Genomic DNA, 144,179 nt, shown 5'->3' on the forward strand with positions numbered 1-144,179 from the left:
AAGATTGTCTGTTTATTTAAGATGTGGGTAAGTATCAAGGAGCACATTGTGGGTGATGGAGTGCACCCTTGAAGGTTTCTGTAGTAGTGTTTTTAGTAATATCAGATGATAATTTGTTCCAGTCTTTAATGGTTTGAAAGAAGAAAGAAAATTTATAGCTGTCTTTATTACATTGAATTTATCTGTAGGATTATTTATGGGTGGATCTTGTAGTAGACTGACTCTGCTGTCATAAATTATGCCATGGAATGACAATATTTTCATTTACAATTTTGTGAAACATTATAAGCCTTGTTCTTAGTCAGTGTTTTTGTAATGTTTATTAATTCATGGTGTCTAACATCTGAGACACACTGCTGGTGTTGTGATGTTTGTTACACACATACCTTGCCACCCATCTCTGTACTTTTTCCAATGATCTTATATTTTCATTTGTAAATGGGTCCCTTACAGTACATTTGTACATGGGGGAAAATGTTACCATTTATCATGTTTATATGAATATTTGCGCCATAACAGCTATCATGAAATACAAAATTTCATTTTTTTATCACTACAAATTGATACCTGATTTTGGGTATAATATCCATAAATGAGGATAGTACCCATTTAAGAGGATCCTCCCCAACCTGTTTCAGATGCCCCTTTACCTTAATCAGGTTGGGCACAAGTCAGGAAAAGGGGGAGTACCTGGTTTAAAAAAAAAACAGTTTACAGGGACTTCCTTTTTCTATTTCAATTCATGGCATGAAATTTACAAAAGTGCACGTTTTAACTGCATCAGTAGTATTTGTAAATGCTTAAAGTATTTCAGGAATAACAAAACATGAATAAGTGAAGCCTTGTTTTTTTCTAGAACTCAAAAACATACAAATCTTTTGTTTAGGAATCAACTGACCAAGCTGCATGCTCCAGGTGTAACTGACCATAACTGAATTATGTTGACTTCATTGTTGAAGGCTGTACGGACCTATAGCTGTTAATTTCTGTGTCATTTGGTCTCTTGTGGAAAGTTGTCTCATTGGCAATCATACCGGCAGAGCTCCAGATAAGAATTCTCAAATTAGGGTTTTTACCCACCATTTTTTATTTTAATTGAGTGATAATATTTTTTAATTGCATTATCAATTCCAATTCACCCCTCAAGCAAATATCAAATGGGTTTTTTCACCACCAAGCTCCTTAATTTATTGGGTTTTTTTCATCAACACAATATTGAATTTAGGCATGTTTAATCACATTATATCAAAGCGAGATGTTCATCCATCTTAAATATGTTTAGAACTTTCTTTATATGTGAGAGCTTTTTTATTTTGTTTATACACTGATGAGCAATTGTACGTATAATTTGCGTTCGGTTTCAACCATTCTGCCAGTTTTGTATTTTCTCACAACTTATATAAACTGCAATAGTTGGACAGTACCTAGTTACCTTTCTAGAGCACATATGACCACCCTACAGTTTATTTGGAGGTAGGTGTGGCTAAGTTTTTATGTAATATATGTGAACATTGGGTGCTGTAAGATAGTTTTTCAAGTCCTTATCACCTATTTGCCAGACTTACTTTAAAAAACCTAGACCGGCAGGTTTATAGGGTGGTTTAATGACTGAGACCACATTTAATTTAAATTTACAAATAATCCTGCAACATCAAATGAATAAACGAAAATGTTAAACTGCACTTGCCAATAAGACAACTATCTTAAGCATACAGAACAATTAGACCGAAAAAAAAAAAAAAGTGTCAAGCTGCATTGACGTCAAAACGGATATGTGTGTTCACTCACCAACTAAAGTCAAAAAAATTATATATAAACTAAAATAATACTTGAATGTTTTTGTTAAATTTTATTTACATAAATCTGGGTTGAGTTGGCCCTTATTAAAACTTTTGGTTTCCGATGCTTTCCAACAACATAATTGATTTGGCATTTTACTGTTCCAACTAATTTAGTTCTTGACGAAACCCTGTGTTTGTCTTTCTAACAATGTTCTTGTTAAGACACGAAAACACACTCGTGCGTTCGATGGACGCTTCCTAAAAACACTAGCCGAGTCTTATCATCATAATTATCCCTCAGCTACCAAAAAGAAGCTGAAAACATGCTTCTATTCAATATTTTTCGAGGACTTTACTTTCGTTTTGATTCAATGCTATGTGAAATGATAAATCTTGAGTAATTTGAAAAAAAAATATGACACCATGACAAACGCTAGTTGGATAAACGTAGAGAAGATCGAAATATTTTCATCAACACGTGTACCTTTTGAGCAATGGAAAATTCCAACAGGGACCCATTTCAACTTCTTGATGCAATGCTCTATTTTTAGAACAAAAGGACATTTCCAATTATAATTATAAAAATAGATTTACACGTCGACTATGTAATAGATGAGGGTAAATAACGCACCCAATAGCAAATAAAAGCGTTAAGAACTCATGGTTTTGGCATATAATTGGGTTTTCCTTTGCATGGATTGGGTTTTTGAACGCAGCAATGGGCAATTGAATTGGGTTTTGAATTATTTTTATTGCATGATCACGCAAATATGCAGCTTATCTGGAGCTCTGATACCACATCTTCTTTTTTATTTTCTATTGAAAATTTCTATTCATTGAATTTAAATGCCCAAGTGATTAACTTATCTTTTTGTCATCTCATAATTGATGATCAAGGTATGAACTGGTGAACAAAGTAATTGTTTTGTTGTGAATTAAGCATCAAATTAGACTTGAAATTAGCCTGATTTTTGAACTAATAGAAACACTTGCTATCATAAAACATTGTTATCACATGCAGAAGGTGCGCTTTTGTAGATTTCATACCATAAATTGAATAGGAAAAAAGAAATCCTTGTATACTGGTTATTTTTTACACCAGAAAACTGGGGTGTCCTAGGCGAATCCAGGGGGGGCCCAGGGCCCCCCTTTTGTGGGAAAAATTTGGTTGATTATATAGGGAATCACTGAAGCATGACTGGAGCGGGCCCCCCTTAGGTCAGTCAGTGGGCCCCCCTTATGAAAAGTTCTGGATCCGCCACTGGGTGTACCCTGAAAACAGGGAATACCAGACTTTTCCCCGACTTAAGCCCATTGGCAACCTGTTAATATTGATAATTATATTCGCAATTCCTCTGGCATAAATCAGGTCTTTTTGTTTTCTTTTTAAATTATTACACTTTTTGTCATGGTAGGACCTTTTATAGCTTACTATACAGTATGGGCAGTACCATCGTCCTTTGGCTTTGGTCTCTTCAGACTCTAGTCCAAATAATTATGACGTCTTGGAAGGCTATTTTAATTTTTTGCTGCGTAAGGCGTCAAAGAAAAAAAATATAATAGCTTTTCAAGAAGTCATAATTATTTGGACTATTCAGACTCTTGTCGACATATCGATCACATCCTTATTTCTATTTAAGCTGGTTTGTCGCAGAACTTCTAACTGAAATTTGAGGTTGACTGTTGGCTATTTCATAATAAACTTACACAAAAAAACTTTTTCAAAGATTTGAACACAAGACAGCCACAGTAATGATCAGAGTTCACAACAAATGTCTCTGTCACAACCATGTGGCTCTTGTGGGAACAATGAGAGTAGGGGAAAGAATCTATGTGAATGTCTTCATTTTCTTATCCAATCACTACAGTAGTACCTCTTGTCCTCTTGTTTTACTGAGTCTCCCGGGTCACAGACACTTCCATTAATTGGGTGTACGGGGATGTGTAAAAAATATGAGTCATAATTTTGCGAGATTTCATATAAAAATTACCCTCCTTTTTATAAAATACTATATCAAAATGCATCTAGCTTGCTAACTGTAGGCCTATATTATCGATTGATTTAGGGTATGTATGATCTACATATCATATATAAATATGCTATTCGGAATCTTAAATAAGTAATGGTCAATATTAATTTATATTAAATTAAACCAATTCACTTGAAAGTTCACATTTCAAATAAGTTCCCAAATGAACCGCGGACATATGTCTCCTGATAGGAGTTAGACAAGGGGACAATCTTAGTCCCTGCCTCTTTAACATATATTTAAATGATTTGCCAACCTATTTTGACCAAACATGTGACCCAATCCCATTAAACACACACCCCTTAAATATTTAATGTATGCTGATGATATAGTTCTTTTCTCATGACAGAGCAAAGACTTCAAAATTGTGTTAATAAATTATTTGAATTTACAGTTGATTGTAAAATGACAGTTAACACCAAAAAGACCAAGGTTCTTGTATTTAACAAATCAAGACGACATAAAAATATTAAAATATCCTAGAAAACCAGATTTTAGAATGAGTACAGAACTACACATACTTAGGAATAAATTTTTCAGCATCTAGGAACTTCCAAATAGCAAAGAACGAAAGCTTATTTCAAATTAAGGAAGACCTTTTTTGTGGAAAGCCCAAAACCTATAGTACTTTATTACATATTCATAACCATACAATCCGACCCATCTTGGTGTATGGATCTGAAATTTGGGGTTATATACCACATAAGAAACAAAAACATTTGGATAACTTTATATCAACTGATTATCTTGTTCTAGAGAAAATTCATACTAAGCTTTGTAAATTTTCCCTTAGAGTAAATATACAAATTTCAAATATGGCATGTAGAGGAGAACTAAGTTCACTCCCTACACTTTATTATGTAATTATCAATATGATAAAATATTGGATTCATCTCATGAAAGATATTGAACCTTCAAATATTATCCTATGGGAGGCCATAAATCTATCCCATTCTATGAACAAACCTAACCAGGAATCTTGGATAGGAATCATTAAACATATATTTAAATTCTAGATTATAGAGCTATTTGTTAACCAGTCAAACTTTAAACAAAACCATATTTAAAAAAAAGTAAAAATTCTCTAACAATAAAATTTAAAGAAACTTGGGTAGCTAGTTTAGAAAGCAATTCTGGGAAGTGTACCAATATACAGTCTGGCAATAAATTAAGAACCTACAGAAAATTAAAAATATTTTTTATGTCTGAACCATATTTAACAATAAATTAAAAAAAAGACAGGCAAATAATTACAAGATTTAGAACTAGCTGTCATGATCTTGAAATCGAAAGAGGGAGGTATATAATTTTGGTATTAAAGCTGAAGACAGAAAGGGTAAGCTATGTAAGAACGCAGTTGCAGACGAACTACATTTTCTTTTAAAATGTCCTGTTGTAAAAGATACTAGATCTCAACATATGTCTAATTTAAATTCTGAATTCCAACATTTTTCAAAGTTATCTGATGAAATGAAATTTGTTTGGATTCTTTCATCTGAAGATTTGTTTGTTACTTCAAACTTATCTAAATTATTGCACTCCCTTTTTGAAGAACGAAAGAAACTCTTAGAAAATATCAGTGTAGTTTGAAAAAATAGAAAGAAACAATATATAATAAAATCGATCAGGAGTTGTCTCCCATAGACCTAGGACTATAAAATTATATCACAATAACATGGTTTATAATTATGTAAAATTGTTTGAATGTGAATTCATGTTTTTAGTTTAAATGTACTTTAATCATTCTAATCATTCTAATCATTTACTGTGCTTTATTTTGTAATTCATTTGATTGTATAGCTTAAATTTTGGGCACCATGATTGGTTAATAAAATTATCCTATCTTATCTTAAGTATAGGTCATTCTTTCTTAAATATTTATATAACTATAGGTAGTGAATTTCAGTGAATGTTATATCAAAATAGGTACGTGTTTTTAGGCAAAAATGGCACATTTCTACCAAAAAAATTTCGAAGTAACCCCGCCCCCGGGGTCACAGTTTCCTGCTTTCAATAAGAATTTTCGTTATCTTTAAAAATATTTTGAGCCTCCTCATGGTGTTTTTGATTATGTGATTACTTGGCCGTTTTAATAGTGATTATTTTATTACCAGACCTAATATTTTATAATTATTTGATTATTTGATAATCTAGGAGTGTATTGTTGATTATTTGATCATCTTGTTTAACCAAATAACTAATGATTATGTGATTATATTGGCAAGAAATGTGATTATGTGATTACTTGGACATACCCATGAGGGCCTCTATTTTATTCGACATTTTGCTAGACAGAGAGATACACAAAGTGTATAACAAGGACATACACTTATAAATATATAACTTTATAAGATTGACAAAGTATCATCTGTTTATTTGGGATAACTTAAACCAGCCTTTTCGCCATTTCTCCAACTATATTAAAAGATACTTTTCACCATTTTTTCCAACTCCTAGGCTATCAACCATAGGCGGATCCAGGCTTCACTATTACAAGTTTTTAATAAATAAATATTTCTGATATACTAGGTATACCGTGAAATTATTATAGTAATCTCTCAGTTAGTCATGCGTCTTAATTATACATACAACAAAGGAAAAAAATGGGGAGTGCAGGAAAAACCACATGTAAAATCACATATACTAACCAGCTGATGTTAAAATTCAAATTAAAAGTTTTATTTTAAGCCGATATTTAGTAAACTGACTACACAAACACAAGCTCTAGTAACATAACTAGAAAACATAGCTTCTGCGTAGGAACCATCACAAACTGGAATGAACTACCGCCTAGTACATCTGATAATTGACTCAAGACTCGCCCCATAGCACACAGACATCTGTAAATCTACACACAAATGTTTTCATCTGCTCTGGCATTATATGCGTGGGACTCTGAACCACGATATGGTACTCCGAATAGCGATGGCCACGCTCAGTGAAGTGCGATTGTTTGACGCTCGGCTGAAGTGCGTTGGTTAACACGCTGAAGTGCGATTGTTTGACGCTGAAGTGCGTTGATTTAACACACTGAAGTGCGATGGTGGCATTGTGACGCTAACTTATTGATAGCTACGTCGAAGTATGTTGGTTTTAACGCTGAAGAGCGATGGATTACATCAACTTTATTTCAATGTTTTTCATTTCGCCCGGTAGTCAATTTGTTTTTAGAGCAGTTTTTCAGGTTTTAAAGTAAAGCATCGAGAATACCCGCGTTAAATGTAAAACAGCCATGATAAATAATCATTGCATTTCAAGCCTTGAAAAGAGAATCATCAACGGAGAAGAACAAAATAAAGATAAACTGCTAAAACGGAACCATGTCTACATGCAGAATATATGCGCACGTACTGCATCTGTCAACGTATATTTGTTCCGCCCAACATCAGTTCCACATGAACCTTCATTGTAAACAATGCATGCCATATATGTTCCAGTTGGAACAAAAAATGTTCTATACCCTTAATTCCGTCAAGAACAAAGACTGTAATATTTGTTCCAGTGAGAGTAATATTACAGAACTCTTTATACATTAGATCACATTAAACAGGTTAAATGAAGTGGTATGCATCACATTTTATATTCTAGTTAGTTTAAACGTGCATCCCAGTGCCAGAGGCGGATTTAGAGGGTTTTTCAGGGGCCCCGCCCCCCGCCCCCCCCCCCCCTTTTGGGAAAAAAAATTGGTTGATTATATAGGAAATCACTGAAGCATGACTGGAGCGGGCCCCCTCTTAAGCAGTCAGTGGGCCCCCACTTATGAAAATTTCTGGATCCGCCACTTGCCCACTACTCAAATTATCCAGAAATAAGAGTATGTGGGTTGGGGAGGGGACATACATGTATTAACTACGATATCTAATGTAAGATTGTGTGGATACGAATGCAGACACAAAATAGGGGGTGGGGGTACATGCCTCCAAAACGCCTGTTTCTAATTTTCCGTATACTATAATAAATCATATATACTATATACGCAATTTTCTTCTTTTTTTTTTCTAAAGAAAAGATCTAGAAAATGTTTGTAATATGCAAAAAATTCAATTGACTGTGCATAATTGATTCAACAAAAGAATGTTCCAATAGATCAAAAAGTATTTTCTAGCTGATATTTTTATTTACATATATACCTTTACATTGACCTATTTTTCTATATTTAAATTATTGGGAAATCCCACTGACAAGATTGCTTATAAATATATATATATATATATCATGTACTTATGATATTTCTAGATCTTTCTACATCTCCGTTTTACTTGGAAACCCGGCAAAAATGTTTTTCATTTGCATTAATGAAAAACAATCTTAGTTTTGGCCTGGCAGCTTAGGTCATGTACCTTCTTTCCATGTAATAATTCATTCCGATGTAAAAATAAATACCTAATCTATTGATGTATGACGTCAGCTTTCTAAACTGAATGATGCAACTTTTCTTTGTTTACATTTTTCCGGCGCAGAATTTAAATAACACGTGTACTTATCAATAACACGTATACTTAATGAATTTACTGCGAAAATGATTACGACAAATAAATTAATGACACGACAACTTATTCTCAGCATTATGAGAAATAATTTAAGTATAAATTCAGAAGTAATTTCATATTTTATTCACCTTAGATACAAAGCTTATACTGTTCAATCGAATCAAACCATACCAGAGATCTTCAACCTCAGACTTCAACTATCCTATTGTTTACCGGAAAAAAGAAATCGTGCACCTAAACTTTAACTAAACTGTTCATTAATTACCAAACCTGATTTAACAACTCACAGTAAGTTCACATATTACATTATATACATGTATATACTAATTAAGATTGATTAATGTTTGCTTAACGTCCAGTAGCAAATATTTCATGCATGTTCAGGACGAATATAGACTACGATAGTTCTCATCGAAATATATAACTTATATATTTTGAAAATACAGGCGAAAGTGAAACTTTAAGCCTGAATTTTTATATCCGTTATAGAAGGTATTCGGTTCTTCATTTCATTATTTAGATATAATATTTTTTTTTCTTGGGGATATTTCAGTTTTTTAGGAAACCGAATACCTGAAGTTGTTAAGGAATATATTTTAGGAAAGTTTGATTTGAAAATATCAAGGATATGGCATATATTGTAAGGTCCATAACTCAACGAAAAGCTCTAAAATAGATCGAGTAATCTACCAATGGCCATTCGTGTTTATACAATTATTTTAACATTTTTTTGTAATCATTTCGAGTTGTATATTTCGTTATGGTGTACATGAATACCACACCGTAGACAAAAATGTCATTTAAACCTCAATATAAATAAGTAAATACATATTGTATTACATGCATCACTATATATATAACTTTTCTATATTACGTATATGGAATTTAAAGTTTCGGATCAAATATTGGCTGGTACTATTTAATGGAGAAACGAACAAATCTTCACTTAAAACTGTATATGCTATATATGTGTTCAATTAATTTTTTTTGGAGATATTGTAAAATTCTCAATGCCACCATGTTCGACATTTTCTTTGAAGACGTCAATTAAAAAGAAAAAAAACTTTATGTATATTTTATTTTCTCTTATAGACATGAACATGATGAAGTTTCCTATAATTGGAGTTATTGTGCTTGTGTTCCTGTCATGTGCAATGGCCAAAGACGAGGATATTGGGACAGTTATTGGAATCGATCTTGGAACTACTTATTCTTGGTAAGTACAAAATCATGGAATTTATTATGTTTTTCCTTAATTATTATGTTTCATTGTGAAAACTATGTTCAAAGCATCTAAAGTGTCTAATTTCACGACATTGTATGGGAATGTATGTATGTTTGTGTGTGTGTTTTTTTTTGCTTCATCATATATGACTTTCACATATAATATATCAATTGAAGGTTACAGGGACATGTAAAACTAACATAAAAGAGGGACGAAAGATACCAGAGGGACGTTCAAACTCATAAATCGAAAATAAACTGACAACGCCATGGCTAAAAAAGGAAAAGACAAACAGACAAACAATAGTACACAAAGCACAACATAGAAAACTAAAGACTAAGCAACACGAACCCCACCAAAAACTGGGAGTGATCTCAGGTGCTCCGGAAGAGTAAGCAGATCCTGCTCCACATGTGGCACCCGACGTGTTGCTCATGTTAGTACAAACCCGGTAATTGAGCATCATTTCTACGCTATATATATGATGAAGTCTTTTATTACAATTGGATTTCTCTATTCTAGTGTTGGCGTATTCAAGAACGGAAGAGTTGAAATAATCGCAAATGACCAAGGAAACAGAATCACTCCGTCTTACGTAGCGTTTACTGAAGATGGCGATCGTCTTATAGGTGACGCTGCTAAAAACCAGCTGACAACAAATCCTGAACATACGATATTTGACGTCAAACGTCTGATTGGCCGAGAGTGGAACGATAAAGCTGTACAGAGCGACATCAAACATTATCCGTTTAAAGTCGTGAACAAGAATAACAAGCCACATATACAAGCTAAAGTCGGAGATTCTTTGAAAGTGTTCGCACCAGAGGAAATATCTGCCATGGTCTTGAGTAAGATGAAGGACATTGCTGAGGGTTATCTTGGTAAAAAGGTGACCAATGCTGTTGTAACTGTCCCCGCTTACTTCAATGACGCACAGCGACAGGCTACTAAAGATGCTGGAAGGATTGCTGGTCTCAATGTTATGAGAATCATCAACGAACCGTAAGTAAAGTGCGATTGTATGATCAAAGAGAAGTAACTCTATCTTTGAGCAAGGATTATAGATTGAAATAAACAATTAATTTCCCCATAGGCGACAATGATAGCCTTTTTCGAGATACAGACTTTAGAAAGCTGATTTTTTTAACGAAACCTTGCTAGAATTAAAGAAAAGTTATTAGGACAGTATTTTTTGGTCCAAAAAATATAGGTTCGCGTTGCTTTTCTTAGCGTAATTTGTACTTATCTCCCATGCCTATCAATTTTGCACTTAAAAATACGTGTCTCATCCTAGCGTTTAAAAGACATCTCAGTTCCGTTAGGGCTAAGGAAAATAATTTATTTGGCCTTTGGTATAATGCAGAATGCACGAAGTCTCTAATTACAAAAAATAACGGGCGCACATATCAACCAATCAGGATTAGCTATACTCTTAATTCTGAATACCATGTTATGCTCATAAAATGGCTGCGCCCATAAAATCTAATGGTGTATTGTAACCTATACGGTATTTAATACTTTCTAGAATCATGCAATTCATAGTTCGTTAGATGCATAAATATATATGCCACACAAAAATCATCTTCAAAACGTTCTGACATTACTCTCTGAATTTTCACAATTTTTTATCAGAGGTAACCCCAGTCAAAAAATGTGAAAAAAAATTTTCTGATTTTTTGAGTAAATGCGGTACTGCTAAAAAGGGCCTGAAGATAATGTACACTTTCTCCAATGATTCTTTATATGTCATCAAGTACTGATTATATTGATACCAAAACCGATCCAATATGTAACTACTACGGTGAATTTTGAACAACAGTTTTAAATGAAACCATTTTCGTATAAAAGTACATTTTTGAAACAGACTATAGCCTTTCAAAATATGAAAAATGTGTAAATATTTGTGTTGAAACATCGAAAACTATTCGTTAACTACAAAATGTCGTGCCTATTCTGATTTTTATAGTCTGCCATTCGAGTGAACATTTCAATGTTCGAAGGGGATCATTTCTGTACATTTTCACTGAATTTGGTAATTTCGATAACAGCACTTGGATCGAGATTGTCATGTTTAAAAATCGATTTGTATATCCAAACTCTAGACGTGTACGTGCTTTTTTCAAACAAATCAGCAGAAGTTCAGAAAATGACATATTCTCTCCACAGTAAGTCAAAATTCGAACCCACCCTTGTTTCTAAGGTAAAACGCTATACAAATATGAAACAGACTATAGCTTAAAAACTAGTTAATCAATAATTCATTTGTCACCAAAAAATACGGTTTCACATCAAATATCAAGTAAAATTACTGTTTTTGACACTTTTTGAGCACTATGATAAAGAAATGTCGACGCTGTATAGATTGAAATAAACAATTAATTTCCCCATAGGCGACAATGATAGCCTTTTTCGAGATACAGACTTTAGAAAGCTGATTTTTTTAACGAAACCTTGCTAGAATTAAAGAAAAGTTATTAGGACAGTATTTTTTGGTCCAAAAAATATAGGTTCGCGTTGCTTTTCTTAGCGTAATTTGTACTTATCTCCCATGCCTATCAATTTTGCACTTAAAAATACGTGTCTCATCCTAGCGTTTAAAAGACATCTCAGTTCCGTTAGGGCTAAGGAAAATAATTTATTTGGCCTTTGGTATAATGCAGAATGCACGAAGTCTCTAATTACAAAAAATAACGGGCGCACATATCAACCAATCAGGATTAGCTATACTCTTAATTCTGAATACCATGTTATGCTCATAAAATGGCTGCGCCCATAAAATCTAATGGTGTATTGTAACCTATACGGTATTTAATACTTTCTAGAATCATGCAATTCATAGTTCGTTAGATGCATAAATATATATGCCACACAAAAATCATCTTCAAAACGTTCTGACATTACTCTCTGAATTTTCACAATTTTTTATCAGAGGTAACCCCAGTCAAAAAATGTGAAAAAAAATTTTCTGATTTTTTGAGTAAATGCGGTACTGCTAAAAAGGGCCTGAAGATAATGTACACTTTCTCCAATGATTCTTTATATGTCATCAAGTACTGATTATATTGATACCAAAACCGATCCAATATGTAACTACTACGGTGAATTTTGAACAACAGTTTTAAATGAAACCATTTTCGTATAAAAGTACATTTTTGAAACAGACTATAGCCTTTCAAAATATGAAAAATGTGTAAATATTTGTGTTGAAACATCGAAAACTATTCGTTAACTACAAAATGTCGTGCCTATTCTGATTTTTATAGTCTGCCATTCGAGTGAACATTTCAATGTTCGAAGGGGATCATTTCTGTACATTTTCACTGAATTTGGTAATTTCGATAACAGCACTTGGATCGAGATTGTCATGTTTAAAAATCGATTTGTATATCCAAACTCTAGACGTGTACGTGCTTTTTTCAAACAAATCAGCAGAAGTTCAGAAAATGACATATTCTCTCCACAGTAAGTCAAAATTCGAACCCACCCTTGTTTCTAAGGTAAAACGCTATACAAATATGAAACAGACTATAGCTTAAAAACTAGTTAATCAATAATTCATTTGTCACCAAAAAATACGGTTTCACATCAAATATCAAGTAAAATTACTGTTTTTGACACTTTTTGAGCACTATGATAAAGAAATGTCGACGCTGTATAGATTGAAATAAACAATTAATTTCCCCATAGGCGACAATGATAGCCTTTTTCGAGATACAGACTTTAGAAAGCTGATTTTTTTAACGAAACCTTGCTAGAATTAAAGAAAAGTTATTAGGACAGTATTTTTTGGTCCAAAAAATATAGGTTCGCGTTGCTTTTCTTAGCGTAATTTGTACTTATCTCCCATGCCTATCAATTTTGCACTTAAAAATACGTGTCTCATCCTAGCGTTTAAAAGACATCTCAGTTCCGTTAGGGCTAAGGAAAATAATTTATTTGGCCTTTGGTATAATGCAGAATGCACGAAGTCTCTAATTACAAAAAATAACGGGCGCACATATCAACCAATCAGGATTAGCTATACTCTTAATTCTGAATACCATGTTATGCTCATAAAATGGCTGCGCCCATAAAATCTAATGGTGTATTGTAACCTATACGGTATTTAATACTTTCTAGAATCATGCAATTCATAGTTCGTTAGATGCATAAATATATATGCCACACAAAAATCATCTTCAAAACGTTCTGACATTACTCTCTGAATTTTCACAATTTTTTATCAGAGGTAACCCCAGTCAAAAAATGTGAAAAAAAATTTTCTGATTTTTTGAGTAAATGCGGTACTGCTAAAAAGGGCCTGAAGATAATGTACACTTTCTCCAATGATTCTTTATATGTCATCAAGTACTGATTATATTGATACCAAAACCGATCCAATATGTAACTACTACGGTGAATTTTGAACAACAGTTTTAAATGAAACCATTTTCGTATAAAAGTACATTTTTGAAACAGACTATAGCCTTTCAAAATATGAAAAATGTGTAAATATTTGTGTTGAAACATCGAAAACTATTCGTTAACTACAAAATGTCGTGCCTATTCTGATTTTTATAGTCTGCCATTCGAGTGAACATTTCAATGTTCGAAGGGGATCATTTCTGTACATTTTCACTGAATTTGGTAATTTCGATAACAGCACTTGGATCGAGATTGTCATGTTTAAAAATCGATTTGTATATCCAAACTCTAGACGTGTACGTGCTTTTTTCAAACAAATCAGCAGAAGTTCAGAAAATGACATATTCTCTCCACAGTAAGTCAAAATTCGAACCCACCCTTGTTTCTAAGGTAAAACGCTATACAAATATGAAACAGACTATAGCTTAAAAACTAGTTAATCAATAATTCATTTGTCACCAAAAAATACGGTTTCACATCAAATATCAAGTAAAATTACTGTTTTTGACACTTTTTGAGCACTATGATAAAGAAATGTCGACGCTGTATAGATTGAAATAAACAATTAATTTCCCCATAGGCGACAATGATAGCCTTTTTCGAGATACAGACTTTAGAAAGCTGATTTTTTTAACGAAACCTTGCTAGAATTAAAGAAAAGTTATTAGGACAGTATTTTTTGGTCCAAAAAATATAGGTTCGCGTTGCTTTTCTTAGCGTAATTTGTACTTATCTCCCATGCCTATCAATTTTGCACTTAAAAATACGTGTCTCATCCTAGCGTTTAAAAGACATCTCAGTTCCGTTAGGGCTAAGGAAAATAATTTATTTGGCCTTTGGTATAATGCAGAATGCACGAAGTCTCTAATTACAAAAAATAACGGGCGCACATATCAACCAATCAGGATTAGCTATACTCTTAATTCTGAATACCATGTTATGCTCATAAAATGGCTGCGCCCATAAAATCTAATGGTGTATTGTAACCTATACGGTATTTAATACTTTCTAGAATCATGCAATTCATAGTTCGTTAGATGCATAAATATATATGCCACACAAAAATCATCTTCAAAACGTTCTGACATTACTCTCTGAATTTTCACAATTTTTTATCAGAGGTAACCCCAGTCAAAAAATGTGAAAAAAAATTTTCTGATTTTTTGAGTAAATGCGGTACTGCTAAAAAGGGCCTGAAGATAATGTACACTTTCTCCAATGATTCTTTATATGTCATCAAGTACTGATTATATTGATACCAAAACCGATCCAATATGTAACTACTACGGTGAATTTTGAACAACAGTTTTAAATGAAACCATTTTCGTATAAAAGTACATTTTTGAAACAGACTATAGCCTTTCAAAATATGAAAAATGTGTAAATATTTGTGTTGAAACATCGAAAACTATTCGTTAACTACAAAATGTCGTGCCTATTCTGATTTTTATAGTCTGCCATTCGAGTGAACATTTCAATGTTCGAAGGGGATCATTTCTGTACATTTTCACTGAATTTGGTAATTTCGATAACAGCACTTGGATCGAGATTGTCATGTTTAAAAATCGATTTGTATATCCAAACTCTAGACGTGTACGTGCTTTTTTCAAACAAATCAGCAGAAGTTCAGAAAATGACATATTCTCTCCACAGTAAGTCAAAATTCGAACCCACCCTTGTTTCTAAGGTAAAACGCTATACAAATATGAAACAGACTATAGCTTAAAAACTAGTTAATCAATAATTCATTTGTCACCAAAAAATACGGTTTCACATCAAATATCAAGTAAAATTACTGTTTTTGACACTTTTTGAGCACTATGATAAAGAAATGTCGACGCTGTATAGATTGAAATAAACAATTAATTTCCCCATAGGCGACAATGATAGCCTTTTTCGAGATACAGACTTTAGAAAGCTGATTTTTTTAACGAAACCTTGCTAGAATTAAAGAAAAGTTATTAGGACAGTATTTTTTGGTCCAAAAAATATAGGTTCGCGTTGCTTTTCTTAGCGTAATTTGTACTTATCTCCCATGCCTATCAATTTTGCACTTAAAAATACGTGTCTCATCCTAGCGTTTAAAAGACATCTCAGTTCCGTTAGGGCTAAGGAAAATAATTTATTTGGCCTTTGGTATAATGCAGAATGCACGAAGTCTCTAATTACAAAAAATAACGGGCGCACATATCAACCAATCAGGATTAGCTATACTCTTAATTCTGAATACCATGTTATGCTCATAAAATGGCTGCGCCCATAAAATCTAATGGTGTATTGTAACCTATACGGTATTTAATACTTTCTAGAATCATGCAATTCATAGTTCGTTAGATGCATAAATATATATGCCACACAAAAATCATCTTCAAAACGTTCTGACATTACTCTCTGAATTTTCACAATTTTTTATCAGAGGTAACCCCAGTCAAAAAATGTGAAAAAAAATTTTCTGATTTTTTGAGTAAATGCGGTACTGCTAAAAAGGGCCTGAAGATAATGTACACTTTCTCCAATGATTCTTTATATGTCATCAAGTACTGATTATATTGATACCAAAACCGATCCAATATGTAACTACTACGGTGAATTTTGAACAACAGTTTTAAATGAAACCATTTTCGTATAAAAGTACATTTTTGAAACAGACTATAGCCTTTCAAAATATGAAAAATGTGTAAATATTTGTGTTGAAACATCGAAAACTATTCGTTAACTACAAAATGTCGTGCCTATTCTGATTTTTATAGTCTGCCATTCGAGTGAACATTTCAATGTTCGAAGGGGATCATTTCTGTACATTTTCACTGAATTTGGTAATTTCGATAACAGCACTTGGATCGAGATTGTCATGTTTAAAAATCGATTTGTATATCCAAACTCTAGACGTGTACGTGCTTTTTTCAAACAAATCAGCAGAAGTTCAGAAAATGACATATTCTCTCCACAGTAAGTCAAAATTCGAACCCACCCTTGTTTCTAAGGTAAAACGCTATACAAATATGAAACAGACTATAGCTTAAAAACTAGTTAATCAATAATTCATTTGTCACCAAAAAATACGGTTTCACATCAAATATCAAGTAAAATTACTGTTTTTGACACTTTTTGAGCACTATGATAAAGAAATGTCGACGCTGTATAGATTGAAATAAACAATTAATTTCCCCATAGGCGACAATGATAGCCTTTTTCGAGATACAGACTTTAGAAAGCTGATTTTTTTAACGAAACCTTGCTAGAATTAAAGAAAAGTTATTAGGACAGTATTTTTTGGTCCAAAAAATATAGGTTCGCGTTGCTTTTCTTAGCGTAATTTGTACTTATCTCCCATGCCTATCAATTTTGCACTTAAAAATACGTGTCTCATCCTAGCGTTTAAAAGACATCTCAGTTCCGTTAGGGCTAAGGAAAATAATTTATTTGGCCTTTGGTATAATGCAGAATGCACGAAGTCTCTAATTACAAAAAATAACGGGCGCACATATCAACCAATCAGGATTAGCTATACTCTTAATTCTGAATACCATGTTATGCTCATAAAATGGCTGCGCCCATAAAATCTAATGGTGTATTGTAACCTATACGGTATTTAATACTTTCTAGAATCATGCAATTCATAGTTCGTTAGATGCATAAATATATATGCCACACAAAAATCATCTTCAAAACGTTCTGACATTACTCTCTGAATTTTCACAATTTTTTATCAGAGGTAACCCCAGTCAAAAAATGTGAAAAAAAATTTTCTGATTTTTTGAGTAAATGCGGTACTGCTAAAAAGGGCCTGAAGATAATGTACACTTTCTCCAATGATTCTTTATATGTCATCAAGTACTGATTATATTGATACCAAAACCGATCCAATATGTAACTACTACGGTGAATTTTGAACAACAGTTTTAAATGAAACCATTTTCGTATAAAAGTACATTTTTGAAACAGACTATAGCCTTTCAAAATATGAAAAATGTGTAAATATTTGTGTTGAAACATCGAAAACTATTCGTTAACTACAAAATGTCGTGCCTATTCTGATTTTTATAGTCTGCCATTCGAGTGAACATTTCAATGTTCGAAGGGGATCATTTCTGTACATTTTCACTGAATTTGGTAATTTCGATAACAGCACTTGGATCGAGATTGTCATGTTTAAAAATCGATTTGTATATCCAAACTCTAGACGTGTACGTGCTTTTTTCAAACAAATCAGCAGAAGTTCAGAAAATGACATATTCTCTCCACAGTAAGTCAAAATTCGAACCCACCCTTGTTTCTAAGGTAAAACGCTATACAAATATGAAACAGACTATAGCTTAAAAACTAGTTAATCAATAATTCATTTGTCACCAAAAAATACGGTTTCACATCAAATATCAAGTAAAATTACTGTTTTTGACACTTTTTGAGCACTATGATAAAGAAATGTCGACGCTGTATAGATTGAAATAAACAATTAATTTCCCCATAGGCGACAATGATAGCCTTTTTCGAGATACAGACTTTAGAAAGCTGATTTTTTTAACGAAACCTTGCTAGAATTAAAGAAAAGTTATTAGGACAGTATTTTTTGGTCCAAAAAATATAGGTTCGCGTTGCTTTTCTTAGCGTAATTTGTACTTATCTCCCATGCCTATCAATTTTGCACTTAAAAATACGTGTCTCATCCTAGCGTTTAAAAGACATCTCAGTTCCGTTAGGGCTAAGGAAAATAATTTATTTGGCCTTTGGTATAATGCAGAATGCACGAAGTCTCTAATTACAAAAAATAACGGGCGCACATATCAACCAATCAGGATTAGCTATACTCTTAATTCTGAATACCATGTTATGCTCATAAAATGGCTGCGCCCATAAAATCTAATGGTGTATTGTAACCTATACGGTATTTAATACTTTCTAGAATCATGCAATTCATAGTTCGTTAGATGCATAAATATATATGCCACACAAAAATCATCTTCAAAACGTTCTGACATTACTCTCTGAATTTTCACAATTTTTTATCAGAGGTAACCCCAGTCAAAAAATGTGAAAAAAAATTTTCTGATTTTTTGAGTAAATGCGGTACTGCTAAAAAGGGCCTGAAGATAATGTACACTTTCTCCAATGATTCTTTATATGTCATCAAGTACTGATTATATTGATACCAAAACCGATCCAATATGTAACTACTACGGTGAATTTTGAACAACAGTTTTAAATGAAACCATTTTCGTATAAAAGTACATTTTTGAAACAGACTATAGCCTTTCAAAATATGAAAAATGTGTAAATATTTGTGTTGAAACATCGAAAACTATTCGTTAACTACAAAATGTCGTGCCTATTCTGATTTTTATAGTCTGCCATTCGAGTGAACATTTCAATGTTCGAAGGGGATCATTTCTGTACATTTTCACTGAATTTGGTAATTTCGATAACAGCACTTGGATCGAGATTGTCATGTTTAAAAATCGATTTGTATATCCAAACTCTAGACGTGTACGTGCTTTTTTCAAACAAATCAGCAGAAGTTCAGAAAATGACATATTCTCTCCACAGTAAGTCAAAATTCGAACCCACCCTTGTTTCTAAGGTAAAACGCTATACAAATATGAAACAGACTATAGCTTAAAAACTAGTTAATCAATAATTCATTTGTCACCAAAAAATACGGTTTCACATCAAATATCAAGTAAAATTACTGTTTTTGACACTTTTTGAGCACTATGATAAAGAAATGTCGACGCTGTATAGATTGAAATAAACAATTAATTTCCCCATAGGCGACAATGATAGCCTTTTTCGAGATACAGACTTTAGAAAGCTGATTTTTTTAACGAAACCTTGCTAGAATTAAAGAAAAGTTATTAGGACAGTATTTTTTGGTCCAAAAAATATAGGTTCGCGTTGCTTTTCTTAGCGTAATTTGTACTTATCTCCCATGCCTATCAATTTTGCACTTAAAAATACGTGTCTCATCCTAGCGTTTAAAAGACATCTCAGTTCCGTTAGGGCTAAGGAAAATAATTTATTTGGCCTTTGGTATAATGCAGAATGCACGAAGTCTCTAATTACAAAAAATAACGGGCGCACATATCAACCAATCAGGATTAGCTATACTCTTAATTCTGAATACCATGTTATGCTCATAAAATGGCTGCGCCCATAAAATCTAATGGTGTATTGTAACCTATACGGTATTTAATACTTTCTAGAATCATGCAATTCATAGTTCGTTAGATGCATAAATATATATGCCACACAAAAATCATCTTCAAAACGTTCTGACATTACTCTCTGAATTTTCACAATTTTTTATCAGAGGTAACCCCAGTCAAAAAATGTGAAAAAAAATTTTCTGATTTTTTGAGTAAATGCGGTACTGCTAAAAAGGGCCTGAAGATAATGTACACTTTCTCCAATGATTCTTTATATGTCATCAAGTACTGATTATATTGATACCAAAACCGATCCAATATGTAACTACTACGGTGAATTTTGAACAACAGTTTTAAATGAAACCATTTTCGTATAAAAGTACATTTTTGAAACAGACTATAGCCTTTCAAAATATGAAAAATGTGTAAATATTTGTGTTGAAACATCGAAAACTATTCGTTAACTACAAAATGTCGTGCCTATTCTGATTTTTATAGTCTGCCATTCGAGTGAACATTTCAATGTTCGAAGGGGATCATTTCTGTACATTTTCACTGAATTTGGTAATTTCGATAACAGCACTTGGATCGAGATTGTCATGTTTAAAAATCGATTTGTATATCCAAACTCTAGACGTGTACGTGCTTTTTTCAAACAAATCAGCAGAAGTTCAGAAAATGACATATTCTCTCCACAGTAAGTCAAAATTCGAACCCACCCTTGTTTCTAAGGTAAAACGCTATACAAATATGAAACAGACTATAGCTTAAAAACTAGTTAATCAATAATTCATTTGTCACCAAAAAATACGGTTTCACATCAAATATCAAGTAAAATTACTGTTTTTGACACTTTTTGAGCACTATGATAAAGAAATGTCGACGCTGTATAGATTGAAATAAACAATTAATTTCCCCATAGGCGACAATGATAGCCTTTTTCGAGATACAGACTTTAGAAAGCTGATTTTTTTAACGAAACCTTGCTAGAATTAAAGAAAAGTTATTAGGACAGTATTTTTTGGTCCAAAAAATATAGGTTCGCGTTGCTTTTCTTAGCGTAATTTGTACTTATCTCCCATGCCTATCAATTTTGCACTTAAAAATACGTGTCTCATCCTAGCGTTTAAAAGACATCTCAGTTCCGTTAGGGCTAAGGAAAATAATTTATTTGGCCTTTGGTATAATGCAGAATGCACGAAGTCTCTAATTACAAAAAATAACGGGCGCACATATCAACCAATCAGGATTAGCTATACTCTTAATTCTGAATACCATGTTATGCTCATAAAATGGCTGCGCCCATAAAATCTAATGGTGTATTGTAACCTATACGGTATTTAATACTTTCTAGAATCATGCAATTCATAGTTCGTTAGATGCATAAATATATATGCCACACAAAAATCATCTTCAAAACGTTCTGACATTACTCTCTGAATTTTCACAATTTTTTATCAGAGGTAACCCCAGTCAAAAAATGTGAAAAAAAATTTTCTGATTTTTTGAGTAAATGCGGTACTGCTAAAAAGGGCCTGAAGATAATGTACACTTTCTCCAATGATTCTTTATATGTCATCAAGTACTGATTATATTGATACCAAAACCGATCCAATATGTAACTACTACGGTGAATTTTGAACAACAGTTTTAAATGAAACCATTTTCGTATAAAAGTACATTTTTGAAACAGACTATAGCCTTTCAAAATATGAAAAATGTGTAAATATTTGTGTTGAAACATCGAAAACTATTCGTTAACTACAAAATGTCGTGCCTATTCTGATTTTTATAGTCTGCCATTCGAGTGAACATTTCAATGTTCGAAGGGGATCATTTCTGTACATTTTCACTGAATTTGGTAATTTCGATAACAGCACTTGGATCGAGATTGTCATGTTTAAAAATCGATTTGTATATCCAAACTCTAGACGTGTACGTGCTTTTTTCAAACAAATCAGCAGAAGTTCAGAAAATGACATATTCTCTCCACAGTAAGTCAAAATTCGAACCCACCCTTGTTTCTAAGGTAAAACGCTATACAAATATGAAACAGACTATAGCTTAAAAACTAGTTAATCAATAATTCATTTGTCACCAAAAAATACGGTTTCACATCAAATATCAAGTAAAATTACTGTTTTTGACACTTTTTGAGCACTATGATAAAGAAATGTCGACGCTGTATAGATTGAAATAAACAATTAATTTCCCCATAGGCGACAATGATAGCCTTTTTCGAGATACAGACTTTAGAAAGCTGATTTTTTTAACGAAACCTTGCTAGAATTAAAGAAAAGTTATTAGGACAGTATTTTTTGGTCCAAAAAATATAGGTTCGCGTTGCTTTTCTTAGCGTAATTTGTACTTATCTCCCATGCCTATCAATTTTGCACTTAAAAATACGTGTCTCATCCTAGCGTTTAAAAGACATCTCAGTTCCGTTAGGGCTAAGGAAAATAATTTATTTGGCCTTTGGTATAATGCAGAATGCACGAAGTCTCTAATTACAAAAAATAACGGGCGCACATATCAACCAATCAGGATTAGCTATACTCTTAATTCTGAATACCATGTTATGCTCATAAAATGGCTGCGCCCATAAAATCTAATGGTGTATTGTAACCTATACGGTATTTAATACTTTCTAGAATCATGCAATTCATAGTTCGTTAGATGCATAAATATATATGCCACACAAAAATCATCTTCAAAACGTTCTGACATTACTCTCTGAATTTTCACAATTTTTTATCAGAGGTAACCCCAGTCAAAAAATGTGAAAAAAAATTTTCTGATTTTTTGAGTAAATGCGGTACTGCTAAAAAGGGCCTGAAGATAATGTACACTTTCTCCAATGATTCTTTATATGTCATCAAGTACTGATTATATTGATACCAAAACCGATCCAATATGTAACTACTACGGTGAATTTTGAACAACAGTTTTAAATGAAACCATTTTCGTATAAAAGTACATTTTTGAAACAGACTATAGCCTTTCAAAATATGAAAAATGTGTAAATATTTGTGTTGAAACATCGAAAACTATTCGTTAACTACAAAATGTCGTGCCTATTCTGATTTTTATAGTCTGCCATTCGAGTGAACATTTCAATGTTCGAAGGGGATCATTTCTGTACATTTTCACTGAATTTGGTAATTTCGATAACAGCACTTGGATCGAGATTGTCATGTTTAAAAATCGATTTGTATATCCAAACTCTAGACGTGTACGTGCTTTTTTCAAACAAATCAGCAGAAGTTCAGAAAATGACATATTCTCTCCACAGTAAGTCAAAATTCGAACCCACCCTTGTTTCTAAGGTAAAACGCTATACAAATATGAAACAGACTATAGCTTAAAAACTAGTTAATCAATAATTCATTTGTCACCAAAAAATACGGTTTCACATCAAATATCAAGTAAAATTACTGTTTTTGACACTTTTTGAGCACTATGATAAAGAAATGTCGACGCTGTATAGATTGAAATAAACAATTAATTTCCCCATAGGCGACAATGATAGCCTTTTTCGAGATACAGACTTTAGAAAGCTGATTTTTTTAACGAAACCTTGCTAGAATTAAAGAAAAGTTATTAGGACAGTATTTTTTGGTCCAAAAAATATAGGTTCGCGTTGCTTTTCTTAGCGTAATTTGTACTTATCTCCCATGCCTATCAATTTTGCACTTAAAAATACGTGTCTCATCCTAGCGTTTAAAAGACATCTCAGTTCCGTTAGGGCTAAGGAAAATAATTTATTTGGCCTTTGGTATAATGCAGAATGCACGAAGTCTCTAATTACAAAAAATAACGGGCGCACATATCAACCAATCAGGATTAGCTATACTCTTAATTCTGAATACCATGTTATGCTCATAAAATGGCTGCGCCCATAAAATCTAATGGTGTATTGTAACCTATACGGTATTTAATACTTTCTAGAATCATGCAATTCATAGTTCGTTAGATGCATAAATATATATGCCACACAAAAATCATCTTCAAAACGTTCTGACATTACTCTCTGAATTTTCACAATTTTTTATCAGAGGTAACCCCAGTCAAAAAATGTGAAAAAAAAATTTTCTGATTTTTTGAGTAAATGCGGTACTGCTAAAAAGGGCCTGAAGATAATGTACACTTTCTCCAATGATTCTTTATATGTCATCAAGTACTGATTATATTGATACCAAAACCGATCCAATATGTAACTACTACGGTGAATTTTGAACAACAGTTTTAAATGAAACCATTTTCGTATAAAAGTACATTTTTGAAACAGACTATAGCCTTTCAAAATATGAAAAATGTGTAAATATTTGTGTTGAAACATCGAAAACTATTCGTTAACTACAAAATGTCGTGCCTATTCTGATTTTTATAGTCTGCCATTCGAGTGAACATTTCAATGTTCGAAGGGGATCATTTCTGTACATTTTCACTGAATTTGGTAATTTCGATAACAGCACTTGGATCGAGATTGTCATGTTTAAAAATCGATTTGTATATCCAAACTCTAGACGTGTACGTGCTTTTTTCAAACAAATCAGCAGAAGTTCAGAAAATGACATATTCTCTCCACAGTAAGTCAAAATTCGAACCCACCCTTGTTTCTAAGGTAAAACGCTATACAAATATGAAACAGACTATAGCTTAAAAACTAGTTAATCAATAATTCATTTGTCACCAAAAAATACGGTTTCACATCAAATATCAAGTAAAATTACTGTTTTTGACACTTTTTGAGCACTATGATAAAGAAATGTCGACGCTGTATAGATTGAAATAAACAATTAATTTCCCCATAGGCGACAATGATAGCCTTTTTCGAGATACAGACTTTAGAAAGCTGATTTTTTTAACGAAACCTTGCTAGAATTAAAGAAAAGTTATTAGGACAGTATTTTTTGGTCCAAAAAATATAGGTTCGCGTTGCTTTTCTTAGCGTAATTTGTACTTATCTCCCATGCCTATCAATTTTGCACTTAAAAATACGTGTCTCATCCTAGCGTTTAAAAGACATCTCAGTTCCGTTAGGGCTAAGGAAAATAATTTATTTGGCCTTTGGTATAATGCAGAATGCACGAAGTCTCTAATTACAAAAAATAACGGGCGCACATATCAACCAATCAGGATTAGCTATACTCTTAATTCTGAATACCATGTTATGCTCATAAAATGGCTGCGCCCATAAAATCTAATGGTGTATTGTAACCTATACGGTATTTAATACTTTCTAGAATCATGCAATTCATAGTTCGTTAGATGCATAAATATATATGCCACACAAAAATCATCTTCAAAACGTTCTGACATTACTCTCTGAATTTTCACAATTTTTTATCAGAGGTAACCCCAGTCAAAAAATGTGAAAAAAAAATTTTCTGATTTTTTGAGTAAATGCGGTACTGCTAAAAAGGGCCTGAAGATAATGTACACTTTCTCCAATGATTCTTTATATGTCATCAAGTACTGATTATATTGATACCAAAACCGATCCAATATGTAACTACTACGGTGAATTTTGAACAACAGTTTTAAATGAAACCATTTTCGTATAAAAGTACATTTTTGAAACAGACTATAGCCTTTCAAAATATGAAAAATGTGTAAATATTTGTGTTGAAACATCGAAAACTATTCGTTAACTACAAAATGTCGTGCCTATTCTGATTTTTATAGTCTGCCATTCGAGTGAACATTTCAATGTTCGAAGGGGATCATTTCTGTACATTTTCACTGAATTTGGTAATTTCGATAACAGCACTTGGATCGAGATTGTCATGTTTAAAAATCGATTTGTATATCCAAACTCTAGACGTGTACGTGCTTTTTTCAAACAAATCAGCAGAAGTTCAGAAAATGACATATTCTCTCCACAGTAAGTCAAAATTCGAACCCACCCTTGTTTCTAAGGTAAAACGCTATACAAATATGAAACAGACTATAGCTTAAAAACTAGTTAATCAATAATTCATTTGTCACCAAAAAATACGGTTTCACATCAAATATCAAGTAAAATTACTGTTTTTGACACTTTTTGAGCACTATGATAAAGAAATGTCGACGCTGTATAGATTGAAATAAACAATTAATTTCCCCATAGGCGACAATGATAGCCTTTTTCGAGATACAGACTTTAGAAAGCTGATTTTTTTAACGAAACCTTGCTAGAATTAAAGAAAAGTTATTAGGACAGTATTTTTTGGTCCAAAAAATATAGGTTCGCGTTGCTTTTCTTAGCGTAATTTGTACTTATCTCCCATGCCTATCAATTTTGCACTTAAAAATACGTGTCTCATCCTAGCGTTTAAAAGACATCTCAGTTCCGTTAGGGCTAAGGAAAATAATTTATTTGGCCTTTGGTATAATGCAGAATGCACGAAGTCTCTAATTACAAAAAATAACGGGCGCACATATCAACCAATCAGGATTAGCTATACTCTTAATTCTGAATACCATGTTATGCTCATAAAATGGCTGCGCCCATAAAATCTAATGGTGTATTGTAACCTATACGGTATTTAATACTTTCTAGAATCATGCAATTCATAGTTCGTTAGATGCATAAATATATATGCCACACAAAAATCATCTTCAAAACGTTCTGACATTACTCTCTGAATTTTCACAATTTTTTATCAGAGGTAACCCCAGTCAAAAAATGTGAAAAAAAATTTTCTGATTTTTTGAGTAAATGCGGTACTGCTAAAAAGGGCCTGAAGATAATGTACACTTTCTCCAATGATTCTTTATATGTCATCAAGTACTGATTATATTGATACCAAAACCGATCCAATATGTAACTACTACGGTGAATTTTGAACAACAGTTTTAAATGAAACCATTTTCGTATAAAAGTACATTTTTGAAACAGACTATAGCCTTTCAAAATATGAAAAATGTGTAAATATTTGTGTTGAAACATCGAAAACTATTCGTTAACTACAAAATTTCGTGCCTATTCTGATTTTTATAGTCTGCCATTCGAGTGAACATTTCAATGTTCGAAGGGGATCATTTCTGTACATTTTCACTGAATTTGGTAATTTCGATAACAGCACTTGGATCGAGATTGTCATGTTTAAAAATCGATTTGTATATCCAAACTCTAGACGTGTACGTGCTTTTTTCAAACAAATCAGCAGAAGTTCAGAAAATGACATATTCTCTCCACAGTAAGTCAAAATTCGAACCCACCCTTGTTTCTAAGGTAAAACGCTATACAAATATGAAACAGACTATAGCTTAAAAACTAGTTAATCAATAATTCATTTGTCACCAAAAAATACGGTTTCACATCAAATATCAAGTAAAATTACTGTTTTTGACACTTTTTGAGCACTATGATAAAGAAATGTCGACGCTGTATAGATTGAAATAAACAATTAATTTCCCCATAGGCGACAATGATAGCCTTTTTCGAGATACAGACTTTAGAAAGCTGATTTTTTTAACGAAACCTTGCTAGAATTAAAGAAAAGTTATTAGGACAGTATTTTTTGGTCCAAAAAATATAGGTTCGCGTTGCTTTTCTTAGCGTAATTTGTACTTATCTCCCATGCCTATCAATTTTGCACTTAAAAATACGTGTCTCATCCTAGCGTTTAAAAGACATCTCAGTTCCGTTAGGGCTAAGGAAAATAATTTATTTGGCCTTTGGTATAATGCAGAATGCACGAAGTCTCTAATTACAAAAAATAACGGGCGCACATATCAACCAATCAGGATTAGCTATACTCTTAATTCTGAATACCATGTTATGCTCATAAAATGGCTGCGCCCATAAAATCTAATGGTGTATTGTAACCTATACGGTATTTAATACTTTCTAGAATCATGCAATTCATAGTTCGTTAGATGCATAAATATATATGCCACACAAAAATCATCTTCAAAACGTTCTGACATTACTCTCTGAATTTTCACAATTTTTTATCAGAGGTAACCCCAGTCAAAAAATGTGAAAAAAAATTTTCTGATTTTTTGAGTAAATGCGGTACTGCTAAAAAGGGCCTGAAGATAATGTACACTTTCTCCAATGATTCTTTATATGTCATCAAGTACTGATTATATTGATACCAAAACCGATCCAATATGTAACTACTACGGTGAATTTTGAACAACAGTTTTAAATGAAACCATTTTCGTATAAAAGTACATTTTTGAAACAGACTATAGCCTTTCAAAATATGAAAAATGTGTAAATATTTGTGTTGAAACATCGAAAACTATTCGTTAACTACAAAATGTCGTGCCTATTCTGATTTTTATAGTCTGCCATTCGAGTGAACATTTCAATGTTCGAAGGGGATCATTTCTGTACATTTTCACTGAATTTGGTAATTTCGATAACAGCACTTGGATCGAGATTGTCATGTTTAAAAATCGATTTGTATATCCAAACTCTAGACGTGTACGTGCTTTTTTCAAACAAATCAGCAGAAGTTCAGAAAATGACATATTCTCTCCACAGTAAGTCAAAATTCGAACCCACCCTTGTTTCTAAGGTAAAACGCTATACAAATATGAAACAGACTATAGCTTAAAAACTAGTTAATCAATAATTCATTTGTCACCAAAAAATACGGTTTCACATCAAATATCAAGTAAAATTACTGTTTTTGACACTTTTTGAGCACTATGATAAAGAAATGTCGACGCTGTATAGATTGAAATAAACAATTAATTTCCCCATAGGCGACAATGATAGCCTTTTTCGAGATACAGACTTTAGAAAGCTGATTTTTTTAACGAAACCTTGCTAGAATTAAAGAAAAGTTATTAGGACAGTATTTTTTGGTCCAAAAAATATAGGTTCGCGTTGCTTTTCTTAGCGTAATTTGTACTTATCTCCCATGCCTATCAATTTTGCACTTAAAAATACGTGTCTCATCCTAGCGTTTAAAAGACATCTCAGTTCCGTTAGGGCTAAGGAAAATAATTTATTTGGCCTTTGGTATAATGCAGAATGCACGAAGTCTCTAATTACAAAAAATAACGGGCGCACATATCAACCAATCAGGATTAGCTATACTCTTAATTCTGAATACCATGTTATGCTCATAAAATGGCTGCGCCCATAAAATCTAATGGTGTATTGTAACCTATACGGTATTTAATACTTTCTAGAATCATGCAATTCATAGTTCGTTAGATGCATAAATATATATGCCACACAAAAATCATCTTCAAAACGTTCTGACATTACTCTCTGAATTTTCACAATTTTTTATCAGAGGTAACCCCAGTCAAAAAATGTGAAAAAAAATTTTCTGATTTTTTGAGTAAATGCGGTACTGCTAAAAAGGGCCTGAAGATAATGTACACTTTCTCCAATGATTCTTTATATGTCATCAAGTACTGATTATATTGATACCAAAACCGATCCAATATGTAACTACTACGGTGAATTTTGAACAACAGTTTTAAATGAAACCATTTTCGTATAAAAGTACATTTTTGAAACAGACTATAGCCTTTCAAAATATGAAAAATGTGTAAATATTTGTGTTGAAACATCGAAAACTATTCGTTAACTACAAAATGTCGTGCCTATTCTGATTTTTATAGTCTGCCATTCGAGTGAACATTTCAATGTTCGAAGGGGATCATTTCTGTACATTTTCACTGAATTTGGTAATTTCGATAACAGCACTTGGATCGAGATTGTCATGTTTAAAAATCGATTTGTATATCCAAACTCTAGACGTGTACGTGCTTTTTTCAAACAAATCAGCAGAAGTTCAGAAAATGACATATTCTCTCCACAGTAAGTCAAAATTCGAACCCACCCTTGTTTCTAAGGTAAAACGCTATACAAATATGAAACAGACTATAGCTTAAAAACTAGTTAATCAATAATTCATTTGTCACCAAAAAATACGGTTTCACATCAAATATCAAGTAAAATTACTGTTTTTGACACTTTTTGAGCACTATGATAAAGAAATGTCGACGCTGTATAGATTGAAATAAACAATTAATTTCCCCATAGGCGACAATGATAGCCTTTTTCGAGATACAGACTTTAGAAAGCTGATTTTTTTAACGAAACCTTGCTAGAATTAAAGAAAAGTTATTAGGACAGTATTTTTTGGTCCAAAAAATATAGGTTCGCGTTGCTTTTCTTAGCGTAATTTGTACTTATCTCCCATGCCTATCAATTTTGCACTTAAAAATACGTGTCTCATCCTAGCGTTTAAAAGACATCTCAGTTCCGTTAGGGCTAAGGAAAATAATTTATTTGGCCTTTGGTATAATGCAGAATGCACGAAGTCTCTAATTACAAAAAATAACGGGCGCACATATCAACCAATCAGGATTAGCTATACTCTTAATTCTGAATACCATGTTGCGCCCATAAAATCTAATGGTGTATTGTAACCTATACGGTATTTAATACTTTCTAGAATCATGCAATTCATAGTTCGTTAGATGCATAAATATATATGCCACACAAAAATCATCTTCAAAACGTTCTGACATTACTCTCTGAATTTTCACAATTTTTTATCAGAGGTAACCCCAGTCAAAAAATGTGAAAAAAATTTTTCTGATTTTTTGAGTAAATGCGGTACTGCTAAAAAGGGCCTGAAGATAATGTACACTTTCTCCAATGATTCTTTATATGTCATCAAGTACTGATTATATTGATACCAAAACCGATCCAATATGTAACTACTACGGTGAATTTTGAACAACAGTTTTAAATGAAACCATTTTCGTATAAAAGTACATTTTTGAAACAGACTATAGCCTTTCAAAATATGAAAAATGTGTAAATATTTGTGTTGAAACATCGAAAACTATTCGTTAACTACAAAATGTCGTGCCTATTCTGATTTTTATAGTCTGCCATTCGAGTGAACATTTCAATGTTCGAAGGGGATCATTTCTGTACATTTTCACTGAATTTGGTAATTTCGATAACAGCACTTGGATCGAGATTGTCATGTTTAAAAATCGATTTGTATATCCAAACTCTAGACGTGTACGTGCTTTTTTCAAACAAATCAGCAGAAGTTCAGAAAATGACATATTCTCTCCACAGTAAGTCAAAATTCGAACCCACCCTTGTTTCTAAGGTAAAACGCTATACAAATATGAAACAGACTATAGCTTAAAAACTAGTTAATCAATAATTCATTTGTCACCAAAAAATACGGTTTCACATCAAATATCAAGTAAAATTACTGTTTTTGACACTTTTTGAGCACTATGATAAAGAAATGTCGACGCTGTATAGATTGAAATAAACAATTAATTTCCCCATAGGCGACAATGATAGCCTTTTTCGAGATACAGACTTTAGAAAGCTGATTTTTTTAACGAAACCTTGCTAGAATTAAAGAAAAGTTATTAGGACAGTATTTTTTGGTCCAAAAAATATAGGTTCGCGTTGCTTTTCTTAGCGTAATTTGTACTTATCTCCCATGCCTATCAATTTTGCACTTAAAAATACGTGTCTCATCCTAGCGTTTAAAAGACATCTCAGTTCCGTTAGGGCTAAGGAAAATAATTTATTTGGCCTTTGGTATAATGCAGAATGCACGAAGTCTCTAATTACAAAAAATAACGGGCGCACATATCAACCAATCAGGATTAGCTATACTCTTAATTCTGAATACCATGTTATGCTCATAAAATGGCTGCGCCCATAAAATCTAATGGTGTATTGTAACCTATACGGTATTTAATACTTTCTAGAATCATGCAATTCATAGTTTGTTAGATGCATAAATATATATGCCACACAAAAATCATCTTCAAAACGTTCTGACATTACTCTCTGAATTTTCACAATTTTTTATCAGAGGTAACCCCAGTCAAAAAATGTGAAAAAAAAATTTCTGATTTTTTGAGTAAATGCGGTACTGCTAAAAAGGGCCTGAAGATAATGTACACTTTCTCCAATGATTCTTTATATGTCATCAAGTACTGATTATATTGATACCAAAACCGATCCAATATGTAACTACTACGGTGAATTTTGAACAACAGTTTTAAATGAAACCATTTTCGTATAAAAGTACATTTTTGAAACAGACTATAGCCTTTCAAAATATGAAAAATGTGTAAATATTTGTGTTGAAACATCGAAAACTATTCGTTAACTACAAAATGTCGTGCCTATTCTGATTTTTATAGTCTGCCATTCGAGTGAACATTTCAATGTTCGAAGGGGATCATTTCTGTACATTTTCACTGAATTTGGTAATTTCGATAACAGCACTTGGATCGAGATTGTCATGTTTAAAAATCGATTTGTATATCCAAACTCTAGACGTGTACGTGCTTTTTTCAAACAAATCAGCAGAAGTTCAGAAAATGACATATTCTCTCCACAGTAAGTCAAAATTCGAACCCACCCTTGTTTCTAAGGTAAAACGCTATACAAATATGAAACAGACTATAGCTTAAAAACTAGTTAATCAATAATTCATTTGTCACCAAAAAATACGGTTTCACATCAAATATCAAGTAAAATTACTGTTTTTGACACTTTTTGAGCACTATGATAAAGAAATGTCGACGCTGTATAGATTGAAATAAACAATTAATTTCCCCATAGGCGACAATGATAGCCTTTTTCGAGATACAGACTTTAGAAAGCTGATTTTTTTAACGAAACCTTGCTAGAATTAAAGAAAAGTTATTAGGACAGTATTTTTTGGTCCAAAAAATATAGGTTCGCGTTGCTTTTCTTAGCGTAATTTGTACTTATCTCCCATGCCTATCAATTTTGCACTTAAAAATACGTGTCTCATCCTAGCGTTTAAAAGACATCTCAGTTCCGTTAGGGCTAAGGAAAATAATTTATTTGGCCTTTGGTATAATGCAGAATGCACGAAGTCTCTAATTACAAAAAATAACGGGCGCACATATCAACCAATCAGGATTAGCTATACTCTTAATTCTGAATACCATGTTATGCTCATAAAATGGCTGCGCCCATAAAATCTAATGGTGTATTGTAACCTATACGGTATTTAATACTTTCTAGAATCATGCAATTCATAGTTCGTTAGATGCATAAATATATATGCCACACAAAAATCATCTTCAAAACGTTCTGACATTACTCTCTGAATTTTCACAATTTTTTATCAGAGGTAACCCCAGTCAAAAAATGTGAAAAAAAATTTTCTGATTTTTTGAGTAAATGCGGTACTGCTAAAAAGGGCCTGAAGATAATGTACACTTTCTCCAATGATTCTTTATATGTCATCAAGTACTGATTATATTGATACCAAAACCGATCCAATATGTAACTACTACGGTGAATTTTGAACAACAGTTTTAAATGAAACCATTTTCGTATAAAAGTACATTTTTGAAACAGACTATAGCCTTTCAAAATATGAAAAATGTGTAAATATTTGTGTTGAAACATCGAAAACTATTCGTTAACTACAAAATGTCGTGCCTATTCTGATTTTTATAGTCTGCCATTCGAGTGAACATTTCAATGTTCGAAGGGGATCATTTCTGTACATTTTCACTGAATTTGGTAATTTCGATAACAGCACTTGGATCGAGATTGTCATGTTTAAAAATCGATTTGTATATCCAAACTCTAGACGTGTACGTGCTTTTTTCAAACAAATCAGCAGAAGTTCAGAAAATGACATATTCTCTCCACAGTAAGTCAAAATTCGAACCCACCCTTGTTTCTAAGGTAAAACGCTATACAAATATGAAACAGACTATAGCTTAAAAACTAGTTAATCAATAATTCATTTGTCACCAAAAAATACGGTTTCACATCAAATATCAAGTAAAATTACTGTTTTTGACACTTTTTGAGCACTATGATAAAGAAATGTCGACGCTGTATAGATTGAAATAAACAATTAATTTCCCCATAGGCGACAATGATAGCCTTTTTCGAGATACAGACTTTAGAAAGCTGATTTTTTTAACGAAACCTTGCTAGAATTAAAGAAAAGTTATTAGGACAGTATTTTTTGGTCCAAAAAATATAGGTTCGCGTTGCTTTTCTTAGCGTAATTTGTACTTATCTCCCATGCCTATCAATTTTGCACTTAAAAATACGTGTCTCATCCTAGCGTTTAAAAGACATCTCAGTTCCGTTAGGGCTAAGGAAAATAATTTATTTGGCCTTTGGTATAATGCAGAATGCACGAAGTCTCTAATTACAAAAAATAACGGGCGCACATATCAACCAATCAGGATTAGCTATACTCTTAATTCTGAATACCATGTTATGCTCATAAAATGGCTGCGCCCATAAAATCTAATGGTGTATTGTAACCTATACGGTATTTAATACTTTCTAGAATCATGCAATTCATAGTTCGTTAGATGCATAAATATATATGCCACACAAAAATCATCTTCAAAACGTTCTGACATTACTCTCTGAATTTTCACAATTTTTTATCAGAGGTAACCCCAGTCAAAAAATGTGAAAAAAAATTTTCTGATTTTTTGAGTAAATGCGGTACTGCTAAAAAGGGCCTGAAGATAATGTACACTTTCTCCAATGATTCTTTATATGTCATCAAGTACTGATTATATTGATACCAAAACCGATCCAATATGTAACTACTACGGTGAATTTTGAACAACAGTTTTAAATGAAACCATTTTCGTATAAAAGTACATTTTTGAAACAGACTATAGCCTTTCAAAATATGAAAAATGTGTAAATATTTGTGTTGAAACATCGAAAACTATTCGTTAACTACAAAATGTCGTGCCTATTCTGATTTTTATAGTCTGCCATTCGAGTGAACATTTCAATGTTCGAAGGGGATCATTTCTGTACATTTTCACTGAATTTGGTAATTTCGATAACAGCACTTGGATCGAGATTGTCATGTTTAAAAATCGATTTGTATATCCAAACTCTAGACGTGTACGTGCTTTTTTCAAACAAATCAGCAGAAGTTCAGAAAATGACATATTCTCTCCACAGTAAGTCAAAATTCGAACCCACCCTTGTTTCTAAGGTAAAACGCTATACAAATATGAAACAGACTATAGCTTAAAAACTAGTTAATCAATAATTCATTTGTCACCAAAAAATACGGTTTCACATCAAATATCAAGTAAAATTACTGTTTTTGACACTTTTTGAGCACTATGATAAAGAAATGTCGACGCTGTATAGATTGAAATAAACAATTAATTTCCCCATAGGCGACAATGATAGCCTTTTTCGAGATACAGACTTTAGAAAGCTGATTTTTTTAACGAAACCTTGCTAGAATTAAAGAAAAGTTATTAGGACAGTATTTTTTGGTCCAAAAAATATAGGTTCGCGTTGCTTTTCTTAGCGTAATTTGTACTTATCTCCCATGCCTATCAATTTTGCACTTAAAAATACGTGTCTCATCCTAGCGTTTAAAAGACATCTCAGTTCCGTTAGGGCTAAGGAAAATAATTTATTTGGCCTTTGGTATAATGCAGAATGCACGAAGTCTCTAATTACAAAAAATAACGGGCGCACATATCAACCAATCAGGATTAGCTATACTCTTAATTCTGAATACCATGTTATGCTCATAAAATGGCTGCGCCCATAAAATCTAATGGTGTATTGTAACCTATACGGTATTTAATACTTTCTAGAATCATGCAATTCATAGTTCGTTAGATGCATAAATATATATGCCACACAAAAATCATCTTCAAAACGTTCTGACATTACTCTCTGAATTTTCACAATTTTTTATCAGAGGTAACCCCAGTCAAAAAATGTGAAAAAAAATTTTCTGATTTTTTGAGTAAATGCGGTACTGCTAAAAAGGGCCTGAAGATAATGTACACTTTCTCCAATGATTCTTTATATGTCATCAAGTACTGATTATATTGATACCAAAACCGATCCAATATGTAACTACTACGGTGAATTTTGAACAACAGTTTTAAATGAAACCATTTTCGTATAAAAGTACATTTTTGAAACAGACTATAGCCTTTCAAAATATGAAAAATGTGTAAATATTTGTGTTGAAACATCGAAAACTATTCGTTAACTACAAAATGTCGTGCCTATTCTGATTTTTATAGTCTGCCATTCGAGTGAACATTTCAATGTTCGAAGGGGATCATTTCTGTACATTTTCACTGAATTTGGTAATTTCGATAACAGCACTTGGATCGAGATTGTCATGTTTAAAAATCGATTTGTATATCCAAACTCTAGACGTGTACGTGCTTTTTTCAAACAAATCAGCAGAAGTTCAGAAAATGACATATTCTCTCCACAGTAAGTCAAAATTCGAACCCACCCTTGTTTCTAAGGTAAAACGCTATACAAATATGAAACAGACTATAGCTTAAAAACTAGTTAATCAATAATTCATTTGTCACCAAAAAATACGGTTTCACATCAAATATCAAGTAAAATTACTGTTTTTGACACTTTTTGAGCACTATGATAAAGAAATGTCGACGCTGTATAGATTGAAATAAACAATTAATTTCCCCATAGGCGACAATGATAGCCTTTTTCGAGATACAGACTTTAGAAAGCTGATTTTTTTAACGAAACCTTGCTAGAATTAAAGAAAAGTTATTAGGACAGTATTTTTTGGTCCAAAAAATATAGGTTCGCGTTGCTTTTCTTAGCGTAATTTGTACTTATCTCCCATGCCTATCAATTTTGCACTTAAAAATACGTGTCTCATCCTAGCGTTTAAAAGACATCTCAGTTCCGTTAGGGCTAAGGAAAATAATTTATTTGGCCTTTGGTATAATGCAGAATGCACGAAGTCTCTAATTACAAAAAATAACGGGCGCACATATCAACCAATCAGGATTAGCTATACTCTTAATTCTGAATACCATGTTATGCTCATAAAATGGCTGCGCCCATAAAATCTAATGGTGTATTGTAACCTATACGGTATTTAATACTTTCTAGAATCATGCAATTCATAGTTTGTTAGATGCATAAATATATATGCCACACAAAAATCATCTTCAAAACGTTCTGACATTACTCTCTGAATTTTCACAATTTTTTATCAGAGGTAACCCCAGTCAAAAAATGTGAAAAAAAATTTTCTGATTTTTTGAGTAAATGCGGTACTGCTAAAAAGGGCCTGAAGATAATGTACACTTTCTCCAATGATTCTTTATATGTCATCAAGTACTGATTATATTGATACCAAAACCGATCCAATATGTAACTACTACGGTGAATTTTGAACAACAGTTTTAAATGAAACCATTTTCGTATAAAAGTACATTTTTGAAACAGACTATAGCCTTTCAAAATATGAAAAATGTGTAAATATTTGTGTTGAAACATCGAAAACTATTCGTTAACTACAAAATGTCGTGCCTATTCTGATTTTTATAGTCTGCCATTCGAGTGAACATTTCAATGTTCGAAGGGGATCATTTCTGTACATTTTCACTGAATTTGGTAATTTCGATAACAGCACTTGGATCGAGATTGTCATGTTTAAAAATCGATTTGTATATCCAAACTCTAGACGTGTACGTGCTTTTTTCAAACAAATCAGCAGAAGTTCAGAAAATGACATATTCTCTCCACAGTAAGTCAAAATTCGAACCCACCCTTGTTTCTAAGGTAAAACGCTATACAAATATGAAACAGACTATAGCTTAAAAACTAGTTAATCAATAATTCATTTGTCACCAAAAAATACGGTTTCACATCAAATATCAAGTAAAATTACTGTTTTTGACACTTTTTGAGCACTATGATAAAGAAATGTCGACGCTGTATAGATTGAAATAAACAATTAATTTCCCCATAGGCGACAATGATAGCCTTTTTCGAGATACAGACTTTAGAAAGCTGATTTTTTTAACGAAACCTTGCTAGAATTAAAGAAAAGTTATTAGGACAGTATTTTTTGGTCCAAAAAATATAGGTTCGCGTTGCTTTTCTTAGCGTAATTTGTACTTATCTCCCATGCCTATCAATTTTGCACTTAAAAATACGTGTCTCATCCTAGCGTTTAAAAGACATCTCAGTTCCGTTAGGGCTAAGGAAAATAATTTATTTGGCCTTTGGTATAATGCAGAATGCACGAAGTCTCTAATTACAAAAAATAACGGGCGCACATATCAACCAATCAGGATTAGCTATACTCTTAATTCTGAATACCATGTTATGCTCATAAAATGGCTGCGCCCATAAAATCTAATGGTGTATTGTAACCTATACGGTATTTAATACTTTCTAGAATCATGCAATTCATAGTTCGTTAGATGCATAAATATATATGCCACACAAAAATCATCTTCAAAACGTTCTGACATTACTCTCTGAATTTTCACAATTTTTTATCAGAGGTAACCCCAGTCAAAAAATGTGAAAAAAAATTTTCTGATTTTTTGAGTAAATGCGGTACTGCTAAAAAGGGCCTGAAGATAATGTACACTTTCTCCAATGATTCTTTATATGTCATCAAGTACTGATTATATTGATACCAAAACCGATCCAATATGTAACTACTACGGTGAATTTTGAACAACAGTTTTAAATGAAACCATTTTCGTATAAAAGTACATTTTTGAAACAGACTATAGCCTTTCAAAATATGAAAAATGTGTAAATATTTGTGTTGAAACATCGAAAACTATTCGTTAACTACAAAATGTCGTGCCTATTCTGATTTTTATAGTCTGCCATTCGAGTGAACATTTCAATGTTCGAAGGGGATCATTTCTGTACATTTTCACTGAATTTGGTAATTTCGATAACAGCACTTGGATCGAGATTGTCATGTTTAAAAATCGATTTGTATATCCAAACTCTAGACGTGTACGTGCTTTTTTCAAACAAATCAGCAGAAGTTCAGAAAATGACATATTCTCTCCACAGTAAGTCAAAATTCGAACCCACCCTTGTTTCTAAGGTAAAACGCTATACAAATATGAAACAGACTATAGCTTAAAAACTAGTTAATCAATAATTCATTTGTCACCAAAAAATACGGTTTCACATCAAATATCAAGTAAAATTACTGTTTTTGACACTTTTTGAGCACTATGATAAAGAAATGTCGACGCTGTATAGATTGAAATAAACAATTAATTTCCCCATAGGCGACAATGATAGCCTTTTTCGAGATACAGACTTTAGAAAGCTGATTTTTTTAACGAAACCTTGCTAGAATTAAAGAAAAGTTATTAGGACAGTATTTTTTGGTCCAAAAAATATAGGTTCGCGTTGCTTTTCTTAGCGTAATTTGTACTTATCTCCCATGCCTATCAATTTTGCACTTAAAAATACGTGTCTCATCCTAGCGTTTAAAAGACATCTCAGTTCCGTTAGGGCTAAGGAAAATAATTTATTTGGCCTTTGGTATAATGCAGAATGCACGAAGTCTCTAATTACAAAAAATAACGGGCGCACATATCAACCAATCAGGATTAGCTATACTCTTAATTCTGAATACCATGTTATGCTCATAAAATGGCTGCGCCCATAAAATCTAATGGTGTATTGTAACCTATACGGTATTTAATACTTTCTAGAATCATGCAATTCATAGTTCGTTAGATGCATAAATATATATGCCACACAAAAATCATCTTCAAAACGTTCTGACATTACTCTCTGAATTTTCACAATTTTTTATCAGAGGTAACCCCAGTCAAAAAATGTGAAAAAAAATTTTCTGATTTTTTGAGTAAATGCGGTACTGCTAAAAAGGGCCTGAAGATAATGTACACTTTCTCCAATGATTCTTTATATGTCATCAAGTACTGATTATATTGATACCAAAACCGATCCAATATGTAACTACTACGGTGAATTTTGAACAACAGTTTTAAATGAAACCATTTTCGTATAAAAGTACATTTTTGAAACAGACTATAGCCTTTCAAAATATGAAAAATGTGTAAATATTTGTGTTGAAACATCGAAAACTATTCGTTAACTACAAAATGTCGTGCCTATTCTGATTTTTATAGTCTGCCATTCGAGTGAACATTTCAATGTTCGAAGGGGATCATTTCTGTACATTTTCACTGAATTTGGTAATTTCGATAACAGCACTTGGATCGAGATTGTCATGTTTAAAAATCGATTTGTATATCCAAACTCTAGACGTGTACGTGCTTTTTTCAAACAAATCAGCAGAAGTTCAGAAAATGACATATTCTCTCCACAGTAAGTCAAAATTCGAACCCACCCTTGTTTCTAAGGTAAAACGCTATACAAATATGAAACAGACTATAGCTTAAAAACTAGTTAATCAATAATTCATTTGTCACCAAAAAATACGGTTTCACATCAAATATCAAGTAAAATTACTGTTTTTGACACTTTTTGAGCACTATGATAAAGAAATGTCGACGCTGTATAGATTGAAATAAACAATTAATTTCCCCATAGGCGACAATGATAGCCTTTTTCGAGATACAGACTTTAGAAAGCTGATTTTTTTAACGAAACCTTGCTAGAATTAAAGAAAAGTTATTAGGACAGTATTTTTTGGTCCAAAAAATATAGGTTCGCGTTGCTTTTCTTAGCGTAATTTGTACTTATCTCCCATGCCTATCAATTTTGCACTTAAAAATACGTGTCTCATCCTAGCGTTTAAAAGACATCTCAGTTCCGTTAGGGCTAAGGAAAATAATTTATTTGGCCTTTGGTATAATGCAGAATGCACGAAGTCTCTAATTACAAAAAATAACGGGCGCACATATCAACCAATCAGGATTAGCTATACTCTTAATTCTGAATACCATGTTATGCTCATAAAATGGCTGCGCCCATAAAATCTAATGGTGTATTGTAACCTATACGGTATTTAATACTTTCTAGAATCATGCAATTCATAGTTCGTTAGATGCATAAATATATATGCCACACAAAAATCATCTTCAAAACGTTCTGACATTACTCTCTGAATTTTCACAATTTTTTATCAGAGGTAACCCCAGTCAAAAAATGTGAAAAAAAATTTTCTGATTTTTTGAGTAAATGCGGTACTGCTAAAAAGGGCCTGAAGATAATGTACACTTTCTCCAATGATTCTTTATATGTCATCAAGTACTGATTATATTGATACCAAAACCGATCCAATATGTAACTACTACGGTGAATTTTGAACAACAGTTTTAAATGAAACCATTTTCGTATAAAAGTACATTTTTGAAACAGACTATAGCCTTTCAAAATATGAAAAATGTGTAAATGTTTGTGTTGAAACATCGAAAACTATTCGTTAACTACAAAATGTCGTGCCTATTCTGATTTTTATAGTCTGCCATTCGAGTGAACATTTCAATGTTCGAAGGGGATCATTTCTGTACATTTTCACTGAATTTGGTAATTTCGATAACAGCACTTGGATCGAGATTGTCATGTTTAAAAATCGATTTGTATATCCAAACTCTAGACGTGTACGTGCTTTTTTCAAACAAATCAGCAGAAGTTCAGAAAATGACATATTCTCTCCACAGTAAGTCAAAATTCGAACCCACCCTTGTTTCTAAGGTAAAACGCTATACAAATATGAAACAGACTATAGCTTAAAAACTAGTTAATCAATAATTCATTTGTCACCAAAAAATACGGTTTCACATCAAATATCAAGTAAAATTACTGTTTTTGACACTTTTTGAGCACTATGATAAAGAAATGTCGACGCTGTATAGATTGAAATAAACAATTAATTTCCCCATAGGCGACAATGATAGCCTTTTTCGAGATACAGACTTTAGAAAGCTGATTTTTTTAACGAAACCTTGCTAGAATTAAAGAAAAGTTATTAGGACAGTATTTTTTGGTCCAAAAAATATAGGTTCGCGTTGCTTTTCTTAGCGTAATTTGTACTTATCTCCCATGCCTATCAATTTTGCACTTAAAAATACGTGTCTCATCCTAGCGTTTAAAAGACATCTCAGTTCCGTTAGGGCTAAGGAAAATAATTTATTTGGCCTTTGGTATAATGCAGAATGCACGAAGTCTCTAATTACAAAAAATAACGGGCGCACATATCAACCAATCAGGATTAGCTATACTCTTAATTCTGAATACCATGTTATGCTCATAAAATGGCTGCGCCCATAAAATCTAATGGTGTATTGTAACCTATACGGTATTTAATACTTTCTAGAATCATGCAATTCATAGTTCGTTAGATGCATAAATATATATGCCACACAAAAATCATCTTCAAAACGTTCTGACATTACTCTCTGAATTTTCACAATTTTTTATCAGAGGTAACCCCAGTCAAAAAATGTGAAAAAAAATTTTCTGATTTTTTGAGTAAATGCGGTACTGCTAAAAAGGGCCTGAAGATAATGTACACTTTCTCCAATGATTCTTTATATGTCATCAAGTACTGATTATATTGATACCAAAACCGATCCAATATGTAACTACTACGGTGAATTTTGAACAACAGTTTTAAATGAAACCATTTTCGTATAAAAGTACATTTTTGAAACAGACTATAGCCTTTCAAAATATGAAAAATGTGTAAATATTTGTGTTGAAACATCGAAAACTATTCGTTAACTACAAAATGTCGTACCTATTCTGATTTTTATAGTCTGCCATTCGAGTGAACATTTCAATGTTCGAAGGGGATCATTTCTGTACATTTTCACTGAATTTGGTAATTTCGATAACAGCACTTGGATCGAGATTGTCATGTTTAAAAATCGATTTGTATATCCAAACTCTAGACGTGTACGTGCTTTTTTCAAACAAATCAGCAGAAGTTCAGAAAATGACATATTCTCTCCACAGTAAGTCAAAATTCGAACCCACCCTTGTTTCTAAGGTAAAACGCTATACAAATATGAAACAGACTATAGCTTAAAAACTAGTTAATCAATAATTCATTTGTCACCAAAAAATACGGTTTCACATCAAATATCAAGTAAAATTACTGTTTTTGACACTTTTTGAGCACTATGATAAAGAAATGTCGACGCTGTATAGATTGAAATAAACAATTAATTTCCCCATAGGCGACAATGATAGCCTTTTTCGAGATACAGACTTTAGAAAGCTGATTTTTTTAACGAAACCTTGCTAGAATTAAAGAAAAGTTATTAGGACAGTATTTTTTGGTCCAAAAAATATAGGTTCGCGTTGCTTTTCTTAGCGTAATTTGTACTTATCTCCCATGCCTATCAATTTTGCACTTAAAAATACGTGTCTCATCCTAGCGTTTAAAAGACATCTCAGTTCCGTTAGGGCTAAGGAAAATAATTTATTTGGCCTTTGGTATAATGCAGAATGCACGAAGTCTCTAATTACAAAAAATAACGGGCGCACATATCAACCAATCAGGATTAGCTATACTCTTAATTCTGAATACCATGTTATGCTCATAAAATGGCTGCGCCCATAAAATCTAATGGTGTATTGTAACCTATACGGTATTTAATACTTTCTAGAATCATGCAATTCATAGTTCGTTAGATGCATAAATATATATGCCACACAAAAATCATCTTCAAAACGTTCTGACATTACTCTCTGAATTTTCACAATTTTTTATCAGAGGTAACCCCAGTCAAAAAATGTGAAAAAAAATTTTCTGATTTTTTGAGTAAATGCGGTACTGCTAAAAAGGGCCTGAAGATAATGTACACTTTCTCCAATGATTCTTTATATGTCATCAAGTACTGATTATATTGATACCAAAACCGATCCAATATGTAACTACTACGGTGAATTTTGAACAACAGTTTTAAATGAAACCATTTTCGTATAAAAGTACATTTTTGAAACAGACTATAGCCTTTCAAAATATGAAAAATGTGTAAATATTTGTGTTGAAACATCGAAAACTATTCGTTAACTACAAAATGTCGTGCCTATTCTGATTTTTATAGTCTGCCATTCGAGTGAACATTTCAATGTTCGAAGGGGATCATTTCTGTACATTTTCACTGAATTTGGTAATTTCGATAACAGCACTTGGATCGAGATTGTCATGTTTAAAAATCGATTTGTATATCCAAACTCTAGACGTGTACGTGCTTTTTTCAAACAAATCAGCAGAAGTTCAGAAAATGACATATTCTCTCCACAGTAAGTCAAAATTCGAACCCACCCTTGTTTCTAAGGTAAAACGCTATACAAATATGAAACAGACTATAGTTTAAAAACTAGTTAATCAATAATTCATTTGTCACCAAAAAATACGGTTTCACATCAAATATCAAGTAAAATTACTGTTTTTGACACTTTTTGAGCACTATGATAAAGAAATGTCGACGCTGTATAGATTGAAATAAACAATTAATTTCCCCATAGGCGACAATGATAGCCTTTTTCGAGATACAGACTTTAGAAAGCTGATTTTTTTAACGAAACCTTGCTAGAATTAAAGAAAAGTTATTAGGACAGTATTTTTTGGTCCAAAAAATATAGGTTCGCGTTGCTTTTCTTAGCGTAATTTGTACTTATCTCCCATGCCTATCAATTTTGCACTTAAAAATACGTGTCTCATCCTAGCGTTTAAAAGACATCTCAGTTCCGTTAGGGCTAAGGAAAATAATTTATTTGGCCTTTGGTATAATGCAGAATGCACGAAGTCTCTAATTACAAAAAATAACGGGCGCACATATCAACCAATCAGGATTAGCTATACTCTTAATTCTGAATACCATGTTATGCTCATAAAATGGCTGCGCCCATAAAATCTAATGGTGTATTGTAACCTATACGGTATTTAATACTTTCTAGAATCATGCAATTCATAGTTCGTTAGATGCATAAATATATATGCCACACAAAAATCATCTTCAAAACGTTCTGACATTACTCTCTGAATTTTCACAATTTTTTATCAGAGGTAACCCCAGTCAAAAAATGTGAAAAAAATTTTTCTGATTTTTTGAGTAAATGCGGTACTGCTAAAAAGGGCCTGAAGATAATGTACACTTTCTCCAATGATTCTTTATATGTCATCAAGTACTGATTATATTGATACCAAAACCGATCCAATATGTAACTACTACGGTGAATTTTGAACAACAGTTTTAAATGAAACCATTTTCGTATAAAAGTACATTTTTGAAACAGACTATAGCCTTTCAAAATATGAAAAATGTGTAAATATTTGTGTTGAAACATCGAAAACTATTCGTTAACTACAAAATGTCGTGCCTATTCTGATTTTTATAGTCTGCCATTCGAGTGAACATTTCAATGTTCGAAGGGGATCATTTCTGTACATTTTCACTGAATTTGGTAATTTCGATAACAGCACTTGGATCGAGATTGTCATGTTTAAAAATCGATTTGTATATCCAAACTCTAGACGTGTACGTGCTTTTTTCAAACAAATCAGCAGAAGTTCAGAAAATGACATATTCTCTCCACAGTAAGTCAAAATTCGAACCCACCCTTGTTTCTAAGGTAAAACGCTATACAAATATGAAACAGACTATAGCTTAAAAACTAGTTAATCAATAATTCATTTGTCACCAAAAAATACGGTTTCACATCAAATATCAAGTAAAATTACTGTTTTTGACACTTTTTGAGCACTATGATAAAGAAATGTCGACGCTGTATAGATTGAAATAAACAATTAATTTCCCCATAGGCGACAATGATAGCCTTTTTCGAGATACAGACTTTAGAAAGCTGATTTTTTTAACGAAACCTTGCTAGAATTAAAGAAAAGTTATTAGGACAGTATTTTTTGGTCCAAAAAATATAGGTTCGCGTTGCTTTTCTTAGCGTAATTTGTACTTATCTCCCATGCCTATCAATTTTGCACTTAAAAATACGTGTCTCATCCTAGCGTTTAAAAGACATCTCAGTTCCGTTAGGGCTAAGGAAAATAATTTATTTGGCCTTTGGTATAATGCAGAATGCACGAAGTCTCTAATTACAAAAAATAACGGGCGCACATATCAACCAATCAGGATTAGCTATACTCTTAATTCTGAATACCATGTTATGCTCATAAAATGGCTGCGCCCATAAAATCTAATGGTGTATTGTAACCTATACGGTATTTAATACTTTCTAGAATCATGCAATTCATAGTTCGTTAGATGCATAAATATATATGCCACACAAAAATCATCTTCAAAACGTTCTGACATTACTCTCTGAATTTTCACAATTTTTTATCAGAGGTAACCCCAGTCAAAAAATGTGAAAAAAAATTTTCTGATTTTTTGAGTAAATGCGGTACTGCTAAAAAGGGCCTGAAGATAATGTACACTTTCTCCAATGATTCTTTATATGTCATCAAGTACTGATTATATTGATACCAAAACCGATCCAATATGTAACTACTACGGTGAATTTTGAACAACAGTTTTAAATGAAACCATTTTCGTATAAAAGTACATTTTTGAAACAGACTATAGCCTTTCAAAATATGAAAATTGTGTAAATATTTGTGTTGAAACATCGAAAACTATTCGTTAACTACAAAATGTCGTGCCTATTCTGATTTTTATAGTCTGCCATTCGAGTGAACATTTCAATGTTCGAAGGGGATCATTTCTGTACATTTTCACTGAATTTGGTAATTTCGATAACAGCACTTGGATCGAGATTGTCATGTTTAAAAATCGATTTGTATATCCAAACTCTAGACGTGTACGTGCTTTTTTCAAACAAATCAGCAGAAGTTCAGAAAATGACATATTCTCTCCACAGTAAGTCAAAATTCGAACCCACCCTTGTTTCTAAGGTAAAACGCTATACAAATATGAAACAGACTATAGCTTAAAAACTAGTTAATCAATAATTCATTTGTCACCAAAAAATACGGTTTCACATCAAATATCAAGTAAAATTACTGTTTTTGACACTTTTTGAGCACTATGATAAAGAAATGTCGACGCTGTATACGGTATTTAATACTTTCTAGAATCATGCAATTCATAGTTCGTTAGATGCATAAATATATATGCCACACAAAAATCATCTGCAAAACGTTCTGACATTACTCTCTGAATTTTCACAATTTTTTATCAGAGGTAACCCCAGTCAAAAAATGTGAAAAAAAATTTTCTGATTTTTTGAGTAAATGCGGTACTGCTAAAAAGGGCCTGAAGATAATGTACACTTTCTCCAATGATTCTTTATATGTCATCAAGTACTGATTATATTGATACCAAAACCGATCCAATATGTAACTACTACGGTGAATTTTGAACAACAGTTTTAAATGAAACCATTTTCGTATAAAAGTACATTTTTGAAACAGACTATAGCCTTTCAAAATATGAAAAATGTTTAAATATTTGTGTTGAAACATCGAAAACTATTCGTTAACTACAAAATGTCGTGCCTATTCTGATTTTTATAGTCTGCCATTCGAGTGAACATTTTAATGTTCGAAGGGGATCATTTCTGTACATTTTCACTGAATTTGGTAATTTCGATAACAGCACTTGGATCGAGATTGTCATGTTTAAAAATCGATTTGTATATCCAAACTCTAGACGTGTACGTGCTTTTTTCAAACAAATCAGCAGAAGTTCAGAAAATGACATATTCTCTCCACAGTAAGTCAAAATTCGAACCCACCCTTGTTTCTAAGGTAAAACGCTATACAAATATGAAACAGACTATAGCTTAAAAACTAGTTAATCAATAATTCATTTGTCACCAAAAAATACGGTTTCACATCAAATATCAAGTAAAATTACTGTTTTTGACACTTTTTGAGCACTATGATAAAGAAATGTCGACGCTGTATAGATTGAAATAAACAATTAATTTCCCCATAGGCGACAATGATAGCCTTTTTCGAGATACAGACTTTAGAAAGCTGATTTTTTTAACGAAACCTTGCTAGAATTAAAGAAAAGTTATTAGGACAGTATTTTTTGGTCCAAAAAATATAGGTTCGCGTTGCTTTTCTTAGCGTAATTTGTACTTATCTCCCATGCCTATCAATTTTGCACTTAAAAATACGTGTCTCATCCTAGCGTTTAAAAGACATCTCAGTTCCGTTAGGGCTAAGGAAAATAATTTATTTGGCCTTTGGTATAATGCAGAATGCACGAAGTCTCTAATTACAAAAAATAACGGGCGCACATATCAACCAATCAGGATTAGCTATACTCTTAATTCTGAATACCATGTTATGCTCATAAAATGGCTGCGCCCATAAAATCTAATGGTGTATTGTAACCTATACGGTATTTAATACTTTCTAGAATCATGCAATTCATAGTTCGTTAGATGCATAAATATATATGCCACACAAAAATCATCTTCAAAACGTTCTGACATTACTCTCTGAATTTTCACAATTTTTTATCAGAGGTAACCCCAGTCAAAAAATGTGAAAAAAAAATTTCTGATTTTTTGAGTAAATGCGGTACTGCTAAAAAGGGCCTGAAGATAATGTACACTTTCTCCAATGATTCTTTATATGTCATCAAGTACTGATTATATTGATACCAAAACCGATCCAATATGTAACTACTACGGTGAATTTTGAACAACAGTTTTAAATGAAACCATTTTCGTATAAAAGTACATTTTTGAAACAGACTATAGCCTTTCAAAATATGAAAAATGTGTAAATATTTGTGTTGAAACATCGAAAACTATTCGTTAACTACAAAATGTCGTGCCTATTCTGATTTTTATAGTCTGCCATTCGAGTGAACATTTCAATGTTCGAAGGGGATCATTTCTGTACATTTTCACTGAATTTGGTAATTTCGATAACAGCACTTGGATCGAGATTGTCATGTTTAAAAATCGATTTGTATATCCAAACTCTAGACGTGTACGTGCTTTTTTCAAACAAATCAGCAGAAGTTCAGAAAATGACATATTCTCTCCACAGTAAGTCAAAATTCGAACCCACCCTTGTTTCTAAGGTAAAACGCTATACAAATATGAAACAGACTATAGCTTAAAAACTAGTTAATCAATAATTCATTTGTCACCAAAAAATACGGTTTCACATCAAATATCAAGTAAAATTACTGTTTTTGACACTTTTTGAGCACTATGATAAAGAAATGTCGACGCTGTATAGATTGAAATAAACAATTAATTTCCCCATAGGCGACAATGATAGCCTTTTTCGAGATACAGACTTTAGAAAGCTGATTTTTTTAACGAAACCTTGCTAGAATTAAAGAAAAGGTATTAGGACAGTATTTTTTGGTCCAAAAAATATAGGTTCGCGTTGCTTTTCTTAGCGTAATTTGTACTTATCTCCCATGCCTATCAATTTTGCACTTAAAAATACGTGTCTCATCCTAGCGTTTAAAAGACATCTCAGTTCCGTTAGGGCTAAGGAAAATAATTTATTTGGCCTTTGGTATAATGCAGAATGCACGAAGTCTCTAATTACAAAAAATAACGGGCGCACATATCAACCAATCAGGATTAGCTATACTCTTAATTCTGAATACCATGTTATGCTCATAAAATGGCTGCGCCCATAAAATCTAATGGTGTATTGTAACCTATACGGTATTTAATACTTTCTAGAATCATGCAATTCATAGTTCGTTAGATGCATAAATATATATGCCACACAAAAATCATCTTCAAAACGTTCTGACATTACTCTCTGAATTTTCACAATTTTTTATCAGAGGTAACCCCAGTCAAAAAATGTGAAAAAAAAATTTCTGATTTTTTGAGTAAATGCGGTACTGCTAAAAAGGGCCTGAAGATAATGTACACTTTCTCCAATGATTCTTTATATGTCATCAAGTACTGATTATATTGATACCAAAACCGATCCAATATGTAACTACTACGGTGAATTTTGAACAACAGTTTTAAATGAAACCATTTTCGTATAAAAGTACATTTTTGAAACAGACTATAGCCTTTCAAAATATGAAAAATGTGTAAATATTTGTGTTGAAACATCGAAAACTATTCGTTAACTACAAAATGTCGTGCCTATTCTGATTTTTATAGTCTGCCATTCGAGTGAACATTTCAATGTTCGAAGGGGATCATTTCTGTACATTTTCACTGAATTTGGTAATTTCGATAACAGCACTTGGATCGAGATTGTCATGTTTAAAAATCGATTTGTATATCCAAACTCTAGACGTGTACGTGCTTTTTTCAAACAAATCAGCAGAAGTTCAGAAAATGACATATTCTCTCCACAGTAAGTCAAAATTCGAACCCACCCTTGTTTCTAAGGTAAAACGCTATACAAATATGAAACAGACTATAGCTTAAAAACTAGTTAATCAATAATTCATTTGTCACCAAAAAATACGGTTTCACATCAAATATCAAGTAAAATTACTGTTTTTGACACTTTTTGAGCACTATGATAAAGAAATGTCGACGCTGTATAGATTGAAATAAACAATTAATTTCCCCATAGGCGACAATGATAGCCTTTTTCGAGATACAGACTTTAGAAAGCTGATTTTTTTAACGAAACCTTGCTAGAATTAAAGAAAAGTTATTAGGACAGTATTTTTTGGTCCAAAAAATATAGGTTCGCGTTGCTTTTCTTAGCGTAATTTGTACTTATCTCCCATGCCTATCAATTTTGCACTTAAAAATACGTGTCTCATCCTAGCGTTTAAAAGACATCTCAGTTCCGTTAGGGCTAAGGAAAATAATTTATTTGGCCTTTGGTATAATGCAGAATGCACGAAGTCTCTAATTACAAAAAATAACGGGCGCACATATCAACCAATCAGGATTAGCTATACTCTTAATTCTGAATACCATGTTATGCTCATAAAATGGCTGCGCCCATAAAATCTAATGGTGTATTGTAACCTATACGGTATTTAATACTTTCTAGAATCATGCAATTCATAGTTCGTTAGATGCATAAATATATATGCCACACAAAAATCATCTTCAAAACGTTCTGACATTACTCTCTGAATTTTCACAATTTTTTATCAGAGGTAACCCCAGTCAAAAAATGTGAAAAAAAATTTTCTGATTTTTTGAGTAAATGCGGTACTGCTAAAAAGGGCCTGAAGATAATGTACACTTTCTCCAATGATTCTTTATATGTCATCAAGTACTGATTATATTGATACCAAAACCGATCCAATATGTAACTACTACGGTGAATTTTGAACAACAGTTTTAAATGAAACCATTTTCGTATAAAAGTACATTTTTGAAACAGACTATAGCCTTTCAAAATATGAAAAATGTGTAAATATTTGTGTTGAAACATCGAAAACTATTCGTTAACTACAAAATGTCGTGCCTATTCTGATTTTTATAGTCTGCCATTCGAGTGAACATTTCAATGTTCGAAGGGGATCATTTCTGTACATTTTCACTGAATTTGGTAATTTCGATAACAGCACTTGGATCGAGATTGTCATGTTTAAAAATCGATTTGTATATCCAAACTCTAGACGTGTACGTGCTTTTTTCAAACAAATCAGCAGAAGTTCAGAAAATGACATATTCTCTCCACAGTAAGTCAAAATTCGAACCCACCCTTGTTTCTAAGGTAAAACGCTATACAAATATGAAACAGACTATAGCTTAAAAACTAGTTAATCAATAATTCATTTGTCACCAAAAAATACGGTTTCACATCAAATATCAAGTAAAATTACTGTTTTTGACACTTTTTGAGCACTATGATAAAGAAATGTCGACGCTGTATAGATTGAAATAAACAATTAATTTCCCCATAGGCGACAATGATAGCCTTTTTCGAGATACAGACTTTAGAAAGCTGATTTTTTTAACGAAACCTTGCTAGAATTAAAGAAAAGTTATTAGGACAGTATTTTTTGGTCCAAAAAATATAGGTTCGCGTTGCTTTTCTTAGCGTAATTTGTACTTATCTCCCATGCCTATCAATTTTGCACTTAAAAATACGTGTCTCATCCTAGCGTTTAAAAGACATCTCAGTTCCGTTAGGGCTAAGGAAAATAATTTATTTGGCCTTTGGTATAATGCAGAATGCACGAAGTCTCTAATTACAAAAAATAACGGGCGCACATATCAACCAATCAGGATTAGCTATACTCTTAATTCTGAATACCATGTTATGCTCATAAAATGGCTGCGCCCATAAAATCTAAAGGTGTATTGTAACCTATACGGTATTTAATACTTTCTAGAATCATGCAATTCATAGTTCGTTAGATGCATAAATATATATGCCACACAAAAATCATCTTCAAAACGTTCTGACATTACTCTCTGAATTTTCACAATTTTTTATCAGAGGTAACCCCAGTCAAAAAATGTGAAAAAAAATTTTCTGATTTTTTGAGTAAATGCGGTACTGCTAAAAAGGGCCTGAAGATAATGTACACTTTCTCCAATGATTCTTTATATGTCATCAAGTACTGATTATATTGATACCAAAACCGATCCAATATGTAACTACTACGGTGAATTTTGAACAACAGTTTTAAATGAAACCATTTTCGTATAAAAGTACATTTTTGAAACAGACTATAGCCTTTCAAAATATGAAAAATGTGTAAATATTTGTGTTGAAACATCGAAAACTATTCGTTAACTACAAAATGTCGTGCCTATTCTGATTTTTATAGTCTGCCATTCGAGTGAACATTTCAATGTTCGAAGGGGATCATTTCTGTACATTTTCACTGAATTTGGTAATTTCGATAACAGCACTTGGATCGAGATTGTCATGTTTAAAAATCGATTTGTATATCCAAACTCTAGACGTGTACGTGCTTTTTTCAAACAAATCAGCAGAAGTTCAGAAAATGACATATTCTCTCCACAGTAAGTCAAAATTCGAACCCACCCTTGTTTCTAAGGTAAAACGCTATACAAATATGAAACAGACTATAGCTTAAAAACTAGTTAATCAATAATTCATTTGTCACCAAAAAATACGGTTTCACATCATATATCAAGTAAAATTACTGTTTTTGACACTTTTTGAGCACTATGATAAAGAAATGTCGACGCTGTATAGATTGAAATAAACAATTAATTTCCCCATAGGCGACAATGATAGCCTTTTTCGAGATACAGACTTTAGAAAGCTGATTTTTTTAACGAAACCTTGCTAGAATTAAAGAAAAGTTATTAGGACAGTATTTTTTGGTCCAAAAAATATAGGTTCGCGTTGCTTTTCTTAGCGTAATTTGTACTTATCTCCCATGCCTATCAATTTTGCACTTAAAAATACGTGTCTCATCCTAGCGTTTAAAAGACATCTCAGTTCCGTTAGGGCTAAGGAAAATAATTTATTTGGCCTTTGGTATAATGCAGAATGCACGAAGTCTCTAATTACAAAAAATAACGGGCGCACATATCAACCAATCAGGATTAGCTATACTCTTAATTCTGAATACCATGTTATGCTCATAAAATGGCTGCGCCCATAAAATCTAATGGTGTATTGTAACCTATACGGTATTTAATACTTTCTAGAATCATGCAATTCATAGTTCGTTAGATGCATAAATATATATGCCACACAAAAATCATCTTCAAAACGTTCTGACATTACTCTCTGAATTTTCACAATTTTTTATCAGAGGTAACCCCAGTCAAAAAATGTGAAAAAAAATTTTCTGATTTTTTGAGTAAATGCGGTACTGCTAAAAAGGGCCTGAAGATAATGTACACTTTCTCCAATGATTCTTTATATGTCATCAAGTACTGATTATATTGATACCAAAACCGATCCAATATGTAACTACTACGGTGAATTTTGAACAACAGTTTTAAATGAAACCATTTTCGTATAAAAGTACATTTTTGAAACAGACTATAGCCTTTCAAAATATGAAAAATGTGTAAATATTTGTGTTGAAACATCGAAAACTATTCGTTAACTACAAAATGTCGTGCCTATTCTGATTTTTATAGTCTGCCATTCGAGTGAACATTTCAATGTTCGAAGGGGATCATTTCTGTACATTTTCACTGAATTTGGTAATTTCGATAACAGCACTTGGATCGAGATTGTCATGTTTAAAAATCGATTTGTATATCCAAACTCTAGACGTGTACGTGCTTTTTTCAAACAAATCAGCAGAAGTTCAGAAAATGACATATTCTCTCCACAGTAAGTCAAAATTCGAACCCACCCTTGTTTCTAAGGTAAAACGCTATACAAATATGAAACAGACTATAGCTTAAAAACTAGTTAATCAATAATTCATTTGTCACCAAAAAATACGGTTTCACATCAAATATCAAGTAAAATTACTGTTTTTGACACTTTTTGAGCACTATGATAAAGAAATGTCGACGCTGTATAGATTGAAATAAACAATTAATTTCCCCATAGGCGACAATGATAGCCTTTTTCGAGATACAGACTTTAGAAAGCTGATTTTTTTAACGAAACCTTGCTAGAATTAAAGAAAAGTTATTAGGACAGTATTTTTTGGTCCAAAAAATATAGGTTCGCGTTGCTTTTCTTAGCGTAATTTGTACTTATCTCCCATGCCTATCAATTTTGCACTTAAAAATACGTGTCTCATCCTAGCGTTTAAAAGACATCTCAGTTCCGTTAGGGCTAAGGAAAATAATTTATTTGGCCTTTGGTATAATGCAGAATGCACGAAGTCTCTAATTACAAAAAATAACGGGCGCACATATCAACCAATCAGGATTAGCTATACTCTTAATTCTGAATACCATGTTATGCTCATAAAATGGCTGCGCCCATAAAATCTAATGGTGTATTGTAACCTATACGGTATTTAATACTTTCTAGAATCATGCAATTCATAGTTCGTTAGATGCATAAATATATATGCCACACAAAAATCATCTTCAAAACGTTCTGACATTACTCTCTGAATTTTCACAATTTTTTATCAGAGGTAACCCCAGTCAAAAAATGTGAAAAAAAAATTTCTGATTTTTTGAGTAAATGCGGTATGCTAAAAAGGGCCTGAAGATAATGTACACTTTCTCCAATGATTCTTTATATGTCATCAAGTACTGATTATATTGATACCAAAACCGATCCAATATGTAACTACTACGGTGAATTTTGAACAACAGTTTTAAATGAAACCATTTTCGTATAAAAGTACATTTTTGAAACAGACTATAGCCTTTCAAAATATGAAAAATGTGTAAATATTTGTGTTGAAACATCGAAAACTATTCGTTAACTACAAAATGTCGTGCCTATTCTGATTTTTATAGTCTGCCATTCGAGTGAACATTTCAATGTTCGAAGGGGATCATTTCTGTACATTTTCACTGAATTTGGTAATTTCGATAACAGCACTTGGATCGAGATTGTCATGTTTAAAAATCGATTTGTATATCCAAACTCTAGACGTGTACGTGCTTTTTTCAAACAAATCAGCAGAAGTTCAGAAAATGACATATTCTCTCCACAGTAAGTCAAAATTCGAACCCACCCTTGTTTCTAAGGTAAAACGCTATACAAATATGAAACAGACTATAGCTTAAAAACTAGTTAATCAATAATTCATTTGTCACCAAAAAATACGGTTTCACATCAAATATCAAGTAAAATTACTGTTTTTGACACTTTTTGAGCACTATGATAAAGAAATGTCGACGCTGTATAGATTGAAATAAACAATTAATTTCCCCATAGGCGACAATGATAGCCTTTTTCGAGATACAGACTTTAGAAAGCTGATTTTTTTAACGAAACCTTGCTAGAATTAAAGAAAAGTTATTAGGACAGTAATTTTTGGTCCAAAAAATATAGGTTCGCGTTGCTTTTCTTAGCGTAATTTGTACTTATCTCCCATGCCTATCAATTTTGCACTTAAAAATACGTGTCTCATCCTAGCGTTTAAAAGACATCTCAGTTCCGTTAGGGCTAAGGAAAATAATTTATTTGGCCTTTGGTATAATGCAGAATGCACGAAGTCTCTAATTACAAAAAATAACGGGCGCACATATCAACCAATCAGGATTAGCTATACTCTTAATTCTGAATACCATGTTATGCTCATAAAATGGCTGCGCCCATAAAATCTAATGGTGTATTGTAACCTATACGGTATTTAATACTTTCTAGAATCATGCAATTCATAGTTCGTTAGATGCATAAATATATATGCCACACAAAAATCATCTTCAAAACGTTCTGACATTACTCTCTGAATTTTCACAATTTTTTATCAGAGGTAACCCCAGTCAAAAAATGTGAAAAAAAATTTTCTGATTTTTTGAGTAAATGCGGTACTGCTAAAAAGGGCCTGAAGATAATGTACACTTTCTCCAATGATTCTTTATATGTCATCAAGTACTGATTATATTGATACCAAAACCGATCCAATATGTAACTACTACGGTGAATTTTGAACAACAGTTTTAAATGAAACCATTTTCGTATAAAAGTACATTTTTGAAACAGACTATAGCCTTTCAAAATATGAAAAATGTGTAAATATTTGTGTTGAAACATCGAAAACTATTCGTTAACTACAAAATGTCGTGCCTATTCTGATTTTTATAGTCTGCCATTCGAGTGAACATTTCAATGTTCGAAGGGGATCATTTCTGTACATTTTCACTGAATTTGGTAATTTCGATAACAGCACTTGGATCGAGATTGTCATGTTTAAAAATCGATTTGTATATCCAAACTCTAGACGTGTACGTGCTTTTTTCAAACAAATCAGCAGAAGTTCAGAAAATGACATATTCTCTCCACAGTAAGTCAAAATTCGAACCCACCCTTGTTTCTAAGGTAAAACGCTATACAAATATGAAACAGACTATAGCTTAAAAACTAGTTAATCAATAATTCATTTGTCACCAAAAAATACGGTTTCACATCAAATATCAAGTAAAATTACTGTTTTTGACACTTTTTGAGCACTATGATAAAGAAATGTCGACGCTGTATAGATTGAAATAAACAATTAATTTCCCCATAGGCGACAATGATAGCCTTTTTCGAGATACAGACTTTAGAAAGCTGATTTTTTTAACGAAACCTTGCTAGAATTAAAGAAAAGTTATTAGGACAGTATTTTTTGGTCCAAAAAATATAGGTTCGCGTTGCTTTTCTTAGCGTAATTTGTACTTATCTCCCATGCCTATCAATTTTGCACTTAAAAATACGTGTCTCATCCTAGCGTTTAAAAGACATCTCAGTTCCGTTAGGGCTAAGGAAAATAATTTATTTGGCCTTTGGTATAATGCAGAATGCACGAAGTCTCTAATTACAAAAAATAACGGGCGCACATATCAACCAATCAGGATTAGCTATACTCTTAATTCTGAATACCATGTTATGCTCATAAAATGGCTGCGCCCATAAAATCTAATGGTGTATTGTAACCTATACGGTATTTAATACTTTCTAGAATCATGCAATTCATAGTTCGTTAGATGCATAAATATATATGCCACACAAAAATCATCTTCAAAACGTTCTGACATTACTCTCTGAATTTTCACAATTTTTTATCAGAGGTAACCCCAGTCAAAAAATGTGAAAAAAAATTTTCTGATTTTTTGAGTAAATGCGGTACTGCTAAAAAGGGCCTGAAGATAATGTACACTTTCTCCAATGATTCTTTATATGTCATCAAGTACTGATTATATTGATACCAAAACCGATCCAATATGTAACTACTACGGTGAATTTTGAACAACAGTTTTAAATGAAACCATTTTCGTATAAAAGTACATTTTTGAAACAGACTATAGCCTTTCAAAATATGAAAAATGTGTAAATATTTGTGTTGAAACATCGAAAACTATTCGTTAACTACAAAATGTCGTGCCTATTCTGATTTTTATAGTCTGCCATTCGAGTGAACATTTCAATGTTCGAAGGGGATCATTTCTGTACATTTTCACTGAATTTGGTAATTTCGATAACAGCACTTGGATCGAGATTGTCATGTTTAAAAATCGATTTGTATATCCAAACTCTAGACGTGTACGTGCTTTTTTCAAACAAATCAGCAGAAGTTCAGAAAATGACATATTCTCTCCACAGTAAGTCAAAATTCGAACCCACCCTTGTTTCTAAGGTAAAACGCTATACAAATATGAAACAGACTATAGCTTAAAAACTAGTTAATCAATAATTCATTTGTCACCAAAAAATACGGTTTCACATCAAATATCAAGTAAAATTACTGTTTTTGACACTTTTTGAGCACTATGATAAAGAAATGTCGACGCTGTATAGATTGAAATAAACAATTAATTTCCCCATAGGCGACAATGATAGCCTTTTTCGAGATACAGACTTTAGAAAGCTGATTTTTTTAACGAAACCTTGCTAGAATTAAAGAAAAGTTATTAGGACAGTATTTTTTGGTCCAAAAAATATAGGTTCGCGTTGCTTTTCTTAGCGTAATTTGTACTTATCTCCCATGCCTATCAATTTTGCACTTAAAAATACGTGTCTCATCCTAGCGTTTAAAAGACATCTCAGTTCCGTTAGGGCTAAGGAAAATAATTTATTTGGCCTTTGGTATAATGCAGAATGCACGAAGTCTCTAATTACAAAAAATAACGGGCGCACATATCAACCAATCAGGATTAGCTATACTCTTAATTCTGAATACCATGTTATGCTCATAAAATGGCTGCGCCCATAAAATCTAATGGTGTATTGTAACCTATACGGTATTTAATACTTTCTAGAATCATGCAATTCATAGTTCGTTAGATGCATAAATATATATGCCACACAAAAATCATCTTCAAAACGTTCTGACATTACTCTCTGAATTTTCACAATTTTTTATCAGAGGTAACCCCAGTCAAAAAATGTGAAAAAAAATTTTCTGATTTTTTGAGTAAATGCGGTACTGCTAAAAAGGGCCTGAAGATAATGTACACTTTCTCCAATGATTCTTTATATGTCATCAAGTACTGATTATATTGATACCAAAACCGATCCAATATGTAACTACTACGGTGAATTTTGAACAACAGTTTTAAATGAAACCATTTTCGTATAAAAGTACATTTTTGAAACAGACTATAGCCTTTCAAAATATGAAAAATGTGTAAATATTTGTGTTGAAACATCGAAAACTATTCGTTAACTACAAAATGTCGTGCCTATTCTGATTTTTATAGTCTGCCATTCGAGTGAACATTTCAATGTTCGAAGGGGATCATTTCTGTACATTTTCACTGAATTTGGTAATTTCGATAACAGCACTTGGATCGAGATTGTCATGTTTAAAAATCGATTTGTATATCCAAACTCTAGACGTGTACGTGCTTTTTTCAAACAAATCAGCAGAAGTTCAGAAAATGACATATTCTCTCCACAGTAAGTCAAAATTCGAACCCACCCTTGTTTCTAAGGTAAAACGCTATACAAATATGAAACAGACTATAGCTTAAAAACTAGTTAATCAATAATTCATTTGTCACCAAAAAATACGGTTTCACATCAAATATCAAGTAAAATTACTGTTTTTGACACTTTTTGAGCACTATGATAAAGAAATGTCGACGCTGTATAGATTGAAATAAACAATTAATTTCCCCATAGGCGACAATGATAGCCTTTTTCGAGATACAGACTTTAGAAAGCTGATTTTTTTAACGAAACCTTGCTAGAATTAAAGAAAAGTTATTAGGACAGTATTTTTTGGTCCAAAAAATATAGGTTCGCGTTGCTTTTCTTAGCGTAATTTGTACTTATCTCCCATGCCTATCAATTTTGCACTTAAAAATACGTGTCTCATCCTAGCGTTTAAAAGACATCTCAGTTCCGTTAGGGCTAAGGAAAATAATTTATTTGGCCTTTGGTATAATGCAGAATGCACGAAGTCTCTAATTACAAAAAATAACGGGCGCACATATCAACCAATCAGGATTAGCTATACTCTTAATTCTGAATACCATGTTATGCTCATAAAATGGCTGCGCCCATAAAATCTAATGGTGTATTGTAACCTATACGGTATTTAATACTTTCTAGAATCATGCAATTCATAGTTCGTTAGATGCATAAATATATATGCCACACAAAAATCATCTTCAAAACGTTCTGACATTACTCTCTGAATTTTCACAATTTTTTATCAGAGGTAACCCCAGTCAAAAAATGTGAAAAAAAATTTTCTGATTTTTTGAGTAAATGCGGTACTGCTAAAAAGGGCCTGAAGATAATGTACACTTTCTCCAATGATTCTTTATATGTCATCAAGTACTGATTATATTGATACCAAAACCGATCCAATATGTAACTACTACGGTGAATTTTGAACAACAGTTTTAAATGAAACCATTTTCGTATAAAAGTACATTTTTGAAACAGACTATAGCCTTTCAAAATATGAAAAATGTGTAAATATTTGTGTTGAAACATCGAAAACTATTCGTTAACTACAAAATGTCGTGCCTATTCTGATTTTTATAGTCTGCCATTCGAGTGAACATTTCAATGTTCGAAGGGGATCATTTCTGTACATTTTCACTGAATTTGGTAATTTCGATAACAGCACTTGGATCGAGATTGTCATGTTTAAAAATCGATTTGTATATCCAAACTCTAGACGTGTACGTGCTTTTTTCAAACAAATCAGCAGAAGTTCAGAAAATGACATATTCTCTCCACAGTAAGTCAAAATTCGAACCCACCCTTGTTTCTAAGGTAAAACGCTATACAAATATGAAACAGACTATAGCTTAAAAACTAGTTAATCAATAATTCATTTGTCACCAAAAAATACGGTTTCACATCAAATATCAAGTAAAATTACTGTTTTTGACACTTTTTGAGCACTATGATAAAGAAATGTCGACGCTGTATAGATTGAAATAAACAATTAATTTCCCCATAGGCGACAATGATAGCCTTTTTCGAGATACAGACTTTAGAAAGCTGATTTTTTTAACGAAACCTTGCTAGAATTAAAGAAAAGTTATTAGGACAGTATTTTTTGGTCCAAAAAATATAGGTTCGCGTTGCTTTTCTTAGCGTAATTTGTACTTATCTCCCATGCCTATCAATTTTGCACTTAAAAATACGTGTCTCATCCTAGCGTTTAAAAGACATCTCAGTTCCGTTAGGGCTAAGGAAAATAATTTATTTGGCCTTTGGTATAATGCAGAATGCACGAAGTCTCTAATTACAAAAAATAACGGGCGCACATATCAACCAATCAGGATTAGCTATACTCTTAATTCTGAATACCATGTTATGCTCATAAAATGGCTGCGCCCATAAAATCTAATGGTGTATTGTAACCTATACGGTATTTAATACTTTCTAGAATCATGCAATTCATAGTTCGTTAGATGCATAAATATATATGCCACACAAAAATCATCTTCAAAACGTTCTGACATTACTCTCTGAATTTTCACAATTTTTTATCAGAGGTAACCCCAGTCAAAAAATGTGAAAAAAAATTTTCTGATTTTTTGAGTAAATGCGGTACTGCTAAAAAGGGCCTGAAGATAATGTACACTTTCTCCAATGATTCTTTATATGTCATCAAGTACTGATTATATTGATACCAAAACCGATCCAATATGTAACTACTACGGTGAATTTTGAACAACAGTTTTAAATGAAACCATTTTCGTATAAAAGTACATTTTTGAAACAGACTATAGCCTTTCAAAATATGAAAAATGTGTAAATATTTGTGTTGAAACATCGAAAACTATTCGTTAACTACAAAATGTCGTGCCTATTCTGATTTTTATAGTCTGCCATTCGAGTGAACATTTCAATGTTCGAAGGGGATCATTTCTGTACATTTTCACTGAATTTGGTAATTTCGATAACAGCACTTGGATCGAGATTGTCATGTTTAAAAATCGATTTGTATATCCAAACTCTAGACGTGTACGTGCTTTTTTCAAACAAATCAGCAGAAGTTCAGAAAATGACATATTCTCTCCACAGTAAGTCAAAATTCGAACCCACCCTTGTTTCTAAGGTAAAACGCTATACAAATATGAAACAGACTATAGCTTAAAAACTAGTTAATCAATAATTCATTTGTCACCAAAAAATACGGTTTCACATCAAATATCAAGTAAAATTACTGTTTTTGACACTTTTTGAGCACTATGATAAAGAAATGTCGACGCTGTATAGATTGAAATAAACAATTAATTTCCCCATAGGCGACAATGATAGCCTTTTTCGAGATACAGACTTTAGAAAGCTGATTTTTTTAACGAAACCTTGCTAGAATTAAAGAAAAGTTATTAGGACAGTATTTTTTGGTCCAAAAAATATAGGTTCGCGTTGCTTTTCTTAGCGTAATTTGTACTTATCTCCCATGCCTATCAATTTTGCACTTAAAAATACGTGTCTCATCCTAGCGTTTAAAAGACATCTCAGTTCCGTTAGGGCTAAGGAAAATAATTTATTTGGCCTTTGGTATAATGCAGAATGCACGAAGTCTCTAATTACAAAAAATAACGGGCGCACATATCAACCAATCAGGATTAGCTATACTCTTAATTCTGAATACCATGTTATGCTCATAAAATGGCTGCGCCCATAAAATCTAATGGTGTATTGTAACCTATACGGTATTTAATACTTTCTAGAATCATGCAATTCATAGTTCGTTAGATGCATAAATATATATGCCACACAAAAATCATCTTCAAAACGTTCTGACATTACTCTCTGAATTTTCACAATTTTTTATCAGAGGTAACCCCAGTCAAAAAATGTGAAAAAAAATTTTCTGATTTTTTGAGTAAATGCGGTACTGCTAAAAAGGGCCTGAAGATAATGTACACTTTCTCCAATGATTCTTTATATGTCATCAAGTACTGATTATATTGATACCAAAACCGATCCAATATGTAACTACTACGGTGAATTTTGAACAACAGTTTTAAATGAAACCATTTTCGTATAAAAGTACATTTTTGAAACAGACTATAGCCTTTCAAAATATGAAAAATGTGTAAATATTTGTGTTGAAACATCGAAAACTATTCGTTAACTACAAAATGTCGTGCCTATTCTGATTTTTATAGTCTGCCATTCGAGTGAACATTTCAATGTTCGAAGGGGATCATTTCTGTACATTTTCACTGAATTTGGTAATTTCGATAACAGCACTTGGATCGAGATTGTCATGTTTAAAAATCGATTTGTATATCCAAACTCTAGACGTGTACGTGCTTTTTTCAAACAAATCAGCAGAAGTTCAGAAAATGACATATTCTCTCCACAGTAAGTCAAAATTCGAACCCACCCTTGTTTCTAAGGTAAAACGCTATACAAATATGAAACAGACTATAGCTTAAAAACTAGTTAATCAATAATTCATTTGTCACCAAAAAATACGGTTTCACATCAAATATCAAGTAAAATTACTGTTTTTGACACTTTTTGAGCACTATGATAAAGAAATGTCGACGCTGTATAGATTGAAATAAACAATTAATTTCCCCATAGGCGACAATGATAGCCTTTTTCGAGATACAGACTTTAGAAAGCTGATTTTTTTAACGAAACCTTGCTAGAATTAAAGAAAAGTTATTAGGACAGTATTTTTTGGTCCAAAAAATATAGGTTCGCGTTGCTTTTCTTAGCGTAATTTGTACTTATCTCCCATGCCTATCAATTTTGCACTTAAAAATACGTGTCTCATCCTAGCGTTTAAAAGACATCTCAGTTCCGTTAGGGCTAAGGAAAATAATTTATTTGGCCTTTGGTATAATGCAGAATGCACGAAGTCTCTAATTACAAAAAATAACGGGCGCACATATCAACCAATCAGGATTAGCTATACTCTTAATTCTGAATACCATGTTATGCTCATAAAATTGCTGCGCCCATAAAATCTAATGGTGTATTGTAACCTATACGGTATTTAATACTTTCTAGAATCATGCAATTCATAGTTCGTTAGATGCATAAATATATATGCCACACAAAAATCATCTTCAAAACGTTCTGACATTACTCTCTGAATTTTCACAATTTTTTATCAGAGGTAACCCCAGTCAAAAAATGTGAAAAAAAATTTTCTGATTTTTTGAGTAAATGCGGTACTGCTAAAAAGGGCCTGAAGATAATGTACACTTTCTCCAATGATTCTTTATATGTCATCAAGTACTGATTATATTGATACCAAAACCGATCCAATATGTAACTACTACGGTGAATTTTGAACAACAGTTTTAAATGAAACCATTTTCGTATAAAAGTACATTTTTGAAACAGACTATAGCCTTTCAAAATATGAAAAATGTGTAAATATTTGTGTTGAAACATCGAAAACTATTCGTTAACTACAAAATGTCGTGCCTATTCTGATTTTTATAGTCTGCCATTCGAGTGAACATTTCAATGTTCGAAGGGGATCATTTCTGTACATTTTCACTGAATTTGGTAATTTCGATAACAGCACTTGGATCGAGATTGTCATGTTTAAAAATCGATTTGTATATCCAAACTCTAGACGTGTACGTGCTTTTTTCAAACAAATCAGCAGAAGTTCAGAAAATGACATATTCTCTCCACAGTAAGTCAAAATTCGAACCCACCCTTGTTTCTAAGGTAAAACGCTATACAAATATGAAACAGACTATAGCTTAAAAACTAGTTAATCAATAATTCATTTGTCACCAAAAAATACGGTTTCACATCATATATCAAGTAAAATTACTGTTTTTGACACTTTTTGAGCACTATGATAAAGAAATGTCGACGCTGTATAGATTGAAATAAACAATTAATTTCCCCATAGGCGACAATGATAGCCTTTTTCGAGATACAGACTTTAGAAAGCTGATTTTTTTAACGAAACCTTGCTAGAATTAAAGAAAAGTTATTAGGACAGTATTTTTTGGTCCAAAAAATATAGGTTCGCGTTGCTTTTCTTAGCGTAATTTGTACTTATCTCCCATGCCTATCAATTTTGCACTTAAAAATACGTGTCTCATCCTAGCGTTTAAAAGACATCTCAGTTCCGTTAGGGCTAAGGAAAATAATTTATTTGGCCTTTGGTATAATGCAGAATGCACGAAGTCTCTAATTACAAAAAATAACGGGCGCACATATCAACCAATCAGGATTAGCTATACTCTTAATTCTGAATACCATGTTATGCTCATAAAATGGCTGCGCCCATAAAATCTAATGGTGTATTGTAACCTATACGGTATTTAATACTTTCTAGAATCATGCAATTCATAGTTCGTTAGATGCATAAATATATATGCCACACAAAAATCATCTTCAAAACGTTCTGACATTACTCTCTGAATTTTCACAATTTTTTATCAGAGGTAACCCCAGTCAAAAAATGTGAAAAAAAATTTTCTGATTTTTTGAGTAAATGCGGTACTGCTAAAAAGGGCCTGAAGATAATGTACACTTTCTCCAATGATTCTTTATATGTCATCAAGTACTGATTATATTGATACCAAAACCGATCCAATATGTAACTACTACGGTGAATTTTGAACAACAGTTTTAAATGAAACCATTTTCGTATAAAAGTACATTTTTGAAACAGACTATAGCCTTTCAAAATATGAAAAATGTGTAAATATTTGTGTTGAAACATCGAAAACTATTCGTTAACTACAAAATGTCGTGCCTATTCTGATTTTTATAGTCTGCCATTCGAGTGAACATTTCAATGTTCGAAGGGGATCATTTCTGTACATTTTCACTGAATTTGGTAATTTCGATAACAGCACTTGGATCGAGATTGTCATGTTTAAAAATCGATTTGTATATCCAAACTCTAGACGTGTACGTGCTTTTTTCAAACAAATCAGCAGAAGTTCAGAAAATGACATATTCTCTCCACAGTAAGTCAAAATTCGAACCCACCCTTGTTTCTAAGGTAAAACGCTATACAAATATGAAACAGACTATAGCTTAAAAACTAGTTAATCAATAATTCATTTGTCACCAAAAAATACGGTTTCACATCATATATCAAGTAAAATTACTGTTTTTGACACTTTTTGAGCACTATGATAAAGAAATGTCGACGCTGTATAGATTGAAATAAACAATTAATTTCCCCATAGGCGACAATGATAGCCTTTTTCGAGATACAGACTTTAGAAAGCTGATTTTTTTAACGAAACCTTGCTAGAATTAAAGAAAAGTTATTAGGACAGTATTTTTTGGTCCAAAAAATATAGGTTCGCGTTGCTTTTCTTAGCGTAATTTGTACTTATCTCCCATGCCTATCAATTTTGCACTTAAAAATACGTGTCTCATCCTAGCGTTTAAAAGACATCTCAGTTCCGTTAGGGCTAAGGAAAATAATTTATTTGGCCTTTGGTATAATGCAGAATGCACGAAGTCTCTAATTACAAAAAATAACGGGCGCACATATCAACCAATCAGGATTAGCTATACTCTTAATTCTGAATACCATGTTATGCTCATAAAATGGCTGCGCCCATAAAATCTAATGGTGTATTGTAACCTATACGGTATTTAATACTTTCTAGAATCATGCAATTCATAGTTCGTTAGATGCATAAATATATATGCCACACAAAAATCATCTTCAAAACGTTCTGACATTACTCTCTGAATTTTCACAATTTTTTATCAGAGGTAACCCCAGTCAAAAAATGTGAAAAAAAATTTTCTGATTTTTTGAGTAAATGCGGTACTGCTAAAAAGGGCCTGAAGATAATGTACACTTTCTCCAATGATTCTTTATATGTCATCAAGTACTGATTATATTGATACCAAAACCGATCCAATATGTAACTACTACGGTGAATTTTGAACAACAGTTTTAAATGAAACCATTTTCGTATAAAAGTACATTTTTGAAACAGACTATAGCCTTTCAAAATATGAAAAATGTGTAAATATTTGTGTTGAAACATCGAAAACTATTCGTTAACTACAAAATGTCGTGCCTATTCTGATTTTTATAGTCTGCCATTCGAGTGAACATTTCAATGTTCGAAGGGGATCATTTCTGTACATTTTCACTGAATTTGGTAATTTCGATAACAGCACTTGGATCGAGATTGTCATGTTTAAAAATCGATTTGTATATCCAAACTCTAGACGTGTACGTGCTTTTTTCAAACAAATCAGCAGAAGTTCAGAAAATGACATATTCTCTCCACAGTAAGTCAAAATTCGAACCCACCCTTGTTTCTAAGGTAAAACGCTATACAAATATGAAACAGACTATAGCTTAAAAACTAGTTAATCAATAATTCATTTGTCACCAAAAAATACGGTTTCACATCAAATATCAAGTAAAATTACTGTTTTTGACACTTTTTGAGCACTATGATAAAGAAATGTCGACGCTGTATAGATTGAAATAAACAATTAATTTCCCCATAGGCGACAATGATAGCCTTTTTCGAGATACAGACTTTAGAAAGCTGATTTTTTTAACGAAACCTTGCTAGAATTAAAGAAAAGTTATTAGGACAGTATTTTTTGGTCCAAAAAATATAGGTTCGCGTTGCTTTTCTTAGCGTAATTTGTACTTATCTCCCATGCCTATCAATTTTGCACTTAAAAATACGTGTCTCATCCTAGCGTTTAAAAGACATCTCAGTTCCGTTAGGGCTAAGGAAAATAATTTATTTGGCCTTTGGTATAATGCAGAATGCACGAAGTCTCTAATTACAAAAAATAACGGGCGCACATATCAACCAATCAGGATTAGCTATACTCTTAATTCTGAATACCATGTTATGCTCATAAAATGGCTGCGCCCATAAAATCTAATGGTGTATTGTAACCTATACGGTATTTAATACTTTCTAGAATCATGCAATTCATAGTTCGTTAGATGCATAAATATATATGCCACACAAAAATCATCTTCAAAACGTTCTGACATTACTCTCTGAATTTTCACAATTTTTTATCAGAGGTAACCCCAGTCAAAAAATGTGAAAAAAAATTTTCTGATTTTTTGAGTAAATGCGGTACTGCTAAAAAGGGCCTGAAGATAATGTACACTTTCTCCAATGATTCTTTATATGTCATCAAGTACTGATTATATTGATACCAAAACCGATCCAATATGTAACTACTACGGTGAATTTTGAACAACAGTTTTAAATGAAACCATTTTCGTATAAAAGTACATTTTTGAAACAGACTATAGCCTTTCAAAATATGAAAAATGTGTAAATATTTGTGTTGAAACATCGAAAACTATTCGTTAACTACAAAATGTCGTGCCTATTCTGATTTTTATAGTCTGCCATTCGAGTGAACATTTCAATGTTCGAAGGGGATCATTTCTGTACATTTTCACTGAATTTGGTAATTTCGATAACAGCACTTGGATCGAGATTGTCATGTTTAAAAATCGATTTGTATATCCAAACTCTAGACGTGTACGTGCTTTTTTCAAACAAATCAGCAGAAGTTCAGAAAATGACATATTCTCTCCACAGTAAGTCAAAATTCGAACCCACCCTTGTTTCTAAGGTAAAACGCTATACAAATATGAAACAGACTATAGCTTAAAAACTAGTTAATCAATAATTCATTTGTCACCAAAAAATACGGTTTCACATCATATATCAAGTAAAATTACTGTTTTTGACACTTTTTGAGCACTATGATAAAGAAATGTCGACGCTGTATACGGTATTTAATACTTTCTAGAATCATGCAATTCATAGTTCGTTAGATGCATAAATATATATGCCACACAAAAATCATCTTCAAAACGTTCTGACATTACTCTCTGAATTTTCACAATTTTTTATCAGAGGTAACCCCAGTCAAAAAATGTGAAAAAAAATTTTCTGATTTTTTGAGTAAATGCGGTATGCTAAAAAGGGCCTGAAGATAATGTACACTTTCTCCAATGATTCTTTATATGTCATCAAGTACTGATTATATTGATACCAAAACCGATCCAATATGTAACTACTACGGTGAATTTTGAACAACAGTTTTAAATGAAACCATTTTCGTATAAAAGTACATTTTTGAAACAGACTATAGCCTTTCAAAATATGAAAAATGTGTAAATATTTGTGTTGAAACATCGAAAACTATTCGTTAACTACAAAATGTCGTGCCTATTCTGATTTTTATAGTCTGCCATTCGAGTGAACATTTCAATGTTCGAAGGGGATCATTTCTGTACATTTTCACTGAATTTGGTAATTTCGATAACAGCACTTGGATCGAGATTGTCATGTTTAAAAATCGATTTGTATATCCAAACTCTAGACGTGTACGTGCTTTTTTCAAACAAATCAGCAGAAGTTCAGAAAATGACATATTCTCTCCACAGTAAGTCAAAATTCGAACCCACCCTTGTTTCTAAGGTAAAACGCTATACAAATATGAAACAGACTATAGCTTAAAAACTAGTTAATCAATAATTCATTTGTCACCAAAAAATACGGTTTCACATCAAATATCAAGTAAAATTACTGTTTTTGACACTTTTTGAGCACTATGATAAAGAAATGTCGACGCTGTATAGATTGAAATAAACAATTAATTTCCCCATAGGCGACAATGATAGCCTTTTTCGAGATACAGACTTTAGAAAGCTGATTTTTTTAACGAAACCTTGCTAGAATTAAAGAAAAGTTATTAGGACAGTATTTTTTGGTCCAAAAAATATAGGTTCGCGTTGCTTTTCTTAGCGTAATTTGTACTTATCTCCCATGCCTATCAATTTTGCACTTAAAAATACGTGTCTCATCCTAGCGTTTAAAAGACATCTCAGTTCCGTTAGGGCTAAGGAAAATAATTTATTTGGCCTTTGGTATAATGCAGAATGCACGAAGTCTCTAATTACAAAAAATAACGGGCGCACATATCAACCAATCAGGATTAGCTATACTCTTAATTCTGAATACCATGTTATGCTCATAAAATGGCTGCGCCCATAAAATCTAATGGTGTATTGTAACCTATACGGTATTTAATACTTTCTAGAATCATGCAATTCATAGTTCGTTAGATGCATAAATATATATGCCACACAAAAATCATCTTCAAAACGTTCTGACATTACTCTCTGAATTTTCACAATTTTTTATCAGAGGTAACCCCAGTCAAAAAATGTGAAAAAAAATTTTCTGATTTTTTGAGTAAATGCGGTACTGCTAAAAAGGGCCTGAAGATAATGTACACTTTCTCCAATGATTCTTTATATGTCATCAAGTACTGATTATATTGATACCAAAACCGATCCAATATGTAACTACTACGGTGAATTTTGAACAACAGTTTTAAATGAAACCATTTTCGTATAAAAGTACATTTTTGAAACAGACTATAGCCTTTCAAAATATGAAAAATGTGTAAATATTTGTGTTGAAACATCGAAAACTATTCGTTAACTACAAAATGTCGTGCCTATTCTGATTTTTATAGTCTGCCATTCGAGTGAACATTTCAATGTTCGAAGGGGATCATTTCTGTACATTTTCACTGAATTTGGTAATTTCGATAACAGCACTTGGATCGAGATTGTCATGTTTAAAAATCGATTTGTATATCCAAACTCTAGACGTGTACGTGCTTTTTTCAAACAAATCAGCAGAAGTTCAGAAAATGACATATTCTCTCCACAGTAAGTCAAAATTCGAACCCACCCTTGTTTCTAAGGTAAAACGCTATACAAATATGAAACAGACTATAGCTTAAAAACTAGTTAATCAATAATTCATTTGTCACCAAAAAATACGGTTTCACATCAAATATCAAGTAAAATTACTGTTTTTGACACTTTTTGAGCACTATGATAAAGAAATGTCGACGCTGTATACGGTATTTAATACTTTCTAGAATCATGCAATTCATAGTTCGTTAGATGCATAAATATATATGCCACACAAAAATCATCTTCAAAACGTTCTGACATTACTCTCTGAATTTTCACAATTTTTTATCAGAGGTAACCCCAGTCAAAAAATGTGAAAAAAAATTTTCTGATTTTTTGAGTAAATGCGGTACTGCTAAAAAGGGCCTGAAGATAATGTACACTTTCTCCAATGATTCTTTATATGTCATCAAGTACTGATTATATTGATACCAAAACCGATCCAATATGTAACTACTACGGTGAATTTTGAACAACAGTTTTAAATGAAACCATTTTCGTATAAAAGTACATTTTTGAAACAGACTATAGCCTTTCAAAATATGAAAAATGTGTAAATATTTGTGTTGAAACATCGAAAACTATTCGTTAACTACAAAATGTCGTGCCTATTCTGATTTTTATAGTCTGCCATTCGAGTGAACATTTCAATGTTCGAAGGGGATCATTTCTGTACATTTTCACTGAATTTGGTAATTTCGATAACAGCACTTGGATCGAGATTGTCATGTTTAAAAATCGATTTGTATATCCAAACTCTAGACGTGTACGTGCTTTTTTCAAACAAATCAGCAGAAGTTCAGAAAATGACATATTCTCTCCACAGTAAGTCAAAATTCGAACCCACCCTTGTTTCTAAGGTAAAACGCTATACAAATATGAAACAGACTATAGCTTAAAAACTAGTTAATCAATAATTCATTTGTCACCAAAAAATACGGTTTCACATCAAATATCAAGTAAAATTACTGTTTTTGACACTTTTTGAGCACTATGATAAAGAAATGTCGACGCTGTATAGATTGAAATAAACAATTAATTTCCCCATAGGCGACAATGATAGCCTTTTTCGAGATACAGACTTTAGAAAGCTGATTTTTTTAACGAAACCTTGCTAGAATTAAAGAAAAGTTATTAGGACAGTATTTTTTGGTCCAAAAAATATAGGTTCGCGTTGCTTTTCTTAGCGTAATTTGTACTTATCTCCCATGCCTATCAATTTTGCACTTAAAAATACGTGTCTCATCCTAGCGTTTAAAAGACATCTCAGTTCCGTTAGGGCTAAGGAAAATAATTTATTTGGCCTTTGGTATAATGCAGAATGCACGAAGTCTCTAATTACAAAAAATAACGGGCGCACATATCAACCAATCAGGATTAGCTATACTCTTAATTCTGAATACCATGTTATGCTCATAAAATGGCTGCGCCCATAAAATCTAATGGTGTATTGTAACCTATACGGTATTTAATACTTTCTAGAATCATGCAATTCATAGTTCGTTAGATGCATAAATATATATGCCACACAAAAATCATCTTCAAAACGTTCTGACATTACTCTCTGAATTTTCACAATTTTTTATCAGAGGTAACCCCAGTCAAAAAATGTGAAAAAAAATTTTCTGATTTTTTGAGTAAATGCGGTACTGCTAAAAAGGGCCTGAAGATAATGTACACTTTCTCCAATGATTCTTTATATGTCATCAAGTACTGATTATATTGATACCAAAACCGATCCAATATGTAACTACTACGGTGAATTTTGAACAACAGTTTTAAATGAAACCATTTTCGTATAAAAGTACATTTTTGAAACAGACTATAGCCTTTCAAAATATGAAAAATGTGTAAATATTTGTGTTGAAACATCGAAAACTATTCGTTAACTACAAAATGTCGTGCCTATTCTGATTTTTATAGTCTGCCATTCGAGTGAACATTTCAATGTTCGAAGGGGATCATTTCTGTACATTTTCACTGAATTTGGTAATTTCGATAACAGCACTTGGATCGAGATTGTCATGTTTAAAAATCGATTTGTATATCCAAACTCTAGACGTGTACGTGCTTTCTTCAAACAAATCAGCAGAAGTTCAGAAAATGACATATTCTCTCCACAGTAAGTCAAAATTCGAACCCACCCTTGTTTCTAAGGTAAAACGCTATACAAATATGAAACAGACTATAGCTTAAAAACTAGTTAATCAATAATTCATTTGTCACCAAAAAATACGGTTTCACATCAAATATCAAGTAAAATTACTGTTTTTGACACTTTTTGAGCACTATGATAAAGAAATGTCGACGCTGTATAGATTGAAATAAACAATTAATTTCCCCATAGGCGACAATGATAGCCTTTTTCGAGATACAGACTTTAGAAAGCTGATTTTTTTAACGAAACCTTGCTAGAATTAAAGAAAAGTTATTAGGACAGTATTTTTTGGTCCAAAAAATATAGGTTCGCGTTGCTTTTCTTAGCGTAATTTGTACTTATCTCCCATGCCTATCAATTTTGCACTTAAAAATACGTGTCTCATCCTAGCGTTTAAAAGACATCTCAGTTCCGTTAGGGCTAAGGAAAATAATTTATTTGGCCTTTGGTATAATGCAGAATGCACGAAGTCTCTAATTACAAAAAATAACGGGCGCACATATCAACCAATCAGGATTAGCTATACTCTTAATTCTGAATACCATGTTATGCTCATAAAATGGCTGCGCCCATAAAATCTAATGGTGTATTGTAACCTATACGGTATTTAATACTTTCTAGAATCATGCAATTCATAGTTCGTTAGATGCATAAATATATATGCCACACAAAAATCATCTTCAAAACGTTCTGACATTACTCTCTGAATTTTCACAATTTTTTATCAGAGGTAACCCCAGTCAAAAAATGTGAAAAAAAATTTTCTGATTTTTTGAGTAAATGCGGTACTGCTAAAAAGGGCCTGAAGATAATGTACACTTTCTCCAATGATTCTTTATATGTCATCAAGTACTGATTATATTGATACCAAAACCGATCCAATATGTAACTACTACGGTGAATTTTGAACAACAGTTTTAAATGAAACCATTTTCGTATAAAAGTACATTTTTGAAACAGACTATAGCCTTTCAAAATATGAAAAATGTGTAAATATTTGTGTTGAAACATCGAAAACTATTCGTTAACTACAAAATGTCGTGCCTATTCTGATTTTTATAGTCTGCCATTCGAGTGAACATTTCAATGTTCGAAGGGGATCATTTCTGTACATTTTCACTGAATTTGGTAATTTCGATAACAGCACTTGGATCGAGATTGTCATGTTTAAAAATCGATTTGTATATCCAAACTCTAGACGTGTACGTGCTTTTTTCAAACAAATCAGCAGAAGTTCAGAAAATGACATATTCTCTCCACAGTAAGTCAAAATTCGAACCCACCCTTGTTTCTAAGGTAAAACGCTATACAAATATGAAACAGACTATAGCTTAAAAACTAGTTAATCAATAATTCATTTGTCACCAAAAAATACGGTTTCACATCATATATCAAGTAAAATTACTGTTTTTGACACTTTTTGAGCACTATGATAAAGAAATGTCGACGCTGTATAGATTGAAATAAACAATTAATTTCCCCATAGGCGACAATGATAGCCTTTTTCGAGATACAGACTTTAGAAAGCTGATTTTTTTAACGAAACCTTGCTAGAATTAAAGAAAAGTTATTAGGACAGTATTTTTTGGTCCAAAAAATATAGGTTCGCGTTGCTTTTCTTAGCGTAATTTGTACTTATCTCCCATGCCTATCAATTTTGCACTTAAAAATACGTGTCTCATCCTAGCGTTTAAAAGACATCTCAGTTCCGTTAGGGCTAAGGAAAATAATTTATTTGGCCTTTGGTATAATGCAGAATGCACGAAGTCTCTAATTACAAAAAATAACGGGCGCACATATCAACCAATCAGGATTAGCTATACTCTTAATTCTGAATACCATGTTATGCTCATAAAATGGCTGCGCCCATAAAATCTAATGGTGTATTGTAACCTATACGGTATTTAATACTTTCTAGAATCATGCAATTCATAGTTCGTTAGATGCATAAATATATATGCCACACAAAAATCATCTTCAAAACGTTCTGACATTACTCTCTGAATTTTCACAATTTTTTATCAGAGGTAACCCCAGTCAAAAAATGTGAAAAAAAAATTTCTGATTTTTTGAGTAAATGCGGTACTGCTAAAAAGGGCCTGAAGATAATGTACACTTTCTCCAATGATTCTTTATATGTCATCAAGTACTGATTATATTGATACCAAAACCGATCCAATATGTAACTACTACGGTGAATTTTGAACAACAGTTTTAAATGAAACCATTTTCGTATAAAAGTACATTTTTGAAACAGACTATAGCCTTTCAAAATATGAAAAATGTGTAAATATTTGTGTTGAAACATCGAAAACTATTCGTTAACTACAAAATGTCGTGCCTATTCTGATTTTTATAGTCTGCCATTCGAGTGAACATTTCAATGTTCGAAGGGGATCATTTCTGTACATTTTCACTGAATTTGGTAATTTCGATAACAGCACTTGGATCGAGATTGTCATGTTTAAAAATCGATTTGTATATCCAAACTCTAGACGTGTACGTGCTTTTTTCAAACAAATCAGCAGAAGTTCAGAAAATGACATATTCTCTCCACAGTAAGTCAAAATTCGAACCCACCCTTGTTTCTAAGGTAAAACGCTATACAAATATGAAACAGACTATAGCTTAAAAACTAGTTAATCAATAATTCATTTGTCACCAAAAAATACGGTTTCACATCAAATATCAAGTAAAATTACTGTTTTTGACACTTTTTGAGCACTATGATAAAGAAATGTCGACGCTGTATAGATTGAAATAAACAATTAATTTCCCCATAGGCGACAATGATAGCCTTTTTCGAGATACAGACTTTAGAAAGCTGATTTTTTTAACGAAACCTTGCTAGAATTAAAGAAAAGTTATTAGGACAGTATTTTTTGGTCCAAAAAATATAGGTTCGCGTTGCTTTTCTTAGCGTAATTTGTACTTATCTCCCATGCCTATCAATTTTGCACTTAAAAATACGTGTCTCATCCTAGCGTTTAAAAGACATCTCAGTTCCGTTAGGGCTAAGGAAAATAATTTATTTGGCCTTTGGTATAATGCAGAATGCACGAAGTCTCTAATTACAAAAAATAACGGGCGCACATATCAACCAATCAGGATTAGCTATACTCTTAATTCTGAATACCATGTTATGCTCATAAAATGGCTGCGCCCATAAAATCTAATGGTGTATTGTAACCTATACGGTATTTAATACTTTCTAGAATCATGCAATTCATAGTTCGTTAGATGCATAAATATATATGCCACACAAAAATCATCTTCAAAACGTTCTGACATTACTCTCTGAATTTTCACAATTTTTTATCAGAGGTAACCCCAGTCAAAAAATGTGAAAAAAAAATTTCTGATTTTTTGAGTAAATGCGGTACTGCTAAAAAGGGCCTGAAGATAATGTACACTTTCTCCAATGATTCTTTATATGTCATCAAGTACTGATTATATTGATACCAAAACCGATCCAATATGTAACTACTACGGTGAATTTTGAACAACAGTTTTAAATGAAACCATTTTCGTATAAAAGTACATTTTTGAAACAGACTATAGCCTTTCAAAATATGAAAAATGTGTAAATATTTGTGTTGAAACATCGAAAACTATTCGTTAACTACAAAATGTCGTGCCTATTCTGATTTTTATAGTCTGCCATTCGAGTGAACATTTCAATGTTCGAAGGGGATCATTTCTGTACATTTTCACTGAATTTGGTAATTTCGATAACAGCACTTGGATCGAGATTGTCATGTTTAAAAATCGATTTGTATATCCAAACTCTAGACGTGTACGTGCTTTTTTCAAACAAATCAGCAGAAGTTCAGAAAATGACATATTCTCTCCACAGTAAGTCAAAATTCGAACCCACCCTTGTTTCTAAGGTAAAACGCTATACAAATATGAAACAGACTATAGCTTAAAAACTAGTTAATCAATAATTCATTTGTCACCAAAAAATACGGTTTCACATCATATATCAAGTAAAATTACTGTTTTTGACACTTTTTGAGCACTATGATAAAGAAATGTCGACGCTGTATAGATTGAAATAAACAATTAATTTCCCCATAGGCGACAATGATAGCCTTTTTCGAGATACAGACTTTAGAAAGCTGATTTTTTTAACGAAACCTTGCTAGAATTAAAGAAAAGTTATTAGGACAGTATTTTTTGGTCCAAAAAATATAGGTTCGCGTTGCTTTTCTTAGCGTAATGTGTACTTATCTCCCATGCCTATCAATTTTGCACTTAAAAATACGTGTCTCATCCTAGCGTTTAAAAGACATCTCAGTTCCGTTAGGGCTAAGGAAAATAATTTATTTGGCCTTTGGTATAATGCAGAATGCACGAAGTCTCTAATTACAAAAAATAACGGGCGCACATATCAACCAATCAGGATTAGCTATACTCTTAATTCTGAATACCATGTTATGCTCATAAAATGGCTGCGCCCATAAAATCTAATGGTGTATTGTAACCTATACGGTATTTAATACTTTCTAGAATCATGCAATTCATAGTTCGTTAGATGCATAAATATATATGCCACACAAAAATCATCTTCAAAACGTTCTGACATTACTCTCTGAATTTTCACAATTTTTTATCAGAGGTAACCCCAGTCAAAAAATGTGAAAAAAAATTTTCTGATTTTTTGAGTAAATGCGGTACTGCTAAAAAGGGCCTGAAGATAATGTACACTTTCTCCAATGATTCTTTATATGTCATCAAGTACTGATTATATTGATACCAAAACCGATCCAATATGTAACTACTACGGTGAATTTTGAACAACAGTTTTAAATGAAACCATTTTCGTATAAAAGTACATTTTTGAAACAGACTATAGCCTTTCAAAATATGAAAAATGTGTAAATATTTGTGTTGAAACATCGAAAACTATTCGTTAACTACAAAATGTCGTGCCTATTCTGATTTTTATAGTCTGCCATTCGAGTGAACATTTCAATGTTCGAAGGGGATCATTTCTGTACATTTTCACTGAATTTGGTAATTTCGATAACAGCACTTGGATCGAGATTGTCATGTTTAAAAATCGATTTGTATATCCAAACTCTAGACGTGTACGTGCTTTTTTCAAACAAATCAGCAGAAGTTCAGAAAATGACATATTCTCTCCACAGTAAGTCAAAATTCGAACCCACCCTTGTTTCTAAGGTAAAACGCTATACAAATATGAAACAGACTATAGCTTAAAAACTAGTTAATCAATAATTCATTTGTCACCAAAAAATACGGTTTCACATCAAATATCAAGTAAAATTACTGTTTTTGACACTTTTTGAGCACTATGATAAAGAAATGTCGACGCTGTATAGATTGAAATAAACAATTAATTTCCCCATAGGCGACAATGATAGCCTTTTTCGAGATACAGACTTTAGAAAGCTGATTTTTTTAACGAAACCTTGCTAGAATTAAAGAAAAGTTATTAGGACAGTATTTTTTGGTCCAAAAAATATAGGTTCGCGTTGCTTTTCTTAGCGTAATTTGTACTTATCTCCCATGCCTATCAATTTTGCACTTAAAAATACGTGTCTCATCCTAGCGTTTAAAAGACATCTCAGTTCCGTTAGGGCTAAGGAAAATAATTTATTTGGCCTTTGGTATAATGCAGAATGCACGAAGTCTCTAATTACAAAAAATAACGGGCGCACATATCAACCAATCAGGATTAGCTATACTCTTAATTCTGAATACCATGTTATGCTCATAAAATGGCTGCGCCCATAAAATCTAATGGTGTATTGTAACCTATACGGTATTTAATACTTTCTAGAATCATGCAATTCATAGTTCGTTAGATGCATAAATATATATGCCACACAAAAATCATCTTCAAAACGTTCTGACATTACTCTCTGAATTTTCACAATTTTTTATCAGAGGTAACCCCAGTCAAAAAATGTGAAAAAAAATTTTCTGATTTTTTGAGTAAATGCGGTACTGCTAAAAAGGGCCGGAAGATAATGTACACTTTCTCCAATGATTCTTTATATGTCATCAAGTACTGATTATATTGATACCAAAACCGATCCAATATGTAACTACTACGGTGAATTTTGAACAACAGTTTTAAATGAAACCATTTTCGTATAAAAGTACATTTTTGAAACAGACTATAGCCTTTCAAAATATGAAAAATGTGTAAATATTTGTGTTGAAACATCGAAAACTATTCGTTAACTACAAAATGTCGTGCCTATTCTGATTTTTATAGTCTGCCATTCGAGTGAACATTTCAATGTTCGAAGGGGATCATTTCTGTACATTTTCACTGAATTTGGTAATTTCGATAACAGCACTTGGATCGAGATTGTCATGTTTAAAAATCGATTTGTATATCCAAACTCTAGACGTGTACGTGCTTTTTTCAAACAAATCAGCAGAAGTTCAGAAAATGACATATTCTCTCCACAGTAAGTCAAAATTCGAACCCACCCTTGTTTCTAAGGTAAAACGCTATACAAATATGAAACAGACTATAGCTTAAAAACTAGTTAATCAATAATTCATTTGTCACCAAAAAATACGGTTTCACATCATATATCAAGTAAAATTACTGTTTTTGACACTTTTTGAGCACTATGATAAAGAAATGTCGACGCTGTATAGATTGAAATAAACAATTAATTTCCCCATAGGCGACAATGATAGCCTTTTTCGAGATACAGACTTTAGAAAGCTGATTTTTTTAACGAAACCTTGCTAGAATTAAAGAAAAGTTATTAGGACAGTATTTTTTGGTCCAAAAAATATAGGTTCGCGTTGCTTTTCTTAGCGTAATTTGTACTTATCTCCCATGCCTATCAATTTTGCACTTAAAAATACGTGTCTCATCCTAGCGTTTAAAAGACATCTCAGTTCCGTTAGGGCTAAGGAAAATAATTTATTTGGCCTTTGGTATAATGCAGAATGCACGAAGTCTCTAATTACAAAAAATAACGGGCGCACATATCAACCAATCAGGATTAGCTATACTCTTAATTCTGAATACCATGTTATGCTCATAAAATGGCTGCGCCCATAAAATCTAATGGTGTATTGTAACCTATACGGTATTTAATACTTTCTAGAATCATGCAATTCATAGTTCGTTAGATGCATAAATATATATGCCACACAAAAATCATCTTCAAAACGTTCTGACATTACTCTCTGAATTTTCACAATTTTTTATCAGAGGTAACCCCAGTCAAAAAATGTGAAAAAAAATTTTCTGATTTTTTGAGTAAATGCGGTACTGCTAAAAAGGGCCTGAAGATAATGTACACTTTCCCCAATGATTCTTTATATGTCATCAAGTACTGATTATATTGATACCAAAACCGATCCAATATGTAACTACTACGGTGAATTTTGAACAACAGTTTTAAATGAAACCATTTTCGTATAAAAGTACATTTTTGAAACAGACTATAGCCTTTCAAAATATGAAAAATGTGTAAATATTTGTGTTGAAACATCGAAAACTATTCGTTAACTACAAAATGTCGTGCCTATTCTGATTTTTATAGTCTGCCATTCGAGTGAACATTTCAATGTTCGAAGGGGATCATTTCTGTACATTTTCACTGAATTTGGTAATTTCGATAACAGCACTTGGATCGAGATTGTCATGTTTAAAAATCGATTTGTATATCCAAACTCTAGACGTGTACGTGCTTTTTTCAAACAAATCAGCAGAAGTTCAGAAAATGACATATTCTCTCCACAGTAAGTCAAAATTCGAACCCACCCTTGTTTCTAAGGTAAAACGCTATACAAATATGAAACAGACTATAGCTTAAAAACTAGTTAATCAATAATTCATTTGTCACCAAAAAATACGGTTTCACATCATATATCAAGTAAAATTACTGTTTTTGACACTTTTTGAGCACTATGATAAAGAAATGTCGACGCTGTATAGATTGAAATAAACAATTAATTTCCCCATAGGCGACAATGATAGCCTTTTTCGAGATACAGACTTTAGAAAGCTGATTTTTTTAACGAAACCTTGCTAGAATTAAAGAAAAGTTATTAGGACAGTATTTTTTGGTCCAAAAAATATAGGTTCGCGTTGCTTTTCTTAGCGTAATTTGTACTTATCTCCCATGCCTATCAATTTTGCACTTAAAAATACGTGTCTCATCCTAGCGTTTAAAAGACATCTCAGTTCCGTTAGGGCTAAGGAAAATAATTTATTTGGCCTTTGGTATAATGCAGAATGCACGAAGTCTCTAATTACAAAAAATAACGGGCGCACATATCAACCAATCAGGATTAGCTATACTCTTAATTCTGAATACCATGTTATGCTCATAAAATGGCTGCGCCCATAAAATCTAATGGTGTATTGTAACCTATATAGCCTCTCTAAGTTAATGCAGTAAGTAGCATATTAGATACAACTTGAGGGTGTATCTGATGTACAGCAATATATTATTTTCAATGCAGAATGAGTTTTCATTAATTTAGGAAGGGATCTTTCAGCGATTTGCTCATATGTTATTGAAAAGCATGATAAATGCAGGGTATCCAATTTCATTTAATGACATAAATAATCATATACTACTTACCATATTTTGGTTTACATTTTATACACTACTCTCACAATATTTTCTGTATTTCAATATTTAAGCTTCAGCAAATACATGTAATAACATATTTGAAATCACAACCACTACAGATAACTATCGTTGAATAACATCTACAGCTCACGTAGCATTTAGTTTAAAATATTTAAAGAAACATTTTCTGGAAGATTACAGATCCTTTGCATTTGACTTGTTGTACATTGCAATGCTATCCTTTTATTTTCAGAACTGCAGCAGCTATTGCGTATGGACTTGATAAGAAAGGGGAGAAAAATGTTCTTGTGTTTGATCTTGGAGGAGGAACCTTTGATGTCTCCATCTTAACGATCGATAATGGAATATTCGAAGTCGTTGCAACGAACGGTGATACACATTTGGGAGGCGAAGATTTTGACCAGAGAGTTATGGAACATTTTATAAAAATATACAACAAGAAAACAGGAAAAGACATGAGGACTGATAAACATGCCATGCAGAAACTAAGACGTGAAGTAGAAAAAGCTAAACGAGCCCTCTCATCCGCTCACCAAACCAGAGTAGAAATCGAATCCTTGTTTGAAGGGAATGATTTCTCAGAAACACTCTCTAGGGCCAAGTTTGAAGAATTAAACATGGTAAGTTTTGAAATCTAAGTATATAAATTTATAACAGATTAAAGAATATTGATAAATACCATGTAAATATTAAGCATTTTTTACACTGACATGCTCAGAAAAGAAAACCCTCAATTATACATTTAACGAGTCTTCAATATAGAACGAATTAGATTAGAATCGCAACTCTTCAGACAGGATAACTGATTCAGTGTATGCTTTTACACTTGGAAAAACCGACTAGGATATGCATGAAATATTTGCGACTGGACGTTGAACAAACGATAATTAATCAATCAATGATGCATTTTAAAAGGTACAACTCCTTATTTAATCTTAGTATGGTACAGGCTTAGCATTGGAATGAAATAGAATGAACAGGGGTCGCGTTTCACTATCGGAAAGTGAAGAAGGTTTTTCTATTTTTCTTGATTAAAAATTTGGCTTTCCTTATCATACTTCCTTATACGAGTTTTCCAATAAATACAAACCATAACATATGAATGTTAATAAGAAGCCTATTATATTAATAAATATTAAACTTTGTCTTTCAGGATTTATTCAAATCTACAATGAAACCAGTCCAGAAAGTATTAGATGATGCCAACATGAAGAAATCCGATATTGACGAAGTAGTCCTTGTTGGTGGTTCTACACGAATTCCTAAAGTTCAACAACTTCTGAAAGACTACTTTAGCGGCAAGGTGAGGGTTTGTTATTGTTCTTGTATTAATGTTATTATCTTTTCATAATGTTTTTGTATATCTATTAAAAAAAAGAAAATGTTATTAAGAAGTTTCCATGTTGTTCGCATTTTGTTTAATTACCACTTATATAAAATATGAAAACAACAAGTTATGAATTTTATGCGTCCAAAACGCTTTTCTTTATTTACCTTTACCAGGAACGCTCAAGGTCGAGTATTTCAAAGCCAAGAATGTATAAGAACCGAAACAGTTGAAGAGTTATGAAACAAAAAATAGCCAAATATATTTAAGGTCAACTTTGCCCGAGGAATTGAACCCTTAGTTTTTTTTATAATTTCAAAATTTATAAACTAGGATGAAATTTGAAAAAAATAGGCAGGACAGGAGTTTTGAGTAAAAAAAAAAAGGCAGTATGAGATTTTTTGCCAAAAAAAAAAAGGCAGGATGACAATTTATGTAAAAAAAAAGTCAGGATAAACTAAAAAAAAATAGGCAGGACCGAATAGAGTGAAAAATAAAAAGGCAGGACCGAATAGAGGGAAAAATAAAAAGACAGGACAAAATTTTTCATCCTAGCCCTCCCATAAAAATCAAATGGTAGCTCCCTTAGAGCCTTTTTATTTGAATCAAATGACATCTTGCAAGACAAAACGACATTTTTTGTTAGGTCATTACAATTCTTTTATTTTACAGGAGCCAAACCGAGGGGTTAATCCAGACGAAGCTGTGGCTTTTGGCGCCGCTGTTCAAGGTGGCATCCTGAGTGGAGAGGAAGAGACAGGGGGCCTGTTATTGATGGATGTTAACCCACTAACACTTGGTATAGAAACCGTTGGTGGTGTCATGACAAAACTGATCCCACGAAACACCCAAATACCAACAAAAAGATCACAAATATTTTCAACAGCAGCTGATAACCAAAATGCAGTAACAATACAGATTTTTGAAGGGGAAAGAACAATGACAAAAGACAATCACATATTGGGAAAATTCGATTTGACTGGTATCCCACCAGCACCGAGAGGAATACCACAGATCGAAGTCTCGTTCGCCATTGATGCTAACGGGATTTTAGAAGTAAGTGCAGAAGACAAAGGAACGGGTAAGAAAAACAATATTGTTATTCAAAAGGATACCAACAGACTTTCACAAGAAGATATAGATCGTATGATAAATGATGCTGAAAAATTTGCAGACGAAGATAAAGCTATAAAAGAAAAAGTAGATGCTAAAAATGAACTTGAAAGTTTGACCTATAACCTCAAAAATCAAATTGGTGATAAAGAAAAATTAGGAGGAAAACTGACTGATGACGATAAGTCAACCATAGAAAAGGCGATTGAAGAAAAAATCAAATGGTTGGAAAATAATTCAGATCCTTCGATAGAAGAACTTAAAGAACAGAAGAAATCGTTAGAAGACATTGTTAATCCTATTGTCAGTAAAATATACCAAGAGTATGGTTCTTCGTCACAAGGAGAAAGAACTGAATTATAGATAAACCTCTAGTCCGAAACCTTTGTCTTTCAATCTTAATTGGGTTTTTTTATTCGAAGGGAATTTTGATTAATCCCTTGATGGGACAGGATTGATCGTGTATCTATATGCATCTGTTCACATTTTCATTGTAGTATACATTTTTCCCTGAATCATGGTTTTTATGTGATACACATACCTTTTTAACATGTTATTGAATGCATAATATTGTAAATGTATTTTCATTAATCGATTCATATCAGAATTGTATTTTATTTGTGCAAATGTTGTAAGTGAATGAATATTTTATAAATGTGATTCATATTTATTCAATTGAAAATATCTCTGTTGTTACTGTTATTTATATTTTGAATAAAATAGTTGATTATTTGTTAAACTGTTTTTATTACTGTTTTGAATTATTTAGTTGAGATGAAGAAGAGACGAGATCTGTCATCAAAATATTCTAAGAACTATGTAAGAAAAAGAAAACAACAAAAAAACTACTAATCTTAATAGTTCACATGTATGTAATGAAAATTCAAATTCCATAATCCTGGGTTACTAATATGATTAATTGCTAATCTTGCTGCTCAGTCTTTAGTTTTCCATGTTGTGTTTTGTGTACTGTTGTTTGTCTTTTCTAAGCGTTTTTTTGCCATTGCATTGTAACTTTGTTCTCGACTTCTGAGAGTTTGAATATCTCTTTGGTATCTTTCGCCTTTTTTGACGTTTAGTGGCAAACATTTCTTTGATATTCTGATGCAAACACATACAACAACAAATAAAACAATACACGCTTTAAACTATTTCTATACCTAAATCAATTTTGGAGTCGTGAAATGTGCCAGTATTTTGCCTCTAGAATCAAATAGAGCAGGTTCAAGTTCATAGGAGCTCAATTCATCCATTGTTTTAGTACAGGATGCGCTTTGCTCGATCTTTTTTTTTATTTGACTGGTGTATTTGTATTTATAACTTTTTTACATGATATTTGTCCGCCCTAAGTTGACTTAAAGTCAGCCTTTGAAAATGTAAAATTTCAAATCGTTTTAGGCAAGATAAAGAGTGCAGAAAAGTGCTCAACTTTATACGCTGCTCCAAATGGTGTTGCCTATATTTTAACAGATACGATGTGCTACGTTCTTTTATTTAAACTACATTTAAAAAATACCTGTCGAAAAAAGAGAGGCAAAAGATATCAAAGGGATACTCAAACTTGTAATTCGAAATCAAACTGACAATGCCCTTTGTATAAAAACAATAACGACAAGATGACAAACAACACAAACATAACACAGAAAACAAACTACAGACGGAGGAACACGAACCCTACAAAAATCGGGCTGATCCTACTCCAAATGTTTCACTCGTCGTGTTACACATGGAAGTACACACCTGGTTGATAAGAATATGACTGAATAATGTTAAACTTTTTAAACTTTTGGTTTTTTAATGCCTTTAAACATCTTTATACCCCCGCTTTAAAAAAGTGGGGTATACTGTTTTTCCTCTGTCTGTCCGTCCCTCCCATGAATATTTTTTGTCGCATCTTTCTCATGAACTGCATTACAAGGATTTCTGAAATTTGGTCTTAGGGTTTATATGAGCCAGCTATACCGTGTGATGCGTTTTCAGATTCATCACTCGACAACTTTACCGAATACTTACATATTTTTACACTATTAGAATTATCCAGTTGCGGCGGGGGTATCATCAATGAGCAGTAGCTCACAGTTTCACTTGTTATTGATTTTGTCTTCCAACTGTTTTAATTTTTAGCGACACAATTTATGATTTACATAAAATGCGCATGCTGTACAAAATTTAATGCCTGCTATCTCTCATGAGATGTTTTTAAATATTCATGCAGTGTACAATCACAGACCATATCGTGCTTAAACTCTGAATGCTTGTAGTCGTGGTGCTAAATGTATATTTAAGAGTAAACAACATTCGAATTGCCTACTGTCCAACAGAATGGTATATAAATAAAACACAAATGAGAGGATGAAAGTGCAGATTGTTACCCCGACACAAATATTGTCGACCGAGGCAAATCTAAGGTTGATAAAGATTTTATGAATGGTTAAAATCTGCTCTATCAGCTATGTATTTTTTAATATATTATACTGAATGTTCTATAATTATATTGTCTTTTAAGTTCTCGATTGAAAGAAATGAGCCTTGTACATAACAACCATCCGTATTGAATAAAGCGCACTATTGAACAAAGGTGTCGTGAAGGGAAATAGAATATTAGCCATGCGAAAGAAAAAAATATTTACCACGTATTACTGAATACAAATTTAATATTTTAACTCAAAGTATAATAGTGAGAAACACTGTTTGCTGATAACTACGTACTTTGTCGCTAGAACGCTAAGACCTATGTCTTGACCTCAGAGATGGTTTATTTTCGAAGATACAACAACCCAAGACATAAAAAAGACAACTTAAATCGTTTAAAAAATTGAAGAGTTTTGAACATGCATAGTTTAGATACAATGAAAAGTACACCAACTTTAGATGTATTTCTATTTGTATCCATCTAATGAGATAAGCCTTTTCAACTGATTTTTATAGTTTGTTCTTATGCTACATACTATTAAACCACTGTCCCAGATTAGGGGAAGGGTTGAACGCTCACAAACATGATTAACCCCGCCACATTCTTTATGTGCCTGTCCCAAGTCAGGAGCCTGTAGTTCAGTGGTTGTGGGTGATTCTTGGCTGTCATAATGTTTTTCGTAAATTGTTTTGTTCAAAGGTTATCTTAGGTTAAACCAAAACTTCTCCGGAGATATGTAAGTTACTTCCAAATGTTATCAGCATCATATTTTATCTCAAATAAAAAAGAAATATTCCTAATCAGGTTGATATACAAATTTATATAACATTTATTTTTATTCCTTGATTGTGTAAAACCAGAGAATATAATGAAGATGTTTCTGGCAGGGTTGATTCAAACGCACACAAACATACTTTAGATATTTTGATTTAAATTGACAGAAAATCAAGTTCATTTTTATGATAACGAAAATATCTACCTATATTATGTTATCACATGATAACAAGTACAAAATATTGAAGTTTATACATACAGGATGTAATCATGGCGAATAATATATCGATGAAACATCCCTTGAACTGCAACACCCTAGTGCGATATAGGTTTCTCCACGATGATATTTTTTAGCTTTACTGCAAAGAATGTGGGCATTTGGTTTGTTTCCATTGTTTAGGTCAGTTCCATCAAAAGCATAATTTTTGTCAAATACAAGATGCTGAAACAAACATTCGTGATGAATTTAAGAGTTTTAAGTAGAGAACATGAGATAATTTTAAATGAATCGTCTATTGAAAAACTTCTAGGATTACGTGACATGATTGAACATAGTATTGAGTATCATACGGAAAATAGGAAGAAAACGGATTGATTTGTTAAAGGAGGAACTTCTTACTTCTTTAAATGACACAGTCTCGAGTAAGAAAACAGCAATTCTAGAAACATTGGATCGCATAGAAAACGTTCGGTTAGCATTCCTAAAATATATACTACTAATATTCAGGAATTAGATTTTTGGAGTGTTGTCAACATATTGACAGAAATAAAGTCATGTCTTTTTTCCGCGAATTCTCATATGCATGTCCTCGAACAATTCACTTTCAGACCAAACGACGAAGAAATGTCAGTCGGCCAACTTATTCTTTCACACGGTCAAAATTATGAGGCAAAAAGTGATGACATCGAAACAATTGAACATCACAATCTGCCTCTCTGCCGTGACGTGTCTATTCAGACAGAAAACCAGTGTTGTTCTGATTCAAAAGATAACTGTTCTAATGCCGATTGTATAAAGAAAAACAAAACTGATATACCACAGAACGATTGTAATGACATACATGAAGAATATTCAATGTTTCACAAGATCAGTATCGGTAGATCATACAGGCACCAAAACATTAAGAAAATTGTTCCGATTTCAGACAAAACTGCATGGATAATTTCCGGTAACAAATTACATAAAATCACTAATTATATACTGGATGATAAAATTTATGCACAAAATGTGTGTGACATAGGCATGTTGAGAAACGAGTGTGTTTTTATCATACTACAAAAATAATGCAACTTGTAAATGAGAATCGACTGGTTATGTTTGCCAATTCAGGAAACCAACCGTCCTTTCCTCATTGCGCATGTGTCACTGTGGACGATTCCATTATAGTTCTACTTCTATCTATCGTGCAAGAGGACCAAGGTTATAAAAAGGCATTTACTCATTTGGACTTAGAAGGGGTCGTAGTTCGTAGCATAGATTTTTACCAAAATATTTGCCGCATACCAAATGAAATTCTTAGTACCGAGGAAGGCATAAACTTTTTGTACGTAAATGCTTTTGATTAGCCGATAAAGTCTCTTATTGAACAACGAAATCCCATATCCGGTACTATTATTGAATCGGTTAAAGGTGTATTTGGTTATGCTCCAGAAAATGACTTTGAATGTTCCGGAATATGTACTGATACGAAAGGAAATATTTTAGTTTCAGACTGTCGACATCATTGTGTTTTTATACTGGGTAAAAATCTTAAGTATAAACGGCGTCTAGTGAATGCATCAGATGGTCATTATAACCCCAGGTCTGTTGGACTAATTAAAGGCTCCATGTGGATTGCTGACAAAAATGGAGTACTGATATTCAAAAATGAACACAATGTGAATAATTCTATGTGTTCAATTGCGTAAAAAGATAAGCAATAGGAGCGATGTAGGCAAGGTTTATGATATCCTCCAGCGTCATCGACGCGCACATGACGGTAAACGTGTTCGTCCTTATGTTTGAAATTTAAGTTGCTGATTAGAAATGAAGGTTTCATGACGCCTGTAGATGTTAATGATTTCACTAAATATATTAGAGTTGTGCGATTAACTTTTATCCGAAATGAACTTTTTTGAACAATATATCGTACAACAGAGCCTTATTATTTTATTAGAAGCCTGACAATGGCGACCAATCACTGCTTTTGACAGATAGCACAAGAAAGAAACTTTTGTAGTTTTCCTTTTATTCCTTTACTAGATAAATTATATAGGTTGTAAAATGATACAGTTACTACATATTGTCGAAATGAATCAAAATACTTGATTTAACGATAAAGTACGTTTTATACAGTTTATTTCGGTTTTAAACAACATGTTTATTTATTTCCCTTTTGGCATTCTAAAAGACTTTTTTTTTATGAAAATTTAACTGATTACAATAAAAAATTATAAGAAGTATGTTCAACTTAAATGACTAAAATATTGAATCAGTTATATTTGTGGAATGAAATTTTTCTAGGTACCCTTTGATGACAATGATAAATGAAAGACAGTCCGTGACGGTATAAAATTTATCCTATGTGTCCGAATGCATTACCAATCAAATAAAATCAAATATGAAATTAAAATGCTTTTGGTAACGTAAATCAATACACTCATTAATCGAATATCTGTTAAATCTTATATGGTATTTTATAGTTAAAAATAGAACAACTTTACATTTATTGAAGAAACATTACACAATCCCGCTTAACAAAAAGATGATGTATTTTTTTCGGATTAAAAAACGAGAAAAGAAATAACATTTTACCGCCATAACGATTTCTATATACATTTCTGTATAATACTGGAAATAAACTAAAAATTGCTGAGTAAATCTTATCCAGGATTTGTGTCAATTTAATCTATGAATGTAAAAGTAAATTCCTTTGAATTTAAGAATGTTCAAATAGAAGAGAACAATGATAGACATAATGACTTCTTGGCACGCTCTTCAAGTATACAGCGGTGTGTGATTGTATCAGATTGTAAGTAAAACATACAAAAACTCTGGTACTTCGTACATGGAGAAAAAACTTAATAGTTCGTTGCCTGCGTCATTCAGTCTATACTACCTTTTTCGTGGTAATATTTTGTATATGGCACACAACTAGTTCATTTTCGAATTTAAAACGACATTGTGTGTCTGTAACTTGTATGTTCAATGTACTGTTTTATTTGATGATTTCTCTTATACGAGTGTTGAATTTGAGGCGATATACTTTTACTAAAGTATTAACAATTCCCTAGTAAACAGACAGTTAGCACTCAATTTCAGGTCTGAGGTTCATGGAAATAACAATATACCTCTTAATCGTATGACTGTTGTTTTTTTGTTTTGTTCGACATTAGTTTCGATTACCTTTAATGGGACAGGATTGATCGTTAATCTATGCATCTGTTCATTTTTTCATTGTGAGATAATAAGGCCCCTGAATCAAGGTTTTTATGTGGTATACGTACTTGCTTCACTTATAATCAAATGCACAATATGGATTTATCGTATATCATATCAGGTTGTTTGTCCTATGTGGACTTGTTAAGTTGTTTTTTTTGTCCCCTGAATGCCACCTGATTTTCATTTAACCAGTAAAATGATGAGATGTTTGATGACTGTTTTTCTTTGGGTTTCTGTTTTTTCTTTTGCGTATAGCAACCAATTTAGTTTTATTCATATCAAAATCAACATAGTCAAGAATTATGCTATCGAAAGTTATAGTATGGAAATTGTGTTTTTATCATTTTTTTTTATTACAGAGCTCTTAAATGACCAACATAAAGTGTGTCAAAATGGAAATCTCTCTAAACAATAAGTACATATGATAGAATGTTGAACAGAACGGACCCTCTTTTTATTTTAGACTTCTTTGTTTTTAACAGCTACGTTGAGAATAGGGTAAACGATGTTGGGGGAGGCGGGAACTGGACGTACGTAATCAATTATTTGCAGTAATTAGTTTAAAAAAGGATTTATGTACTCTAACATTTTGGTTTAATGAGTATAAATGATTAAAATAGTACAGAACACCTTTAGAGCGAAAACAACAACATGAATAATAATATTATTTATTGAGAGCACACTATTATATCTACAGTAAAATTTTTAAAGAGCTTTTCATCGTAAAAAAACATAAAATGAGTGGAAAAACAAAAAAGTGAATACAAGTTCATGGTTGTAAGAATGATTAGTATAAGAGTAAACATATATTGTTCTATATATAATTTTTTGAATTGTTATGAAAAATAAACACAAATTATATTTGGCATTTGGCAACTCGTTTAACAATGCTGTCCAAGAAAACAATGTTTTAGTTATACTTATATGTCAACACTTACTTGCGCTAATTTATTCCCTGTTCAAAATTTATCCAAATTTAAAAATAAAAGACCCAAAGATGAGCAAAAGAAAACGTATGCAATAGTATTCTGACAGCTATCTTTGGTAATTTTAACATTATATTGGAATCATATACAATTATTGCCTTCATCAAAAGTTAATACTAAGTACCCAAAATCAATGATGTAGTCATGTCAGGTTTAAGAATTTTTGTCAGATGTTCGGACTCCTTCGGTTTTTCCCTACGATACATGTAGAAACTGGGCCTGGGATGTTACAGCCCATGATAAGCACACACTGTAAAAATCAATTGCAAATGACAAAACTCAGTAAAACGGTACGAAGCACAAATGAAATCAACTAATATAAAAACAATAGACACAAATCACCAATGTAAGAGTACTCTCTGTTCCTGAAAGCTAGTGGAAAGCCAATTAAAACCAACTGATAAATAAATAATGTTTCCCAGACTAAAGTATCAACAAATATACATCCAATGGATTTGGTGTTAGGACGTCATATACAGTCTGATAACCCCATGACTTTGTACAATGGCAAAAAAAGTAAACAGTATCGACAGGATGTATGATCATGGGTACTCTTAACTTTTCATTTATAGAAATGCATACTGTAAATTCAAATATTTTTGCGTGCATTTATTATTGTGATTTATTTTTAGGAATGAACAAGAATGAGAGTTTAATTAATGCAATTTTAGGAAAAGCTACATACAGATAGATGTATCAAATATCAGAATGTGGATTATTTTTTATTGAGACACTCAAGGAGTCGCATTATTCGCATTAATAAAAATCTTGCAATCATTTCAGAATTTACAGTATTTAGATCATCACCAGTTATACCTCTTCGTTTTAATAAAAAAGATCAGCGCTTTTCTTGGAACATATATAGTATCCATTTCTTTTTTCTCAATCAAACTAAAATATGTACTAAGTATAGTGACTATTGATACGATATCTTTAAAAAAACATACCTTCCTCATTGTTTAACGACAGTATGAGGCAATTAAATAAAAAAAACCGAACCGCGATGGGACAGTCAGGTTGTAATTGATCAGTTTGAGTGAAATGCTTTCAAAAGAATGGTAGCTTCAAACACTTCAGTTTTTATTGAATACTTTGACTCTTTTTGCATTTACCATAGAAGAAAAGCGTTCACTTTTTCCCGATAACGCAAAAATTTTGCATGTGCAGAGTTATAAATCTAAAAATTTTTGTTTGTTCAAATAACTTAATTCATGAAAATTCGACAAAAAATGTTTGCCATAGATCGCTAACAACACAATTCACTATATAGTAACTATTTCAAAACAATATTACTCCCGTTTAAATAGTTGACTGTCCCTGAATATCAAACTCGTCCATACAACTTGCAACTCGAAAGAGTCTCATCCTGCATTTTGTAATTCTTTTATTCCATTTGTAATTATGCCCTAAAAAGAAGAAATTAATGTTCTAATTAAATTTTTGCTTAAAAGACATACAATGAATAATGTTATCTTAAAAAACGAAAATAAGACCGTCTTGCAAAAATACAATAATTAAAGAAATTAAACTATTCAGAACTAAATTCTTAAAGGATTGACATTTTGCACATGCTTTGTGTAATGATTTTCTCAGGTGCAAATACATTAGAACAGGACTGTTGTCAAACTATTAAACGTACATACAAACGTTTTGATCAATAATCAGTCAGGCTTTATATGACAATTAATACTAATTTGTTGTCTAATTTTTAAAGATACATTGCAAGTTGTAAAATGGTATTACTGAAAGCCACACAAGGATGCACCCTCCATCACTGCAGTGTTTGATTTTAGAATAATAACATCAACTGTAGGTCCAAGTTTTTGTTTAATAACATCTGTTAGGATAGGTGACAATGAACAATCATGAACAACAAATACCCTCGTAATTTCCTTGTTGATTGCTGGAATAAATGAATCCAGTATTCCTGAAGCATATCTTATTCCACTCTCAAAGAATGATCTGAAGAAAGACGCAGTGATTCTTAATTTATCACTCAAAAGACCTACATTTTTGTTGTAACTTGATTTTCGTATAAGCTCTTCTAAAGGTACGGTCGTTAACGGTTGCAAATGAACAACTGGAATCCATACATAAACAATCCGAGTTGAATTTTGGCTAAAACTTTCTATTCTCATTTCAAAACGGCGTACAAATTCAATATAGTCAATATTTTTCTGCTCTTTTAGAATACTTATAACATCAAAGCCAAACAACTGATTTAAAAAAGAACAAAACTCTTCAACAATTATTGAGTTCCTTTGCCAGCGAGTGCCGCGGTATATTTCCTTCACAATTCTTGGCCATGTCACTTCGTGCACTGTAATATCCGTCGTTCCATCTGAAGTTAAAAACAAATACACTTAGAAATTCAATATTCCAACAATTATACAGCAGGGAATATATGTCTACCCCAATAAAGATGACGAAAACGAGTTTCGTCATAGTAAATTAAAGCACTGTATCCAAATTTTGAAATTATGATAGCTAAGTGTGAATGAATCCAAATGCTTATAGACTAATAACAATATACGTTAGAAAGGCATACACATTAAAAACAAAAGCACAATCATTTAATTTCAATCGAACAAATCAAAATACTTAATTGAAACTCAAATAGTTTTACACTTTTTTGAACTTTTATTCAAACATCAATTTCAAAACGTGGAGAATTTACAATGACAGAAGCTATTTGTAGAGTTTCCAGTAAATATAAGGGGACTTAATGAAGTTTCAGCAACTCGCTTAAAAACCAAAATATAATGTTGATAATTAATTGAACCATAAAAACGAATTGATTAAGAGAACGGACATTGATGTGATTCTATTGATTAACTATAGTTGATTTTTTGCTATTATAATACTAATTGAACTTTTCATTCCAAAAAAACGCTAAAAATGGCTGATTATTGCACAAGAACGCCTGCCAGATGCACACTGGTATTTTAGAGTCTATACGTGAGCTTAGTCTTATGTTAATTGAAAAAACAATCTTACTAAGAGACGGAGAAAGTTCAAACGGAGAGATACCGGATTAGCAAACATTAAGAGTCCCCTATCAACACGATAAGGGGATTTCTCTGGTGCACAAGAAGTTAAACCGGAAAAATAGTCTCTCCTAAATGGACATCCTATCGGTGAACCAATTCATCATTGCGTACATAACATACATTACAACATTGAAAGTATATACATTTTAGCTAATTTAGACTCTTTACCCAAAAGAAATAGTGATTTCCTGAAATGTTAGCTTACCTCTGAGTATAAGAATGCAAGGATTTAAAAGGGAGTTTTAAGAAACGAATGGGGCTTATGCAAATGGCGTCTACTGTGTCTGAAAAAAATATTAAAGAGATTAAAAAAGTGCATCGCTTCTGTTTTCGAGTTTTTAATACTAGTAAATTATATTACAGACCAATCAGAAAAAAACTTTGCAAAACTTTTTAAATAAAGTTATAAAATAATTTAGAATTTTTTGTTATGCTTAGTGGGTGTAAGCAATCAAAGTAGTCGACAAACAGATAGTGACTGTTCAGTAAATCTTCAAATTGTTTAAACGATACAACTCGTATCATATAAAAATGTAATTTACAGTTAGTATTAAAGGTTGCACTTTGTAAATACAGCTGTTTCACAAAACACGCCTCTTCTGGGGAGATATATAATATTCATAGATATTTACTTTTGTTTACCTACTGGTTTCCAGATATGATCTCTATGTTTCATCTCGTAGAGTAATGTTACCAGTATAAATACATATGGGTAGCGGAGAAAATGAATTCTGAAGGAAGACCTAAAGTAAAGGGAGGTGTAGTACATAATTTTAGTATAAGTTTGAACACTTTGAAGTTCGGGGGCATATAAATGTTGCAAAATATACCGCACAGCACTATGTTTTGACATTTGAAGTGCATATGAGCTTTCCATTCTAGGATATTTTTTTTTACGAAACTTCATAGTAAAAGTGGTACACTTTTAGCCGTAAAAGGAGTTTCTATGGGAAACCGCATTGTCTATATTTATAGAAGTGCAACCTATATTGGGTAAAAAAAGAGAACATGTAGAATTTCACCAAATCTGGTTTATCTTCAGAGTCTTTATGAAATTAACTCAAATATAAAGTTTTATAAATATTTCATGAAGATTGAGAAAATCCTGGGCCTTTACTATGATGACTCAGCATAAATTCATAGTGTACAACATACCTAAAGCCCTGTGTGTAAAGTAAATTCTTAATATATGCACATTTGTAGTTCAAATTGTTTAGCAGTGCTTATATTTACTCTTCGCAGTCATTGAAACATATAGATCCTAAATGAATATTGTTGTTGGGATGTTTTTGTCCAGTCAAAAACCTATGAGTAAGCCGTAGCACCTGAATGTGCTTTCTTGTGACTAAAGCATAAAAAAATACAAGTTAGAGATACAAAAATACATCAATAAATCTTACAATATCCCAAAATAGTACTTAATATTCCATATTTACAGAAACAGTAGAAATAATAGCAAATTTGAGGCCCCAGGAGCAAAAAAACAAAGAAAAATTCCAAACCCATGGGTCATAAAACAGATATTTTAACCTGTAAAGGCTATGATTTTATTATTATAAAGGTCTTTTGTATAGAAAACAGTAACTGTGCTTTGAATTTATGCAAAAAACAGATTTCAGCAGTCAGTTCTATAGAACTTTTAGTAAATTCATATATCAGACTGGTAACTTCATATATACAAATTTTGCAAATATGGCTTTGTTTAAACAATTCTAGTTCATATATAAGTCAAGTTATGTTAGAAAGATAATAAGAAATAATATTATTGTGACAAGAATTCTAAACTGACCATTTTAGGTAGAAATTGTTTACTTTTATAAATAAATAGGCATACAGTAAGATGTGGACAGGAGACATAGGGAGGATTGAATAACTTTATGTAATCTTGAATATAGTAATGATTAACTACTTAAACTTTACATTTATAGTATTCTGATATACTTTCAGTATGTTATCATAATAGTTTAATACAGTTTCTAGGTTTTTTATGTCAGAAAATATGCACATAGGGTAGGCTGACATTAGTTAAAGTCTTGTTTTCAAATTCTTCAAAATACAAAATTGGGTGGGGAATAAAATGTACTGTAAAAGAAAATTTAGAGCATATGTAGTGATTTTTTTAGGCTATGATTCTGAAAAATAAATATTGTTGTGAGAAAAAGTGTTTTTCAAGATTTGTCTATTTGAATAAATGTTAGTATATGTTGCACTTTGTAAATACAGCTGATCATAAACCACGCCTCTATTGGAGAGATATATAATATTCATAGATATTTTGATTTGTTTACCTGCTGGTTCCCAGATATGATCTATATGTTTCATCTCGTAGAGACATAACTCGGGAATGTTACCAAAATAAATACACATGGCTGGCGTCTTAATTGAATTCGAAGGAAGACCCAAAGTAAAGGGAGGAGTATTACAGAATTTTAGTATACGTTTGAACTCTTAGAAGTTCGGGGCATATAAATGTTGAAAATATGCCGAACAGCCCTATATTTTGACCCTTGGAAAAAATAGAAGTGCATATGAGCTTTCCATTCTAGAATATATTTCTTTTCGAAACCTCAATGTAAAAGTAGTACAGTTGTAGCCGTAAAAGGACTTCCTATGGGAAATTGAATTGTCTTTATTTACAGAAGTGAAACTATAATAATTCAAAGTATTTGTAAACATGAAGTCATCGCCTTGCAACTTTATGATAAGTTTTAAGGTACAATGAAGTTTCCGAGAAAATATTCAATAACTCAGATAAACTCCTGTTTCGCATTTTACTTCTACTTCTATATAATAGAATCTTTTGATATTAAGTATGGAACTGGAGAGAGGGAGTTTCGAAATGACAAACAGGCCGACGGGGAAGGCAATACAGATTAATAACCACCAACTCTAGGAATAATGCATGTAAGATTTTCACCATCGTATCGTTATTCATATCGATTAAAAAAGAAATAGAACATTGCTGGAGTAGTTCTAAAAATTTAATGGTTGATACAGCGCACCATAAAGGAAACAACAATTAGGACTAAATTTTAGTTTTCAGGCAACCGCATATCCAATCTAAACCTACCTTATCAATAGACTTATTCTTCAATTTCTATATTTGTTTCTTTTCGGGAATTATTGCATTGTGATAATGTTACTTATAATATACATATGATACAGGAGACAAAACATGTCAAATAAGTCGACAACAAATATTTTCTGATCGTAGAACACTGTACGAAAAAAATCACCACAAAGCTTGTGCTAGATTATTGTGACCTATATCAAACATAACCGAAATTAGTGTAAAGTTATATCGCCTTATACCCGATGTAAAGCCATTAGATGTATTTATTCATTGGTTTTTACTATGATCAAAGAAATAAAATAGTATAAAAGAGAGGCTGAAGATACCAAAGGGAAATTCGAACTTATAAGTCGTGGACAAACTGACAACGCGATGGAAAATACTAAACTATGATTCATGAAAAGTCAATATGCTGCCCCTTTGCTGATTTTAAATCAATGTAGTTTTAGTATATCAATTTTTCATAAAAGTGTATGAATAAGTTTTGGCGGTACTTATGATATATTTAAGAAATAATTCATGGAAGCCATAACTTTGTTGAAAATTTACACATAGCCTGGGCAGTAATATTCGAATTTTATCCTGAGCGTTAGCAGTTTACAGTAGTGTAAAAGCACAACATATATGTGACGTAAGCATTCACTGAAATGTGTGTTATTGAATGATAGGACATCATCAGTATATCTGATGAAAGTGAGATTGAAGATCTTTGCAAGAGGCTTCTTCAAAAGGTTCTGTATGAAATCTGCTCCATATGAGTACAAAAACAAATCGACCTGTAGGGACACTGCACAATTAGTACCTTTGGTAATATCGACTGCCTGTTGAAATATCAATACACCAATTGTGTATTGGTTGCTGGAATTAGTGTGGATCTTTACAAAGCATAAACTGTCTTAGTCAAATATATCGTTCTTGATAAGGACTCTTTGTGAAGGTTATGAAACAGTATAACTTAGGTGTATAGTTGTCTCAATGGCAATCATATCACATCTCCTTATTTTTATAAAGACGGGAGATTTTCGTCGTTTTTTTAAAAGGAAAAAAGAACGGATTTGTGATTTTTTTTATATATTCTCTTTCCTCAATTATGTAAAGTATATGAAGGTTTTCCTGTTTTGTTGAAAATTCCAAGTTCTTTAGTAAGACTTTCCAAATGTTTTTTTTTGGATATAAAACAATATTGTTTGAAAGCTTTGTCTGCTGGATCGATAGACTTGTCTGGAAAACTGTCCAAAAGTTTATTTGTACACAATTGTGTTTCTGTATACTATACTTACCTCCTTCATCAAAGATCAAATATTTACAACCTATATCTCGGTGTGTACCGCGCCCTTCACGTTGTAGATTTCCGTACATGTATTCACAATATACAGCGAGAGCATCCGGTTCTGTAGTAATAGTAAACTGTTCGTTTGAAAAGTTTGCCTGCAAGGATAAAATTATCTACTTTACTACTTAATTTGCTTAATTTTCGCTTTTTCCATTTGAATTACATTTTTGAGCATTGACACTGCCGATACATATAACTCATTGGTGTTCGAGAACTAACGACATATGAAGTTTTTTTAGTTTGAGGTATGTAGACTACGAATGGATGAAAGGGATATTTTTAAACTCACAACTATGCCAAAGTATTTTCATTGATATGAAGTATTATATAGCTCATGGTGTTTTGCTAATATTTATATACATACTTTAACGGAAAGAGCATATAAATGACCGGAAATTTCAAAGTATCTACGTATATAAAGGTACAGAAAGAAACTTCATCTAGTGAATAGTGTTGCCGGTAAAAAGATTTGTTACGTGGAACAATTCTATTCTGACAATCATGATAATTAGTTTACTGAATATAGCTGTTTCTCTTTACTTGCACTCATGCATTAGAGTATTGTGCTTACCTTTGTTGCAGCATCGCGTATGAACTGTTCTACCTGAGTTCCACAAATATGCGGAACGGTTAGCACCAAAAAAATATCGTCCATATAGAATTTTTTTCTATGTAACATACATTTAAAACAAGTTTTGTTTATGTAACTAATGACAGCTGCATACACATCCAATGCTTTCATTTTCTTTGATGTACCTCCAACATCATTCCTTGATTCTGTCAACAAAGTATCCTTGGTTAATTCGTCCTAAAATATTTACAAATTAAAAACTTAATTAAAAACTAACTTTCACAAACGTTTCTTAAAAAAATAACTGTAAAATGCGCATTGAAAATTGGTTATGAAAAAAGTCAACAAAATCGCTTGTAATGCATCCATGTTTAACCTGATGTTGCATCGGCAAGATTCCGTTTTTAATTCTGGTAATGTATATCACACTTATTAGTAAAAAGTAGTGTTACATTTTCCCAGCATTAGATTGGCCTTTTGTGTACCCAAGGCAGGTGAAGGAAGTCAACTTAGGAGTGTTGTGATTGGATGTAAGGGTACAATATATTTGTTTAGTTATCTATGAATAACTGCAGTGTGTATATTTACAATATAAATTTTGAAACCCATTGAAATATTTTCTAGAGAATTATTCGAAAAGACTTCCTTAATTTTATAAATTTGGTGTAAAATGACGGTGGGCATGGATAACATAAAGAAGCTCCGTCGAAAGTTGGTCATGATACTATTTGGTTTCAATTTTTAAAACAGAATAATAAAGTACTAACACCACACATAACTGTTTTGTCCAGGTTTTTATTATAAAAAAGTAATAAATTAAGAAAATGTTAGTATTGTTGCCTATGGCAGAATAAATACTACCGTTTTCCCTATTATGTGAATTGAACGAGGTCAAAACGGAAGTTATCCGTGCATTGGTCATTCTTATCATACTTTACGAATATACAATGATATATTTTATCTTTTGAACATATTTGTTATTAAACAATGAGAAATAGTTTCATTATAAAATTGGTTTTAGTTGTGAATGAAAATATACTTTATAAATTTGGTGCGTCCGAAGCACTTTTGTGGTTTACTTTCAACTTAACTCAAACCGAAAATTTATATAGCCATTGATATATAAATCCTAAAATGCTTAAAAGCAATAAATACAAATTGGACCTTAAAAGAATAGATATACCCACATTAAGGCACTGTTTTCTGAAAGAGTTTCACGTTGGTTTCTTGATAATTTCTTAATTTATCAACACAGAGTTACAGAAAAAAGTATAACATGTCAGTACTTATGCACTTATTGCTGAATTGATAAAAACATCAATGAACAGCAGTCAACTAGCTAATGCCGTTTTAAACAAACAGATATTGAAATTAAATGTCCAATTAACGACCATTAATTTGTATCGGTAACTAAAGTTGATAATGTCATTCTTTATTTGTAGTGAACTCTCATATCGATCATTGCCATTAGAAATTTATCATTTTGTGTTATTTTCAAATAACCTCGACAATTAAAGGCACCAAACAACGTCAGTATAAATTTCTAAATTTAAAATGAATTTCGTTTTGTCATGCCGAAAAATGTTATAGCTTCCTATACATGCTATACGGTACTGTTTTTACTCGTTATCGAAGGCCGACCTGGATAGTTGTCTCATCGGCAATCATACAACATCTCCTTATCTTTATATTTAAAGTTCAAATTGAAGTCTCGTCACGACGTTTTACTCATGCAACAAATCGAACCATATCCAATGTTTTAATTAAACCCGGGATGAAAAATACAGGTGGAGGGTAAGTACTTAGATTAATCTTTTGTAAAAAGGTTAGAAATGAATAGTGGATATTTAAATTGCATTGTGCATCATTTATTACATCGATAAAGTTGAAAAACATTATTATGTATTGCTATAAGTATTTGGCTAAGTTCCATTTGTTAGATATTTCTCTTACCAATTCAAAATATTACATCTTACTGCAATTCTTTGGACCTATATTGGTGCTCGAATTACAGAATTTTCAACCCTAACAGGTGACAAATCCACCCCGCCCCCTACAAAAACAAAAAAAAACTCTGAAAAACATATCAGACCAGATATATTTATCAACAGAATTATTGCATAAACTGATCTAGAATGTCGTTTGCCTAATCCTTATATTACTTTCACACATAAATAATGATTTATAAAGTGTTCGTTTGTATTTTTTACATCAATGCCTTTGGTACTGGACTCGCAGTTCAAGAGGTTATTATTAGCTAAGTAATCAGTTGCCATTGACATTATTTATAACATACACTTCTATAATTTAAGCTAGTTAACTAAAAAAGGTATTAAGAAACATAGTTTCAGTTTCGTTAGCCAAAGTTGACCTTGGATGGTTTTGGTTATACTTTTTATGCCTCTCTTGTTCACAGCAGTTCGATAATTTATACATTCTACGCATTTGGTTTTCGGCGTTTCTGGTACATGATAATCTAGAAAAGCGGCATATACGGACAGTATTTATCAACTTGATGTATTATTTTCATGTGATACGTGTTATTCCCTTCAAAGGCTAATGATAGTAATTCACAGCGGTGAAATCTCAAAGTATAGATAAAAGTTGCTTATATATTAATAATCTATGTAAAAAGACGATATAAAAGCCCAATAGAGCTTATGCTTTCTTTAAACTGATATTCGTCTATAAATAAAGCCTTTGAAATTTAAACTTGAAATCTTCAACACACTAATATTTTTGAAAAATAGGTAAAAGGATTCAGCGATTTTATTCATAAACCATTTTTATGTGGATTTGAATTAGGTCTCACACTTTTTGTTGTGGTTCGTATTATTCTAAAAATTATTTTCATATAATAATTGTAAGTAGGATAGAGTGTTTTTCCCTGATGATATTAAGGCCACATCGATTTGATGTCTAGTTCTTCAGACAACTGCTTCATTAAATATGGTGCGAATGAGCGAAATTTGTTTGATTTATTTTATTTTAAATGGAGTTTTTGAAGGCGAGTGCTCTACGAGAGAAGCGAGTGAATTTAAAGAAGTTCATGGGAATTTTCAATTCATTTCATGATTTTCATCCAATGTCCATGATCAAACAAGGATCTGTTGATGACGATGATTCTAACATATGTTGATGTGTTTGTGGTCATCTAACGAAAAATTTAATGTTTGCAACCTGGAAGCATCATATCGGATAACTGTGTGTTATCGACAATGAACCGACACAATTGCATGTTGTCATCCTGATTTTTGACTTTTTATTTACAAATCCATCTATTACATGCGCGTTTGATACGATTGGAGCATTAAACGCAACAAAAAAGCGTCCAGTATTTGAAAAAAAAATTCAAGGAAAAACTTGTTTTGGAGCGGCATGCGGACTACTTTGCAGAAGCGATAACTATTTTTTTTAAAGTAAATTTCACCAAATCAGGAGCGTGAAAATCCAAAGAACTAGGAATCAAATTGGCGTGGCCTAAGTACCAAATGAGATAAACAGAGATAATCTAACTGCTATCAAACGTAAAGGACACAATCACAGCATAATATGACTGAAATAGACATTATAGCGGAGATACACAACCGGTATTAATTACAACAGAAATATGATGACACTTTTACAACCCATTTTGTGTAATACGTTGTGTACTTACCTATCGATTCAGTTTTCATAGAAAATGATTAAATACCGCAAATAGAAAATAGTTTTAAAGATTGTTTACATAAGTCTATTTATATCTTTTAATTTAAGTAGTAATTAAATGTTAAGATGTTTGTCCAATCTTTATGCAGTACCAGCCCTGCAATTTCATTGTAAAACTACACTTGATTAAATCTATGTCTGAACTGGTTATTATACGGATAATTTAAATAAACTAATGTGTATAAATCTATGTCCGATCACTAAATGTGTTGACAATGAGATAAAGCTAACAAGCGTCAGATATATTGCTATTTTATAGGACCTGGATCCATGTAAACACTGACCACTCTACAACAGCATATAAGAACAAGTGAAACAAACCTTGATTTAAACACCTAGGTTATCCGATGGAGAATGTCTGTCATGAAGTAGTCAAAATTAATATTTGATGAGGCGGCATGGCATTGTAACATTATCATCCTTTACAACAGACAAAATATAGCTGATCTGAAAGGTATACCATGTCTACTTCTACCATAAATCATGTACTGTGTTACAATCCTAGATTAAGCCGACCATGAAAGACAAACCTCGACTAACGAAATCTATAACTTATATAGCCTAGTTGGTCGAGTGGTCTAGGGCGTTGGGCACAGAGCAGAATTGCCACGAAGCATGGGTTCGAATCCTCCTGAGGGAAGAACAAAAATGAAGCATATTTGCAGATCTAACATTATAGGTTGCCCTTCTGTAAATATAGACAATGCAATTTCCCATAGGAACTCCTTTTACGGCTAAAACTTTGCCAATTTTACTATGAAGTTTCGTAAAAAATTATATCCTAGATTGAAAAGTTCATATGCACTGCTATTTTTTCCAAAGGTAAAAACAAAGGGCTGTGCGGCATATTTTCAACATTTATATGCTTCGAACTTCTGAGAGTTTAAACTTATACTAAAATTCTGTACTACCCCTCCCTTCACTTTGGGTCTTCCTCAGAAATAATTTGGCTGCTATCGATGTGTATCTATACTGGGAAAATTCCCTAGTTGTGTCTCTGAGATGAAAAATAGAGATCAGATCTGGGAACCAGTAGGTAATCAAAACAAAATATCTCCCAAAAGAGCTGTGGTTTGTGAAACAGCTGTATTTACAAAGTGCAATATATACTAACATTTATTCAAATACTCTAACATTTGTTTTACTGTACATTTAATACAGTCAATCCTGTTTCAATCTTTAAAGAATTTGAAAACAAGACTTTAATTATTATCAGCTTACCCTATATGCACGTTGTCTGAAATGAAATACCTAGAACTTTATGAAACTATTCATTTAATAAATTGAAAGCATTTCAGAATACCATAAAAGAAATGGTTCATAGTTAATCATTCCAACATTCAAGATTATATAAAGCATTCAATCCTGCCTCTGTCTCCAGTCCACATCTTACTGTATCCCCATTTATCTAAGAATTTCTGCCTCTAATGGTCAGTTTAGAAATTTTGTCTCAATAATATCATATCTAACTTTAAATCTAACATAACTGGCTAATTTATTAACAAAAAGCGTTTAAACAAAGCCATAGTTGCAAAAGTTGTATGTATGAAGTAACCTGTTTGATGAATAAATTCATTAAAAGTTTTATAGAACTGACTTCTAAAATCTGTTATTTGTATAACTTCAAAGCAAGGTTATTGTTTTCTTTGCAAAAGACCATTATACTAATAATATCATATCCTTTACAGGTTAAATTATCTGTTTTATGAACATCGAGTTAGGGATTTTTCTCTGTTTTTTGCCACTGTCTCATAATCGCTAAATAATTATGCTTTTTCTACGAATATGGAATATTTAGTATATTTGTAGGATCGAACACACTGTTGTTAGTTTTATATAGGTATATTTTTGTCTCTAGCTTATATTTGTTTTATATCACGATCACAGTCAGGTGTTCATGGTGTTACGACAGGACAAAAACACCCCGAATACAATGTTCATCAAGGATATATGTGTTTCAATGACTGCGAAGAGTAAATATAAGCACTTCTTATCAATTTGAATACACATTATTCATATATTTTGAATTTACTTTGCATACTGGGCTTTAGATAAACTATTCATACTGTAAACTGTGAATTCATGCTGAGTCATCATATATAGATTTTCAGAAAATAACCGTATCAATGATATTTCATGTCAAAGCAGGAGTTCTGCCTTGTGGGATCCCAGAACGAAATGTCCACTAGCAGTGACATTGACCCATTCGTTTTAAAACAAATCAAAAATGCATATCTACTGGTATCCCAGACCAGTTTTTACTATACACAAGAAACAGAATCTAAAACTGTAAAAAGAAACTGCTATGAGAGTCTGGTTTGGTTCTTTGTTCGATACTTGTAAAATGAACAAATTTCGACGTTAATAAACTAAAATGAGTAGAAACAATAATTTCTGGATTAAGTCAAACCAACAGGTAATTTACACTTTAATAGAGCTTTCTTACATTTTGACGAAAGGTACGAACGAAAGTAAAGGAAGCATGTATTACAATCACACGATAACCTAAATATTCTTATGTTTTATCCGATAAACCGGTCTTCTATTCTGAATGAAATAGATCTAATAAAATTTAAGCATATCGCAAATAAAAAACGCATTTAATATCTGAAAATAAGGATAACTAGTTCAAAATACATTTACGTCCGATACGTTGCTTATGTTAACCACGATTTCACACATTTGCGCGAGAATTGTTCAAGCATGCTTTTTGTAAATGATATAAACATGGACTTATAATAAGTCTCTAGTTTAAATTATTAACATTTAAATGAAATTTTTGCAGTACAACAAAGTTCACGATTATTTAAAAAAAATTTTTGATGAGAATGCCATCAACGGGGACATGAAGATTTGCCACTTACAAACACTGCAAAGTATGGAAAATGTATTTAAAACTAGGCGTGAGAGAAGGAACAAAAAGATTTTATGCTGAAGTTTTTTCCAATAATTTAGAGGTTAAATGTTAAATAGAAAAAATGACCACACTTGCGATGATATGAAGCAAATGTGAAAAGGAATAAAAACCAAATACACCCCTTGAATCAAATAGTCGTTGCCTATATTTCCCAAAAATGGTTTTTATAGTCTTGATATTCAGTTAATGTTAGATGCAAGACCTATTCGATTTCATTCTCTTAAACGTCGTTGATTAGTTTAAAATCATGTATTACTTGTGTACTAATTAGTTGTGCATTTAGCATTTACAGAAGATGTTAACACGAGTGAACATGTGATATACTATGCCAATTCAAGGGGAATAATTAACACATAAACACTCACAAACAGCTTTGATTTAGACATAGGACAAATATTTACGAGATGACAGCCAACCAACAAATATATGATCATCAACTCAATGCAAATAGAGTTCAATAGGAACGTGATGTAGCCCACACTGTATAATAAACGATAGGTGGTCCAAAACAAAAACGACAAACAAGCAACAAGTTATACCGAGAAAAAACAACCAATAAAATTTAGGTGTCGCAGAAGGTTAAGTCGTCTCTGTCTTTGGCATAATTGTGCATATAATTGACCAAGTCTAGGAATATGTGTGCCGAGTAGAGACCGATTGAGTGCACTCCACTCCTATATCATTTTGAACATCTGTTGATTAAACGAGTCCAGTAATATATTTCGGGTGTCATTTTTTGCCAATTGGGAAGTTATTTTTATCTTTTATGTGGGGAGCCAATACATTTTTTTCATTGGTGTATTCGTAGGTTCGTTAATTGAAAGAAGTAATATTTTAATTCATTTGTGTGTGTGTGGTGGGGGAGGGGGGGGGGGGGGGGGTAATTTAGCACAATTTGGTATTTTGTCTGTGTTAAGCAAACTCTGTTGAATTAGCACCATCACCCTGTTTTTTTTTTATTTTTACATCGAACGTTACGAAAGTCTTATGTTGAATGAATATTAAGATTGTTATATGTTGTTGCATATAGTGTTTTGGTTTTTGATGGGCAACCAATAAGGCGGAACACAGTCTTAGTCCTATGATAGCCTTGACAAAGATTACATCAATATGTCAAATTTTGCGAGTATTCAAAATAAAGGATCCCTCAAACGGATCTCACATATGATTCGTCAAGCGTACGTACCTTTCGTCAAATTGTAAGAAAGCTCTGATGTTTTCTTTTTTTTACAGTAATGGATACAAACTACCTACATCAATCATTTCAATCTGGAACTACATTGAACATGTAGAAATATGCAAACCAGCAATGTACGACTTTTTTCATATTTAAGGACGGTTTAAATTCTGATTTTTAAAAAGCATTTGTCACCACTGCTTGATGCGCATTTCAACAACAAAATACAATACAATATTTACTAACCTGCTTTTCAAAAAGTATTTTCCAGATGTTTTCAAAATAGTACCAGTTGGTGAAAATATCAGATCTTTTCTCTTCGAACTCCAATTTATCTTCCAAATTAAAGCAATGAACTTTTCCATTTGGTTTCAAAACAACATCGACAGACGGTTTATCGTCAGTTGTACATGTATGGACACATAAACGAAGGACAAAATTACTCACGAAGTCTTCATAATCGCTTTTCAAACAGTGAGCAGCTCTGATTTTGTTTGGATGTATTTTTATAACCACAACTTCAGGTCTTTTGTGTCTATCCTGAAACTATTTAAAGCCAACAGATTATTCATACCATAAACTTACAGGAACTAGCTTGAAATTGCGTGTACCTGACAACTTTATGAATTCATTTTTGACTTCAAAGGAAATTCTAAACATAGTACCAATTTAAAATGAATGATGATGCCATGTTAATGTAAAACATGTAAAGAAGGAATAGTTGAACACGTGTATTCTATCTGAATGTGCACATATACAGCTTCTTAAACATGTTAAATTCAAGGAAAAAGATAATAAAAAATCAGCAAAATGAAACAGAAAAAGTAATAAAAAAAAATTTCTTTCGCAAAAAAAAAAAAACCCTTAAAAACTCCCATCGAAATGACCAAAATGAAAAAAAAAAAATGTAGCCGAAAAAAAAATATGAAATTGCGCAAGATATGGCCACCTTTAAAACCTGCTACATCTAACATTTGAAAAAATAATGCAGACTTTTTAAGACAAACGGAGCAACTTGAGAATTTGCAATTCGGCTTCATTCCAGATTAATTCAGGCTCATGTACTAAATAGGTGTAAACAATTTAGACACTGCCATAAAAGATTTACAGACTCTGAAGGGAAGGAAAATACAGATGGAAATATTGATTGTTCCCACTATTGCAGCCCCCGTTACATAATCGAATGATATACAATACTGCTAAACTGCCATACCTCAGTGGAATTAGATGTGCGCATCCGGTATACAACATGGATACATTCAAGATTTCAGTTTTAATAGGTTCTGATTGTTACTTGGCTATAGCAGAAGACAAAGTTATCTGTGGACCATGCCCGAATGCAGCAAAATTGAAATTTGGAGACTTGCTTTCTGGACCAATGATAGACTGAACTGGACCCACATCCCCAGTTTTAATGTTAAACGTCCTGATACAACACAAAACGGATTTGGGACGTTTTTGGAAAATCGAATCTAAGGGAGACGTATCTGTCGAATCAATGAAATTTAATAAACTGTTATCAGAAGTATTAATCAGCCAGCATAACAATTAGGAACAACCGATATATTACAAAACTTCCCGGAGTTGACTAGAAATCAGATCATTACAAAACGCCATATACTTGGTTTATTACACTCATTGAGCAGGGAACCAGAAATGATGAAAGTATATGGAGCCATTCGCCTATCAACTAAATCGTTATTTTTGAAGAAAACTTAAGGATTATGGACCAGAAAGTAAAATTATTCCGAGAAAAACACTGAGTAAAACTAAATCCAAGTTTAAGATTCAAAAATTGACTTAATAGAGACTGTAACTAGTGCGTCGTAATTTTGATAATGATCTTAGTGATTAGACAGTTCAATGATTTCTGTTTTATTACATGGACTTTAAATGGTTAATTATCATTTCACATTTTGCATATTGAATAGTTTTTGATAATATTAATTTCATTTTTTGGCGCCCCCAGTGTCAAGGATTAGCCGCTTTTCATTTACTTTATAACTAACGTCACTAACGTTATCTATTGTACAACATAACGTTGCCTTTTTCGCAAGCAGTGATTACACGAATAAAATGTGTATGTAACACAAGCCTTGTCAATTCAAAGCCAAGAACTAGCCACAACCTTCACGATAGTTTCATTTGAAGTCTTAGCATACAATAGTATATAAATAAATTTCAAAAATTACTTATTTTTTTAATTATAAGGAAACTGTATTAATCTATGTTGAAATTAAAGTCGTTCTAATTTCAGATGCTTATATTTGATTGATGAAGTTATTTGACTTTTTTATTTCTTTTGCTTCATATATCAACAGTAATTGTTTCTTAAAAAACATTGTCTCTTAGATCAATAAAATTAAATGTTATTTTACCTGCACCTTTGATCCCTTTTCAATTTATGTACCATTATATAATGTTTACAATATGCAGAAATCAATTCAATTAGCTCTTTTTCGATAAAATCGCCTCGGAGGATTGTCCACCTTGTTTGTGGAGTTATAAAGAGGTCACTTTTACGTTTAGGTTAGACAATACTTGGTCATGTTTTATGAAGATTTAAAGCCCAAGGCGAAGTCAAGGGTTTTAAATGTTCATAAAATATGACCAAGTATTGTCTGACCAATTTAGAACATATTCACCCCTTCCAGTGACCCTACAAAATTATCCTTTCCCAATGTATTATTCAAACCTTTTAATTCACTTTTTATAATGAAGTGTTTACTTGGTTAAAAAAGGAATGTATAACATAGGTAATGATCATTTCAATTGATGGAATGAAATAGCACTGACATAGTTTTGTGGGGACAAAACGAATAAATTGTTCAAACATTGAGTTTGTCTTCTGCTTCAGGTAAAATATATATATGCTTATATACCTTAAATTTCTTGATTTTAATAAGCACGCAATGTTTTATAAATCAGCTTTGATGAATGTACATTTATTGTAGTTTTTTCGAAAAAGAAAATCCTTTGCTTTATAATTCAGAAGTCTGACATTGTTTTCTTGGAAAGCCATGTACTATGAAAATTAAAAGGGAAAAAACTGACTTTTCATTGAAATAGAAGGGGTGAGTATGTTCTAAAATTGGTCTACAATGAAAAGTCATTCATTTATAGCATTTTATAGTGCACATAAAGCCATGTGCTAAGAAAAATAGAAGGGAAAATACTGATTTTCCATAAGACGAGAATGGGTAAGTATGTTCTAAGCTTTTTAAATAACGTATCCAATGACCTTTCGTTTGTCACTTTCATACCCTGCAGTTGTATAATAAGTTACTTACCTCTAGCGATCCATGAACTGATGTTATTGTTGTTGACGAAACTAAGTGGGGAACAAAAGTTGGCGGGCGTTGTATATCAATATAGCTTCGTACACTTTCCTCGTTTATCATTTGTTTCCCTTCTCTTGCAGCTCTGAATGCTTCATTTGCGTCTGATGAACTAGCAGCAGCATCAAATATTTTGCGTCTTGTTTTAGTTTGTGCAACATTATGTTCTAAAGTGGTTTCCTCTTTACTGATAACATCTTGGAAAATATTCCAATGTTTTTCAAATTCATTGCTTAGTATTTGTGATTGACTTTGAATTGAATTGATCAGATATCGTTCCTGCATCATGACCTTCTTTTTCCCATCTTGATATCTAGTTATTTCTGATAACTCAATGGTTTTCAGTTTTGATAAATCAATATTAAATGTTTCAATTGTTTTGTTAATCATTTCCGAGTAGCTTTTATTTTTTTCAATGCACATATTATATCCCTCACTCAATTCGATCATGTTGTGCGTGGTATGTGTTTTTGTAACACACAATGAACAAATGGCATCTTCACAATCCTTACAGTAAAGACAGCATAATTTTCCGTCATGAACAATGCAGCTTATGGATGTCAAGTCAGGTTTGGCTTCCAAATCATCCGAGGTTATGTCTTTTAATGTCACTATTTTGTGCTTGTCAGCAAGTTTTATTTTAGGATGGATCCTTTCCTTGCATTTACTGCACATAAACAGCTTACAGTCAAGACACTTCCACTGTATTTGAAAACATACTTCGCATAACTCACAAGGTATTTGAACTTGTCCCTTTGGTAAACTTTTTGATAACGACATTTCTTATCTAGAAATGATCACTTTTTTCCCGACCTTGAAGCGGATTAAACTTCCTTGTTAAAAATGACGTCAGTCTTAACTTGACTGTAACTGTTAAATATACCTGGTGTATGACACAGGTAAACAATGTTGTGTAGACAGTTGTCACTTAACCCTAACACTTCGGCTTGCATAAAGAAATATGCCTTTGATATTTAAAAAAAATAAATGGTGTCTAGTTGATAGTTTTAACTCATGAATGCAATTTTGTATATTACTAGCATAATTGCCGGGTTATGTTTTTAGTAATGAGAGGCAGGTTATAAATAGAAAAGAGAACGCATCGAATTCTCCTTAATTTATTTCACATAAGGATTATTTTGAAACATCTTTCCATCTTTAAATTCAAAGTTCCACAAGAACCTTTGGATACTTTGAGTTTCTTGAAATATTGCAGCTTATGTCTTATAATATGGCTAAATAATAAATGCCTAATGTTAACTTAAAACTGCTAGATTAACTGAATAAGGCAAATGTTGAGTAGTCATTGATAAAATAATACATTTGACATTAATAACCAGGAACCGAATTTTGAGCTATAATTCTATATGATGTATATGTTGTTTACAAGTTATCATTTTGTACAAATAATAATTTGTAATTTGACTTTGTACAAATTGTGATTTGTCCAAAAATTCACTAATAATTGTACAATAATTCATATTATGGTTTTGGTTAAAAAAAAACCATTGATACACACTATAGAATTATTATTTAATGAACATATAATAAACCTAATGTACAAAATAGTTTTGTACCATTTGTTTGAGCATGTGAGTGAATTATTGCATCGGGAATTGCACAACATCTTTTGCTTTTTACATTTACATTTGCTACATCCCCCTTTGCATTTACATCCTAACCATCCGATTTTGAAGTCTTTTTAACTGCTTCAAGTGCCGAAAGTTGAAGCTCAGAAACCGTTGCTGAGAATAATCATGTGTCTTTAACAGCTTCAATTTGATTTCTAGACAAATATCCTGTTAAATTTCCTAAGGCTGTTCCAATGCGGTAACCAAAACATCCAGACTCAACAATGACGCCTCATATATTTCGAGGATTAGTTGGGGCGACATCATACTGAGGAAAAGGTATAATGATAGTTGCCCCTACAGCAATTTCTGATAATTTCAGTTTCGTTTTCTTGGTAAGATATTCGACTTGGATCTGTTGGCCAGACAGCGCACACTTTCTGGCACGTATGATTGGTGTTTCAATGTCGGTGTGATCCTGATTGTCACTAGAGCCAATTTCTATTATACTATCATAATTAACAGGCATACATGTACCAATTTCATTTCCTGTCTCCACCTTGGTATCTTTCTCTTATTCAGACGATTTTGTTTCTGTTTCAGTACGTAATTGTATCAGGATCATCTGTTTCATCATTTTCTTTTATTTCTAAAATTTTCTATTATTCTTCTTCGGTTTCAAGATTAGGCAAACAATTATTTTGGCAGAGTAGATGAGGATCAACCAATCTTTGGCTCTGACGCAAATGAGCTGTATATGGGGATTGATTGTTCTATGATAAGAACGTTTTTTTTTTGTAAACTGTACAAAGTGTAAACCTTCATACCAGAGCATTTAAAACTTCTTACTGTTAAAAATATATATCAAAGGCCACCATTTCTATCATGTTAAATTATCATATATCCTTTGTACAAATTATAAGTGAATTTTAGTCAAAATTTGGACAAGCACTGTTTAGACAAATTACAATTTGTAAAAAGCTAACATACAAATTATAATTTGTACATTTGTACACAACATATCTATTGTCTTAAATGTATGAATTGATTTATTTGGATTGTGAAGTCCGTCGATGCATTTTCCAATAACATAATAAAGTTTGCTCCATTAATTTTGTATCACAGAAATATATACTGTAAATTCAGAAATTATTGCGAGGTTTTTATTAATGCGAATAATGCGAGCGGCCGACGATCGCAATAATTAAACCTCGCATTCTTACTTCATTTTTCCCTCGTCAATTTGTGATTGATTTATCTCCCTTTGTTCAGTGGTGTGATGTAAGTAACCTTTCACCTGGGGCATTTAAGGGTAATGTGTTTTTACAACTTATTTCCGCTAATCTGTGTAATCAGTGAAGCCAGGTGACATTTTTATAACACTTTGACTTTTAATTGGAAATGTGCCTGTAATTTGTTTATGTTTGATCAAAAGCTGCCGGGAATTTTTATGAATGAGAAAATTACTATTGACATGCTGTTCGATTCATGTATCCAGTGACAAATTACGATGTTACTTTGTTTTGTTAATATTGTTTGTAACTGTTCAATGAAGCATGTGTATTTTCGGTATAAGTAAACACCTTTAGAAAGTGAGAAATAAAAAATTATCTAATAATATTTATTACAATAAATAAATAATAGACAATAAAATAACAAAAATCATCATTAGATAATATTGTTCATAAAGCACAAGTACGGCAATAGTTTTTCAAGAGTCAATTTATAAGTCATCACAAGCTACTATTGTTCATTAAGCACAAGTTCAACACTACATGTAGTTCATTAAAAATACAATTTAACACTTTATACAGTCACTTATACCAGACTTTTTCCAACCTAGCAAGATAATGTCTTTCTTTGACTTCAACTCGTGGAACACTTTACTCAACCATTTAGCATGTAACGGCTTGAGAACAGAAAGTCTTAGGTCAACCTTGTTGATGGTGGATGAATCTTTTAGATCTTCAGCAACCATATCTGCGTACCAGTTTGTAAATTCGTTTTTCATAGCAGCTTTGAGTTCACCATTCACGCTGAGATCCATTGGCTGAAGTTCCCCAGTACAACCCGCGGGTACGAAAACGTGTTGAATCCGAGCCTTCGACAAAGCATCTAGGACTTCTTGACACCTGTGTGCACGGAAAACGTCAAATATGGCAATTGACTGCTGTCGTATCGGCAGGTCTAACTCTTCTTTAACTTTGTCGGTATACGGCACAAGGACAGTCTCAATGTAACGCACCATACTCTGTTCGTTACTCCAGTGGCTCTCTGTGTGGAAAACGTCCCAGTCGGAGGGAAACGGATATTTTGCGTGACACTGGTCTGTTTTACCTTGGTATAAAATCTGAGGTGGTAAGAGACAACCATCTGATGTGCTACCTAGTAAACCTGTAATCTCGCGTTTATCTTCTAAACCAATAATGTCAACTTGCTTTGAGCCCTCCATCTCTAATGTCCAGTTAGATACAGGGACGATCTTTAACCCAGTCTGGTCAAAGTTGAAGATCAGTTGTGGAGGCACGTTGTACTTGGTAACGGTCTCGGTGATGATGCGATGAAATTCACTTTTTTGGTGCTCAAAGTCATCTGGCAGTTTTCTGGCTGCTTTGGTACCTTTTCGCTTGACGTACCCAAGTCTTTTTAGGAAGGATACGGCCCATGTCTTGGTGATATGTATCGATCCACCAGCTTCACTGAGTAGTGTGGGGTTTTTGTGTCTGACAAGTCCACAACGGGCTGTTGCAATAACGATAGCTTGGTTTACGATGCCACCGGCTTCTCTGATGCTGCGTATGTGGGCTCCTACATCTTTGTCTAAATCACCAAGAAGTAGTGGCCTACCACGTTTTTCTGGTGTCAACGCATTGACAGGTTGGTGTTTAGATTCTTTTGAGTTTACAAGATATTTCTTTTTCATGGCTCGTACTGCACTTTCTTTAATGTCAAGTTGGAGGTCTTTGCTAAATTTGCGGGCAGCGGCAACATTGCCATGTTCAGTGGCGTATTTTGCTATTTTAGCACGGGTCTCTGGTGTGTAGTGGTTGTTGCTGGCTTTTCTCTTGACCCCCCGTTTTGTGCTGGTAGTTGACTCATCAGTAGCAAGAGAGTTGACAATTTCAGTGTTAGCGGCTTTTATTTTATCAGCTGCATCTTTGTTGATAGCGTTATCAGGATCGGGCAACCTCAAGACGATGTCGTCAGGGGAGCGTTTCTTTGTGACGTACTTCCACATGGACATTTTTTTAACCGTAATGGCGTTTAAAAAAAATCATTCCTATTTATGTCTAAATGAGTCTTTGCTAATCAACGCTGATTTATTAGATGTGTAATTAAATTTATTTGTAACAATGTGCCACAAGCCTAACACTTTATGATGAATTTTATTTTTCTCAACTTCGCTTGTATGCATAAAAGGACTCGGAAGCCAAACCTAATTTACTCCAGGTGATTGTGATTATTGACTTTTAATATTTTAATTTATTTTCCTTTGAAGCTAAAAATATCCTATAATTACCCAAGCCGGGCCTCGCTCTACACTTATCTTCAGCACGTGGTCAATGTTCGATTAAGTTTCTAGATCCCCAAAGTAGGCATGTACAACAAATACAGTACTAGTAATTGAACTTAGTTTCTAGATCCCCTTTACAAGTTACATCAGATAAGAATTGTGTATTCAATCACAGAAAACATACGGAAGGTAACTTGATCCATAGATTAAAATAAACATTTTGCGAATAAAAAATGTAAATATCTGTGACTTACAATAATATTTAGCTTAAAAAAAAATTTTTTGAGGTCGGCAAATCGCAAAAATAAAACCTCGCATTTTTGCCGGTGGTCGGCGAATCGCAATAATAAATGCACGCAATAATTTCTGAATTTACAGTAGTTCGAATCCCGTCCAGAGAAGAACAATAAAAAATTGAAAACAACACGTTTAATAATTTCATGCGTCCGAAGCGCTTTTCTGGATTTACCTTCATCAGGAACGCTCAAAGCCAAACATTTGAAATCCGAGGGATGTTTAAGTACCGAAACAGTTGAAGAGTTATATGACAAAAATACCTAAAACAAATAGCCAAATCCATCTAAGGTCAACTTTGCCTGAGGGAGTTGAAACCTTAGTTTCTTTATAATTTCAAAATTTATATAATAAATTTGCTGACACAAATTTACAGATCTAACATTGTTGGGCTGTTATTTAGACGAATTATATATATATATAGATTGCGTTGGATAAAAATGCAAAAATGCACACGTATAAAAACTGCGGTTTTTATTCAACGCAATCATAGGTTTGAACGTTGTTTTCAATTTAGACTTGTTTATATTCATCATATTTCGACTCTTTAAAATTCAAGAGTCTATCCTAAATTGAGGTAAATTGTATGGCTTTTCAAATACCGTTTCGATTCCTAACATCACTGAAGAGACATTAATTGTAGAAATCCGGATATGGTGTACAAAAACCTTTGCACCTTTTGTTTGCGGTATACCATCTTTTCCGCAAGTTTATTATTTTCTGTTTAGTATTAGATTTATAATTAAGGTCCATTTATTACATCGGTGATCCGTTTATTTGGCAATTGCCAATGACAATCAGCAGTGATTAAGACAATTTGTGGTTCGACCTGTTAGTCAAATGCGTGTTGTTAAAATATACTTTTTCACTTTTTTGGTCTTTTGGAAAATGTTGTTTGTGCTGTATTTAGACCCCTCTAACAAGAAATTTGTTGTTCATGCACACGTATAAAAATTGCGGTTTTTAACCAACGCAATCATAGGTTTGAACGTTGTTTTCAATTTAGACTTGTTTTTACTTTTTCGTTTGGGCTTGTATTAGATTTGCCTTCGGGTTTATATGATCCGTTCATCCTATTTTGACTCCTCAAATGTCAAGAGTCTATCAAAAAATTGAGGTAAATTGTATGGCTTTCCAAATACCGTTTCGATTCCTAACATCACTGAAGAGACATTAATGTCGAAATCCGGATATGGTGTACAAAAACCTTTGCACCTTTTGTTTGCGGTATACCATCTTTTCCACATGTTTATCATTTTCTGTTTAGTATTAAATTTATAATTAAGATCCATTTATTACATCGGTGATCCGTTTATTTGGCAATCGCCAATGGCAGTCAGCAGGGTTTAAGAACATTTGTTGTTCGACCTGTTAGTCAAATGCGTGTTGTTAAATTATACTTTTTCACTTTTTTGGTCTTTTGGAAAATGTTGTTTGTACGGTATTTAGACCCCTTTAACAAGAAATTTGTTTTGAATGCACACGTATAAAAATTGCGGTTTTTATCCAACGCAATCATAGGTTTGAACGTTGTTTTCAATTTAGACTTGTTTATATTTTTTCGTTTGGGCTTGTATTATATTTGCCTTCTAGTTTATGATCCGTTCATCCTATTTTGACTCCTCAAAATTCAAGAGTCTATCATAAATTGAGGTAAATTGTATGGCTTTCCAAATGCCGTTTCGATTCCTAACATCACTGAAGAGACATTTATTGTCGAAATCCGGATATGGTGTACAAAGCCTTTGCACCTTTTGTTTGCGGTATACCATCTTTTCCGCAAGTTTATTAATTTCTGTTTAGTATCAAATTCATAATTAAGATCCATTTATTACATCGGTGATCCGTTTTTTTGGCAATCGCCAATGGCAGTCAGCAGGGTTTAAGACCATTTGTTGTTCGACCTGTTAGTCAAATGCTTGTTGTTAAAATATACTTTTTCACTTTCTTGATATTTTGGAAAATGTTGTTTGTGCGGTATTTAGACCCCTCTTACAAGAAATTTGTTTTGCATGCACACGTATGAAAATTGCGTTTTTTGTCCAACGCAATCATAGGTTTGAAAGTTGGTTTCAATTTAGACATGTTTATCCGTTTCGATTCCTAACATCACTGAAGATACATTAATTGTCGAAATCCGGATATGGTGTACAAAAACCTTTGCACCTTTTGTTTGCGGTATACCATCTTTTCCGCAAGTTTATTATTTTCTGTTTAGTATTAGATTTATAATTAAGATCCATTTATTACATCGGTGAACCGTTTATTTGGCAATCGACAATGACAGACAACAAGGTTTAATAACATTTGTTGTTCGACCTGTTAGTCAAATGCGGTTGTTAAAATATACTTTTTCACTTCCTTGTTCTTTTGGAAAATGTTATTTGTGCTGTATTTAGACCCCTCTAACAAGAAATTTGTTTTGCATGCACACGTATAAAAATTGCGGTTTTTATCCAACGCAATCATAGGTTTGAACGTTGTTTTCAATTTAGAGTTGTTTATATTTTTTTCGTTTGGGTTTGTATTATATTTGCCTTCGGGTGTATATGATCCGTTCATCCTATTTTGACTCCTCAAAATTCAAGAGTCTATCCTAAATTGGGGTAAATTGTATGGCTTTCCAAATACCGTTTCGATTCCTAACATCATTGAAGAGACATTAATTGTCGAAATCCGGATATGGTGTACAAAAACCTTTGCACCTTTTGTCTGCGGTATACCATCTTTTCCGCAAGTTTATTATTTTCTGTTTAGTATTAAATTTATAACTAAGATCCATTTATAACATCGGTGATACGTTTATTTGGCAATTGCCAATGGCAGTCAGCAGGGTTTAAGAACATTTGTTGATCGACCTATTAGTCAAATGCGTGTTGTTAAAATATACTCTTTCACTTTCTTTGTCTTTTGGAAAATGTTGTTTGTGCTGTATTTAGACCCCTCGAACAAGAAATTTGTTTTGCATGCACACGTATAAAAGTTGCGGTTTTTATCCAACGCAATCATAGGTTTGAACGTTGTTTTCAATTTAGACTTGGTTATTTTTTTTCGTTTGGGCTTGTATTATATTTGCCTTCGGGTTTATATGATCCGTTCATCCTATTTTGACTCCTCAAAATTCAAGAGTCTATCCTAAATTGAGGTAAATTGTATGGCTTTCCAAATACCGTTTCGATTCCTAACATCACTGAAGAGACATTAATTGTCGAAATCCGGATATGGTGTACAAAAACCTTTGCACCTTTTGTTTGCGGTATACCATCTTTTCCGCAAGTTTATTATTTTCTGTTTAGTTATAAATTTATAATTAAGATCTATTTATTACATCGGTGATCCGTTTATTTGGGAATCGCCAATGGCAGTCAGCAGGGTTTAAGAACATTTGTTGTTCGACCTGTTAGTCAAATGCGTGTTGTTAAAATACACTTTTTCACTTTTTTGGTCTTTTGGAAAATGTTGTTTGTGCTGTATTTAGACCCCTCTTAAGAGAAATTTGTTTTGCATGCACACGTATAAAAATTGCGGCTTTTATCCAACGCAATCATAGGTTTGAACGTTGTTTTAAATTTAAACTTGTTTATATTTTTTCGTTTGGGCTTGTATTGTATTTGCCTTCGGGTTTATATGATCCGTTCATCCTATTTTGACTCCTCAAAATTCAAGAGTCTATCCTAAATTGAGGTAAATTGTATGGCTTTCCAAATACCGTTTCGATTCCTAACATCACTGAAGAGACATTAATTGTCGAAATCCGGATATGGTGTACAAAAACCTTTGCACCTTTTGTTTGTTGTATACCATTTTTTCCGCAAGTTTATTATTTTCTGTTTAGTATTAAATTTATAATTAAGATCCATTTATTACATAGGTGAACCGTTTATTTGATAATCGCCAATGGCAGTCAACAGGGTTTAAGAACATTTGTTGTTCGACCTATTAGTCAAATGCGTGTTGTTAAAATATACTCTTTCACTTTCTTTGTCTTTTGGAAAATGTTGTTTGTGCTGTATTTAGACTCCTCGAACAAGAAATTTGTTTTGCATGCACACGTATAAAAGTTGCGGTTTTTATCTCACGCAATCATAGGTTTGAACGTTGTTTTCAATTTAGACTTGGTTATTTTTTTTCGTTTGGGATTTTATTATATTTGCCTTCGGGTTTATATGATCCGTTCATCCTATTTTGACTCCTCAAAATTCAAGAGTCTATCCTAAATTGAGGTAAATTGTATGGCTTTCCAAATACCGTTTCGATTCCTAACATCACTGAAGAGACATTAATTGTCGAAATCCGGATATGGTGTACAAAAACCTTTGCACCTTTTGTTTGCGGTATACCATCTTTTCCGCAAGTTTATTATTTTCTGTTTAGTTATAAATTTATAATTAAGATCTATTTATTACATCGGTGATCCGTTTATTTGGGAATCGCCAATGGCAGTCAGCAGGGTTTAAGAACATTTGTTGTTCGACCTGTTAGTCAAATGCGTGTTGTTAAAATACACTTTTTCAGTTTTTTGGTCTTTTGGAAAATGTTGTTTGTGCTGTATTTAGACCCCTCTTAAGAGAAATTTGTTTTGCATGCACACGTATAAAAATTGCGGCTTTTATCCAACGCAATCATAGGTTTGAACGTTGTTTTAAATTTAAACTTGTTTATATTTTTTCGTTTGGGCTTGTATTGTATTTGCCTTCGGGTTTATATGATCCGTTCATCCTATTTTGACTCCTCAAAATTCAAGAGTCTATCCTAAATTGAGGTAAATTGTATGGCTTTCCAAATACCGTTTCGATTCCTAACATCACTGAAGAGACATTAATTGTCGAAATCCGGATATGGTGTACAAAAACCTTTGCACCTTTTGTTTGTTGTATACCGTTTTTTCCGCAAGTTTATTATTTTCTGTTTAGTATTAAATTTATAATTAAGATCCATTTATTACATAGGTGAACCGTTTATTTGATAATCGCCAATGGCAGTCAACAGGGTTTAAGAACATTTGTTGTTCGACCTATTAGTCAAATGCGTGTTGTTAAAATATACTCTTTCACTTTCTTTGTCTTTTGGAAAATGTTGTTTGTGCTGTATTTAGACTCCTCGAACAAGAAATTTGTTTTGCATGCACACGTATAAAAGTTGCGGTTTTTATCTCACGCAATCATAGGTTTGAACGTTGTTTTCAATTTAGACTTGGTTATTTTTTTTCGTTTGGGATTTTATTATATTTGCCTTCGGGTTTATATGATCCGTTCATCCTATTTTGACTCCTCAAAATTCAAGAGTCTATCCTAAATTGAGGTAAATTGTATGGCTTTCCAAATACCGTTTCGATTCTTAACATCACTGAAGAGACATTAATTGTCGAGATCCGGATATGGTGTACAAAAACCTTTGCATCTTTTGTTTGCCTGTATACCATCTTTTCCGCAAGTTTATTATTTTCTGTTTAGTATTAAATTTATAATTAAGATCCATTTATTACATCGGTGATCCGTTTATTTGGCAATCGCCAATGGCAGTCAGCAGGGTTTAAGAACATTTGTTGTTCGACCTGTTAGTCAAATGCGTGTTGTTAAAATATACTTTTTCACTTTTTTGGTCTTTTGGAAAATGTTGTTTGTGCTGTATTTGGACCCCTCTAACAAGAAATTTGTTTTGCATGCACACGTATAAAAATTGTGGTTTTTATCCAACGCAATCATTGGTTTGAACGTTGTTTTCAATTTAGACTTGTTTATATTTTTTCGTTTGGGCTTGTATTTTATGTGCCTTCGGGTTTATATGATCCGTTCATCCTATTTTGACTTCTCAAAATTCAAGAGTCTATCCTAAATTGAGGTAAATTGTATGGCTTTCCAAATACCGTTTCGATTCCTAACATCACTGAAGAGACATTAATTGTCGAAATCCGGATATGGTGTACAAAAACCTTTGCACCTTTTGTTTGTTGTATACCATTTTTTCCGCAAGTTTATTATTTTCTGTTTAGTATTAAATTTATAATTAAGATCCATTTATTACATAGGTGAACCGTTTATTTGATAATCGCCAATGGCAGTCAACAGGGTTTAAGAACATTTGTTGTTCGACCTATTAGTCAAATGCGTGTTGTTAAAATATACTCTTTCACTTTCTTTGTCTTTTGGAAAATGTTGTTTGTGCTGTATTTAGACTCCTCGAACAAGAAATTTGTTTTGCATGCACACGTATAAAAGTTGCGGTTTTTATCTCACGCAATCATAGGTTTGAACGTTGTTTTCAATTTAGACTTGGTTATTTTTTTTCGTTTGGGATTTTATTATATTTGCCTTCGGGTTTATATGATCCGTTCATCCTATTTTGACTCCTCAAAATTCAAGAGTCTATCCTAAATTGAGGTAAATTGTATGGCTTTCCAAATACCGTTTCGATTCCTAACATCACTGAAGAGACATTAATTGTCGAAATCCGGATATGGTGTACAAAAACCTTTGCACCTTTTGTTAGCGGTATACCATCTTTTCCGCAAGTTTATTATTTTCTGTTTAGTTATAAATTTATAATTAAGATCTATTCATTACATCGGTGATCCGTTTATTTGGGAATCGCCAATGGCAGTCAGCAGGGTTTAAGAACATTTGTTGTTCGACCTGTTAGTCAAATGCGTGTTGTTAAAATACACTTTTTCAGTTTTTTGGTCTTTTGGAAAATGTTGTTTGTGCTGTATTTAGACCCCTCTTAAGAGAAATTTGTTTTGCATGCACACGTATAAAAATTGCGGCTTTTATCCAACGCAATCATAGGTTTGAACGTTGTTTTAAATTTAAACTTGTTTATATTTTTTCGTTTGGGCTTGTATTGTATTTGCCTTCGGGTTTATATGATCCGTTCATCCTATTTTGACTCCTCAAAATTCAAGAGTCTATCCTAAATTGAGGTAAATTGTATGGCTTTCCAAATACCGTTTCGATTCCTAACATCACTGAAGAGACATTAATTGTCGAAATCCGGATATGGTGTACAAAAACCTTTGCACCTTTTGTTTGTTGTATACCATTTTTTCCGCAAGTTTATTATTTTCTGTTTAGTATTAAATTTATAATTAAGATCCATTTATTACATAGGTGAACCGTTTATTTGATAATCGCCAATGGCAGTCAACAGGGTTTAAGAACATTTGTTGTTCGACCTATTAGTCAAATGCGTGTTGTTAAAATATACTCTTTCACTTTCTTTGTCTTTTGGAAAATGTTGTTTGTGCTGTATTTAGACTCCTCGAACAAGAAATTTGTTTTGCATGCACACGTATAAAAGTTGCGGTTTTTATCTCACGCAATCATAGGTTTGAACGTTGTTTTCAATTTAGACTTGGTTATTTTTTTTCGTTTGGGATTTTATTATATTTGCCTTCGGGTTTATATGATCCGTTCATCCTATTTTGACTCCTCAAAATTCAAGAGTCTATCCTAAATTGAGGTAAATTGTATGGCTTTCCAAATACCGTTTCGATTCTTAACATCACTGAAGAGACATTAATTGTCGTGATCCGGATATGGTGTACAAAAACCTTTGCATCTTTTGTTTGCCTGTATACCATCTTTTCCGCAAGTTTATTATTTTCTGTTTAGTATTAAATTGATAATTAAGATCCATTTATTACATCGGTGATCCGTTTATTTGATAATCGCCAATGGCAGTCAGCAGGGTTTAAGAACATTTGTTGTTCGACCTGTTAGTCAAATGCGTGTTGTTAAAATATACTTTTTCACTTTTTTGGTCTTTTGGAAAATGTTGTTTGTGCTGTATTTGGACCCCTCTAACAAGAAATTTGTTTTGCATGCACACGTATAAAAATTGTGGTTTTTATCCAACGCAATCATTGGTTTGAACGTTGTTTTCAATTTAGACTTGTTTATATTTTTTCGTTTGGGCTTGTATTTTATGTGCCTTCGGGTTTATATGATCCGTTCATCCTATTTTGACTTCTCAAAATTCAAGAGTCTATTCTAAATTGAGGTAAATTGTATGGCTTTCCAAATGCCGTTTCGATTCCTAACATCATTGAAAAAACATTAATTGTCGAAATCCGGATATGGTGTACAAAACCTTTGCACCTTTTGTTTGCGGTATACCATCTTTTCCGCAAGTTTATTAATTTCTGTTGAGTATCAAATTCATAATTAAGGTCCATTTATTACATCGGTGATCCGTTTTTTTTGCAATCGCCAATGGCAGTCAGCAGGGTTTAAGAACATTTGTTGTTCGACCTGTTAGTCAAATGCGTGTTGTTAAAATACACTTTTTTACTTTTTTGGTCTTTTGGAAAATGTTGTTTGTGCTGTATTTAGATCCCTCTTAAGAGAAATTTGTTTTGCATGCACACGTATAAAAATTGCGGCTTTTATCCAACGCAATCATAGGTTTGAACGTTGTTTTCAATTTAGACTTGTTTATATTTTTTCGTTTGGGCTTGTATTGTATTTGCCTTCGGGTTTATATGATCCGTTCATCCTATTTTGACTCCTCAAAATTCAAGAGTCTATCCTAAATTGAGGTAAATTGTATGGCTTTCCAAATACCGTTTCGATTCCTAACATCACTGAAGAGACATTAATTGTCGAAATCCGGATATGGTGTACAAAAACCTTTGCACCTTTTGTTTGTTGTATACCATTTTTTCCGCAAGTTTATTATTTTCTGTTTAGTATTAAATTCATAATTAAGATCCATTTATTACATCGGTGATCCGTTTATTTGGGAATCGCCAATGGCAGTCAGCAGGGTTTAAGAACATTTGTTGTTCGACCTGTTAGTCAAATGCGTGTTGTTAAAATATACTTTTTCACTTTCTTTGTCTTTTGGAAAATGTTGTTTGTGCTGTATTTAGACCCCTCTAACAAGAAATTTGTTTTGCATGCACACGTATAAAAATTGCGGTTTTTATCCAACGCAATCATAGGTTTGAACGTTGTTTTCAATTTAGACTTGTTTATATTTTTTTGTTTGGGTGTGTATTATATTTTCCTTCGGGTTTATATGATCCGTTCATCCTATTTTGTCTCCTCAAAATTCAAGAGTCTATCCTAAATTGAGGTAATATGTATGGCTTTCCAAATACCGTTTCGATTCCTAACATCACTGAAAAGACATTAATTGTCGAAATCCGGATATGGTGTACAAAACCTTTGCACCTTTTGTTTGCGGTATACCATCTTTTCCGCAAGTTTATTATTTTCTGTTTAGTATCAAATTCATAATAAGAAACCATTTATTACATCGGTGATCCGTTTTTTTGGCAATCGCCAATGACAGTCAGCAGGGTTTAAGAACATTTGTTGTTCGACCTGTTAGTCAAATGCGTGTTGTTAAAATATACTTTTTCACTTTTTTGGTCTTTTGGAAAATGTTGTTTGTGCTATATTTAGACCCCTCTAACAAGAAATTTGTTTTGCATGCACACGTATAAAAATTGCGGTTTTAATCCAACGCAATCATAGGTTTGAACGTTGTTTTCAATTTAGACTTGTTTATATTTTTTCGTTTGGGCTTGTATTATATGTGCCTTCGGGTTTATATGATCCGTTCATCCTATTTTGACTTCTCAAAATTCAAGAGTCTATTCTAAATTGAGGTAAATTGTATGGCTTTCCAAATGCCGTTTCGATTCCTAACATCATTGAAAAAACATTAATTGTCGAAATCCGGATATGGTGTACAAAACCTTTGCACCTTTTGTTTGCGGTATACCATCTTTTCCGCAAGTTTATTAATTTCTGTTGAGTATCAAATTCATAATTAAGGTCCATTTATTACATCGGTGATCCGTTTTTTTTGCAATCGCCAATGGCAGTCAGCAGGGTTTAAGAACATTTGTTGTTCGACCTGTTAGTCAAATGCGTGTTGTTAAAATACACTTTTTTACTTTTTTGGTCTTTTGGAAAATGTTGTTTGTGCTGTATTTAGATCCCTCTTAAGAGAAATTTGTTTTGCATGCACACGTATAAAAATTGCGGCTTTTATCCAACGCAATCATAGGTTTGAACGTTGTTTTCAATTTAGACTTGTTTATATTTTTTCGTTTGGGCTTGTATTGTATTTGCCTTCGGGTTTATATGATCCGTTCATCCTATTTTGACTCCTCAAAATTCAAGAGTCTATCCTAAATTGAGGTAAATTGTATGGCTTTCCAAATACCGTTTCGATTCCTAACATCACTGAAGAGACATTAATTGTCGAAATCCGGATATGGTGTACAAAAACCTTTGCACCTTTTGTTTGTTGTATACCATTTTATCCGCAAGTTTATTATTTTCTGTTTAGTATTAAATTGATAATTAAGATCCATTTATTACATCGGTGATCCGTTTATTTGATAATCGCCAATGGCAGTCAGCAGGGTTTAAGAACATTTGTTGTTCGACCTGTTAGTCAAATGCGTGTTGTTAAAATATACTTTTTCACTTTTTTGGTCTTTTGGAAAATGTTGTTTGTGCTGTATTTGGACCCCTCTAACAAGAAATTTGTTTTGCATGCACACGTATAAAAATTGTGGTTTTTATCCAACGCAATCATTGGTTTGAACGTTGTTTTCAATTTAGACTTGTTTATATTTTTTCGTTTGGGCTTGTATTTTATGTGCCTTCGGGTTTATATGATCCGTTCATCCTATTTTGACTTCTCAAAATTCAAGAGTCTATTCTAAATTGAGGTAAATTGTATGGCTTTCCAAATGCCGTTTCGATTCCTAACATCATTGAAAAAACATTAATTGTCGAAATCCGGATATGGTGTACAAAACCTTTGCACCTTTTGTTTGCGGTATACCATCTTTTCCGCAAGTTTATTAATTTCTGTTGAGTATCAAATTCATAATTAAGGTCCATTTATTACATCGGTGATCCGTTTTTTTTGCAATCGCCAATGGCAGTCAGCAGGGTTTAAGAACATTTGTTGTTCGACCTGTTAGTCAAATGCGTGTTGTTAAAATACACTTTTTTACTTTTTTGGTCTTTTGGAAAATGTTGTTTGTGCTGTATTTAGATCCCTCTTAAGAGAAATTTGTTTTGCATGCACACGTATAAAAATTGCGGCTTTTATCCAACGCAATCATAGGTTTGAACGTTGTTTTCAATTTAGACTTGTTTATATTTTTTCGTTTGAGCTTGTATTGTATTTGCCTTCGGGTTTATATGATCCGTTCATCCTATTTTGACTCCTCAAAATTCAAGAGTCTATCCTAAATTGAGGTAAATTGTATGGCTTTCCAAATACCGTTTCGATTCCTAACATCACTGAAGAGACATTAATTGTCGAAATCCGGATATGGTGTACAAAAACCTTTGCACCTTTTGTTTGTTGTATACCATTTTTTCCGCAAGTTTATTATTTTCTGTTTAGTATTAAATTCATAATTAAGATCCATTTATTACATCGGTGATCCGTTTATTTGGGAATCGCCAATGGCAGTCAGCAGGGTTTAAGAACATTTGTTGTTCGACCTGTTAGTCAAATGCGTGTTGTTAAAATATACTTTTTCACTTTCTTTGTCTTTTGGAAAATGTTGTTTGTGCTGTATTTAGACCCCTCTAACAAGAAATTTGTTTTGCATGCACACGTATAAAAATTGCGGTTTTTATCCAACGCAATCATAGGTTTGAACGTTGTTTTCAATTTAGACTTGTTTATATTTTTTTGTTTGGGTGTGTATTATATTTTCCTTCGGGTTTATATGATCCGTTCATCCTATTTTGTCTCCTCAAAATTCAAGAGTCTATCCTAAATTGAGGTAATATGTATGGCTTTCCAAATACCGTTTCGATTCCTAACATCACTGAAAAGACATTAATTGTCGAAATCCGGATATGGTGTACAAAACCTTTGCACCTTTTGTTTGCGGTATACCATCTTTTCCGCAAGTTTATTATTTTCTGTTTAGTATCAAATTCATAATAAGAAACCATTTATTACATCGGTGATCCGTTTTTTTGGCAATCGCCAATGACAGTCAGCAGGGTTTAAGAACATTTGTTGTTCGACCTGTTAGTCAAATGCGTGTTGTTAAAATATACTTTCTCACTTTTTTGGTCTTTTGGAAAATGTTGTTTGTGCTATATTTAGACCCCTCTAACAAGAAATTTGTTTTGCATGCACACGTATAAAAATTGCGGTTTTAATCCAACGCAATCATAGGTTTGAACGTTGTTTTCAATTTAGACTTGTTTATATTTTTTCGTTTGGGCTTGTATTATATGTGCCTTCGGGTTTATATGATCCGTTCATCCTATTTTGACTTCTCAAAATTCAAGAGTCTATTCTAAATTGAGGTAAATTGTATGGCTTTCCAAATGCCGTTTCGATTCCTAACATCATTGAAAAAACATTAATTGTCGAAATCCGGATATGGTGTACAAAACCTTTGCACCTTTTGTTTGCGGTATACCATCTTTTCCGCAAGTTTATTAATTTCTGTTGAGTATCAAATTCATAATTAAGGTCCATTTATTACATCGGTGATCCGTTTTTTTTGCAATCGCCAATGGCAGTCAGCAGGGTTTAAGAACATTTGTTGTTCGACCTGTTAGTCAAATGCGTGTTGTTAAAATACACTTTTTTACTTTTTTGGTCTTTTGGAAAATGTTGTTTGTGCTGTATTTAGATCCCTCTTAAGAGAAATTTGTTTTGCATGCACACGTATAAAAATTGCGGCTTTTATCCAACGCAATCATAGGTTTGAACGTTGTTTTCAATTTAGACTTGTTTATATTTTTTCGTTTGGGCTTGTATTGTATTTGCCTTCGGGTTTATATGATCCGTTCATCCTATTTTGACTCCTCAAAATTCAAGAGTCTATCCTAAATTGAGGTAAATTGTATGGCTTTCCAAATACCGTTTCGATTCCTAACATCACTGAAGAGACATTAATTGTCGAAATCCGGATATGGTGTACAAAAACCTTTGCACCTTTTGTTTGTTGTATACCATTTTTTCCGCAAGTTTATTATTTTCTGTTTAGTATTAAATTCATAATTAAGATCCGTTTATTACATCGGTGATCCGTTTATTTGGGAATCGCCAATGGCAGTCAGCAGGGTTTAAGAACATTTGTTGTTCGACCTGTTAGTCAAATGCGTGTTGTTAAAATATACTTTTTCACTTTCTTTGTCTTTTGGAAAATGTTGTTTGTGCTGTATTTAGACCCCTCTAACAAGAAATTTGTTTTGCATGCACACGTATAAAAATTGCGGTTTTTATCCAACGCAATCATAGGTTTGAACGTTGTTTTCAATTTAGACTTGTTTATATTTTTTTGTTTGGGTGTGTATTATATTTTCCTTCGGGTTTATATGATCCGTTCATCCTATTTTGTCTCCTCAAAATTCAAGAGTCTATCCTAAATTGAGGTAATATGTATGGCTTTCCAAATACCGTTTCGATTCCTAACATCACTGAAAAGACATTAATTGTCGAAATCCGGATATGGTGTACAAAACCTTTGCACCTTTTGTTTGCGGTATACCATCTTTTCCGCAAGTTTATTATTTTCTGTTTAGTATCAAATTCATAATAAGAAACCATTTATTACATCGGTGATCCGTTTTTTTGGCAATCGCCAATGACAGTCAGCAGGGTTTAAGAACATTTGTTGTTCGACCTGTTAGTCAAATGCGTGTTGTTAAAATATACTTTTTCACTTTTTTGGTCTTTTGGAAAATGTTGTTTGTGCTATATTTAGACCCCTCTAACAAGAAATTTGTTTTGCATGCACACGTATAAAAATTGCGGTTTTAATCCAACGCAATCATAGGTTTGAACGTTGTTTTCAATTTAGACTTGTTTATATTTTTTCGTTTGGGCTTGTATTATATGTGCCTTCGGGTTTATATGATCCGTTCATCCTATTTTGACTTCTCAAAATTCAAGAGTCTATTCTAAATTGAGGTAAATTGTATGGCTTTCCAAATACCGTTTCGATTCCTAACATCACTGAAGAGACATTAATTGTCGAAATCCGGATATGGTGTACAAAAACCTTTGCACCTTTTGTTTGCGGTATACCATTTTTGCGGCATGTTTATTATTTTCTATTTAATATTAAATTTATAATTAAGATCCATTTATTACATCGGTGATCCGTTTATTTGGCAATCGCCAATGGCAGTCAGCAGGGTTTAAGAACATTTGTTTTTCGACCTGTTAGTCAAATGCGTTTTGTCAAAATATACTTTTTCACTTTTTTGGTTTTTTGGAGAATGTTGTTTGTGCTGTATTTAGACCCCTCTAACAAGAAATTTGTTTTGCATGCACACGTATAAAAATTGCGGTTTTTATCCAACGCAATCATAGGTTTGAACGTTGTTTTCAATTTAGACTTGTTTATATTTTTTCGTTTGGGCTTGTATTATATTTTCCTTCGGGTTTATATGATCCGTTCATCCTATTTTGACTCCTCAAAATTCAAGAGTCTATCCTAAATTGAGGTAAATTGTATGGCTTTCCAAATACCGTTTTGATTCCTAACATCACTGAAGAGACATTAATTGTCGATATCCGGATATGGTGTACAAAACCTTTGCACCTTTTGTTTGCGGTATACCATCTTTTCCGCAAGTTTATTAATTTCTGTTCAGTATTTAATTGACAATTAAGATCCATTTATTACATCGGTGATCCGTTTATTCGGCAATCGCCAATGGTAGTCAGCAGGGTTTAAGAACATTTGTTGTTCGACCTGTTAGTCAAATGCGTGTTGCTAAAATATACTTTTTGGGGTTTTTATATACGCAAATATAGGTTTGAACGTTGTTTTCAATTTAGACTTGTATATATATATATATATATGATAAACCCGCAATTTTTATACGTGTGCATGCAAAACAAATTTCTTTGTAGAGGGGTCTAAATACAGCACAAACAACATTTTCCAAAAGACCAAAAAAGTGAAAAAGTATATTTTAACAAAACGCATTTGACTAGCAGGTCGAACAACGGGTGTTCTTAAACCCTGCTGACTGCCATGGCGATTGCCAAATAAACGGATCACAGATGTTACACAATGGATCTTAATTATATTAATTTAATACCAAACAGAAAACAATAAACTTACGGTAAAGATGGTATATCGCAAACATGAGGTGCAAAAATTTGTACACCATATCCGGATTTCGACAATTAATGTCTCTTCAGTGATGTTAGGAATCGAAACGGTATTTGGAAGGCCATATATTTTACCTCAATTTGGGATTGACTCTTGAATTTTGAAGAGTCGAAATAGGATGAACGGATCATATAAACCCGAAGGCAAATATAAATATATATATATATATACAATTCTAAATTGAAAACAACGTTCAAACCTATGATTGCGTTGTATTATATATATATATACAAGTCTAAATTGAAAACAACGTTCAAACCTATGATTGCGTTGGATAAAAACCGCAATTTTTATACGTGTGCATGTAAAACAAATTTCTTTGTAGAGGGGTCTAAATACAGCACAAACAACATTTTCCAAAAGACCAAAAAAGTGAAAAGTATATTTTAACAAATCGCATTTGACTAACAGGTAGAAAAACTGATATTCTTAAACCCTGCTGACTGCCATTGACGATTGCCAAATTAATTGATCACGAGATGTCACATGGATCTTAATTATTAATTTAATACCAAACAGAAAACAAAAAACTTGCAGAGAAGGAGGTGTACCGCAAACATGAGGTGCAAAAAATTTGTACACCATATCCGGATTTCGACAATTAATGTCTTTTCAGTGATGTTACGGATCGAAACGGTATTGGAAGGCCATATAATTTAACTCAATTTAGGAAAGACTCTTGAATTTTAAAGAGTCGAAATAGGATGAACGGATCATATAAACCCGAAGGAAAATATAATACAAGCCCAAACGAAAAAATATGAACAAGTCTAAATTGAAAACAACGTTCAAACTTATGATTGCGTTGGATAAAAACCGCAATTTTTATACGTGTGCATGTAAAACAAATTTCTTTGTAGAGGGTTCTAAATACAGCACAAACAACATTTTTCAAAAGACCAAAAAAGTGAAAAGTATATTTTAACTAATCGCATTTGACTAACAGGTCGAACAACTGATGTTCTTAAACCCTGCTGACTGCCATTGACGATAGCCAAATAAATTGATCACGAGATGTAACATGGATCTTAATTATTAATTGAATACGAAACAGAAAACAATAAACTTGCGGAGAAGATGGTGTACCGCAAACATGAGGTGCAAAGAATTTGTACACCATATCCGTATTTCGACAATTAATGCCTCTTCAGTGATGTTAGGGATCGAAACGGTATTTGGAAGGCCATAAAATTTACCTCAATTTAGGATAGACTCTTGAATTTTAAAGAGTCGAAATAGGATGAACGGATCATATAAACCCGAAGGAAAATATAATACAAGCCCAAACGAAAATATATAAACAAGTCTAAATTGAAAACAACGTTCAAACCTATGATTGCGTTGGATAAAAACCGCAATTTTTATACGTGTGCATGTAAAACAAATTTCTTGGTAGAGGGGTCTAAATACAGTACAAACAACATTTTCCAAAAGACCAAAAAAGTGAAATGTATATTTTAACAAATCGCATTTGACTAACAGGTCGAACAACTGATGTTCTTAAACCCTGCTGACTGCCATTGACGATTGTCAAATAAATTGATCACGAGATGTAACATGGATCTTAATTATTAGTTAAAACCAAACAGAAAACAATAAACTTGCGGAAAAGATGGTATACCGCAAACATGAGGTGCAAAAATTTGTACACCATATCCGGATTTCGACAATTAATGTCTCTTCAGTGATGTTAGGGATCGAAACGGTATTTGGAAGGCCATATAATTTACCTCAATTTAGGATAGACTCTTGAATTGTAAAGAGTCGAAATAGGATGAACGGATCATATAAACCCGAAGGAAATTATAATACAAGCCCAAACTAAAAATATAAACAAGTCTAAATTGAAAACAACGTTCAAACCTATGATTGCGTTGGATAAAAACCGCAATTTTTATACGTGTGCATGCAAAACAAATTTCTTGTTAGAGGGGTCTAAATACAGCACAAACAACATTTTCCAAAAGACCAAGAAATTGAAAAAGCATATTTTAACAAAACTCATTTGACTAGCAGGTCGAACAACTGATGTTCTTAAATACCATGCTGACTGCCATTGGCGATTGCCAATTAATTTAATACCAAACAGAAAACAATTAACTTCCGGAAAAGATGGTATACCACAATAATGAGGTGCAAAAAATTATTACACTATATCCGGATTTCGACAATTAATGTCTCTTCAGTGATGTTAGGAATCGAAACGGTATTTGGAAAGCCATATAATTTACCTCAATTTATATATACGTCTAAACAAATGACAACTCCGTCCATTGGATCACCAGTGAAGGTGATTCACGGCTGAAAACACATATTATATTCATAATTACTCTAAATATCAGCACAACATTGTTAAATCTGCACATTTGCATTTACTACACAATAATAGCTTACAGTCAAGACACTTCCACTGTATTTGAAAACAACAACGCTAGATTCTACTGACGAGAAAAGGTAACACTAGGCCACCGACAGCTAAATTTTTAGTTCAGTCTAGGTGGCTGAGTGGTCTAGAGCGCTGGACACAGTGTAGGTGGTGTTGTCACGATATCCCACTAGCACGAGTTCAAATCCCTGGGAGGGAAGAACAAAAATTTGCTTCCGCAAATTTGAAGATTTAACATTGTTGTAAGTAAATTGATCTGAAATGGCCGTTTAGTTTGAAACATACTTAAAACCGTCTGTTTCTGCTTCGCTAACGTGACTTAAACTTTACAGTCATTCAACCGATTAATATTTTTAAAGATATGAATGACGATTTAATTAAACAAATACACAGTTTTATTTTAAGTCAGTTAGATAAACAACTTCAACAAATACTCTGATAAGTCGGTTTTGGATCAGCTGACATGAACACAAATACAGTGACTATTGAATAACCTCTACAAAACAAACACCATACTTTGCGTTTCAATAGATACGATTTTGAAATCTTTCTTAAAATGACTTCATTCTGTATTACTTCGTTACAACTTCGTTCTCTCATGTACTTCACCTAAAATGATATATGCACTGAAAAACATACAGTGGAAAACATACTGTTATAGACTAGTGTGAAAAATACAAACTCATAAACAAAATGCAACATTAATCAATATTTGCGACTACATTCTAGACTGTGTACAGCTAAACAAAGCAAAAAAAGACCGCCATCTAGTCCTATCAGTCTTGTTTCTATAAAAATAACAATAAAGGGGAAACACTAGTTAAATAAAAAAAATACCAATTAAATTATACCGAGCGTTTTGCTGAAGGAAATTACCGTTCGACAGGCACGACTTTCAAATGGATGGGAAAATCTGGTTACAAAGGTCATAACAGTTGATTTTAGTGTGTATTATTATTATGTTCGTGTTTAAATCTTCGTGACATCATAAAAAAAATCCTGTGATTTATTTCAATGAAAGCATTTTAGAGTTTAAAATGTTTTTGCTATTATATAAATACTACAATGTATGTATATGTATTACATTTACATAATAGTCATAACTATTTAGATAAAAAGGGGGAACGTCTACATTTAAGACCTTTGCAAACATATGTCCGTATTTCTTTAATGGGAAAAACAAATGGAATTTACGATTTAAAAATTAGACGTGGTTAAATTTGTTCAATATATTTAGTAGTAAAAAACTAAAACTTTCTTATAGTATCTAGTCATATATTGTTCTACCTGAAATATAGTGCCACTTTCTCTAGTAAAAAGAAACAATCTTTATTATAAACACTCAAGATCAAAACATTTTGGATTTCAGTTTGATTTGTGATTAAAAAATAAAAACAACACGTTATTAATTTAATGCGTCCAAAGCGCTTTTCTGGATTTATCCGGAACGCTCAAAGCCGAATATTTGAAAGCCAATGATGTTTAAGAACCGATACAGTTGAAGAGCAATATGACCAAAAGTACCTTACAAAAATAGCCAAATTCATCTAAGGTCAACTTTGCCTGAGGGAGTTGAAACCTCAGTTTCTTTAAAATTTTAAAATTTATAAACGGACAATTTTAAAAAGTGTGTTATAAATCATGTCGGTACCGAAGAACTGACTACTGAGCTGAAGATACCCTTGCGGACTAATAGTCAACTACCAGAGGTATCGACCCAGTGCTGTAAAAATGAAACAACACGTTATAATTTAATGCGTTCGAAGCGAGATTGTACTGTAGATAAAGATTAGTGTGATACGAATCCAAGATGTAGTTTTGATATTAAGGTATTAGGGTTGCTGTCTCATTGATCTAAAACTACATTCTCTTCTTATTTATATATACAAGCTGTCAACACTGAGGTTGTGAGTTCGAACCCCAAGAAACCCTTTATAATTCATTGTAAAATAATAATGCGTTTAACATTCACGGCTATTGTTATGAAAATAGCATGACCGCAGTTGTCAACAAAAGTGCATTCTGCAAAAGTTTCAGTAGCTCTATTTAAATTAGCTGTTGATACGGAAAAATCTTTCGCTTTTATGCAATTTTTGTATTGTAGTGCAAATGTTAAAATAATAATGACATTATTTTAACATGCAAAATTTAAAAAAATGAGAAAGCGGGGCCAAATTATCACATTGATCATGAGGACTACCAAAGCTCATACAAATGAATACTAAATATCACTGACCTACCATTAGTTGTTCACCTTAAAGTCACCTAATCATTAACTTCAACATCTAAACTACTGTGGATTCATTTATTTTCGTGGGTACTTTTGTTCGTGGATTAAGGAAATCTTACATGTTCGTGGATATTTGATTTCGTGGTTTTGCCGAATGTTGCATACAAGCCTTTAGAAAATTTGTTATTCGTTGTACATTTAATTTCGTGGTTCACCTGTATCCACGAAGTCCACAAAAATTGGTATCCAACGAATAACAATGATTCCACAGTATGTAAATTTTTCAAAGTCAACAGGGCACTGACTGAGGAGGCGAGGCTTGATAATCTCCATTGGAATGTAATGTGCCAATTTTAATACTTCGGCAAACATGCCAAGTATCATTGATTTACCGATAATATTTTCCTTAAATTGACCTTATCACCAACGTCAAAAGTTTTTTAATATCACCGAAGCCGGAAACAAACGCCACAGTTTCGATTCGTTGACGTAGTCGCAGGCGAGACAAACCTATGTGTAGTCAATCACTTGTTGAAATTTCTTCAAAAAAATGCAAATAAAACAGGTCTTCAAGTTGCAAAAAAACTATAATTTTTACTTTTGAATGCAGTTTATTCAAACACAAAGGTAAAACTATCCTAATTATACATTTGTAAGTTCTTCTTGTCTGTCCGCAATCAGAAACCGTTTGTAGATACGTAAATTCCATTACATTGTCTTTCAGTCTTTGTCATATCCATAAAAAGTTCTGCTATTTACCATACTTCTGAACAATAATTCAACTTTCCAAATGGTACATATCCTTTGATCTCTTTGTTGTATAAAGAGCACAAAAGTCTTGTCTTTTCAAAAACTAGACGAACCGGTCTTTTGACTTTCATTGATTCATAGCAAAATTCCATTCTTAATCAATGTTTCTTATAATGATGGTTTACATGCAACGACATGGTTGATTTATCTATTTTTAGTTTTCTCTTAGTATACTCCAATAACTTTCAATCTGGATTGACATGAGGCAAACAAAACAGGCATGTATAAATAAAAAGAAAAGGAGATGTTTCCGTTTGTTCAAAGTGTGTTAAACATAGAGTTAGTTAAACGGATAAGGTTAGAACTTATGATTGTCGTCCGTATACACTGTAAACAAGTGGTTAGCATTTTTATCAATTATTTTCCATCTCTTATAAACTAACAAAAGGAAGTATATATTGTAAGACCAATTATTTTATTTAAACAGGACATTTTCTCTCTGCTTTCAAAATGTGGCAAAACAAAGATAGTATCAGATTTGTATTTAGGTCTGTTGATTTCCTTTTGTATGCACTAAAAGCAATTGTTTTGAACTTTTTACCAGTACCTTTTTATCTTTTATCATATGAGCACGACACTATCTTCTGAAAAATGTTTCAGTTTCCTTCAAACTGCCCATTTTCTATCAATTTTTGAAGCATAAATTATATAATGTTATATATAGCGAGGAAAAATTTAAAAAGTGGATTTCTTTGCAGTAAAGATAATCAGACAAACATATTTCGTTTTGTACGTCTTCAAACATGTCAAATAATCAAAGAGAATACCAGCATACATGTACCTGATAAAGGGACACCCTTTGTAGGCAGTTAAGGTGGAACAGAACACCCAAGGGAGTTAACTGTTTGAAAATCAGCAGAACGTTTCAATCACATACTATTAGTAAAGAGAAATCAAGCTTTTCGATGACCAAAATTAGTGTTTGTCACAACTGCTATATATCCAACGAAATTATTCTTGTAAATTATGTGATTCAAATTTCTTGAAATTTTTATATTTTTGTCAACCGGTAAATGTAAATATTTTTTCAAAATTCTATGAAAATTAAACGAATCAAATATAACTCAGTCAAAGTGTTGGGTTCCCCCTTAAATCATTATTCAATAGAACGTTTATATTACAAAGAATTTAATCCTGGTGAAAAGTTATAGAATGACTGATTTGTTTATTCTATATAATTGTTTTGATTTTGAATAATATTCATTCCCGTGTATCTTCATATGTAACACTTAAACTGCAAAATTCCACATTTATCTATGAGGCGATGTAGGAAGGTTTATGCTTTCGTGATAAATTGACTGATGAACAAAAACAAATTTATAAAGGAAAAATAGACACAAGGACAGGATCATACCTATCTGCAAAATAAAACGGTGCAGTGCTCTGATAGGGTACGCACTTCCGGCACGACTAGTGATAGGTTGCAATTTCCTTTTTCATAAATGCAGTCTTCTGTCATGTTTATATATATCTAAACATACTGAGCAAGTAGAAAATGTATCAAAATAATGAAATTCTATGGTGCAAGTTGTGCAAATAGTATACTTTAAAATATAGAATTAGATCAAACTTCTTGCCATTTATAACAGTCTCATAAACATTAGTGTAATTTTATACCTGCTGTGATGATGAAATCTAAAAAAACGATTAAAGTCTTGCAAAAGCAGGTGATTGGTTTCAATTACATCATTGACATCGGAAAAAGTCAGATATCATGCATATTACATATTTCATATATCAATGTATAGAACAAGAAGATTATACATAGCTGGGACCCAGTCTATTGATCCTTTAGGTATATCTACAAAAATGATATGCTCGAATAAAACATATGTTCACTGTATATAGCTGGCATTTCCATTTTCCGAATATTTTTACTCTTTCAGAGAACCTGATTTTTTGGTTTAGCAAAGAACAGTATAAAACAGAAGTCATTTAAAATGTAAATTCATCTAATATTGGTTATACCTATTTCTTTTTTGAAGCAATTATTGCTACAAGAAGCTGATCTACAAATTCGGTTATGTTAACTCGTTTGTACATCCTATTTTTCTGCACATTCAATCTGTTCACGGTTTCTCTATATCTATGAAAGTTCTCTAGAATAGTAACAAAAACGGAATTAGTGTAAAAATATGGTTATTGAAGGACAAAAAAATTGGTAAGGAGTCGATTGACAGTTTCAGTTATATAATCTTATTTCTAAATCGTATCTTGATGATTATTTTTGCATTAACAGATTCTAAATATGCACAAAAGGTTTTCAGATAAACGAAGATAGGGTAAAAATCTTTTCAAGGCAATGACATCAATGAAAAGATGATTGACCATTTACTAAGGTTAACTTATTTTCTAAATTTTATTTTGTTCATAATGTTTGCTATAAACGGTGTCTCTTTTAAAGCTATTAAAGTTTTCAAGAAAATAGCAAATTATATTGAAAATAAGTAAAACTGCTCATTTAAAGGAGAACAACTCCGATAAGGAGTCGATTTGGTTATGTCGACTTACTTGTAGGTCTTTCTTACTGCTTATGTCTACTTTTTACAATTTCTCTCTAACAATTACAGTGTTTAAACAAATAGCCAAAACCTTTGTAAGAGATTAGTGAAAATTGTCATTGAACGGCAATACATAGATATAAGAAGATGTATGAGTATGAGTGCCAATGATACAATTCTACATCCAAATCACAATGTGTAAAAAGTAAACCATTATAGGTCAAAGTACGTCCTTCAATATGTAGCCTTGGCTCAGACCGAACAGCAATCTATAAAGGGTCCCAAAATGACTAGTGTAAAACCATTCAAACAGGAAAACCAACGGTCTGATCTATTATAGTTATAGTTCGTTTCTGTGTGTGTTACATTTTAATGTTGTGTTTCTGTTGTGTCGTAGTTCTCCTCTTATATTTGATGTGTTTCCCTCAGTTTTAGTTTGTAACCCGGATTTGTTTTTTTCTCAATCGATTTATGAATTGTGAACAGCGGTATACTACTGTTGTCTTTATCTATATAATAAAACGAGAATCGAGAAACACTTATGAACCACATCATCAAACGACAACCACTGAACAACAGGTTCCTGACTTAGGACAGATGCTAACAAATTCAGCGGGTGTAAACGTTTTAACAGGCGCCAACCTTCACTCTAACCTGAAACAGAAGTATAACATTACAACATAGAAAGACACATTATAAAATATCAATTGAAGTAGCTTAACTCGATCAAAAAAAATATTAACAAAAACAAGTAAACAAACACTGAGCCAATAAATTTGATCTATGACAAAATATAAGTACAATATGAAATAACTAAAATCAAACAAAACACATCCCAGGTATTTAGTGTTTTACCACCATGGACAGTCAAAAAAGACATGACTTGTGTTATGCTTAAATAAAATAATCGGCAGGCAGTAAGATAGTTAGGACATGTATGAGTCGATTGCCGACTTCTGTCATGCTGACTCATTACTAGATCTTAATTTGCTGATCAACTGTATCAACTGTAATTTTCGCCAAAACATCTCAGTTGTACAAAAATCATCAATGTTATCTCATGATTTTTATCATGTTGATTTGTTAGTTGATCATGTCCATTTCATTATTTTTCTTGTTTAAAGTTTCTATCTAGCAATTTCTTTTCTTGCTGGTTGCTTTAGTTTTACACCGTTTATCTTCATTGACCACGGTTTCGCCAAAAACCCAAAGGATAAAATCACCATTGAAGAAAAACGTCTATAAGTAGTTGACTTGACGACTTCAGCAATTTGACTTATTTGTACGTTATGTCTAGCTTATTATTTTTGTAGTTTTCCATTTGTTTTATCCTTTTTCATACGTCTCGTCCTTTTTCTAAAAAGTTAATCGGACGATACCAAACCCTTGTTGATAAATATTCTGTATCAACTTTACAAATAATACACGATGGTCTTGAAGTAAAGATTATAGGTACTAACGTTGTTTATCATCGTAATTACGTGTTATAGTGTTCTTTTAGTTGTCTTTGTAAATTATTACTTTAACTGTTTTGTCTATTTTTGCTAATATCCATTTGACGTGGCTCGGTACTTATACATCCCGTCATTGTGTTATTGTGCTATGGTAATTTTTTGTATTCTTGTTTTTCATGTTTGCTAATGTGCTTTGTCTATAAGCCTTTTTGTTTTCTTTGTTGACATATTTGTTTGTTTTATAGTGATTAAGATTAAAACACAATGTTGACTGCTGTATCCCTATTTTTGACATTTTTACCTATTATGTCTGTTTGTTTTGTTCACACACTGCCAATATAATGGAGTTGTGTGCGACTGTCATATAAGTGAGAGGTTTAGCTAGCTATAAAACCTGGTTCAATCCACCATTTTCTACATAAGAAAATGCCTGTACCAAGTCAGAAATATGACAGTTGTTTTCGATTCGTTTGATGTGTTTGAGCTTTTGATTTTGCCAGTTGATTCGGGACTTTCAGTTTTGAATTTTCCTTGGATTCTGGTATTTTTGTTATTTTACTTTTTTTATCTATTGTAGTCCTCAGATAATAGACAAAAAACATAAAATGGGTACACATCGGCATTTAAACTTGGGCTGTCAAATTTTTCTGAAATGTTGAACTACTTATAATTTTGACGATATGTTTGCTCTTACTACTTTTCTTTTTGAGATATCAGCCAAAAAAAAAGGAGTTTGCCCTTATGTTCTGTTCTAACCTGGATTGCTGATATGATAATGTATGTAGATCGTTTGTAGGGGAAATGTCATAAATTATTGTTTCTAAGTTTCAAAGCGTTTGGGTTTGTAGTTTCAAAGATAACATTTAAAAAAAATTGTAATGAGGAACGAAAGTCGAACTAACGACAACGGACGGACAACGGAGTAACGACGACGACGGAATGACTTACGAAGACCATGGAACAAAATGTAGCTTTTGTCGGGAAGATGCTGCAACAATATATACATGATATAAAAACAAATGCATAATATAAAACATTAACCGATTTCTCTAACGTCTATTGTTCTAAATGAATATAATTTTTCAGGAATCCATTGTCACACGAATTTAACTTATATTCTTACTTTTGACTTTAAACTTTCAAATTTAACCTCTCACATTCGGGTATCGAATTTGCGAGCGTTTTCTTCAATACTCACAACATTATACGGTCTGTGCATGATACCACACGACCACGATTGCTGATATACAACTGCTAATAATGTACGCTCTTAAAGAACTTAAATGATAACCATTGTCAATACATGTATACACAAATTATGAAGCTGTCTTATTGATGAAGAGTTTCTTTCAATTATATCCAATATGTGTTATGGTTGGGTTTTTTTTCAATTTTGAGTACCCGGTATTTTTTTTTATTTGAATGGTTTTGTGACCCATGACATAACGTCCAACTGTCGACATTTTTAAATCAAACAATAGGATATCACAACTTAACTATGTAAATAATTACAAAGCAATACATACACTCAGATAGTACGACAAAAGTATAACAACGATAAGGAAAAAATGAACGAACAACTTTCTATAAAAGCACGAGCTTGACCGGTGCTACATGTGGAGTAAGATCTGCTTACCCTTCCGCAGCACATGAGATCACCCTTGGTTTTTGGTGAAGTCGTGTTGCTAAGTCTTTAGTTTTGTTTTCTACGTTATGTTTTGTGTTCTGCTTTTTTGTCTTTTTGTCTTTTTTTTTGCAATGGCGTCGTCATTTTATTTTCAACATCACAGTTATTACAAAACTTTAAAATCAACATCCATTATACCAACGACACATGTCATGTGTTACGATCAAGGACTTCCGATGTTTTTTTCTGTCCTAGAAAACGTTTACTTATGTTTTAATTTTATAATATGCCATCAATCAATTTTTCTGTGTTTGATTATAGGTGGTCAAAATAAACAACACGTTAACATTTAACTGACTCTATATTCTGACTGATGAGTTTGGATATCCCTTTGGTTATTTCCGTCTCTCTTTTTTAAAGTAAAGTCGTAAATACAGCCACAACTAAAATTAAAATAATTGCCCTAATCTTGGTTATACAAACTGTATACCAGCTATGATTGAATAAATTCTTTGAATAATTGCAAATTCAACATGTACCGGATGTATTAAATTTTAAGTTATATTAAATTGTGTTTACCTGTCGTCGATGCCTAAATATAGATGTGAACCATGTGGATATAATCATTTCCTACTATAAAGACAGACAATGGACAACATATAAAAAGATAGCGAGTAACGTTGCGCATAAAATATCGTTTACGATTCTTATAAATTCTCTAGTACTGAAATTGTACAGCTCAAAAATGATATTAAAGTCTTTCCAACTCGTTACGCACTAGACTAGACTATGTCAGGTTTTTAATGCAATACTTAAAGCTCGACAAATTTAGTGCTGTTTGTTATCCATGTATGCAGAAACATTGAAGACCATGCATGGTATTTATCATGTTCATCGGCTTCCTCCGCCTCATATTTAGACTTATACCTCGAATTTGACATAAGCGGTCGTCTCAGTACCAAAATCTATGACAAACGAGACGATTTTTATTTTGAAGTTATCAATTTCCCCCACCTTTGTAGCAATATACCAACTTCAACTGCATATGGGATATACATTTCCCAACTCATCCGGTATTCAAGAGCTTGCAGCTGCAACTGAGACTTTATAAAAAGTCACCAGTGTCTGAGCAGAAAGTTGATGAACCAGGGTTATGTCAAAGAACGTATCGTCCTTTTTCTCAAAAATTTCATCGGATGAACCTTATTGATAAATAATGCATATCAATTTCACAAATATTACAGGATGGTCTTGAAGTATAGATTCTAGGTACTGACGTTGTTTATCATCTCAATTACGTGTTATAGTGTTCTTTTATTTGTCTTTGTAAATTATCAACCTTGACTGCTTATTAATTTTTGGTAATATCCTTTTGGCGTCGCTCGGTACTTATACATCCCGCCATTGTGGTATTGTGCAATGGTATTTTTTTTGCATTCTTGTCTATCATTTTTGCTTATGTGCTTTGTCTAAATGCCATTTTGGTTTTCTTTGTTGACATAGTTGTTTGTTTTTGTAGTGATTAAGATTATAACAGAATTGACTGCTGTACCCCTATTTTTGACATTTATACCTATTATGTCTGTTTTCTTTTTTTTTTTTTTTAAATTCTATATAATTTTAATTGAAATGTACATTTGTTAGAGATACATAAAGTACCGGTACCTTATCCCGGCCTCGTAAACGTTAGTATATAGCATTTCAGTGATAAGGTTAGTACTTGTTAGTACACAATATACAGTTTTGCTAATAAATAATGTGTAACAGAATAAAAAGAAATTAATATGATATATTATAAATCTTAGTTAAGAAGATAAATTATTTTTTTCTGCAACCAAATTGTAGAAGTTTTTATATTTGCCTTGTTTATTTGTCAATATTCGTAATGTTGGAGAAGTTCATTTTAAAAAATTTCAAACACATTAATTTGTTTTGTTTTCTGCTCGGATATATAATATACTTTATATATAGTAAAAAGTATGGTTGTTAGAAAATCGTTGATATTGTAATAATTTGTATCGTTTATCTTGTATCCATACAAAAGTGATGCAAGTGATATTATATGATGTCCTATTTTAAGTTTGTCTAGTATTAGTTTTATTTGATCCCAAAATGATTTCAGATATTTGCATGTCAGAAAGTAATGTTCATAATCTTCAATGACATTACATATATTACATAAAGGAGTTTTAGTTATTTTCCAAGAGAA

General features: G+C 32.4%; 2 protein-coding genes across 3 annotated transcripts; one reads left to right on the forward strand and one right to left on the reverse strand.

Annotated features, from left to right (window-relative positions):
* Positions 1–8,419: 8,419 nt before the first annotated feature.
* Positions 8,420–84,425, forward strand: LOC127716335 (endoplasmic reticulum chaperone BiP-like). 2 transcript variants are annotated; one of them, XM_052222501.1, is made up of 6 exons: positions 8,420–8,589; positions 9,394–9,517; positions 10,049–10,528; positions 81,479–81,866; positions 82,400–82,549; positions 83,246–84,425. In XM_052222501.1, exons 2-6 carry the CDS (start codon positions 9,396–9,398, stop codon positions 84,047–84,049), a joined length of 1,944 nt encoding a protein of 647 aa, XP_052078461.1. In that variant the 5' UTR covers positions 8,420–8,589; positions 9,394–9,395; the 3' UTR covers positions 84,050–84,425. The 2 variants fall into 2 exon arrangements, with proteins under 2 accessions (XP_052078461.1, XP_052078462.1); XM_052222502.1 differs by lacking the exons at positions 8,420–8,589; positions 9,394–9,517 and adding an exon at positions 81,020–81,044 and having other exon boundaries at positions 10,494–10,585.
* Positions 84,426–90,948: 6,523 nt separating this feature from the next.
* LOC127716334 (heat shock 70 kDa protein 12A-like) lies at positions 90,949–111,255 on the reverse strand. Its single transcript, XM_052222500.1, has 5 exons — positions 110,400–111,255; positions 107,356–107,655; positions 99,308–99,544; positions 98,684–98,831; positions 90,949–93,621 (listed from the first exon to the last, which is right to left on the reverse strand). The coding sequence occupies exons 1-5, from the start codon at positions 111,225–111,227 to the stop codon at positions 93,020–93,022; spliced, it is 2,115 nt and encodes a 704-aa protein (XP_052078460.1). The 5' UTR covers positions 111,228–111,255; the 3' UTR covers positions 90,949–93,019.
* Between the last annotated feature and the right edge of the window lie 32,924 nt (positions 111,256–144,179).

The sequence above is a fragment of the Mytilus californianus genome, unplaced genomic scaffold (genome assembly GCF_021869535.1).
Source record: "Mytilus californianus isolate M0D057914Y unplaced genomic scaffold, xbMytCali1.0.p SCAF_9, whole genome shotgun sequence".
Taxonomy (NCBI): Eukaryota; Metazoa; Mollusca; class Bivalvia; order Mytilida; family Mytilidae; genus Mytilus; species Mytilus californianus.

What these genes read in the sequence shown, in the direction of transcription:
- LOC127716335 (XM_052222501.1), top strand. Translation starts at nt 9,396, where the DNA reads ATGAACATGATGAAGTTTCCTATAATTGGAGTTATTGTGCTTGTGTTC. An exon ending in CTTGGAACTACTTATTCTTG is followed by an intron (nt 9,518 to 10,048) that starts GTAAGTACAAAA and finishes TCTCTATTCTAG; the next exon opens with TGTTGGCGTATTCAAGAACG. An exon ending in AAGACTACTTTAGCGGCAAG is followed by an intron (nt 82,550 to 83,245) that starts GTGAGGGTTTGT and finishes TTTATTTTACAG; the next exon opens with GAGCCAAACCGAGGGGTTAA.
- LOC127716334 (XM_052222500.1), bottom strand. Translation starts at nt 111,227, where the DNA reads ATGTCGTTATCAAAAAGTTTACCAAAGGGACAAGTTCAAATACCTTGT. An exon ending in CAGTTCATGGATCGCTAGAG is followed by an intron (nt 107,656 to 110,399) that starts GTAAGTAACTTA and finishes GGCTTTAAATAG; the next exon opens with TTTCAGGATAGACACAAAAG. An exon ending in TTTGATCTTTGATGAAGGAG is followed by an intron (nt 93,622 to 98,683) that starts GTAAGTATAGTA and finishes TTTTAACTTCAG; the next exon opens with ATGGAACGACGGATATTACA.